This window comes from Colias croceus, chromosome 29 (genome assembly GCF_905220415.1).
Source record: "Colias croceus chromosome 29, ilColCroc2.1".
NCBI classification, from domain to species: Eukaryota; Metazoa; Arthropoda; class Insecta; order Lepidoptera; family Pieridae; genus Colias; species Colias croceus.
This window is the reverse complement of record NC_059565.1, coordinates 5,046,790-5,166,926: the sequence shown is the minus strand read 5'-3', so window position 1 is coordinate 5,166,926 and position 120,137 is coordinate 5,046,790. Positions and strand designations below refer to the sequence as shown.

The window sequence follows — 120,137 nt, the reverse complement described above, 5'->3', positions numbered from 1 at the left end:
ATAGTATGGATATATACCTACCGGAAACGTAGGTATCTATATATTTTTATCTATCCACTCCCTACTGTGAGATGGTGATAAGTAATACAAGAATTAAAATTTTAAAAATATACCCTCCACCCTTCGATTAGCGTCGTTTCGGGGATAAAAACATTAATTGATCATTAAGATAATAATATTACTTCGTATGGAGGAGACACCACGAACAAAATCTGTGCGCCATTTTTTAACCGACTTCAAAAAAAGGAGGAGGTTATCAATTCGGCCGGTATATTTTTTTTTTTTTTTTGCTCTAACTAAGTTTTAAAAAATATTATCCAGTTAGGTAGGTACTTACCGATGAAAGTTATTCCTTTGCACTATTCCGTAGTATTTGTGTTATTTGTGCAATATCTCCATATGTATATCTCAATGTTTTTGATCAATAAATTCACGGTCACCCTAAAAATATGTTTGTTTTTTTGATTTTACTTAGGTACTTTGTGGAAAGAAGAGCGGCTACTGCTTTACGACTAGGTATTAATTTTTGTAATATGAAACCCAATTGTAACCGAACAATGATTCAGTAGGTATTAAATTATTAATAATTGTAATACAATCGCACTATCGAAGTCAATCGTCAATTTAACGCGCGGGAAATTTTGATATTTTTTTTTCTTCATAGATATTTTCAACGCGGGACACAACATTTTAGTGTTACCAGAATGAATATAATGAATTATGTTTAAATGTTGTTGTGCTTAGAGTATAAGTCACGTATAAGTACATGTGGTAGGTATACATAATTGTATAGGTTTATTGCTCTGAGTTTCTATCTATAGAGTGCGAACAACCAAGTGGGAACAGTAGGCACAGGTTGGAACAACTCGACGTTTCCGCCGCGAGCGTTCGCAGTGAGTGAGTTGAGTGCTGTCGAAGTGCGTTGCTCTGGGATTTTTTTTCATATTAACGAATAAACATGGTGAAATGTGCAGTTCTATCTTGCAGAAACAATACTAGAAAATACCGAAATTGAAATCCAGTATCACATTTCATCAGTTAGTCGATTGTTATACTTATTTTTATGAAAATAAATCTAGCATCGCGGGGGTGAAGGTGAGGTGGGAGGCGGACACGCGCAGGCTCGCTCGCGCGCCTCACTGCCGCCACGTGATCGTAGTGATGTGACCTGCCCAACGCTGTACTCGATATAAAGTTTACTAGAAGAACTATATTTTAACAAATTATTTATTTAACTTTAAAATTAAAACATTTTTACAAATGTATTATAAATAAATTTGTGGTGTGTTTTGTATGATACACTTTCTAATATTATGAATGCGAATGTAAATGTAAAGTACCTATGTAATGTTACGATATATTATTTTCTGAACCGTTAAATTGATTTTGAAGATTTTGATAGTAGAATGGATAAAATTAAAAAAAATATTAATATTTATTATATTATCATTTTAAATTCTTAATTATTTCTTATTTTTAATTAACATTTTTAAAACATTATTATTATTGTTTGATTTATTATTAAAGAAATAGCACTGAACCCGATCTTTTATTTTATTAACTTTATTATTTAAAAAGTACTCACGTTTTTCTGATATTATTATTATTCCAATTATACATATTTTTTTAAAGCACTTATAATAATTAATACAAGAAAATTTCTTAAATATTTATCATTCAAATGGAATAAACAAACTTTATTCAGTTGGTATTGGTAAACAAAAAAATTACATTTTTATACTTCTTCTAATATATAAAAATCAATGCCACTTTTCGTTGTAATTCCATAACTCGAGAACGGCTGAACCGATTTCGATAATTCTTTTTTTATTATATTCCTTGAAGTACGAGGATGGTTCTTATGTAGAGAAAACGTTAATATGTACCACGGGCGAAGCCGGGGCGGACCGCTAGTATAATATAAAAATGAATCCCAAAATGTGTTGGTAAGCGCATAACTTGAGAACGGCTGAACCGATTTCGTTAATTCTTTTTTTATTATATTCCTTGAAGTACGAGGATGGTTCTTATGTTGAGAAAACGTAAATATGTACCACGGGCGAAGCCGGGGCGGACTGCTAGTTATTCATATATTTTTCCTTTAATAACATATTGAACGTAAAATTTACTTATGATACATATTTATTTACATAACTTATCGATAGTTCAACACGCAATTGATACCTACCCATCCCTATTGGTCACACACACATCTATATTCTATGTATATAATTATAGTATACTCATCTGCCTACGATGTGCACTAAGCAATTTCTCTATACTATTGTAATAACTCTAAGTTGTTGTGGTTTAAATGCATTGAAATCTGGTGATTTTTATCTTTATAAAAAAACGTCGAATGGGAATTTTCAAGGGAACTTTACGTCTATTTTTATTAATTAAAAAAATATACGGTAATTTTATGATGTCTATGGTTCAAGTCTTGTGACATATTTTTTTTACTAGCAACAACATTCTATTTCTGTGTCATTCAAGAATTGACCTATGAACTGTCAAAAAAATTTCGGAAGTGCATTTAGTAAATAGAATATAATTAGATTCTATTAATTTATATTTATAATGTCTGATAATAATAAAGAAGTAGAAAAGAAAGATGTCGACCCTGAGCTCGATGATCTGTTGGACAGTAAGTTAAACGTTTATAATTATTAATTTATTTTCGTAACCTTATCTCGACGATGTTACACAACAATATATATTAGTTTTACCTTGATTAAGTTTAAATTTCAATGCGTAGAATATTTTTCCCATATGATTGTGACCTACATATAAAGTCTTAAACTGAAAATATAATATTTATTATGATATTTTATAGGTAACAAAAAATTAATGCCTGGGTTTTAAAATTATTCAAATTTATTCTACTCATCCAATATTAATAGGTTAAGGAGTGACTCTGACATGTTTGTTTTGTAATATTTAAACACCATTCATCAAACAATTATTTTATCATTCACATGGTCATTTTCATGGTAACATCCTATTATTCAAGAACTTAATTATAATTGTTAAAATAAAACTAAACTAATTACAATGAAATTATTCAACTTCTGTTCTTAACTTCTATTTTAGTTAAAAGTAAATTATTAAAATTTCCTTATTTGACATCCTAGATTGATTGATTTGATAATAATATACTGGACTTAATGATATGATAATAATATAAAGGATAATATACTTTTAAATAAGGAGGAAGTTCATGGAGGAACTCGAGTGGTTTCAGTTCCCTCTCTCAAGCAAAATAGGCGCTTGATGTTGAGTTGCAAAGAAATGCCTGTATTATTTACTAAAGATCAATTCCTAATGTTTTGTTAATTAAAGGTGCCTTACAAGACATGACCAAGAAGCCGGCAGAGCCGCCGGTGGCCACGGACGGGCAGAACATATGGAGCGAGGAGTTCATCAAAGAAGCCGCGGCACAGTTTGAGAGCAACATGGCGGCTATACTTGGCAGCTTTAGCGGGATGCCTGGTGAGTGTAAGCGGTTTTGTAATTGATTGAAGATAGAAGGAGGAATAATCGGTTTTTCTTGTGTCAATGTTGAAAACAAAAATATGTTTCAGCTGTATTATAATATCAACTGGCTTTTCGTCCGCGGCTTCGCCCGCTCTGTCTAAAACTTAATAAATTATATTTAAAAAACTGCATCAAAATCCGTTGCCTAGTTTTAATGATTTAAACATACAAAAGGACATAGGGACAGAGAAAACGACTTTGTTTTATACTATGTATGTGTGATATTTCGGAAGTTGTAATAAAACAAACTGTTCGGTACCACATTTAATTTCAAAGAGGAAAAAGACAACAAGGCGCGCATACAGATAATAAAATTTTTATCTATAGTCTATGCAAGTTACAAATACAGATTATACAGATAATGCATAGAATGAATTCTTCTCAATCATTTCCTTGAGTGACAGCTAGTATGTGTAATTGAGGATGAAAATAATCTATACTAATATTATAAAGAGGAAAGGTTTGTAATTATGTATGTATGTATGGTTTTCACATAAACTACTGGACCGATTTTGATGAAATTTGGCATAGACAATCTTTAGACTCGGAGAAAGAACATAGGCTACCTTTTATTGCGAAATATGTACCACGGGCGAAGCCGGGGCGGACCGCTAGTAATAAGATAATTTTAAAGATAAGTCTCATATAAACTTTACAATAGTACTTTTATAATATTGTAAAAGTTTATAAGGGAGATGTATTTAGTATTTCCTATTTCATTTTATTTAAAAAATTATTCTTTTCAGAGGAACAAATATCACAAGAACAGATTGCACAGACTTTCTCTAAAATGGCAGGTTTGTAGCGTTTTTATAATATTTTTGATAATCTATACATATAAATTTATAAAGAATAGAAAAAATTCGATCACTCAGCGGGACTCGAACCCGCATCCTTTCGCGCCATTCCGGGGCGGATGCCTGACCAAGTCGGCCACTCGTGACCCAGGAGAGTAATCGAATTATAAAAAATATAAATTCAATCTATACTTAGTATAATAAAAATGTTAAGAACTGTATGTTGTGTGGATTTCATGCAAAAACTACTGGAGTATTATTATGTGATATTTATTTGATACTTTATTGAAAACGTATGTTATTTAATATTTACCATAGAAAACGAAATACAATAATTAAAAAAAAAATGTTTAGTTCTCAGCAACATATCGTAACCAATATTATAAATGCGAAAGTAACTCTGTCTATCTGTCTCTGCTAAACACTCCAACCACTGAATTGATTTTGATAAAATTAATTGTTTATCAGACGTTGGCAGGTATTTAAATAATTTAAACATATATTATAATAAATGATATAATAACTTCCAGAAGCAGCAGCTCAAGTGCTCAAGCCTCAAGCGGAAGGCAGCGAGGTACAAGCTACAGAGCCTGACCCCAATGTACAGGATAAAATTGATGAGGTCCGCTACACTTATTTATTTACTAACTAATATTAAACGCGAAAGTTTATGAGGATGGATGGTTGTTTGTTATTTTTCTCACTTAAAAACTACTGAACTGATCACAATGAAATTTGGTACGTAAGTAGGGAAAATTTGGTCTGAAGACACAGAACAAGACATATAGCATACTAGATTTCCGCCCGCGGCATCGCCCGCGTTTGCAAAGGAAAACCCGCATAGTTCCCGTTCCCGTGGGATTTCCGGGATAAAAACTATCCTATGTGTTAATCCAAGTTACCCTCTATATGTGTGCTAAATTTCATTGTAATCGGTTCAGTAGTTTTTACGTGAAAGAGTAACAAACATCCATACAAACTCTCGCATTTATAATCGTTATCATTTTTATACAAATTAGTAGGATTTGTATAAAAATGATAACAAAATAAATAACCTTCCCAGGTATCAGCGGCGATATCACAAACGCTACAAAACCTGAACACAAACACTGAGAGCTTACAAACCCCGTTCTCAGACGCAGACCTGGCGAGTATGTTCAGTAACTTTAATCTGGGAGACGCGGGACAAACGGTGAGATGAAAATCTGAATTAAAATAAATAAATAAAAGTAGAAATTGGCCATAAAAATAATATAATAATTATAATCATTGAGATAATATTACTACGTATGGAGGAGACACCACGAACAAAATCTGTGCGCCATTTTTTTGCTCTAAGTTTTAAAAATTATTATCTAGTTAGGTATGTACTTACCGATGAAAGTTATTCCTTTCCACTTTTCCCTATTATTTGTATTATTTGTGCAATATCGTAACACACACGAAGGCATATTTGATGCGTTTCACTTTAAAACAAATAAAAAATGAGCGTTCAGTTAAGCCATATGGCGTATGTTGAGCGTAACATAAGTGATGTAGGCGGTGTCGTCTCCATATGTATATCTCAATGTATATAATATGTTTCAGGACGGCAACATGTTCGTCCCGTTCATGCAAGGCATGATGCAGTCGCTCCTCTCTAAGGAAGTGTTGTATCCGTCACTCAAGGAGCTCGTGGACAAGTACCCGGCTTGGTTGGAGGCAAATAGGGGCAAGATTGAGGCAAAGGAACTGGAGAGGTAAGGGGCAAAACGTACAAAAAAACGAAAGAAAAGGTATGGTTTACAAGATACGATGGCATTGTCATCGTCCTTTAGGACAAAAATCCCTAAATAAAAAAAGATTAAAAAAAAGGTATGGTTATTTTTAGTCGCTTATGCAGCATGACCAAGAGTCGACCGCCTCCTTGGTACAGTGGTTGACGCGTGAGCGTATAACCAAGGGGTCCTGGGTTCGATTCCCGGTGGAGACGAAGAAAAAATGTCTCGATTTGGTAGGACACAGAAGGCTGATCACCTACTTGTTTCATAAAAAAATCGATCAGTGATACAGATGTATAATGCATCTGCCCCTTACCCCACTAGAGGACATGGGACTTCACTATGCAGCATGACAATTCAACTAAACGCATGTCATGCTTGCATTACCGTCTATGGACTACTTTATATTTTTACTAGTTGTGTCTCGCGGTTTTATCTGCGTTAATAGTTTTTCCTTCCTAATACTTTGTTATGAAATATCAGAATAAAATCGCGAAGTTATTCTTTATTACTCGGCTTGCTATAACTGTTATTAAAGTGAAACTTTTATTACATCGTCTCAAACTTTTTGCTCTGTGTAGCGCATGTCGAACCGTACGACAATTATCGTACAAATACGATAATTTTGTGCCTAAGTTTCACTTTTACCGTGGTTTCATAAAACCACACAACATTTTTTTATTATTGGTATAGATTTATGAATTCAATTCAATAAAAAATATGAATTACTAGCTTACCGCCCGCGGCTTCGCGCGCTTTGTCTAAACCTAATAAATTATATCTTGAATCACTCTATCTATTAAAAAAACCGTATCAAAATCCGTTGCGTAGTTTTAAAGATTTAAGCATACATAGGGACAGAGAAAGCGACTTCGTTTTATACTATTTAGTTATTAAGAATTAAAACAATTGATTTTGTATTATATTTATTTATTATCATGTTTTTCCTTACAGGTTCGAGCAACAACAGGATCTAATGCAGCGTGTGTGCGCCGAGCTCGAGCCGGAAAGTGAAAGTGACTCGGAAGATGTTAAACGGGCAAGGTTCCAGACTGTACTCGAACTTATGCAGCGGGTAGGTTGATGATTGGTTGATTGATTGTTGATTGGTTGGTGATTGATTGGTGGTTGTTTGCTTTTTTTTATTTTTTATTTATTATAGAGATTTTCTTACAATCTGCTTTTTTTCGATAGCTGCGCTGTCACGGCACGGTGAAAAGACGCGGGTTCGAATCCCGACTCATGATCAAACTCTATGTATTCTTAAAAAATATATATTAAAGATGTATAAATAAGTATATTGGTAAAGATATCTAAGATAATTATATTTATTTAATTTATTTATTGTCAATAAGGAAGCGCTTCACCATAATTTTAATTTTTTTTTTTTATTTTAAGTTTCTTTACATTGAACATTTATAAGATTGTATTTTAATTTTGATATTTTATAACTGTAATATAAACGTTGGTAAACCAAGAAAATAAAATTAATGTATAACATTACAGATGCAAGACCTCGGCCAGCCTCCCACAGAGCTAGTGGGAGACATCGCAGCTCCGCCCGAAGGGTTCGCACCCGCGCCCGGACAGGACCCCAGCCAGTGCTGTCTTATGTAGACATACATACATACAGATTGTACTAACTAGAAGACGACATATTGACGGACAGACGGATGGACAGACAGAGAGAATGTAACAACTAGAACAAAATGTACCAAATAAATAATTTTGAATTTGAACTAGAGCACGACAAACATACAAACAGAATGTAAGACAAGAAAACAGAATTACCAACTACGCAACAGACCAAACAGAGCAGACTTAAAGCAGGCTTTTCAACTATACATCAAAAAATATGCAGACTTTCCAATTATCATGTATAAAATTCTGAAACTGCAGTCTTTTCAAATACGTAAATAGACTATCGACTTACCAAATACACAATAGACCAGTCTACTTACTTATAGACAAAAACCAAACAATTGTATTACTAATAATGCAAAAGACCAGACTTATGACTTACCAGTCACGTCGAAGCTTCGGATAATATTATTATATTGCAATTGTTGTTTTATTTACTGGGTTGAAAAAAAGTGGTTGATTGATTGGTTGATAGGTTGGTCAATCGATCGGTTGACTAAATTCAGGGCGATATTATTACAAACTAGCTGAAGATCTAACAACTACGCAATAGCATTGGAGAATATAACGATATTGAAAAACGTACAAACTTCATATTATATTATATTGTTATTTTATTTACTTGATTTATGGGTTGGATTGTTCGATTGATTGATTGATGGTCAAAAGATTGGTTGTTTAATTAGGATACATGAACTAACAAAGCTTATTAATACAAATGTAGATTTGATTTAGCGATTGGCTGTTCATTAATTCGTAGATTTATTGAAATCGAATGACTTATAAAATTTTGTTAGTTCGATGATTGATTGAAAAGTGGATTCAATCAATCGGTTGGTTGTTAATTGTATTGTCAATACATGGTTTGTATGTAAGATGTATTAACTCATTGAGCCCCGAGCGGCCCGATCTGACCACGACACAATAGATTTTCTATTGTGATTCCGGGGGCTGAGTTATTACTATATTTGATTGTTCACAAGGTTTGAAGGTTAGATGATCGATTGATTGATTGATTATTCAATCGATTGGTTTGGTGAATAGATTGATTTTAGCACTAACAGTATTTTTGTTTTCAAGGAAATAAATCAATGATATTAAATGTTAAATAAAAAGTAATTACAATGCTTGTATATTGTGTTATCAAATTAATTTGATTTATAATATTAAAATGAGAATTTCAAATAATTATTTTACTATATATACACAACAGTGTTTATGTATTTACCAAAAAGTTTGACGGTTTTTAAATGTGATCTATTTTACAGGCTTTAAAATTATGTAATTTTTAATGTAATAAATCACGTTTAAAGCGGTAACAATTTATAGATTGTATTTGAGTGGAGGGTTTTCTAAAAGAAGGTGTAAGTTTAATTTAATATATTATTGTAATGTATTTAATTTGTATTTATTAACGGACATCCGTTAACTTCCTATTTAAAATAGTTTTTTAGTAATTTCAAGTTATTTTTGTCTACTTACTTATCGTCCAGGTCAAATGTTTTACAATAAAAATGATCCAAAACTGTTCCAGCCTTTTGCAAAATAGTAAAAACTGTTTATTTATGTTAATAATTGGGTCGGACGTACAGACGAATCATTAAGAATATTTCTATGTAATTACTGAGCATGAAAAAAACACGTAATGTATAACAATATTCGATAAAAATATCATAATAAAAAATACAAAGAATGTAAAATAAATTGTAGAAAAAAGCTTAACGCCACAAATCTTTGTGAAAAATGGTCCTTCGAGCAGGATTTATGATTTTCTATGAAATAAGTTATTGGAAATAAATAATTTCTGTTATAAAGAGCTATCATTAGCTGTATGTCCACGGTGTAATGTATTTGATTTGTATTTAATATTTTACAAATATATCGACGATAGTTGTATGTTATAGTTATTTTATTAAAGTTTTTGAATTATGTTGCGTTTTATTTATATTCCAGACCCAAATAAAAGTACATACGTTACAATCTTACAATATAAGTTACTAGCTGCTCCGCGCGGTTTCACCCCCGTGGCTACTGGCTCCACTAATGTTGGTCGTAGCGTGATGATATACAGCCTATTATAGCCTTCCTCGATAAATGAGCTATCTAACGCCGTAAGAATTTTTCAAATCGGACCAGTAGTTCCCAAGATTAGCGGGTTCAAACAAACAAACTCTTCAGCTTTATAATATTAGTATAGATTGAAAAAATGTGGATGTATGTTTGTTACTCTTTCAAGTGAAAACCACTGAACAGATTATTATGATGAAGAATAGTTTTATTTATTGTATACAGTATACTAGCAAACCGGGCGAACTCCGTTTCGCCACCAGAGACACCTTTTCTTTGCTATAAACCTCACGGAGCTCGAGACCTTTCCAACGAATGCAAAACCGTGGAAATCGGTTCGTACATTCTGGAGTTATAGCATCAGGAAGGAAAACCCGACTTATTTTTATATAGTAGACTACAGGCTATCGTAAAGTTGCTTTTCCACAAATAATGTGCTAGGAATGTGTTTGTAAATAACCAATAGTATCGCTTCAAACGCTATACGCTTTAAATTTCAACATGAAGCGATATGATATTCTTTTCATTTCCATAGTAAGTACGTACTGGAGAACCACTTCTTCGTAAATAATTTTGTTATCACTTTCTTCATAACAAAATAGAACAAATTATTAATTTTTTCACTGCAATAAAACAATTTTTCGTCAGAGAGCGTCATCTTCACACATACCTAAACAAAGCGCTTGTTGAAAATAGAATAAATAAATCTTTATTGATTTCTTATTGAGAATCTTGACTATTTAAAAAAAAAACCGCGTGTTTAGTTGCCCATAACGAGAAAGGATTTCTTATAATATTATGATTTGCTCAAACCACGTAATAATGTGGCCAATAGACATTAAAACATTTCATGAAATTATCGAACATTTCATGAAATGAGCAAATCTACGATATGGCTACAACCTTGGCTACAACATATAAATGGCGCCAAAATCCTAAATTTTGTTTTTTTTTTTCATTTTTATTTACTGTAAGACACCCGATTCACGACCCTTTTTTTTTAAACTCACGACTTTTATTGAAGCAAACGAATCAATTGCCACCAAGCTCACTTTAAATTACTACTAGTAATTGGACAAATTATGTATCACGTAAATTAAATACTTTTTACCCGACTGCGACAGAATGAGGATTATGTTATTTATATTATACCTATACCCAAGAACCTAGATGCCTTGTTACATTTTTATGAGCTTTGAACATCGAACAAAAAAAAAACAAAAATTGGCGCCAAAACGTTCCTAATTAATAGTGAAGTTTGCAGTTGAATTTATTTTGAATGTTACATCTTGTTAAAACCTATAACCGTGATTTCCCATTTCAAGAAACTAGGTAGGGCAAGTGACCCGGTTGTGGCCACCGACCCCTTTGTGGCCATTTAGAACTTCAAATCGTTATAACTAAGGCAAAGACAAATATTTTACTCTATTGTTTACGGGATTAAAAAGATCTATTATTGGCAGCACTGATAGCGTTGAAAGCTCTGATGTTTCAAACTTCACTTCAATCCAACAAGTCGTTAGTTTTTGAAGAGCGTCAATTGTTCTAAGTCTTAGCAAAACGGGTAAGGCGAGCGGGTGAGTAATCAATAATTATTTTTTAAATCCTTCTTATTTTTTTAATGTTTATGTTAATTCTTCATAAAGAATACACTGTCTAATAACACACTAATGTTATTTTATCGCTATTTGTTTATTAAGTGAGGTTATGAGAGGTGGCCACTAATGGAGCCAAAATGAATGAATTTTCCCATCTTTGGCCACATGATTGGCCAAAAGTGGTGCACGTAGAACCCCACTTTTGGCCATTTAGTTTTTATCGTGATTTTTCAACTTAATTACTAAGCTATTTTGATATAAGTAATCTATTCATTTTCAGAGTTATAATGCCTCCATCGAAACCAAATACTAAAAAAATCGGTGTCGTGAAAAGAAAATTGTTCCAGTACTCACCGCATAAAATATCATTACTATTGAACGCAATAAAGAATGGAATGCCCGTTGCCACTGCTAGTAGAGATTTTAATGTACCTCGAACGACATTGCGTCACAAAATTTCGGGAAAAGCACCTGAAACTTCTGGACATGTAGGGACCCAGTCAGTTCTTGGAATACAACTAGAAAACGAACTTGTCATATGGATCAAAGATTGCGCTCGCGCTGGATTTCCTATTAACAAGGAAGGTTTACTGGATTCTGTTAAGAAAATTGTTGTGAAGGGCAAAATTGCTACACCTTTTACAAATGCGATAGACTTCAAGATCCTGGTTCGATGGATTTATGGCGAGACATCCTGATTTGAGCCAAAAAACATGCCGAGTATATTAATAAAGCTCGTGCCTTAATAACTGAAGAGAAAATTCGGAACTGGTTCCAAGAAATTTCTTCATTGCTCGGTGATGAAAATTTAAAGATTCTAGAAAACCCTGCGAGAGTTTGGAACTGTGATGAAACAGCTTTTTTTCTAGCTCCAAAAGGATCTCTTGTGTTAGATTAAAGATATCTACCTCGTATATAATGTTGATCTCCATAATTGTAATTTTAATTCAAGCTGAGATATTATATTTCATATATGTCGTCAATATTATGTTAGCTATTTTATCTATTGTTGGTCGTAAAATATGCGATTTTCGAATAAATTTTTCATTACTTTGAATTATCTGCTTTTTATTTTTGATGAATTTGATGATGGCCAGAACTGGCACATGACATGGCCAGAAATAGGGTAAATCTGGCCAAAAATGGCACAAACTACCATTTATTTTTCTTTCCTAGAGGATTATTTTTCCATTGAATCCTTATGAAAAAAAATATATCTTTAGGCTAGATTTATACATATTTAATCACGTTTTACAAGAAATATGTCCGTCATAACAAAAACTGTAAAATTATATAGCCTCAAAGTCTACAAATTTCTTAAAATGGCCAAAACCGGGTCACCTGCCCTAATGACTCATCGGATTGTTTGAAAATATGTCAGAAAACTCAAATAAAACAAATGTTACGAAATTAATTAGATTACAATTGACAATAACCTTGTAATCCGTAATCCGACCCAATTCTATTGTTGAAACTCATATAAGATACTTTATAAATGTAAAGAAAATGCGTGTTTTCTCAATGTGTTTTAAGTGAGTCCCGTGGTAGTTTGTGTGAATCGTCCCGTGGTAGAAAAAGAAAAATTAAAATAAATAGTTTGAAAATTTAAAAGTTTAGGTAAGTGAAACCATAGCAGATATTAAATTATTAAATTGACAATGTCGTAGAGAAATTAAAGACTTTTTATCGGATTTCGAATGTTGTAGAGATTAAAAATAAGAAAGAATATTACTAATAAACTTAACTAACTAGGTACTTATGCTAAAGTAGATACTAGATATTTATTAATTATTATTTTATTTATATAAATATCGTGAATCGTATAGGTATTTTATTATATTATTAATTATCACGACGTTTTCTGTATTTTACAGCTCGCACCGGATTAAGACGTGTAGATATATCTACGTAATAATTCGCATTTACAATTAATTATCCAAATTGTAGTAATTAGGTAACAAGAAAATAATAACTATTAACTAAATCATCACTAACAAATCTCTACCTAGAGTTTATTTGTCTGTTTGCGATAAACTCAAAATCTACTGCACCGATTTTCATACTGTTTCCACCAATAGATAACATGTTTCTTGAAGGTTTTAGTACAGTTTACGTATCTATACTAATATTTTATTTAATATTATAAAGCTGAAGAGTTTGTTTGTTTGAATCTCAGGAACTACTGGTCCGATTTGAAAAAATCTTTCGGTGTTAGATAGCCTATTTATCTAGGAAGGCTATAGGATATATATTATCATGCTAAGACCAAGAAGAGCGAAGCGCAGCTAGTATATTAAATATTAGCTGCGCTCCTCGTTCCTGAGATTAGCCCGTTCAAACAAACACACTCTTCAACTTTATACTTAATATTAGTATAGATTCAGTGATAACAAATTATTCCTGCAGCCCAATGGAGGTAGCAGACTTCTATGCAGGTAAGAATGTGTTCATCACTGGAGCGACGGGTTTCATCGGCAAGGTGCTGGTGGAGAAGTTGCTGCGGAGCACCAGGGTGGAACGGGTCTACATCATGATGCGCCCGAAGAAGGGGCAGGGCCTGAAGATGAGGTGGAATCAGTTTATTGGGTCACGGGTGAGTTATTTAGAGGGATAGAGATGAATTTAGTTGGTTAGAAAATTACGACTAAATCACGACAAGATTACGACATTATTAGCACAATAATTATTATTACAAAGTATTGAACTACAAATTATTATTTAGGTTTAGCAAATTAAAAAGGGAATTGTAAATAATTATTAATTATTTTAAACATTAATAGTTAGGTATTTCACATTTATAAAGTTTGTATTAACCATTTTTTTATTTAATTTTAAAGCTTTTCATTATACTTATAGGTACATGAATAGATTAATAAAAATACGACTTTACATGAGTTTAATAGAGAATAATTAATAATTGGCAAGCAACTCGATACTTACCTATAATTTAGATACCTTTTAAGATTCTTTGCAATACCTGCATATCAAAATGTATGTATTTAGGTAGATATGACAATCCATACTTAATATTATAAATGCGAAAGTAACTCTGTCTGTCTGTCTGTTACTCAATCACGCCTAAACTACTGAACCAATTTGCATGAAATTTGGTATGGAGATATTTTGATACCCGAGAAAGGACATAGGCTACCTTTTATTGCGAAATATGTACCACGGGCGAAGCCGGGGCGGACCGCTAGCATTTATTAAAATTCCTTATAAACCAGGTATTTGACAACATACGTCACGACCCTCACATCTTCGACAAGCTCCACGCGATCCGGGGCGACATCCTCAGCGAGGGTTTGGGGATGTCGGCCGAGGATCGACGGGTGCTAGAGGATTGTCATGTTGTGTTCCATTGCGCTGCTTGTGTCAAGTGAGTTTTTATTTTTATTATTAATATCTAATATCCTACTAATATTATAAATGCGAAAGTTTGTATGGATGTATGGATGTAGGAACTACTGAACCGATTACAATGAAATTCAGCACACATATAGAGGGTAACTTATTAACACATAGGATAGTTTTTATCCCGGAAATCCCACGGGAACGGAAACTATGCGGGTTTTCCTTTGCAAACGCGGGCGAAGCCGCGGGCGGAAATCTAGTATATATAAATCTTTATAAAGAATAGAAAAATTCGATCACTCAGCGGAAATCGAACCCGCATCCTTGCAAGCCATTGGCCAACTCGGCCACTCGTGACCCGCCAGAGCAATCGAATTTATTCTATTCTTTCAGTTTTATGTGTCTGGAACACACCGCGCATATTTATTTATTTTTAACACGCTTTTTTTAATGTTTACTGCGGTAGTTTTTATTAACACGCATAAATTAGTATGTATCCAACTCGATTTAGAGTTTAAATGGACAGATTTAATTCAAACTTTGTACAAGACGAATTGGTATTTTTTCAATTATTAGGTACTAGATATTATAAATTATTTTTATCAAAAATATAAACCGCATCCAGATTGTCAGAGCTAGACCAAAATGCGAGCATGTACCGAGCACACGTGTCAGAAGTGAAACTTCTTTAGTAACATTCAAAGGTACCAAAATCGTCGCCTTACTCCATGACGTGACGGTATAATGAAAGTATCTATTATATTCAGGTATTTATTTTTCCTTTCAGATTCAACATGTTTATCCGAGACGCGGTCAATATGAACGTAGTTGGGACACAGAGAGTTCTACAGTTGGCTGAAAATATGAACAATTTAATGGTTAGTAATATTATAAATGGGGAAGTTTGTATGTATGTTTGTTTAATGATACTACGGATTTTTATGATACGTAGCCGAGACATAGCTTATGTACCCAAATAATATTTAAAAAACTAAACTAAAGTTTCAAATTATGAGAGATTAAATTTCATGAGTTGCTAATAATATAACTATCTAATAATAAAATTAAGCACACATATAGAGGGTAACTTGGATTAACACATAGGATGGGTTTTATCCCGGAAATCCGGGAATTATGCGGGTTTTCCTTTGAAAACGCGGGCGAAGCCGCAGGCGAAGAGCTAGTATGTAGGTATTTCACATAGGTAATTTGTCCGCAACACATTATGATCAAAATATGGTCTAAGAGTTTGAATTTTTTTAAATCAAGTGAATTTCATCACGAAATTACGAATTCATAGCGTATTAAACATTTAAAGATACATTTTCTTACATAATTAAAGATTTTAACTGATAGATAAAATAATATATGGGTACAGAGAACATGACGTCATTACTAAATATAAATAACTAACTTTCCGCCCGCGGCTTCGCCCGCGTTTTCAAAGAAAAACCCGCATAGTTCCCGTTCCCGTGCGATTTCCAGGATAAGACCTATCCTGTTTGTTAATCCAAGTTACTCTATATGTGTGCTAAAATTCATTGTAATCGGTTCAGTAGTATTTGCGTGAAAGAGTAACAAACACACACACACACACACATCCTCACAAACTTTCGCATTTATAATATTAGTAGGATTAGTTGCGCTTGCGCACGGCAGGGGCACTTTTCAAATTCCCATACAAATATTGAAATTGACCAAATAATATTGTAATAACTTTCTCTGTCATATTTATCCATACTAATATTATAAATGCGAAAGTAACTCTGTCTGTCTGTCTGTTACTCAATCACGCCTTAGCTACTGAACCAATTTGCATGAAATTTGGTATAGAGATATTTTAGTACCCGAGAAAGGACATAGGCTACTTTTACTCCGGGACATAGGATAGGTTTTATCCCGGAAATCCCACGGGAACGGGAACTATGCGGGTTTTCTTTGACTGCGCGGGCGAATCCGCGGGCGGAAAGCTAGTAGTAAATAAATAAAATAAAAATAAAATAAATAAAAAGTTCATTTATTAAATAAAATTATATTGTTTAAAAGTCTAATAAAAAATAAGAAATATCCTAATTCTTTAATTATTTATTTGTCAGGCCTTCATCCACCTCTCAACAACGTACTGTCGTTCGGACGTATCAATTTTGGATGAGCAGTTGTATCCATCCAAACATTCACCGCGTGACGTCATACATACAGTGACGTGGATGGAATATGATCTGTTGAAACATTTGGAAGAGAAGTATGTTCATTATTTTATTTATAATCACTAATTAGTATAAAAGAAAGTCGCTTTTTCTGTCCCTATGTATGCTTAAATATTTAAAACTACGGAACGGATTTTGATGCGGATTTTAATAGATAGAATGATTCAAGACTAGTTTACTGCTCGAGGTTTCGCCCACTTTGTGTAATACCTACCTTCCTCTTGAATCACTCTATCTGTTAAAAAAACCGCATCAAAATCTGTTACGTAGTTTTAAAGATTCAAGCATACATAGGGACAGAGAAAGCGACTTTGTTTTATACTATGTCGAATATCAGTCAGTCAGAGTTAGACTAAAATAAACATTTTATTGATAAAAAATAACATTTTTCAGACTAATCCACCCTCAACCAAATACATACGGATATACTAAATCGTTAGCAGAACAATTAGTTTCGGAATATGAAGGGAAATTCCCGATCGCTATAGCGAGACCTTCTATTGGTGAGTTATTGAGATATTTATATTTATTGAAGTGAAACTTCTTTATCGGGGTTGGAAAAAAATTTAGTGTGACATTTTTTCGTTACGCGTGACATTTTTCCGTTACGCGCCATCTTTTTCTTATCCCTACCACGCGTGATTCGACGTATTTCTGTAAAGATGCATATAGTAAATTATTTTTTGAAAAATAAGGTCATAAAGAAGTTTCACTTCTTACGTGTGTATACTAGTACACGCACACATTTTTTTTGGATATTTTTTTAAATAATATTCTATCCTACTGATATTGTAAATGCGAAAATTTGTGAGGATGTATGTGTGTGTTTGTTACTCTATCACGCAAATTCTACTGAACCGATTACAATGAAATTTAGCACACATATAGAGGGTAACTTGGATTAACACATATAGGAACTATGCGGGTTTTTCTTTGACTGCGCGGGCGAAGCCGCGGGCGAAAACCTAGTATTTATATACTGTTTGAATAATTTAATACATTTTAATTATTTTAATATAATATTATTGTTATAAATATAAAATTATTCTAGTGACAGCATCTGTGAAGGAACCGTTCCCGGGCTGGGTGGACAACCTCAACGGACCCACCGGAGTTATTGTTGCCGCTGCTAAGGGTAACATACATACATACATACATACATACATACATACACACATACATACATACATACATACATATGAACAGATAGATAGATTTAATACAAGAGTAATATAAAAGTGAAGTCCCATGTCCCCTAGTGGGGTAAGGGGCAGATGCATTATACATCTGTTTCACTGATCGATTTTCTTTAGGGACCAGTAGGTGATCAGCCTTCTGTATCCTACCAGACCGAGACATTATTTTTTCTTCGTCTCCACCGGGAATCGAACCCAGGACTCCTCGGTTCTACGCTCACGCGTCAACCACTGTACCAATGAGGCGGTACAGGAGTAATATACTACTCAATATTTTGTAATATTTGGAATCGAGATGAACTGTATTTATTTAAGTGGATTAATAAATAAAATTAGGTCAATTTATTTATCTTTTACCGGTTATAAAAAAAAGCAATCCTCCATTTACTATGATAAATCATAATGTAATCATGTTGTGTTCTGTTCACTTATTTTTATTATAAGACAGTGTAAAAGAGAGAATTTTTTAATGTATGTACTTCAATTTCGCCGTTGTTCCTGAACCGATTTACGTAATTATTATTTTTTTAGTAATTTCGTTCTGCCACTTAAGTTTTTGAAGTGAAACTTCTTTATCGGGGTTGGAACAAATTCAGTGTAACATTTTTTACGCGTGACAATTTTCCGTTACGCGCCATCTTTTTCTTATCCCTACCACGTGATTCGACGTATTTCTGTAAAGTTGCATATAGTAAATTATTTTTTGGAAAATAAGGTCATAAAGAAGTTTCACTTGTTACGTGTATACACTAGTACACACACACACATTTTTTATAATTATTATAATATAATGTAGGAGTGCTCCGCTCCATGTTGTGTGCCGACACACAGCACGTGGACGCCATGCCGGTGGATCTCGTTGTTAATGGTGTTATATTACTGGCCTGTAACACTGCAATACAGAGGTTTGTGTTACACATACATGCATAAGTTAAACTCAAAACTCAAACTCAAACTCAAACATTTATTTCTTCAATTAGACTTCTTCGAGAAGCGCTTTTGAAACGTCAATACATATTTTAACATTTACCACCGATTCGGAAAGCAATAACTTTGTTATAAATCGTTATCTATACTAATACTATAAAACTGAAGAGTTATTTATTAGCTGTGCTTTGGTCCTGTTGGTCGTAACGTGATGATAGCCATCCTCGATAAATGGGCTATCTAACAGTGAAAGAATTTTTCAAATCGGACCAGTAGTTCCTGAGAATAGCGCGTTCAAACAAACGAACAAACTCTTCAGTTTTATAATATAGGTATAGATAAATGCACAAAACATAAATCATTATCATCTTAAATTATTCCTGTCTTCATCGTTTCTATGAATGGAAAATCTTTCAAAACAGAACGCACTAGAATTGTTAGTTTTATTGCATTTTTAAATTAACGCTCTTGATTTTAAATAAGTTTATATTAAAAATTTAAAAATATAATAAAAGTTATTGGAATTAATGAAGCGAAACTGTTTTATATGTATAACGGTGCATTTACATTAAACGAGTGAATACTCATTCTAACTCTACTATGTCAAATTATTTTAGTGTAAACAGGCGTAAATTTTGTCGTTGTTCTTAGTACGTACGAAAAGATTCTATGCAATGTTCTAATACTGAACAACACTGAATACGAGTTTTCGTATGCACTAAAAGACAACGAAAGAATTTTCTTGCTCAGTGCTCTAGCTCTATTTTATTAAAGTGAAACTTTTATTACATCGTCTCAAACTTTTTGGTCTGTGTAGCGCATGTCGCGTGACGCACGATACGTACGATAATTGTCGTACAAATACGATAATTTTTAGTTAAATGTCTATAGTGTGAAAAAAAGTTTCACTTTTACCGTGGTTTCATAAAACCACATAACTTTTTTTTTATTTTTTATTTATTTGTCTCTAGCTCTAGCTCTATGTTCGTTTGATGTAAATGCTCAAATTATTAGGTACCTACGACATACCACTATATATACCATTGACTACATACGAAGAAGCTTATTTATTTTCTTTTTATTGTACAATATACTTAAATAAAAAATATATTTTAAATGTACATTTTTTCAAACTTTGAATACATCATCTAAAAAAATCAACTCTTAAAAATAAATAAAAATTAATGTTTAAATTTTTCATTTTTCGCAAATAATTTTAATAATGATTTTTTATATTTCAGGCCAAAAGACATAGTGGTGTATAATTTGGCTCGATCTAACGAGAATCCCATCACTTGGCGGGAATCTATTGAACTCGGTAAATATTATATTATTATGTATTTCAATTGTTATCACTACATAGTATAAAACAAAGTCACTTTCTCTGTCCCTTTGTATGCTTAAATGTTTAAAACTACGCAACGGATTTTGATGCGGTTTTTTTTAATAGATGGAGTGATTCAAGAGAAAGGTTGTAATATATAATTTATTATGTTTTAATGAACGCGGACGAAGCCGCGGGTGGAAAGCTAGTTATGTATAAAAAGTACCGAATATGATATTTTAGTTTTTAAGAAAATAGATTAAACAGCTGGATTCGAACCCTCTTCTTTTTGCCATTGCGGAGCGACGCTTGACTCTAGGCTATTAGTGAAAAATTATAAAATGTATCTTATCCTACTAATATTATAAATGCGAAAGTTTGTGAGGATGTGTGTGTGTTTGTTACTCTTCCACTCAAATATTACAGAACCGATTACAATGAAATTTAGCACACAGTCTGGCGGGATTACGAGCCGAGTTATCCAGGCGTAGCTTCAGAGTTCAGAATGGCAGAAATACGCGGGTTCGATTCTCGAAGTGATCAAATTTTTTAATCAAATTTGATATATTTTTTAAATTTATTATTTGTTGTTTTTATATAATTATAATTTAAAATTGTGTTTATATATTTTGTGTATTAAATGTATTATTTTTTAATCAAATTTGATATATTTTTTAAATTTATTATTTGTTGTTTTTATATAATTATAATTTAAAATTGTGTTTATATTTGTGTATTAAATGTATTGTTTCTTCCAATAAAACTGCTAGCCCGCTCGCAAGTGAGCTGGTATCCGTTCTCAGTCCCGCTGTGGTACCCGGGCGGTTCCACCAAAACGTCACAAACTCACCACGCTATCGCCGTCCTGCTCACACACACTGTACCCGCCTATCTCGTTGATTGCTGTCTCGTTCTAATGGGCAATAAGCCCTTGTGAGTATCACACTTATACTGACTACAGTAGAACTCCAATTATTATCCGAATTAATGGGGACCGGGACCCATTCGGATAATCAAATTTTCGGATAATCGGATTTAAAAAAAAAATTGCCATTGGAGAGAATAAAAGCTACGTTTTGATATTGCACTATTTTTTTTATTGAATTAAATGAAAGAAACATGAATTTTTCACATGTTTTAAATATAAATAAAATGTACTTATGTTTAGTTTAGAAATAAAAATCATTGTTTTTTAAAAATCTCCGTCAATGTAAGCTGTTTTGCGGTCTTCAACCGTTTTCGACAATTTTTTTGTGATTCGGATAATCGGCAATTCGGATAACTGGAGTTCTACTGTATATGTTTTCAAATAAATACTTACACAGGGTGTCCCACTATTGGTATACTAAGCGCGAAGGGACTTGTACACTTGCATATACTGATCACGTAAAAAATACTTAAACAACAAAATTACGTCAAAATAAATTTGACAATTTTTTCTTTAAGATTCATGTTTTCTTCTCTAGCTTCGCGCAGCCGGCATATAACGCTTCGCTAATGTGAGCATTTTGTTTATGAAAACATAAATCTTAAACGACAGCTCACGGGCGGGTTGCTTGTTATGGGTGTACACATAGAGTTTTAGGAATTCATCCATTTGAAAATAAATTTTGGAATTTTATAAATATTTTTTACGTACTCAGCGTATGCAAAACTATAACCTCCATTGAGCTTAGTATACCAACAGTGGGACACCCTGTATAATCTATACATATAATAAATCTGTAGAAGGGTCAATTCTGTACATTGAAAATATTGAGAAAATAAATAGCAGGGGGTGTTACTGGATCGATACCTAGCCCAAATATGTGATTAAAAAATTTTTTGTCTGTCTGTCTGTCTGTCTGTCTGTATGTCTGTATGTCTGTATGTTCAGGCATCACGTGAAAACTAACGGTTCGATTTCGATGAAACTTGGTATAATTATACGTAAAAAAAATCTTAATTTTTCTTAATTTTTCCGCGCGGACGGAGTCGCGGGCGGAAGCTAGTACATATAATATAAAATAATGAATATTGTATATATTTGACAGTTTAGTAAACGTCCACAAAAGAATAAACGAAGGTATGAAAGTGCTACAATATTATTCCACAAAATCGTGGAATTTCAACAACCAGAGGTTTATGTGTTTGAAGAATAATATATCTAAAGAGGAAGATAATGTATTCTATACGGACCCTAAGGTTTGTTTCTGCTTATTTATTTCATATTTATATCAGGTACTATAATATAGATAGTGTTCATTTTGAAAAAAAATGTGTGCGTGTACTAGTGTACACACGTAAGAAGTGAAACTTCTTTATGACGTTATTTTTCAAAAAATTATTTACTATATGCAACTTTACAGAAATACGTCGAATCACGCGTGGTAAGGATAAGAAAAAGATGGCGCGTAACGGGAAAATGTCACGCGTAACGAGAAAATATTACACTAAATTTTTTTCCAACCCCGATAAAGAAGTTTCACTTCAATAATGGTTGGCTTAATCTACCTCGGTCGTGGGTTCGATTCCCAGCCAAAATGTATTTGTGTCATGAACATAGATGTCTGCTTTGTATCTGGGTGTTAATCACTACATATAGTATAAAACAAAGTCGCTTTCTCTGTCCTTATGTCACTTTGTATGCTTAAATCTTTAAAACTATGCAACGGATTATGATGCGGTTTTTGTTTAATAGATAGAGTGATTCAAGAGGAGGGTTTTAGTATATAATTTATTAGGTTTTAGACAAAGCGGGCGAAGCCGCGGGCGGTAAGATAGTTATCTATATAAGTATTTATTTAAAATGATATATGTACCTATGTTTCCCTAACACAAGCGAAAGCATATATTTTATGAATTTTAATGAATAAGTTTGATCGTTAGTTTAAAGTTTGTCTAAAAAATTGCCTCAAGGCTTTCATGTTTCATTTGGATAGTTTATTTATCTCATACTAGCGGTCCGCCCCGGCTTCGCCCGTGGTACATATTTCGCAATAAAAGGTAGCCTATGTTCTTTCTCAGGGTCTAAAGATTTTCTGTGCCAAATTTCATCAAAATCGGTCCAGTAGTTTATGCAGCGTGAAAACCATACTTACATACATACATATACAAACCTTTCCTCTTTATAGATATTAGTATAGATTATTTTAGGGTTCTATATCATTTATATCAAAAGGGCAAAAACGGGAAAAATTAATAATCGAGGTAAAGCAACGGTTGGCACGGTCATAAACTGGATGGGCTTATAGTGTCGGGAGTCCAACTCGCGCTTGACCGATTTCTTGTTGAATATTTTGATTAATATATTTTGCGGTTACTTTTATCAGGCATATTTTTTACAGTTAATAATATAATAAAATAAATGCGAAAGTTAGTGAGGATGGATGTATGTATGTTTGTTATCTTTCACGCAAATACTACTGAACCGATTACAATTGAATTTAGCACACATATAGAGGGTAAGTACCTTGTATTAAAACATATTGGATAGGTTTTCTCCCGGAAATCCCACGGGAATGGGAACTATGCTATTATATAATATAACTAGCTCACCGCCCGCGGCTTCGCCCGCTTTCTCTAAAACGATTTGAGATTTAAACTATCCTATCTCTCAAGTTGGATCGAACTGCACATGGTGTGCGAGTTTTATTATAATCGGTTAAGTGGTTTAGGAGTCCATTGAGGACAAACATTGTGACACGAGATTTATATATACAGGTGTCTCAAAAGAAAGTTTATATTTTGTGGATGAATAAAAAAAAGTAAGCGGTGTATTGAAAAAATGTTTATTAATTATTAAAGTGCATAATATGGGAATTTATTTCTTAAAAATAATATCGTTCAAATGCAGTCCATTGCGTTCACGGCACTCATTTAATCGAACAGTAAAATTATTTATGACAGCTCGGCAGGTAGACACAGTGATGGCTGCCATTTCGTGTCGGATATTTTCTTTTAAATACACTAGAGAAGTTGGTTTGTTAGCATACACTTTAGAAAACAAATTCCCAATGCACTTCAATAATTAATAAACATTTTTTCAATACACCGCTTACTTTTTTTTATTCATCCACAAAATATAAACTTTCTTTTGAGACACCTTTGTATTAAGACAAATATATTTATCCATACTAATATTATAAATGCGAAAGTAACTCTGTCTGTCTGTCTGTCTGTTACTCAATCACGCCTTAACTACTGAACCAATTTGCATGAAATTTGGTATATAGATGTTTTGATAACCGAGAAAGGACATAGGATAGGTTTTATCCCGGAAATCCTACGGGAACGGGTTTTTCTTTGAAAACGCGGGCGAAGCCGCGGGCGGAAAGCTAGTATACAATAAATATAATAAATGAGAATATATTCCAGGAGATGCATTGGCCGAGTTACATCCGTAATTATCTGAAAGGCGCCAGAGAGTTCTGTTGCGGCGAACTGCCCGAGACTTTGCCTCAAGCGCGGATATTACATAATAGGTATATACTTTACTAGCTGTGTCCCGCGGTTTCATCCGCATTGCTCTGCTCCTGTTGGTCTTAGCGTGATGATAGCCTATAGCCTTCCTCGATAAATGGGCTATCTAACACTGAAAGAATTTTTCAAATCGGCCCAGTAGTTCCTGAGATTAGCGCGTTCAAACAAACAAACCTTTCAGCTTTATAATATTAAAAATACAGTAGTGATTAATTTTTAATTCCCTATAGTTAATATAATAACTAATATTTCGTCAATCTTAATTTATTTTAAAGTTATTTCTAAATAAATGACTAATTGTAATAATGTTTGTTTCCAGACTCTACTATTTGGACTTATTCGTGAAAATGGTGTTAATGTTCTCTCTAGCTTACTTCGTGTGTGTTTTTAGTATAAAAGTGTACAATACATTGTAATTTAGTTTTTATTGTAAATAAATGATTTTTATTAAGAATTGTGTGTTTTATTTCATAATACCTAAGTATGTTTTTTTTTATAAAAATTGCTTAACATAACTTGTCTGTAAAGAAAATCGATCTATAAGTAGGTAATATGGTTATATACAATATAGGTACCAAATCCATACTAATATTATAAATGCGAAAGTAACTCTGTCTGTCTGTCTGTCTGTCTGTTACTCAATCACGCCTTAAACTACTGAATCAATTTGCATGAAATTTGGTATAGAGATATTTTCATACCTATCCGAGAAAGGAATAGGCTACTTTTTACCCCGGGACATAGGATAGGGTTTATCCCGGAAATCCCACGGGAACGGGAACTATGCGGGTTTTTCTTTGACTGCGCGGGCGAAGCCGCGGGCGGAAAGCTAGTAAAATATAAAATAGTACCTAAGTGTTTAATTATATTGAAGTACAGATTCAGGCAGACCAGAGGGGTTAGACAAGTGGCTTTCGTTTAGCGTAACGTTTGATAGAATAGACTACGAATGTATGAGATTGACATAAGCTGTTGATAAATGTATCTCCAGCTTACGTCAATCTCATACATTCATAATCTATTCTATCAAACGTTACGCTAATAGAAAGCCACTTGTCTTGTCTGTAGGTTCTTAAAATAAATATTAGTAAAACATGGTTAAGGTATTTAAATCGCAATCAAATATTAACCCTAGAATCTACCCTTATTTTTGATTCACGATTCAGTCAGAAAGAATAAAAATTTCAAAAAGTTCAAACATTGAAATGTAGAGTTATCAATTATATAATAATTTTATCATTTTCTTATCAGCTGTTCCTGACAATGAAAAGGGTTCAACACTTGTTCACACTACATAATATTACATAAATACCGAATGAATTAGTTTATTAGTTTGTTTATTTTTTTACAAACAAAACACTGAACTAGACAATAGACATATTTTAATCACTAAGCTCTAATATAAAAGTATTTTGGATATAGATAGATAAACGTGACAAATTCCATATTTACTTTTACGTTATGAAATTGTGAGAGTCGTGTGAAGATGCATTTCATATCTAGGTACTTTACACAATGTCTAAGGCATGAAAATTAAAGATTCTAATAAATAGATTCCTGTCTTATATAATAATTATATAATTACAATAATTAATTATTTATTATTTCTCTACATTAAAATAAATTATCAAAATATAAACGAACCCTAGTTTCTGTATTAAATTTTAATTTATTTACTACATAATATAATGCATGCAGATATCACTTTACCATGTTGAATCTTTAAATAATATGATAATATAATTATTGTTAAAATAAAAGTTCAAATTAATAAAAAACTGCAAAGTAATGCAGTTGTGAATATGTCAGTAAATACGCCAAGTGCGATTCTGATAAACGCAGGTGGGTTTCGCAGTTTTGGTTATTATACTAGAAAGAAGGAACATAAAATTATTTATTGTGCATAAAATTGTACAAACTTCAAACTCTATGAAAAAAAAGGAAAATTTTACTTTTTGTTTCAATTCAATATACATTTCACACCGTTTAATAGTAGTTTTATTTGTAAAAATAGATGATTTATTTTTATTCGAATAATTAGCTTCCCAACTCAGAATAGCCTGTAGTTATGTAATAATAAGATGTATCTAGGTACTATTTACGTAGAATTACACGAATAAATTAAATTAAAGAAGCCAGATCCTTTTATTTTAATATAATATGCGAACTAAGGTATACAATTATTGTAGTACTGACTGTTGTTCTTTTTAATGGTAATATTAATTTCTAACGATTGTTTTTACTACAATTTTATTTACAACGATAAGCGATTCTAAAGACGAATAATTTCCAATTTGCACAAGGAACCCCAATTCACTGTATAGGTAACCGACCTACCTTTATATACAAATGTATTGAACACAACGGATGTTTCAGTGTTCATATTAATGATATGAAAATTATCATTTAGTTCAGTCAACCCAAACGCGTTGTGTTAGCGGTTGTGTGCAGTCGTGCTTTTGGTTTCAGCGCCATCTAGCGACGGGTGGAAGTTGGTTTGTAGTTTTCGTTTTACGCACTTTTTTGTAAAATTATGGAGTTTTTGAAGTTTTAAAGAAAGGAGGAATTTTAATACATCTAAAATACATCTTAGTTGTTCATAAATTACTGATTATTAATACATAATTTGACATAGAGATACTTATTACCTACCTATTTTTACATAGAGATTTACATAATTTATAGCATTCCTGATTCCTGCCATATAGGCAAGGAAATAAATGGGTACAATTGATCAATTAAAATATACTAAATACATACCTAAAATTATATAATACATTATTTAAGTAAATAAACTAAGAGACACGAAGTTACGCATTATTTATTTATTCCCAATTATTAGTGGTTTAATTAAAAGAAAAAAACATATTATAGGTACATAAACATTGTCAAAATTTAAATAAATATCTATCTATGTACTTACAAAAGTTTAGTGTAGGTACTAATGTATTAAGTTATTGACGATTTAAAAATAGAATGAATTTATGGTGATAATTGTGTAAGTGTCTATAGTATATAGATTTCCGCCCGTTTTCATAGAAAAACTCGCATAGTTCCCGTTCCCGTGGGATTTCTGGGATAAAACCTATCCTATGTGTTAATCCAAGTTACCCTCTATATTTGTGCTAAATTTTATTGTAATCGGTTCAGTAGTATTTGCGTGAAAGAGTAACGCAAACACACATACATCCTCACAAACTTAAGCATTTATAATATTAGTAGGATATGACTTACCTTATTGCTGAAGGTATACACGAGGATTCAAACTTTAAAGTCTTAATATAAGTAGATATTTTAAGAAACTGTTTTTTATTCAAGATTATATTAATAATATAAAAATACTAGCTTTCCACCCGCGGCATCGTCCGCGCAGACAAAGAAAAACCCGCATAGTTCCCGTTCCCGTGGGATTTCCGGGATAAGACCTATCCTATGTCCTTTCTCGGGTATCAAAATATCTCTATACCAAATTTTATGCAAATTGGTTCAGTAGTTAAGGCGTGATTGAGTAACAGACAGACAGATAGAGTTACTTTCGCATTTATAATATTAATAGTATTAAATAGTATATGGATGTACATCTGTCAAATCCAACAACTGAAATAAAATAAATTCATTTTTTTGCCTTGTTTCAACTTGATACCAAAAAAATAACCTAATTTTCAATCGAAAAATCTCACGTCAAAATATCAGTTTTTCCAAAAAGTCGGAAGACCTTTAGTGTTCGTTGAAATCTCTACTTTCTGATGGTGTAATAAAATATACATTACCATAGTAAATTTTCTTAGGAAATGCATACAAATAGTAGTACCTAGTAGTCTGATGAGCTTTAACAAAATCAGGCACATTTCTAGAACTATATTTTCTCTTAGATAGGTTTTTCGGTAATAAACAGTAATCATCAGTAAAATTTCATTTTTCAATAAAAATTACACTGAACTACTTTATGTGTCTACTAGCTGTGGTCCGCGGTTCACCCGCATTGCTCCGCTCCTGTTGGTCTTAGCGTGATGATACCTAACAGCCTAACAACCTTCCTTTCGGTGTTACACCCTAACACCGAAAGAATTGGAATCAAAATTCGAATCGGAGCAGTAGTTCCTGAGATTAACGCGTTCAAACAAACAAACAAACTCACCAGCTTTATAATATTAGTACAGATAAAAAGTAATACGCGTAATAATTTCAGCGGTTCAGTGGTTTTTAATATAGCGCAAGTTTTAATAAAATATTTTCTTTCCGATCCACGTGCGTCTCTATCAATGTACTAGATTTAGCACGCGGTTTCGTTCACATTTTTATCGATAAATATTAGCTTGTGTTATATATTTTAACAGGCTTAAGCCATGTGTTTATAGAATTTTAACTAAATTGTAGCATAGCTTTTGCGTGATAGAACAACAACATCACTAACCAAACTAAGTTTTAATAGCATCGTTTGCATAGATATACAGAAACCTAGATATCTACCTGTATGATATATCTTTATCCGTACTACTTATAATATAATATACCTATAATAGTTCAGAAAGCAGAGCAATATTTTAATGTTGTTATATTTGAAGTTGGGAACTATGCGGGTTTTTCTTTGACTGCGCGGGCGAAGCCGTGGGTGGAAACCTAGTATATAATATATTTTTTTTAAATCAATCCCTGTGCGAAATCCATACAAATCAAGGCAACTGTTTTACAAACATTTATTTTTTCAACTATAAGTACTTGGTTTTTAAGCCCTTTTGAATCACTAAGATACAGAAAACAAATTTTAAAAACATCAATTCACACGAACTTAAACGTATTACATAATATAATACTTACACTAGCTTTCCGCCCACGGCTTCGCCCGCTTCGCCTAAAACCTAATCAATTATACACTTTTCTATTAAAATTGCGTAGATTTAAAGACTTATTCATACATAGAGAAGGACAGACAGCGACAATGACTTTTTTTATATTACAAATGAAATCAAATCTGTTTATTTGCTCGTAGGTATATGTTTGCTTATACAAAGGTGTTAATCCATACTAATATTATAAATGCGAAAGTAACTCTGTCTGTCTGTCTGTTACTCAATCACGCCTAAACTACTGAACCAATTTTCATGAAATTTGGTATGGAGATATTTTGATACACGAGAAAGGACATAGGCTACCTTTTATCTCGGGAAAATGACGCAATCCCGGACATCCCACGGGAACGGGCACTATGCGTATTTTTTCTTTGACTGCGCAGGCGAAGCCGCGGGTGGAAACCTAGTATACAATATTAATATCACATATACTGCCATTGTAAATGGCGTGCAAAAATTTTTGAAATTACAAATTAAATTATCAATAATATAGGTACAAATTTCATTCAATCAACGACAGAAAAAAAAGACAATAAATTACAAAATACCTACATACAAAATTACAATTACCTAAATTATATTAAATCTCATACATTATAATGTCATTATCATTCAAGTATTCCATAACACTATAACAATTTTTAGCTTGCAGCAGTCTATATAGTTTATTTTTTAAATTCGATGTCAATTCTCTAATTTTTATTGGCTTACATAATATTATGTAGTGAAAGATTTTTCAGAACCTTAAGTTAATTTACTTCAGGTTCTTTGCTCGAACAAAGTCACGATTCGCAATAGTATTTGTAATTACAAATAATATTATTCGCAAGAGTTACTCCACTGTTGCCTTTTTAATTACTTGACAAATATTCTTGAAACCGGATTGTTACAAATGTTTCAATACCGACGTTTCGTTCTTTAACCATCAAATTATTTCAAGAATATAGCGAAATGTTTTATGATATGTAATGTAACTAATATGTAACAGACATGTTTGTAATATGTAACAGAAAATAGGCTTTTTCTTTTTTTTCAAACTCAATCATTTATTTATTCAATTAGACTTCTTCAAGAAGCACTTTTGAAACGTCAATACATATTTTTAACATTTACCACCGATTCGGAAAGCAGTATCTATGGAGAAGAACCGGCAAGAAACTCCATCCTTTGGGACAAGACTCTAGATTTTTATAGCAACCCAATTCGACTCTCTATACAATTAATAATTAACTATACATAGTCTCGGGAATTACTTACTGGTTTCTTATTTATTAAATGTTTTCATTCAATGAAGGCGCTAGTCAATCAAATAGAAAATTCAACCAAATGACTGCGACATAATATAACATCAAGCTACACAGAGGATCTTTTAAGAAAAATTTTGGGAAAAATCAATGTTATTAAGGCTATTTACATTTTTTTATTTTTAAATTAAATGTATTATTATTTTAGTAACATGTATTGAATATTTATGTTTGTCTGATGTAATTAATTCTTCAATTGACATTAAATTAATACAATGCTTATGTTAAATAATGCATTATAAAGTGCCACAGTATTATTTATATTTTATATCTGTGGTGAAACCCAAAATTTCCCAAAACAAACAAAATGTTAATTATTATTCGAATAATTAACGAATTTAACATACTTTTGCGATGTCATCATCACTTATTTACTTAGTTATCTATATGAAAAAAGAGCGCGTGTGCCGAACACACGATTTTGATGCGGTTTTTTTTAATAGATAGAGTGATTCAAGAGGAAGTGCTTAGTATATATGTTACAGTCAAAACCCTGAACCAGTCAATAACGTTATTGACCGGTAAAATCAGTTAATAAGGATATTGACTAAGGGCGTCGGTTAATATCCTTATTAACTGATTTTATCTAATTAAACCAGTTAATAACGTTATTGACTAAGGGCATCGGTTAATATCCTTATTAACTGATTTTAAGTCGAGACATCTAGTCAATATAGGTTTTAACCGACGTGCCCAGTCAAAACTCATAAAAAGTTAAGGATGTTAGTGAAATTATACTAGAAAATCCTTTTAAAAGGTTCAAGTGCAATATTTAAGAGTTTTATGTTTTATTAATTAATTCGGGGTATTGTTTGTAAACTGCAACCGCGCGAGAATACGTGCCCCAAAATATTTTTGAAGATGGCAATTGTGTTTTAATAACAACTTGGTTTCCGCCCGCAGCTTCGCCCGCGCAGTCAAAGAAAAACCGCATAGTTCCCGTTCCCGTGGGATTTCCGGGATTGCGTTAGTTTCTGATTTGATGGAGTGAACTGCAGGTGTACTTCGAAGACTGCTACTGGATCTAATAGACGAGTAGAGCTAGGAATGCCGAGTTTGGGCTCGTTTTGTTAGTTATGTCGAGACCTTACCTCCGGACTTGATGGAGTGACCTGCAGGTGTACTTCGAAGACTGCTACTGGAACTATTATACGAGTAGAGCTAGGTGTGCCGAGTTTGGGCTCGTTTTGTTACTTATGTCGAGACCTTACCTCCGGACTTAATGGAATGACCTGCAGGTGTACTTCGAAGACTGCTACTGGAACTAATAGACGAGTAGAGCAAGGTGTGCCGAGTTTGGGCTCGTTTTGTTAGTAACGTTGAGACCTTATCTCCGGACTTGATTGAGTGACCTGCAGGTGTACTTCGAAGACTGCTACTGGAACTAATAGACGAGTAGAGCTAGGTGTGCCGAGTTTGGGCTCGTTTTGTTAGTTACGTTGAGACCTTACCTCCGGACTTGATGGAGTGACCTGCAGGTGTACTTCGAAGACTGTTACTGGAACTAACAGACGAGTAGAGCTAGGTGTGCCGAGTTTAGGCTCATTTTGTTAGTACCTGCTGGTCACTCCATCAAGTCCGGAGGTAAGGTCTCAACGTAACTAACAAAACAAGCCCAAACTCGGCACACCTAGCTCTACTCATCTATTAGTTCCAGTAGCAGTCTTCGAAGTACACCTGCAGGTCACTCCATTAAGTCCGGAGGTAAGGTCTCAACGTAACTAACAAAACGAGCCCAAACTCGGCACACCTAGCTCTATTCATCTATTAGTTCCAGTAGCAGTCTTCGAAGTACACCTGCAGGTCACTCAATCAAGTCCGGAGATAAGGTCTCAACGTTACTAACAAAACGAGCCCAAACTCGGCACACCTTGCTCTACTCGTCTATTAGTTCCAGTAGCAGTCTTCGAAGTACACCTGCAGGTCATTCCATTAAGTCCGGAGGTAAGGTCTCGACATAAGTAACAAAACGAGCCCAAACTCGGCACACCTAGCTCTACTCGTATAATAGTTCCAGTAGCAGTCTTCGAAGTACACCTGCAGGTCACTCCATCAAGTCCGGAGGTAAGGTCTCGACATAACTAACAAAACGAGCCCAAACTCGGCATTCCTAGCTCTACTCGTCTATTAGATCCAGTAGCAGTCTTCGAAGTACACCTGCAGTTCACTCCATCAAATCAGAAACTAACGCAATCCCGGAAATCCCACGGGAACGGGAACTATGCGGTTTTTCTTTGACTGCGCGGGCGAAGCTGCGGGCGGAAACCTAGTTGTTATTAAAACACAATTGCCATCTTCAAAAATATTTTGGGGCACGTATTCTCGCGCGGTTGCAGTTTACAAACAATACCCCGAATTAATTAATAAAACATAAAACTCTTAAATATTGCACTTGAACCTTTTAAAAGGATTTTCTAGTATAATTTCACTAACATCCTTAACTTTTTATGAGTTTTGACTGGGCACGTCGGTTAAAACCTATATTGACTAGATGTCTCGACTTAAAATCAGTTAATAAGGATATTGACCGATGCCCTTAGTCAATAACGTTATTAACTGGTTTAATCAGATAAAATCAGTTAATAAGGATATTAACCGACGCCCTTAGTCAATATCCTTATTAACTGATTTTACCGGTCAATAACGTTATTGACTGGTTCAGGGTTTTGACTGTAACATATATAATTTATTAGGTTTTAGACAAGCGGGCGAAGCCGCGGGCGGTAAGATAGTCAAAATATATTTTAATCTCATAAAGTGATTTCATTAATATATTATGTACAGAAAATAACAAGACCAACGTAAAATTAACAATTCGGAACGAATTTCATAGAATCAAGTCAACTGAAACGGTATTTGCTAAGAATTGCTTTATTACACTAAAAACAATTTTATTAACATGGCCATTTGCAAAACATAGAGATAGGTATTATTAGTATTTCCATAATACTCGGGTACCACCAGAAGGACGGTACCCGGATCTTTGGAAGGCTTACGTGGGGACACGGATCCAACACGCAGAGGCCCTTTCGAGAATTTTAATGTGTTGTGGGACACCAGCCGCAGCCTGCCCATGACTGCTCACTGCACTATAGAGATACAGCCCTAGGCAGTCCGTGGCCGATGTAGGACTATTGCAGGGTATGGAAATTTAATAATTGGGCTATGGATTGGGATGCTTAATGGACTGGTACTGTGGACTATGGGAAACTATGGCACCTGCCTTTCTACTAAAAGAAAGTAAAAATATGTTGGCAGATGGTGACTCGCCCTCTCACTGTATGGGCCCCCGAAATAAGTCGCTGCAATAGTGCGACAAGGGGGCAACATATTGTGAGCAGCTAAGGGTGGAGAGGCGTCCCTGGACTTTAAACTCCGATCACGCGCTCCCTGAGGGTCCAGCATCACGTGCCCACTCGCCACTTACGCTTCGCATCCACCCTTCGAGCTAAAAGCTCTCGCGACTCCACTCTGGCCGGCCGGTTAAGGCAAGCCAGAGGTGGGGGTCCTGTCCTCGTCAGGCTTCACTCCGACCGGCCGGTGAAGGCAAGCCGGAGATGAAGACAGGGGCCTCCCCCGGGGGCACTCGGTTCCCGCGGGGTCGCTACTCCCCGACACCCCGCCACAAGGTGTCCTGCGGGTTGACTGATTGCACGGGTGGAATATCTATTGTCACATAGACAATAGATATTCCAACCGTGGGCGATGGGGTCGTCACATCCCTACGCCCTTTTAGTATTTCTATTATTATATTTATTTCTTATGTCCTTTCTCGGGTATCAAAATATCTCTATACCAAATTTCATGCAAAATGGTTCAGTAATTAAGGCGTGATTGAGTAACAGACAGACAGACAGAGTTACTTTCGCATTTATAATATTAAGTACTTATGGATTTTCTAAATCTAAAACAGTCACGAAATCGAGAAGGTAAATACCTATGTATTTATGATTTTATACGAATTATTATTGTAAAATACGGTTGTAATGAGCATTTATATTATGATATTTTAAAGGCAATTTCAGGATTTTTTTTATCGAGCAAAATATTTCCAATCGTGTTTTGGAAACAGTCATCCCATCACACATACGTTCTGTAATACATATTAGAAATTTGCGAAAAAACTTCAATATTTTTAATTATAGCTCATAGAAAACAGTCCATTTTGCCGTTTTCACCTACTAAGGGCCCTTAACAAGCAAAACCCCACGGCGTCTTCCGCTTAACTAGAAATCGTCTATTCTAATTCAGACATGTATAGGTAATCTATCCCTAAAAATAGTTTCAAATTTCATACCTACAGCGTTTATGCGTGAGAGAGTAACTAGATAATTATTTTAATATACTATGTTACCACCCGCGACTTCGCCCGCTTTGTCTAGATCCTAATAAATTATATACTAAAACCTTCCTCGTGAATCGCTCTATCTATTAAAAAAACGTAGTTGCGTAGTTTTAAAGATTTAAGCATACATAGGGACAGAGAAAGCGACTTTGTTTTATACTATTACTAGCTTTCTGCCCGCGGCTTCGCCCGCGTTTTCAAAGAAAAACCCGTTCCCGTAGGATTTCCGGGATAAAACCTACCCTATGTCCTTTCTCGGGTATCAAAATATCTCTATACCAAATTTCATGCAAATTGGTTCAGTAGTTAAGGCGTGATTGAGTAACAGACAGACAGACAGAGTTACTTTCGCATTTATAATATTAGTATGGATTTTTACCTAGTGATTAATATGATTCATGAACATAATGTAAATTAATTATTTATCGCACTAATCTCTACTTCCGGCTTTACCCGGGTGTCTTTAATATTCTTTAAAAAAACACGTTTTAATATTATGTAACTGTTATAATATTGTCACTGATCCTTGATAAGGGTCAAAATCGGGTCAAAAGGAGTCGGTTGCATACAAACATACGTTTTGTGAATTTCAGAATGAACATAACGATCTTCTTTATAATGAAATTTTTATTTATTTTATAAAGATTTGCTTCATCTTAATATTAAATATATTATAAAGGCGAAAGTTTGTAAGTATGGATGTATGGATGTTTGTTACTCTTTCACGTAAAAACTACTGAACCGATTACAATGAAATTTAGCACACATAATTATAGAGGGTAACTTGGATTAACACATAGGATAGTTTTATCCCGGAAAACTCACGGAAACGGGAACTATGCGGGTTTTCCTTTGCAAACGCGGGCGAAGCCTCGGGCGGAAATCTAGTTGAATATAAATAAAGAAATAACATGTATTTCAGATAAAATGGCGCCATCAGTGAGAGAGTTCTACACGGGAAAGTCAATTTTAATCACAGGAGCAACTGGTTTTGTTGGAAAGGTATTTTTATTTTCATTTATTTGTATTTATTAACTGCTGCGCGGCTTTACCCGCATTGCTCTGCTCCTGTTGGTCTTAGCGTGATGATATGTAGCCTATAGCCTTCCTCGATAAATGGGCTATCTATCATCGAAAGAATTTTTCAAATCAGACCAGTAGTTCCCGAGATTAGCGCGTTCAAACAAACAAACAAACTCTTCAGCTTTATTATATTAAGTATAGATTTAAATTCGTCTTACAGTAAAGTGTTTGTTTAAAAAAAACAAGCAAAATGTCGCTGCATGAGAATAATATATCAAACAGTTATAATATACACATTTGGTAAAATTTGCACGATTTGTCGTTTCTTAAAATATCAAAATGTTATGGGAATATTAGCATGCATGTGATGTGGGTTGAATGACTCAAAGCTTAGGCAAAGCCATGACCTTTCACACACTTATCAAGAATAATATAAACGCATATATTATGTAATAAAAGCCTGTATAACTGTTAAGGTAAGTACTATTGTAACTTACACAAAAAATACAGCCCATTTTACTTCGTTAGGATAATACATAATGTTAGAAATAAAGTATAAAATGAAAGATTAACAGCTTATTAAATAAATAAATAAATAAATAAATAAAGCTTTATTTGTTCCATAAAAAATATACAATTTTAGTTACAAAATCAGTTTGAGTACATTGTAGAACAATTTAGGTACTAATCTAGTTTATATAATTTAGTAAAGTTAAGTACTCGTTAGGTTTCTATATGGACCCCGTACGGGTAAAAGCCTCCCCCAAGCTTTGAGCTCTGTTACTTTTTGATCAGAAGATAACTAAATGATCTTACATTAAGGGTGCAAATATAAAAGTTAGTTTAAAAAAATGTTGTTTGGTTTCATGAAACCACGGTAAAAGTGAAACTTTTTTTCACACTATATGTAGACATTTAACTAAAAATTATCTTATTTGTACGATAATTATCGTACTTATTATATAGCTTATTATATTACTTATTTAATTATTATTATCAAACAATTTTCAGAAATTTCTTAAAGATATATTTTATACTAGCTGTGCCTGTTATAGCTTTGTTTTGTCGTGATATAGCCTAAAGTTTTCCTCGATAAATGGGCTATCTAACACCGAAATAATTTTTCGAATCGGAACAGTAGTTCCTGAGATTAGTGCGTTCAAACAAACGAACTCTTCAGTTATTAAGTGATACATATGTAAGACTAAATTTTAATTAAACTAAATTTATTACAGGTGTTAGTTGAAAAACTACTCCGCGACTGTCCCGGGATAAAAACTATTTATTTATTGTTGAGACAGAAGAAGGGGATACCCGGGGAGGAGAGGCTAAAGGAATTGTGTAATAATAGAGTAAGTTTGTTTATTTATTTTTAAATAAAAATACAAAAACAAACTTTTCTAAAATAAATTGAGACATAGATGGTATTCTTGAAAAAAAAAGAACGTGTATGCCGAGCACACGTGTCAGAAGAGATACTTTTTTGGCGAGGTTCAAAAATACCAAAATCGTCACCTTAGTCCATGATGTGACGGTATTGCCATGACGCGACCTTGAGAAGTTTCACTTCAAAAATCATATGTAATTTGAAAGAATCTTGAAAAAAGATTTGAAAAGCAAATAGCAATGTAGAGTAAAAGTAAGCTAATTGATTATTTACTATGCATCACAATTTGCGTACAAATCGTACTTGACCAACTTCTTTGAATTAATTATTTTATTACAATGTCATTTATAAGCTTCTTAAACTGTTAAAATAGGTTATTAGGATTTGTGTAATTGTATCTAATTGTTGGGACAATATACTATTACTTATATGCTATGTCATAATATATTTCAACATTTTTTTATTAAATAATACAACTAAACCCACAACTTTTTCATAACCTATCTTCTAGGTATTCGAATTGATCCACAAAAAGGATCCATCAGCGTTCAACAAACTAAAGTTCATATCGGGAGACATTTTAGAAGAAGACCTCGGTCTCTCCAACGATGACAAACAGGAGTTGCAGAGAAACTGTCAGATTATAATACATAGTGCGGCTTGCGTGAGGTAACTAGTGTTGTATATTATAAAAAATTTCCACAAAAAAGTTCGTTTTCCTTGGGAGGGTAACAGTTCTAAAAGGGGACAAATTACAACAGTATACCTACTGTATAGGCACTTAACATTGATTAAAGAAATAAATATAAACAAATTAAATGCAATTAATGAATATTTGAACATTAAAAGAATTTAAAATATATATTATAAAATTTTGTGCATGTATCAATAAAAATATGCGAATGATAAAATTACTCCGGACACATTTTGCTAACCTTTTTCTAAATTGAAAGCGAAAATCCCATGCAGCTAATTGGAATTTAAATTATTTGATTTCCGATACAAGTAGAACACTTTGAAATAATAGAGTTTAGAAGACTCGGGAATATTTTGTACTATCTATATATTCTATACATATAATAAATCTGTAGAAGGGTCAATTCTGTACATTGAAAATATTGAAAAAATAAATAGCAGGGGGTGTTACTGGATCGATACCAAACCCAAATATGTGATCAAAAAAATTTTTGTCTGTCTGTCTGTCTTTCTGTCTGTCTGTCTGTCTGTCTGTCTGTATGTGAAGGCATCACGTAAAAACTAACGGTTCGATTTTAATGAAACTTGGTATAATTGTACCTTATTATCCTGGGCATAAAATAGGATACTTTTTATCCTGGAAAAATACGTAGAAAAAAATGAATCTTTATTTTTCTTAATTTTTCCGCGCGGACGGAGTCGCGGGCGGAAGCTAGTATTCAATAATTCTATTTCAGGTTTGATCAAAAACTAAAAGATGCAGTGCACATGAACACAACCGGGACGCATCGCTTGTTAAAACTCGCTGAAACTATGGAAAACCTTGAGGTAAGACATTTTAATTCGCTCTACATTATTTACATATAAAGAAAGATGATTTATGTTATCAAAAAATAATTTTAAGTAGCAGTTCTTAAAAGAAGAAACGACCGAGACGTAGACTGACCGGTTGGCTCGGTTGGTAGTGGCCCTGCCTTCCAAGTCAGAGGTCGTGGGTTCGATTCCCACCCGGGGCAAATTTATGTGTGATGAACATAGATGTTTGCTCTATGTCTGGGTGTTAATTATCTATAGAAGTATTTATTTAAATTTATATATGTATGTTTATCAGCCATCTGGTTTCCATTACACAAGCGAAAGCTTAGTATGGGATCAGATCGTACCGTGTGTGAAAATTGTCCTGAAATAATTAATTATCATATTTTTTAGTTAGATTTATCTAAATTCAATTAAAATTACAATTATCTCTTTTTGAATTCCACAGGCATATTTATCTACCTTCCATTATCATTAAAACATAATCTATCTATCTTTATTTTAAGCTATTGCATAGCTTCTATCGTGGGCCTTGAGCGTGGGGACCGAATCGAGAAATTCCGTAACGAAAAAACCTCACGCTCCCCACTCGGCTTGAAGGCATGCTATTTTTTTTTTTTTTTTTATTGGTAATAGGGAAGCGCTTGACCACAATCTCGCCTGATGTTAAGCTGAGATGCGGTCTAAGATGGAACGCGCTTCCCTAGAAGGTACCTGTTCACTCTACGCTTGAAGACCCCCATATTGTACTCGTCGGGGAACACAGACTCAGGAAGCATGTTCCAGTCCCTCGCGGTTCGGATAAAGAATGTGGAACCGAACCGCTTAGTCCGGGTACATGGAACGTCCACCATATGGCGATGCCTAGAATCTGTGCGCCTCGACGATCGATGGAAGAACGGGGATGGCGGAACGAGATCGTGCAGTTCCGCAGCGCACTCTCCAAAGTGTATCCGATAGAAGACCGATAAGCTGGCCACTCTGCGGCGGTGACCGAGGCTCTGGAGCTTTTTGCCTACTAGGTCATTGTCGTTTATGAGCCTCTTGGCACGCCTCTCTATCGCCTCAAGCGCCTCCAGCTGGTACTTGGCGGAACCGTCCCAGAGGTGAGAACAGTATTCCATGCACGATCGGACTTGTGCTTGATAAAGGTTGAGCAACTGTCCCGGGCTGAAATACTGTCTCACCTTCGCCAGAATTCCAAGCTTTTTTGAGGCTACTTGGGCTTTAGATTCAATGAAGGAACCAAAGTTCAGAGTAGGCGTTAAGGTGATACCAAGAAGCTCGAGGTGGTTAGTTATCGGCACGGACACACCTTGGAAATTCGGAGTCAGGTGGAATGGACTCCGTTTAGCGGAGAACAGACACGCCTGGGTCTTAGACGCATTGAACTTGACCAGATTGGCATCGCCCCAGTCGGAGACCGCCTGTAAGGACAAGTTCATGCGATCGACCATCGCCTCCCGTAGAGACTGAATTTGTGCCGTACTGGCTCGCGCGCTGGATACATATCTCTCCACAACAGTGCTATCGTCTGCGTACCCATAGATACCGGGTTTCAGCAGATCGTTGATGTGTAGCAGGAAGAGTGTTGCGGAGAGAACTGATCCCTGAGGGACTCCGGCATTTATAGCCATTTGGTCGGACGAGCAGCCGTCGACGACTATCCGAAGCGACCGGTCTCTCAGAAAATCTGAGATCCAGGCGCAGAGACCAGCAGGCAGACCGTAGGATGGAAGCTTGCCAATAAGACTATCATGCCAGACCCTATCGAAGGCCTTCGAGATATCAAGGGAGACAGCAAGTGCTTCACCATGATTCTCGATGGCCTCGCTCCAGATGTAGGTGGCGTACGCTAGAAGATCCCCAGTGGACCGGTTTCGGCGGAACCCGTATTGTCGGTCACTGAGGAGGTCGTTCGCTTCTAGGTGTGCCAGGAGCCGGCTGTTCAGTACACGTTCCATAGTCTTACAGAGTATGGACGTGACTGATATTGGCCTGTAGTTGGAAGGATCGGCACGACTGCCTTTTTTGGGCACAGGCTGCACGTTGGCAAGTTTCCATGATTTCGGTACTATTCCAGTCGTCAGCGAAAGGCGAAAGAGGCGTGTCAAAACAGGAGCAAGTTCAGGCGCACAGGTTTTAAGAACTATGGCTGGAATTCCATCAGGGCCACTGGCTTTATTCACGTCAAGATTCCGCAGCGTTTTAAGAACCTCCGTCTGACGGATGCAAATTTCCGGCATTTTCGCCTCGCATCCAGGTAGACTGGGAGGTTTTGCGCTTGCGGGATCCAGACGAGAATTTTCCGCAAATAGAGTAGCAAATAGGTTCGCTTTCTCTACGGCGGTGTGAGCCAGCGTCCCGTCAGGTTTCAGCAGTGGAGGAAGTGAGGGGCGGCAGAAATTCGATTCAACCGACTTTGCCAGGGACCAAAACGCTTTACTACCGGAGGGGTAAGAAGCCAGTTTGTTCCCTATACGGCTAACGTGGTCAAATCGAGCTTTCCGTAGAGCCTTCTTGCAGGACTTGGCAGCCCGGTTAAAGGCTTTCTTCTTTTCAGATACATCCCTCGCTTTGCGGTGTCGAGCGTCAACCCAAGCCAGATACGCCTCTTGCTTTAGCGCTTCAGCGCGTCTGCAATCGGCTCTGAACCAGGGCTGAGCTTTGCCGGACATGGCTACGTCGGAGAATGGAATAAAGTACTCCATTCCCTGTCGCAACACATCAGTCACAGCATCCGCGCAGGTCGAAGGGTCTTCAGAAGAAAAGCAGACAGGCCGCCAAGGATATGATGCAAAAAAGGAACGCATCTCATCCCAATCTGCTGACTTGTATTGCCACACGCGCCGAGAGCCCTTAGGACTGGGATCGGGCGGCGAGTAGACAGATACAGATTTCACCAGACAGTGATCGGAGCTGCCAAGCGGCGAGGAAATCGCTACCGAGTAACGGTCTGGATCTGTTGTCAGCAGAAGGTCCAAGCAATTGGCTGTATGGCTCTCAACATCAGGAACCCGCGTCGCTCCTTGAACCAGCTGGGTGAGATTCAATGCAATAGCAAGTTTACGCATCTCTCTCCCAGCGAGGTCAGTGCACTGGTATGGGTATAGCCACTCCTGGTGGTGGGCATTAAAATCCCCCAGTAACACAAGCTGAGCGGAAGGGTATTTGTGCTGAGCAGCGTCCGCCGCCTCACTTAGGTACTCTGTGAGCCTGATCGTCTCCTGGTCTCCACTGTGCGCTCGGTAGACACATGCATAGAGAAGTTTCTCTGGGCCTGTGTCCACCAGCATCCATAGTACGGAAAAATGGGGGTCTTCAAGATACCGGAGACGCCGACAACAGATGTCGTCTCGGACGTACGCGCACACACCTGACCGAGCTTTAAAATAGTGCTCCAGGGTGTAGCCGGGATAGGATAGGTACGCCAAGTCAGACGGACATCTTATCTGCGTCTCCGTGAGGAACAAGATACAGGGTTTATGAGTCTCTAGGTGGAAGTGGACTGCAGCGAGATTTGAGTGGAGACCTCTGATATTGGTGAGGTCCACTTTCAGCGAGAGGGAGTGCTGCCGCTGTGCAACGTTACTTCTGTATCTTGCCTTTTTCATGTGTTTTTAGAGGAGAGTGAAGAAGGTGAGAAGACGGTAGTGAATCGAGGCGCTTTACAATTGGACCTGAGACACACACTTAGAAGCCGCAATGACGGGGACTAGTCTGGAGACTGCGGGGACGCCCGAGCCCCCCCAAGTTGTCCATAGGGCCCTCTCATCCGGTCGCCAACCGGCACTATGGCGCAACTTGGGATTTTTCGCTGGTTGGCGGGGCAGCCTTTCACATGTGGCTAGCACGCTACTTGGGCCCCCTACTGACCAGCGGTCGGCCAGCGGTGCACCGTGCCTCGGATCCCGCTACCCTCCATGACTAGCCACCGGAAGCAGCAACGACAGTGTGCGTCAAATCGTCTTGATTGTAAGAGCGCAACTGATTCGACCCGTCTTCACTAAGGCTACATCAGCTTCTTCGTGCCGGAACACGGACGCTTGGCGACACGTCTTCAGCTGATGGGTGGTCATTTTAGCCGCGACAAATGTCTCCCACCATGTCACCTGTTTAGCACCACCCAGGGGCCACGTGTAGGGGTTCAGAGTTCTGGGTATACTCCTACGGACGGAGGTGACTCGGCCCCCAAAAATGCTATGCAATAGCTTTACCGCGGCAGTCCCCGAGTGCCACACGCCTTTTTTGTTATAATAATCTTTCTCCAGGCGTTCGTCCACCTGTCGACCGCGTACTGCCGCTGCGACTTGCCCGAGTTGGACGAGGCGCTGTACCCCGCCGTGCACAGCCCGCGCAACATCATGGACATCGTGGACTGGATGGACGACAGCACGCTGCAATATATTGAGCCTAAGTAATTAAATAAATAAAAAAATGTGTGCGTGTACTAGTGTACACGTAAGAAGTGAAACTTCTTTATGACCTTATTTTTCAATAAATAATTTACTATATGCAACTTCACAGAAATACGTCGAATCACGCGTGGTAGGGATAAAAAGATGGCGCGTAACGAAAAAATGTTACACTATTTTTTTCCAACCCCGTTAAAGAAGTTTCACTTCAAAAATGCTATTCACGCTTTGAAAGTTTGTTTTTAGAAAAACCTCGCGACCACGCTCGCTGAAAAGTGTGCGATACGTCGGGATAATAATATCCTACTAATAGTATTATAAATGCCAAAGTAAGTGAGAATGATGGATGTGTGTCAGTCTTTCAAGCAAATACCACAGAACCGATTACAATGAAATTTGGTATATAGGTAGCTGAAGAATAAGACGTAGGTAGGTACCTAGGCTTTGAAAACGCGCGTGAATCAATCGCGTGTAAAATGTATAATTGTATAATACTCGCGTAAAATCAAACACAAGAGAACACTAGATTGTTTCAAACTGGGAAACAAAATTCCCTTTCACGTCCATGTTTTTTTAAATAAATTTATACCTGTTGTAATTTTGACCTTTTTAAGACAAGAATGAATAGGCTCTATCTTTCAGGATAAGCATGATTTACGTTCGACCGCATCCACGGTTACCATTAGACACGATTGCGGTCAAATGTCTGCTCTGTTTCCAATAAAAATAATAAAAAATAAGACGTATTTATTAGTTCATTATTATTCATTATTAATGCTACAAAACTATCATGTAACATTTTATTCGAAAACATTTCATGGCTCTCTCCATTATCATCCAGCGTCTATATCTTCAGAATTTTTAACTAGAATTTTATTTAAAAAAGTATACTTATCTGAAATATTACTTGTATCAAAAGAACGAAATCTTTAGATTCAGAAATCTAGTAACAAATTGTAATATTTAACTAACAATCAAAATTTCATGTTATTTACTTTTTTAGTTAATCTATGACAATATAAAAACTACTATTATTAAATAAATAGTCAATGTTCATGAACTGAATTACATGTAAACCAGTTTTCATTTGAGGTTATATTTTCCAGTCCGATGATGTGTTGCGATCGGAATGTTGATTGCTGATGATTTAATAATTCATTGTTTTCACCTTATTTCAAAAATATTGGTGCAATTAACACAAGAAAATATATTATAGCCATATGTTAGGTTAGATGCAAATTGCATAGTAGCCAGAAAGTAAATACTAGGCGTAGAAATTGGGGTAAAAATATTTTATATTTTAATAATGGTTGGTTCGGAAATAAATGACATTTTACAAAATAAAAAGGAAAATAAATCAACTGGGCGTTAAACATGTATTTTAGATTATTTATTTACCTACAATAAATGCTTTCTTTGCTGAATATTCATAATAAATCATTCAAAAAAATATTTTTCAGGATAATAGAATCAGAACCAAACACGTATTCCTATACAAAAGCAATAACTGAAGACTTGGTCGCTGAATACAGTACAAAGTTCCCCATCGCCATCGGCCGGCCATCTATCGGTGAGTAGATGAAACTGGTTGCAACTATTCGACGCTAGATGGCGCTGTTTTAAACGTAGTCAAACTTTGTTACAACTTTTGAACGCTAGATGGCGCTGTATTGAATTTAGTTGTTGCAACTATCGGAAGCTAGATAGCGCTGTTTTAAATTTAGTTGTTACAACTTTTTGACGCTAGATGGCGCTGTTTTAAATTGAATTGTTACAACTATTCGACGCTAGATGGCGCTGATTTAAATTGAGTTGTTACAACTATTCGACGCTAGATGGCGCTGTAATTTTTTTACTGTAAAACACGTCGTCTACGTGTAAGTAGAGTCAAATACACCGAACGATTTCAGTACCTATTTTTATAATATCTTTTATTTTTTTTTAATGAAAAATTAATGAAACTTAAGAATAAAAATATCGCTTCAAAGAATCCTGTTTTTTAATTTGTGATAGAGACAGCAGCTATTTTTATAATTAACGAAAATATAATGTATATGTATATGGGTAGTTAATTGATTACACTGGTCTGCAAAGAAATCCTCCTTTGAATAAAAATATGATAAACATGGAGATCTTAACATGCTGAATCTAGATCTGCTTTCAGTTTTTTTGTATCACGTCTAAATTTTTTTTTATTGTCGTTTTTAAATACCTCAAAATTCTGTATTGTTTAGTAGTCTCTCTTGCAATAATGCTATTTTATTCGGTCTTTATGATATTTTTCATCACAAAAATGACTTGAATTTATAAAACTAGAATGATATCTACTGAAGACATTATTTTTACACTAATTTGAAGGGAATTTATGGGCTTCCGTAGTTCTCATCACGACTCCGCTGCGCTCAGTTCAAAGTAAAGTTTTAAGGTTACGGTTGATGATTTTATCCTAATAATTTGGTAAAATTTTTATATTGTACTGATATATTGATGAAAATTTGTAAATAATTTCAACTATAAAGCAAAATTGAATCACGTGTTATGAATTTTTAAACGACGCAACATCGAAAGCGCGATTCTTTAGTGTGGTCTCTAGGGAATGCAAATGCGGGAGCCTAGATAAGAATTAAATTATGAAATTAAGCAGACTAAAGCTGTAAAAAGAGTATCCGGTGACCACTATGAAACATTTCACCAGAAGTTTGAGAGGAGATACGGAAAAGCTAACTGAAAATATAGTAAAATATAGATAATAAGTTGGCAGCAAAGATTGATGATTTTACTTGATCGATTCGTCGCGAAACTCCTTATAAAATATTAAAAGAAAAGAAAACTACTAATTGAAACAATGTATATAATGTGTAATTATATTATCTTATAGTTTTTAATAGTTTTCTTGACATTATTTGTAATATTCAAACCTAATTATTAAAATAACGATGTATTCTTAGAACAAAAAATGGGTTTCTTTCTAATTAAACTACAAAAAATCTAGACGTGATACAAATTTTTTAAAACTTAATTTCTGTTCAGAAGTATCACTTCTATAATAATCTTGTGCAAAAATAAGAAGGAGCGCGAAAAAAAATTTTTTTGCAGACCAGTGTTATTATTATTATTTTAAATAACTATTTAATATTATAGTGACATCAGCATGGAAGGAACCTATGCCGGGTTGGGTGGACAACCTCAACGGACCGACTGGCTTGCTTATCGGTAGTGGGAAAGGTTAGTTGATTTTAAATATATTATATTACATACAATAAGGTGGTAAGTAGGTACTTAGGTACTATAAATGTGTTTTTTTCTGAAATTTCCCTACTAAGTAATATTAATATTTATATTATATTATAGGACATTATTACACAAATCGACCTAGTCCCACAGTAAGCTCAATTAAGGCTTGTGTTGTGGGTACTAGGCGACGATAAATATAATAATTAATAAATACATATATAGATAATAACACCCAGACCCAAGAACAAATAATTGAGTTCATCACACAAATATTTGCCCTGACCGGGGATCGAACCCGGGACCGTCGGCTCAGTAGGCAGTTACTTTACCACTGCGCCAACCGCGTCGTCAAATATAATATAATATGTTTTATATAATAATAGTGTAGGTATCTTTATAAATTATGGCTTTTTTCATGTCACAATGGGGCGATTTTATGATATAATTTTTGTGTCTAGTGATTGGTTAGAGCCTTGGTTAGAGCTATTTAATAACTATATAAATTCAATAGAAATTTCCTTTGACACTTGCGACATGAAAGACATTAAATAAACAATGATAGATTGATTTATGGGTAGGAAATGAAAGATTTTCGAATTCATTTAATTTCGATTTCTAAATAATAAAACACTTCTCTGATTACAAATATTTTTATTAAAATTTTAAATTATACACAAATGTTCTTCAAATATAATATTGCAAAAACATTTATGGGATAATAACTAACCAATTAAACACAAAAACTATTGAAATATATAATCTTATATGTATCTCTTCCAGGCGTTATCCGCACGATGCACTGTGAACCGTCATACACAGCAGATGCGATTCCCGTAGATGTAGTCGCTAACGGATGTATACTTATTGCTTATGCTACTGCATTGGATAAGTAAGTTAGATGTAACTTAAGTACTTAGATGATGGGTACAGACTTCTAGATGTAATACGTACCTATATATTACAAAACCACTTGGATTAAGAGCTTAGATTTAACTTAACTAATTGGATACAATGTACTTAGATATAACTTGATTGCTTACTATATACTATTTAGATGCGTGAAAAAGCTTTTAGAGAAAATGATAACTTAAATTGATATTTTGTTAAATTATTCAAATAAAATGGTTTAGATTAATTCAAATTCAAATTCAAATTTCATTTATTTACAAGAATGTAGTTACAAAAAAGGTGTTGTTACAATATTAAGGCGCTAATACATTCTACCCACTATTTGGGTGTGCAAATATTTAAATGGAAATAAGTTTATTAAATTACACTACACCAACACTACACAAATTCTTCGCGTAATCATCATCAAATAAAAAGAACCAATTCATAACATTATTATAAATATAAATAACATGGAGTAAAATATTTTTCAAATGATGGTAAAGATTTATGTAATATAGATTTTACATGAAAATTTAATATTTCAGATCGAAGGAGACGCAAATCTTCAATATCACGCTGTCTGGAGTTCAGAAAATAACTTGGAAAGAAGTTATTGATACTGGTAAATAGATATCATGTAGACTTTACAAAAAATATCAGTAAGTATTCAAATATTATTATTAGTACCTGTTTCATTTTGCGGAAAAGATTTCCTGATCTTTTTTCAACCTTTTTCTGAATACAAGCGATATTTCGATACAATAATTGACAGAGGCTTTTTAACGACGGTATGAACTACGTCATAAATGTAAAGAATTGAATGAATTAAACGTAATCTCACTTATAAACATATAATTCCATTAAATATAAATTAAATCTCTATTCTATTACATGGTAGTCCCAAATGAATCAAATTTTATCAAATTTAAGTTCTAGTGAGGGTTATTCCCTTTTTAACCGACTTCAAAAAAAAGGAGGAGGTTATCAATTCGGCCGGTATATTTTTTTTTTTATGTATGTACACCGATTACTCCGAGGTTTCTGAACCGATTTACGTGATTCTTTTTTTGTTCGATGCGGGATGGTGTTGATATGGTCCCATAAAAATTTTAGTCGGATAGGCCCAGTAGTTTTTATTTTATGAGCATTTTTGTCTGTATTTGTAAATGTTGCAAGTGCAAGTTTGAAGTCGGTTGTTTTTAACGCAGTTATCACTTGTATTATAATCGATTAAGTGGTTTAGGTCGAGTCCATTGAGAACAATGTTATCAAATTTAAGTTCCAGTGAAGGTTTCCCTTTCTCTATCTCTATCCCAGGCGAGAAGTGGGTGAACACGTACCCGTTCCTGGTCGCGCTGTGGTACCCGGGCGGGAACATCAAGTCGCACTGGCTGACGCACCAGCTCGCGGTGCTGCTGTTCCACGTGCTGCCCGCGTACTTGTGCGACGCGCTGCTCTTCCTGCTGGCCAAGAAGACCTTGTGAGTGTCTCTACGACGAGTGGTCTTCACACACGCGGCCTCCGTTAGGAGGCTGCGTGGGGAATGCTGATCGGGGCGGGAAGCCCCCTGCAGCAGGTGGATAGCGCCGCCCGCTAATACGGGCGGGTTACTGTGGGGGCGAACCGCCCTGTTTAGGTATTTGGGGCACAGTATAGGAGACTGTGCCCGACTCAGAAGCTTTAAACATTTTCGCATTTTGCGAAGACTCGACCGACCTGTGAGTGTCTCTGCTGCGTATACAAGGTTATATGTAAAACACCGGCAACCTCGCAGGACAAGATAGCTAACATCATAAGTAACAACATTTGTTCTACGACTTTTGGTACGCAATAAATTATTTTTAAATGATTTTTTAAGCTTTGATTGTACTCTCCTAACATTTGTAAGTCTATGTTCTATTCATCATCGAATGACGCGACGCCCCCTTCCCCCTCTCGTTCGCTTCTTGTTCAGGTAATTTTTGGGATGCGCGTAGAGTTTATAATAATCAAACGGAAAATTAAATGAATATTTATTTTTGTATGAAAATAAAATCTAACAAATTATCAATAGTCGTAGAACAAAAATGTTGTTACTTATGAATTATGATGTAAGCTATCTTGTCCTGCGAGGTTGCTGGTGTTTTACAAGTAACCCTGTACTGTATAGCTGTGCATTTGCAGTAAAAAAAATCAAACATAATCTAGCTGAAACTTATTAGTTTCAGAAATATTTGACTTCTTTGCTCCGCGGTTTTACAAACAGTGCTCCGCTCCTGTTGGTCTTAGCAAGATGATATATAACCTATATAGCCTTCCTCGATAAATGGGCTATCTAACACTGAAAGAATTTTTCAAGTAGTTTCCGAGATTAGCGCGTTCAAACAAACAAACAAACTCTTCAGCCTTATAATATCAGTATAGATTTTACCTAATATTATTATAGATTTTAATTTTTGGCAAATTCTTCGGGAAAACTATAAAAAGTAATACACATCTATTACACCTATAACAAGTCAGCCTGTTTACACCATTGAGATATAAGTACATATGGAGACGACACCGATGGTTTACACGGTGTATACGAGAATGCTCTTGCAAGTTAGTTAGATTAAACTACTTTAGAAAAAAATATTCATATTAATTTTTCCTAATGCGCGATATACGTTCAAAACGCACTAGATCAAAATATTTTTATCTTTACTTTCATACCAATAGATAAGTAAACCGGAAAGGCAAAAGACGCGGGTTCAAATCCCGCCACATGATCGATTTTGTCTATTCCTTAAAAAAATCTCACTATAAAACTAAATATCAAGTTATGATTACATAATTTTTCATATTATTACAATCAAAATTACTTGGGTTGCCTGGAAGAAATCGCTCACGCGCGATAAAGCCAATCATTGTTCATCTCTAGCATAAGTAGCTATCTCTAACACGTAATATACTAAGTTTCTATACATGTATAATAAATAAATACAGAAATATTCATTCATTCATTTAATTCCAGCATGGTGAACGTCCAAAAACGCATCAGCCACGGTCTAGACGTTCTCCAGTACTACACGACAAAGGAGTGGCATTTCAAAAACAATCGCTTCCTCTCGCTCATGCAGCGTGTGAGTGAAGAGGAAAGGGAGATATTCTACATCGATGTTAGCAAATTGGATAGGGACGAATATTTGAGAGACTATGTACTTGGGGCGCGCCATTTTGTGTGCAAGGAGGATCCGGCTAGCTTGCCGAGAGCTAGGAAATTGCATAAAATGTGAGTGTAATCCATACTAAGTAATATTATAAATGCGAAAGTAACTCTGTCTGTCTGAACGAATGAATGAGGACAAATCTTATGACGTTTCATTTCAATTTTTTTCTTTTCAGCCCCCCCAGACAAGTGGCTTTCTATTGCAAGAGATTGACATAAGCTGTACATAAATGTATCGACAGCTTACGTCAATCTCATACATTCATAATCTATTCTATCAAACGTTACGCTAAACGAAAGCCACTTGATTCCGGGTTTGGCACTCGAGCCGAGCACTTGTGCTTAGCGAGAGCGCTCTACCTGCCGTCTATTGTTCTCCGTAGAGACGGGGGACCGCTACCTGAAATTCGCCGAAAGGCAAATTCCGGGAAGTGACCCGCGCCTTTGTTGGGAACAATAGCGATCGATAAGCGACCGGTCCCACCCCGCCTGCTCAGGTAGTTTACTACCTGGTCAGTCGCGGTGCAACCACAGCTGCATTCGCAGCGTACAACTATTCCTGTTTCTCGACGCGCCAGTCGCGGTTTCTCCGTTGCCCACCTAACGGTGTCAAACGGGCTTCGGAGAAATTAACACCATTCGGTGGGAGTATCTGTGGGGCGCAGATACCGCACGTTTGTATAAACGGCGTACAGCCTCACCGCTTCGGGAGCTTTTCGGTGACTGTGAGTCCGGGGTCCTCTTAGTAGGCACTGCCACGGCGGGCAGGTACTCCAACTGCTCGCTAGCGCCCGGACTCGGCCGAAAACTACTCTCGACGGGTCCACGTCACGCTTTCGCAGGGGGTCACTCCAAGACCCCTGCGGACCGTTAGGTAGTGACAACCTCACCCCGCTATCACCAGCGGGACGCACTAACACACCCACACTCACGCACAAACGTGTAGGCACACAACCCCCCCCCCGCCCGGAAGCGGGGAGGGACGCTAGGACGTCAGTTAGAAAGGTAGGATGTCCGATACTTTGGAGGGCTTAGACATGAAAGCCTTTATGGCTTTCCTAGTTAGGGAGAACCCGGAGGTACTGCGCGCCTTTTTAGCACGCAGTACCGCCGGGGCTCAAAACCTTGCCGCGCCCGTTGCGCAACCGCAGAGGGACTCTCCTGAGTCCCCACCGCTGTCCCCAGTGGCAGTCGAAGCGGGGTTCGAAGCCCCGACCGGTATGGAGTGCGAAAGTGCTCCTCCTTCGCCAGCAGCTTCGGAGGCGGAGTCCTCAGACGCATCTGACGGGTTCGAAACCGTCAAGAACAAAAAGAAGCGCAAATTAAAAGACTCTGCGCCGCCCGCTAAAAGGAACGCGACCGTTCGCGATTCCTCGCGCGCCGAGCCTAGCCGTGCGCCCCCCGCCCCTCAGGCATCCGCCCCTCAGGCACCTGTAGACCCGACCGCGGGCAACACCGCGACCGCGACCCGCAAACCGCCTTCTCCCCCACCCGTTTACGTGAGGGATAAATCAGCCTGGCTGAAAATCTCAGCCTATTTAGAAAAAGAAGGTATCCCCTTCAAAGCTCGCCCAACTAAGGACAATATTCGTGTCCAATTGTTAACTTCAACCCATCACAGGGTTTTCACGGCCTATCTAAGAGCCGAAAATATAGGCGGTCATTCGTTCCCCCTTCCGGAGGAACGCTCCTTAAGAGTTGTCATAAAAGGGATCCCCAAAGAGATCTCTGCCGACCAAGTCTTCGATGACTTGAAAGGCCAAGGCTTCCCCGTCCAAGAGTGCTTTAGAATGCACAATAGAATCACAAAAGTAGCATACGACATGGTCCTCGCGGTCCTTGATCGTACCCCGAAGGGGAAAGACATTTTTAAAATGCGGCATTGCTGCAAGCTTTCAGGGCTCAAGGTGGAAACACCCGACTCCCATAGTTACATCAGACAGTGTCACCGCTGTCAGCTCTACGGGCACTCTGCCCGCAACTGCTTCTCGCGGCCTCGCTGCGTTAAGTGCTTAGGCGACCACGGCACGGAGGATTGCACGAGGTCTAAGGATTTGCCTAATGAGGATCCACCGTCCTGCGTGCTTTGTGAGACTTCGGGTCACCCCGCGAACTACCGGGGTTGCCCGAAGGCTCCCAAACACAGGGTGGGGGGTCGCCAGAAGGCGAATAAACCTCGCGGAATCGCCCGCGCCGGGGCTCAACCCCCTCAACCAAAGCCGGCTTTTATACCGGCTCCGCCACCAAAAACTAACGCTTGGACGAAACCTCCGTCACTAGTGACGCAGGCCCAGTCGAGCGTGGCGGTGCCGCCCTCAGCGGCTCCCGCCATACAAGCAGCACCGAAGCCTTCAGCTGAAGTGCACTCACCCGAATCAGACTCGCCTGACGAGTCCTTTGCAAACCTCATTTATTTAATGAATTATATTAAAGACCTCAACCTTGATGAGGTAAACCTAGTTGTTAGGAAACTTAAACAGTCCAAGAGCAACATCGAATCCCTTAAAATTTTAGCAGCTCATTGGGAGCTGGTAACAAAACTCCAAAACACTCCCTAATGGCTACCACAGCTAGAATTAAACCCAGAGCGATCTCCGTAGTTACTTTTAACGCGGACGGCCTTCTCAAACAGACTAACTTAGTTAGGGACTTTGTCACCAGACGGCAGGTCGATGTGCTAGTAATGCAAGAGACATTTCTTAAGCCTTTTAACCGCAATCCGCGACTCGCCAACTACATGTTGGTGCGTAACGACCGCGTAAACAGCCCCTTAGGCGGCACTCTCATATATTACCGAAGGGCCTTGCACTGCACGCCCATCGACACGCCGCCTCTAATTAACTTAGAAGCCACAGTGATCAAGGTGTCTATGACCGGTCATCAACCCGTCATAATCGCCTCGGTCTATCTCTCCCCGTCAAAGACTATCTTGGAGAGCGATCTCAGAGCCTTGCTTGCACTGGGCGACTCGGTCATTCTGGCCGGCGACCTCAACTGCAAGCACTGGAACTGGAATAGCTCTTACGAGAACACCAATGGCAAACGACTAGACCGACTGACCGACCTTCTTAACGTCACGGTTGTAGGCCCCTTAGAACCGACCCACTTTCCGAAGATCACGGGACACAGACAGGACGTGCTCGATGTGGCGGTGATGCGGAACGTGACGTTACAGTTGCGCTCCGTTGAAACGTTGCACGAGCTCGACTCTGATCACAGGCCCGTGTTGTTCGAACTCGGCCCTCCCGATAGCACCACAGTAGAGTACATGACGAAGGTAGACTGGCGAAAGTTGCACGAGGCCTTACAGCCCGTCGACTCGCCAGAGCTGGAGTCTGTACCGGACAAAATCGACACGGTCGTAGAGGCGCTCGACGCGGTCTCCTCGGTCACCAGCCACATTCAATCCAAGATTGAATACGCGTCCCGGCGGGTCCCCGTTGGCCTCGGCCACCGGCTGGATCTGCCTCCGGACGTGCGTAGGCTGGTGGGCGATAAGAACGCGGCGACGCGCGCCTACGACCGAGCACCGACAGACGAAAACCGTAGAATTCTTCGTTCCTTACAGAGAGAGGTAAGAGAGCGAATTCAAGAATTACGCAACGAGCGGTGGGACTCCTTACTCAGCGAACTCTCTCCCTCGCACACTGCCTACTGGCGGCTTGCGAGGTCTCTCAAATCTGATGGCATTGCCGCCACTCCACCGCTCATTCGCCCTAATCAACCTCCCGCTTTTGACGATTTTGAGAAGGCCGAATGCTTAGCTGACAGTTTAGAGGAACAATGTTCCCCCAGTCTCGACTTGACCGACTCGACTCACATTAACGTAGTTAATCAAGAGATCGCACGCTTAACCGCAAGCCCTCGTACCGATGCCGAGCCTTTGTCACCAACGACGGCCACCGAAGTAAAATCGCTAATCAAATCACTCGCTAGTAGAAAGTCCCCAGGCGGAGACTCTATTCCCAATAGAGCTCTGAAAAGCCTGCCGCCCGCCCTTATCGCTCTCCTAGTAGCTACTTTTAATTGTCTCCTGGCCAATTGCACCTTCCCCGCTAAGTGGAAGGAAGCAATTGTGATCGGGATCCACAAACCGGGAAAACCCCGGAACGTGGCATCTAGCTACCGTCCCATTAGTCTCCTCAGCTCTCTGGGGAAAATCTATGAGAGAATCATCTCCAAACGCCTCTGGGACGCAGTCATTGCCAAAAAACTGCTCCCAGACGAACAGTTCGGCTTTAGACGAGCTCACTCGTGTCCTCACCAAGTACACCGCATCACGGAGTACATTCTCGCGGGCCTCACCCGCCTCAGACCCCACAGAACGGGAGCGGTCTTCTTTGACGTAGCGAAGGCGTTCGACAAGGTCTGGCACAACGGTTTGATTTACAAACTGTACACTCTCGGCGTGCCAGACAGTCTCGTGTTCATCATACGAGACTTCTTGTCTAACCGGTCCTTTCGCTACAGATTAGACGGCACGCTCTCGTCCTCACGCCCCATCCAGGCCGGAGTCCCTCAGGGCTCCGTCTTGTCGCCCCTCCTATTCGCGCTATACACTAGCGATATCCCAAAGCACGATAAAGTGCAATTATCCCTCTTCGCGGACGACACGGCACTCTACGTGTCGAGTCCATACCGCAAAAGAATAGCTCCACTCCTACAATCCGCGACCGATGCATTAGGCAAATGGTTTCGCAAATGGGGTATCACTGTGAACCCCGACAAGAGCGCCGCCGTGCTCTTCAGGCGCGGCGGCCCCGAGGCCATAGATAGTGTCAAACTCTATGGCCAAGCCATTCCATGGCAAAAGCACACTAAATTCCTAGGCGTCACTCTAGACGCACACATGTCATTTAAAGCCCACATTAAGGCAGTCCGTAAGAAAGCCAGCTATGTCCTTAGCCGGCTCTATTACCTTATTAACAGACGCAGTAAAATGTCCCTTAGAAATAAGGTGACACTTTACAAAACGGTGGTCCGTCCAATCCTCACTTATAGTAGTGTAGTTTTCGCGCATTGCGCTCCCAGCTCCATACACAAGCTCCAGACGATTCAGTCGCGGTTCATGAGAACAGCGACTGGAGCGCCCTGGTTCGTGCGTAACGTGGACCTACATAGGGACTTAGAACTCCCCACCATAGCCCAATGGATGAAGCAAGCGTCTAAGCGCTACTTCGACAAGGCTAAAAACCACCCTAACCCATTGGTGACAAAGGCCATCGCATACGTCGCGAAACCCGATCCCACTCATCGTCGTAGGCGGCCGAGACATGTCTTGGACGACTCCGACGATGATATTACCAAAGCTAACGCACGGCTAGACTCGGCGATTGAAGCCCAACGTCGAACAAACCGCGACACCGCACACACCACAGCAGAAAGCGTACACCGTCTTCGCCGGCGAAGACGAGGTCCCTTGTTCCGCGTTCCCGCGCCCACCCGGGTGAGCGCCCGTCCGATTAGGGCCCTTCTGGCCTCCTCCACTCAAGCGACAGCTCAAGCCGAGGTTCGTGGTCCCCGTCAAGGGGGGACGCCCTTGTGCATGTCGCTACCAGGGTGAACCTTCAGTTCACCCCCGCGTCCGCGTTAAAATGTAAAAGCCCTTCTGGCTAACATTGAGAAACACCATAAAAAAAAAAAAAAAAAAAAAAAAAAAAAACGAAAGCCACTTGTCTAAACCCTCTGAATAGATAAACATTTCTTCTTTTATTGTTAGTGTCGCCTGGTAGAGATCGCTACCTAACGATAAGACTGTCTTTGCTGTTTTATGTAAAATAGGTACCTAAATAAAATAAAATAATCTTTATTTGCATAAATGTGGTTTTACAGGTCTTATTTTTATAGGTAAATGGTTATTTTTTTATTTTAACTCAATACAGAGTTTTTATAAATTCACTAGCTGTGCCCCGCGGTTTTACCCGCAGTGCTCCGCTCCTGTTATTCATAACGTGATGATATATAGCCTACAGCCTTCCTTATAAATGGGCTATCTAACACCGAAAGAATGTTTCAAATCGGACCAGTAGTTCCTGAGATTAGCGCGATCAAACCAACAAACGCTTCAGCTTTATAATAGTTGTAATGGATTCAACATTTTTTAAATTTAATCTCATTTTTGTTACAGCCGTTACGTAGTGGACGTGGTATTTAAAATGTTGATAACTGGTCTGTTCATTTGGATCCTGTACTGCTATAAGGACACCTTTGGTTCATTAGTGACAATGGCAGATTCTACGTTAAGAAGTATTTTGAATATTAATAGTGAATAAATTTAAATTGAATAGATTTAATGTACGAAAGTGATTAAAAATTGTGTAGGTAAAATAAATAAAAATAAGTGATTCGAAATTTTTTGTATCACTTTTAGAGGTGTTTCTTTTGTTAAATTAAAATTTACAAATGAAAAAAAAATATATGATTGAAATATGAGTTATTTGATACACATAAAACTATATTATTGTCCAATTCTTGTAAATCAAATAATTTAAATATTGTAAATTTTAATTTTGTTAATAATTGTAATTCTGTCGCTCTTAAGATGTAAACTTGACTAAAAGTTTTTTCCAAAATACAGAAATACTTTACTGACCAAAGATACTCACTTTTCATGAAATGTACATAATATGTATTTTCAAAATGAATATTTTCAAATAATTTTCAAAACACGATTTATTTGAGTACCTACCTAAGATGTTAGAATAGTTACTTAGAATATAAACTTTGTAAATTGCTATAGTATGTATCTACTTTTGTTGTGGTTTGCATAATAAAACTGTGAAGGCATATTGTGTTTCATTTTTACCATCAAATAATAACGAATGCATGATATTATTATAATAATAATAAGAACTGCAAAACGTATACTGTCTTACCACAAAAAACTTTAGACAGGGTTTAACTTTAAGCGCGGGTTCTATAAAACCTGGTTTTGTCGTATTTCACATAGACAACTATTAAAGTGACAGATCCCTGGTTTAAAGTTAGTCTCTGCTTAAATTGTTTTGTTTCGTAAATAAAGTTTAAATGGCTATTCAGGTTTTGGAACGAAGTTGCTTATTGCGAATTATTAAGACCAAAAAGTTGTAACGACACTTTGCTATTGTTTTAAGCCATGCGTGCGCGTTTTTCTCTTTCTGTCTCTCTCTCTCATAGGAAGAAAAAGGAACTTCGTTCCATCCGGGTGTCCCTTGACACTTCTCAAGGTTTTTTTTAAAAATTGATTTATTTAATTGACGCTTCAAGTTTTACTTTTATAAGATGACAATAACAAATAAATCAGAATGTTTCGAAATCGGTTGTTCACGCGTGATAAAGGGAAATAGGAATTCATTTTTATATAGAGGTAGGTACATAAGGGTCGAATAAAAACAATAAATATTTTCGAATATTGTTTATTTTTTTACAAAATTATACAAAATCGACTTAAATACAGCTATATTATACAACTTAGTATACATTTTATATACCATAAAGACAAAGGCCTTCTCTTGTCTCATTATACCCTGTTGTTTATTTTATTTGTCATATTATTTCTTATATCGAAACATTTTTTTAATAAAAATACTACTAATATGTTATATAGAGCAATGGTTTAATTTTAATTCTTGTAACAAAAATTTTACTTTATTGTTTGTTTCAATATAAATAAAATTTATATATATATATATAATCGATATTTTCAAAAAGTCTTTAAAAAACTATATTAACGGTAACATAGGGCATTAGCTATAATCAGGATAAACTCAGGCAAAGCCAGTACACACATCTAGTCACTTATAAGTACATTATTTATTTCTATACATTTATATAAAAACAGTCTATTCTATCATTGTGTGTGTGACGTCACTCGACCCACTCGAGAAGAGGGAGGTCGTCCAGCCGCTGAGCCAGTAGAAAATGAGCCCCCAGAATAAACAGCGGACTACTAGATCGACGAACCACATTCTGGAAGATAGAGGAATTTTGTTAACTGTACGTTGATAATTTTATGGAAAATCTATGGAACTTCGTTAAAAAAATTATAGTGGAGACAAAATCGATATACATGTTATCATTATGATTAAATTCCCTATACCGCGCTAAAAAAATAGCCAAAAATATCGTATAGGTTGTACAATTAAAAATTTATAATTTATTTGACTTAAAAATCTTTAATTTTGAAAAAAAATTGTCATGAGTCAAGTTTCGCATGCACAAATAGAGCCTCACATAAACCACCCACACCTAACAACTATATGTAATAAGATTGAGCTTAACATAACAGCATATTTTAGGATATAAATATACACATTATATACAATATGCTGCACTTACATTTTCATGTGTCTTCGGGCGGCAGGCAATGTATCATCATACTCTTTGAGTATGAAAACTCGCGCGGCGCGGATACAGTCTTCAAAATATTTTGATATGTCTAAACCTGTAAAGGTAAATAGAGATAAAATTATTAAAAAAATACATTTTTAGCAGTAACATAAATAGGAGGCATTTGGAAAGAAATATAGAGCCAGATAACCAAATCAAAAATTATTAATGTAGTTGTCGCCGGCTGCGAAGAATCACGTTCGCACAGAAGCAATGACCAGCCATGTTAAGATCTTTTTTAGTTTTTTGTAGCTATAGGAAAGATATGAATCGGTAGTTGAAATGTCGATGTCGCTTGCAAACCGGTGGGTATAGCGCGCACTCACCCACGGCGTCCACCTTGTAGTCGCGGCGCTCGCGCACGTTGAGCCGCTCGCGCACGCGCTGCGCGATGTCGCTCTTGAAGTCCCATTGGTTGTTTGTGTAATACTCGAAAACGTCGAAGCCCTTGCTGATACGCTTGTGGACGCGGGTTAGCCTGGTTTTGTAGAAGTTTAATAAATGATTGTCTTTTCTTCGAAATAAATACCGAAGACTTGTTATCTAATCCTAAAATTTATTTAAAAATAACAAGAATATAAAGAGTTATCATAAATCTAGCAAATTTTTACATACACAGGCAAACTTACAGCCTATACACACACACACACACACACACACACACACACACACACACAAGCAAGTTCCCACGATACATTTTTACTCACACAGGCTTATATCCAAGACAGAAGAGAAGAATATCAACCAAAATGGCGGGCACCCAGTGGAAGAAGAACGCACAGATGTTGTGGTATAAACGAGAATGCTTCATGGAACCTCCTGGGTACCTGAAAATATACAATAGTGAATAATAAAAACTTGACAGGTGTCAAGGGACACCCGAATGGAACGAAGTTACTAAAATGACTTTTTTTTTTTTTTTTATGTCAGAGCAAGCAAAGGGGCAGGTGGGCCACCTGATGGTAAGTGGTCACCACCGCCCATAAACACTTGCAACACTAGAAGTGTTGCAGGTGCTTTGCCGGCCTTTTATGGACAAATAAGCTCTTTTCTTGAAGGCCCCAATGTCGTAGTTGTTCGGGAACACCGCAGGTGGCAAATCGTTCCACAGTTTCACCGTACGCGGAAGGAAGTTGCGGGTGAAGCGGACAGTGGTGGAGCGCCAACCATCCAGATAGTGCGGATGGAACTGGTTTTTACGGCGTGTGGTCCGGTGGTGGAACTGTGCGGCTGGTAGTAGGTGGAACAATTCCTCAGAGCACTCCCCATAGTAGATTCTGTACAGTATACAGAGAGACGCAACGTCTCTTCGCACTGACAGAGGATCGAGCCTATCGGAAAGCCTACGGTCATCGACAATTCGAGCTGCTCGACGTTGGATGCGGTCAAGAGGAAGGAGTTGATACTGTGGGGCTCCGGCCCAGAGATGAGAACAGTACTCCATATGCGGTCGCACCTGAGCCTTGTACAGCTGAAGTCGGTGGGCCGGCTTGAAGTACTGTCTCGATCTGCTGAGCACACCAAGCTTTTTCGAGGCTAATTTAGCCTTCGCTTCCAAATGACTTGCTTTCTATGAAAGAGAGAAAGATAGAGAACTACCGCAAAGTGTCGTTACAACTTTTCGTCTTAATTTTTACCGTCTAGCCCCCTTTCGCAACGCACGATAAGGAAATTCGTTCCAATTAATTGCTAGACGTTTGCTCAGGTTTTGCCTGTGATGATAAAAAATTGCCTATCGTGAAAATATTTTATAATTACAGTAGTGCATTAAGACAAATATCAAGTGAATTCAGACTTATGCTAAATTACTTAGTACCTACTTATTACTTGATTTGATTTAAACTTGAGCTCAAAACATTTAGGTACCTATAAATCGTTACTAGTTACCCTATATAAATGCAAATAAATATAATATGAATTTGAATTTGTATGTATGTGCCAAATTTCATGAAAGGGTTCAACAGTTTTTGTGTAAAGGAGTAGCAAACAAACATACACACTTTCGCATTTATAAAGTTAGTAGGATTAATTTAGGTAGGTAGGTTAGGTGGTTATAACTTTTTTATTTTAAACCGTATAGAACATACATTTGGTTAGAAGGCGTTAGTTTAGTATCCATGGTATTGTCGATACAAAAACAACAATATTTTTTTTAATTTTTTTTCCATATAGAAGCTAGAAAATAGTTTTAAATCGTCACTTGAATATTGACTACTTACCAAACAACTCCGTTTAGAGGTACTCTGTTCATAATGATCTCTCTGCCAGCGTCTATCATTTCGATCCACGTCACTTTGATCTCAGCTGATGATGTGAAGTTGATCACATTTGATTCTTTGTCGCTGCAAGTAAATAAAATTAATAACTAATTTTATTTAACAACTCAGGCCCCGGAATCACAGACACAATAGAAAATCTATTGTGTCGTGGACCGATCGGGCCGCTTCGGGCTCAATGGTTTAAACTGAAATCAAAATTGAATATTTCGAAAGTGGTAAACAACAAAGCAATGACATGGTATAGAAAATTGGGATAAGAAAATTTCTGAACTAGAAGTATATTTGAAGAACTACAAACTGTTTTTTTTTTTACTTTTAATTTTACAAACAAATAAATAAATATTTCAGCATAATTTTCACACACGGCACGATCTGATCCCATACTAAGCTTTCGCTTGTGTTATGGAAACCATGACACCATACACCATACATATATAATTTTAAATAAATTCATAAATAGATAAATAACACCTAGACACAGAGCAAACATCTTTGTTCATCACACAAATATTTGCACCGGGTGGGAATCGAACCCACGACCTCTGGCTTGAAAGGCAGGGCCACTACCAACCAAGCCAACCGGTCAGTCAAAACTTTATTTTTTACTTTTACTTTTACTTTTACTTTTACTTTTACTCTACTCTACTCTACTGTACTCTACTTTACCAACTCACCCATTTGTTATATAATTCCAAGCCATTATCATAATGCCGTTGATAAAAACATCTACAGGAAGGTAATCTGCGTAACTGTTACCTTTACAGTACATTGTTCGGATCACACCCTTGCCGGCACCTGCGAATATATTTTATTATTTTAGAAGCATTTAGATATTAAAGATTTTAACGAATTTTAAACGCGATTTATTAGTATCTTTTACTAGCTGTGCCGCGCGGTTTCACCCGCATTGCTCCGCTCATGTTGGTCTTAGGGTGATGATATAATATACCTTCCTTGATAAATGGGCTATCTAACACTGAAAGAATTTTTTAAATCTGACCAGTAGTTTTTGAGATTAGCGCGTTCAAACAAACAAACAAACTCTTAAGATTAATAATCTATAATATTAAAATGAATCACAAAATATGTGTCGAGAACGGCTGAACCGATTTCGATAATTCTTTTTTTATTGTATTCCTTGAAGTACGAGGATGGTTCTTATGTAGAGAAAACGTAAATATGTAACACGGGCGAAGCCGGGGCGGACCGCTAGTATTAGTATAGATTATTATCCCGACGTTTCGAACACTGTATACTTATTTTTGAAGTGAAGAGGACCCATAAAACAATTATAAATATAGTTAAAAACACGCTTGATAAAATGAAATCATTGTATTGTCTCTGATCCTTGATGTGAAGAAACTCAAACTCAAACTCAAACATTTATTTATTCAATTAGACTTCTTCTAGAAGCACTTTTGAAAAGTCATTTAAACATATTTTTAACATTTACCACGAAAGAATTATCTATCCCTTTAAAGTGATGAGTCGAAAAGACATGCTTATATACAAACATACTTAGATGAATTTTATTTTATTTTTTTTTTATTTTTTCTTTATTAGGGATAATAAACAGCAGAACAGTGGTTAATTGTACAATAAAACTTAGTCTAAATACAGGTATAACTGTCCAACCAACAACATTATCCACAGTTTGGATACATACATTTTTATACGTGCAACAAATGCGAATAAGAAAAAATAAATATAAATGTGCACTTAGCCATGAAGCTAATCAAACCGTGTTAAAAACACACATTATATTGAAAAATTATTTCTCTACCAAATTGCATACAGATTGATCACAATTTTTCTCTACAGGGAAAATGAACGTTTTTGTGTATACTGTATCAGAGTTTTTAATGGATATAGGTAAATTATTATATAATTACCTATATGAATAAATAGCGTTTTAATGACTCCAAGACATCGCATATTTACCTTTCCAAAATAATCATAGCAAAGAAATACATACGAATCATTAGTTTACAAATTTTTGCGCAGTCGGATAATGTTATTACTTATTACTGCAAATTGTTTATCTTTAAACAATGTCACAGAAATACTGTGTTTGCAACAAAACGTGTAGGAAGTTGCGTCTATAAAACAATGGCTGTGTCACAAATATCATATTGTACTAACCTTCGAACATGGCGTAAGAGCGCGTGCGCAGAATGCGGTTGTTTTTAATGGGCAAAAATTAGGGTTACATTTTACATTTTTGATATTTAGTTATACCTATAAGTAGCATTAAAAATTAAAATGACTTAAGTATAAATGAGAATTAAAAAAAAATCAAAATTTGATCATCCCGCCTCGAGATGGAATTTTTATATGATTTAAATTTCTAATTTTACTTTTTTATCATAAATTTAAATATAACATGATGTTGATTGTTTTGAATCATCGAAAAATTTTCTACTTTCTGCGCTTGAGTAATTGCAGTAGGTTACTAATATAAAAACTACCTAAATAAGTAATTAGTTCTAGAAGTAGATATGTAAAGATAATGATTTTGCTTACCAATAAGAAGTCCTGTAGGTCCGTTGATGTTGTCAGTCCAACCAGGGACAGGCTCTTGCCATATTGGAATCACTAGAATATAAATATACACGTTTATACATTATTTAAAATTATTAAGGTCACACCAAACAAAATAATCAGTTGTTTGAACAAGAGTAGAGCCTTTTAGTAGAGCCTGTTTATTAAAAAGTGTCCTACTTTAAAAAAGATTTAATAATCAAAATGATTGAAAATGATTAAAGATTTCATAAAGAGCTGTATCATCAAAATGCAGTTAAAATTGAAATGGCCAATGTTTTAGTAATTATAAATAATTTTAAGTTCAATTACAAAAATGCAAGAGCTTTTGTACTGTTATAATTTTGCATTTAAAAAAATAATTTGTACTGACTAGTCAGCAGAGTAATTTAAATTTTAATCAAACCTTCGTTAATTTTAATCAAAAAGTAATGTATGCGCATATGAAATAATGATTTCTTTTTGCGTATTTTAACAATTGAACTGAAAATAATTAGTTACTGACTGAGTAATATAAATTTTAATCCAAATTTCGTTAATTTTAATAAAATAAATCGTATTTTTATAATACTTACCAATAGACGGTCTCAAGATTACAAGAGGAATGTCTTTCATGGCTTCCACGGCGAGCGCTTCTCCTAGCGCCTTCGTAAAGGCGTAAGAGTTTGGTAACTTGCTTAGTAATCTGGAAAATGGAATAAATAGTAAGAAACGAAACGAATTTTACGAAAATGTAATAGATAAATTTTTCGGTCTCAAATTCAGAACGCACGAACAATTATAAAATCTGAAAAAATGGAATACTAAAATTGAGTGTTGAAAATTTGCTGCGTTGTGTGTGATGAAATGCCTCTCTGAATTATCTCAGAATCTTAATTCAATGTCTTATATAAGTATCCTAACTCAGAATCTCTATTGAAATGAAATGAAAAATTAATTTGCCAGAATTGTGGTTTCAATAGACCAGGGTAGAAGCCTTTATGAATAATAAAAAGTGAAAAAAAAATCGCAGTAGGATGAAACCAATTAGAAAAAACCGGCCAAGTGCGAGTCGGGCTCGCGCACAAAGGGTTCCGTAGCAGCAAATATAATAAATTACAGTTAAATCAACCTATCTCAAAAACTATAAGAGATACTTTGATCAAACCAAAAATCGTTGAAAGAGTTAATTAGCATGCATCACCTCTATTTTTTTTAGAATTTTATACCCCGTAGTTATAAAAATAGAGGGGGGGGGGACATACTTTTTACGACTTTGAGAGCTGATATCTCAAAAACCGTTCACTTTAAGAAAAATGTTTTTTAGAAAACTTTATATCATTTTAAAAGACCTTTCCATTGATACCCCACACGGGTATGTACATCGAAAAAAAAAATTTCATCCCTCAGTTACATGTATGGGGGGCCCCACCCCCAATTCTTTTTTTTACTATTTAGTGTCATATTTTTGTAGCGGTTCATACAACACATATTCCCATCAAATTTCATCACTGTAGTACTTATAGTTTCCGAGTAAATCGGCTGTGACAGACGGACAGACGGACAGACGGACAGACGGACATGACGAAACTATAAGGGTTCCGTTTTTGCCATTTTGGCTACGGAACCCTAAAAGGAGGAAAATATGATAAAAATCTAAGGAAAAATAAATTACGGTCAATCCGAGTTCGGGAAGTGGGAGGGGGGAGCTTTTAAGAGAAAAAAAAATTGGTTGTCTGTAAAGTCGGTTTACTGACGATAGTTGACCGTGACAACGTCCGATTGTGCTTCTTTGTCGTTCGTTCCGCGCTCTCGCTCGCACTTCAAGCCTTACATGGAATGCCTCAGAGCGAGGTAACGCCGCATGGGTCATGTTTTTTCGTGCGTGCAGGCGGCTCTATCGAATTATAAGACGTTGTCACGTATAAAATGGTCTCACTTGGGCGTTATAACAGCGATGGTCTCTTCGTCCATCCACTCGACGGCCTGTATGATCTTGTGCGGGTCGGCGGGGGGCGGGTACGGCCGCTCCTCGAGCAGCTTCTCGTGCAGGTGGCAGTATGCGGTCGATATGTGGAAGTGCAGCTGGGAATAATAAGTAGTCACAAATAACATCCATACTAATATTATAAATGCTCTGTAACTCTGTCTGTCTGTCTGTTACTCAATCACGCCTTTACTACGGAACCAATTTTCATGAAATTTGGTATGGAGATATTTTGATACCCGAGAAAGGATATAGGCTACTTTTTATCCCGGGAAAATGACGCATTCCGGGATATCCCACGGGAACGGAAACTATGCAGTTACGCGAAGTCGCGGGCACTAGTTAGTCTATTATTAAAAAAAATGATAGTTCATTTTGAAAAAAAAAAAACTAATTTATGACTTATTAAACTGAATTGTGTTTGTTTGGTTGAACGCGCTAATCTCTGGAACTACGGATCCGATTTAAAAAATTATATCAGTGTTAGATAGTCCATTTATATTGGAACCATGTGGAAGGATAAAATATACAACATCCGATTTATTAAAGGATCGGAACAGCCAACAGCATTGAAAGTCGTCGCAAAAGCGAAAAAAGACATACACTGTGACTGTGTACGTGATGCAAGTGAAACCATGGGGCAGAGCTTGTAATAATGTTAATGACATATTACCACAAAAAGGAACATTAGCTTAAAAAAATAGAAACAGCGAAATGTTTCTGTCATAATAGTTATTTCTTCAAAGTTAAATTTTGCGGTTTCAATTATTGCCTTAATATTGAGAAATTATTCAAATCTTGAAGGTTTTTTTATATATTTACGACTTGAGAAAAATATAAATAGTACTGCACTTAATAATTCGTTATTAATCTTGATAGCTGTTTGAGGGATGAATATACTGAGTAATTACATAAAAGTCTATACTTACTTTTAAATGTTTGCATTGTCTCGCCAATTCCAATATTAATTTGGTTCCACGAACATTTAGGAGCACTGCTTTCTTCAGTTCTTCGTCAAATCTGTTAATAAGAAAAAAAATTTTTGCTGAATGTGTCATTTTATCAACGCAACGCATGAAATCAAATCAAAAAAAATTTCAGTTATGAATTATCTTACGAGATTATCATAATATATGAGACAAGACAGAATACGCGGGTTCAAATCCAGACTCATGATATTTTTTTTCTATTCTTTAGTGGCCCTGCCTTCCAAGCTAGAGGTCGTGGGTTCGATTCCCACCCGGGGCAAATATTTGTGTGATGTACATAGATGTTCGGTTGTCTCTGGGTGTTAATTTATCTATATAAGTACGTATTTAAAATTATGTGTGTATGTTTATCAGCCATCTGGTTTCCATAACACAAGCGAAAGCTTAGTATGGGATCAGATCGTGCCGTGTGTGAAATTTGTTCTGAAATATTTATTATTATTTATATAATACCTGACGGTAGCAGCAGCATGTACTATAATATCCACTTCATCAATGATGATGTTCCTGTCTTCATCAGAGAGCCCCAGGTCAGGCTCGATGACGTCACCAGAAACGAGCTGCATCTTCTGCAGAAGTGGTTCCACACCACCGCGGAGGTTGCGAACTTTCTCGAATAACTAGAAATTTTTTGTTGTTATTATGAAAGAAAAGGGAAGAGATTTATGAACCATATAACTGTACATATATGCGTTTAGTACAAATATTAAAAAAAAGATAATAGTATGATAAAAATTACAAACCTTAAAATAATACGAAAAAAAAACATTTAAAAAAAAGACGGGTTGCACTCCGGGAGTGCCGGCTGAAGTGAAAACTTGATTATTAACGTTCAGCATGTTTGATATTTTGGAGTGGTATCCGTCTTACGCATGTGTATAAGGGCTAAAAAAAAGTCCGTTTTACACTTTTTCGATCAGGCCACGTGTCCTGACTGACGCGAGTTTAAGATTTTATACCCAACGCCGCTAAAGAAGTTTTCACTTCAATTAGGTCAATATTTAGACTATGTACTTATTTAGCTACCTTCTAGTTACGCAAATATTAAAAGAATGAGTAATAAAAAATAAACAAATAACATAAATAAACAGTCGTAATTTCAATTCTCGGTTGACAATAGATATATTATCTTCTAGATTTCTTTATTATGTTTGTTTTGCTTAGCTAATTTTGATGAAATTTTAATTAAGTTTAATGATTAATAAACCAATATTAGAACGTATTGTTACATCCATATCGGTTTATCAATTTTATAACGTGAAGTAATATCAATTGACATACCAACATAACATAGTAATGCTAAGTTATTGACACTTAACTTAAACTCATTAACTTGATTTTGACATAGATTTTGTAACTTAAATAAACACAAGCCGTAAAACATTGCTTATTTCGCATCTTAGTGCTATTTTCGTAATGTGTACTAAGTAAGAAACTTCTAAGTTATGTCTAAGTAAGATGTTTACGCCAACATTACGTATTATGTTTTGTTTGTTTATTAAGGTCAGCTTAGGAACAACAAATTAATATAAGTTACATATTATTATAATAAAGGAAAGTCCAAAAAACTCAAAAAGTCAGTAAATATAGATATATCACGTTTGTTAATCTGTCTGGGCAACTCCTAAACACAAAATTACTGTACGCATTGTGATGAATTTTTAAATGCAGATAGAATGTTGTCTACAATTATAGCATAATATATTCGCTACTTGTATAACCATCTATGAACGAAGTCACAATGTAAAGTAATAAACACTTAAAGTATCATTGCATCTATAAAATAATAAATCTTATCAATTTTGATATTTTTTTCTCCGAACTAAACATTAGTACGAACCTATTTAATTAATTAAAATTTTGTTACTTATCATAATTACATATATTTTTATAATATTAATAATATTCATTTCATTTCATTCATTTCATTTCATTTCATTGAGAACACCCGGACAAACATGAATAATTGAATATGTAGCAACAACAGGGTATATTTTTTAATAATAATAATAATAGATCTTTATTTCAGATATCTGGTATCCATATTTATATAATTAAAATTACATTTAAGATTTTGAGTATTTTAGGAACACTTATAAAAACTGTTACATTTTAAAAACAAAAAGAAAATAACATTAAAATACAACTACTTACGGTTCTTATTCAGATGGACACATAACCAATACTTAAGAATGGGACTGTTCAAGTACTCGGACAGCGTATATATAATTTTGTTATTAGAGGAGCGTATACGCGACCAAAAAGATGCTATTCGCAATCTAATAATTGCGAAGAAGTCATTGATGCCGCCATCTGCAAACATGCTAGACGCACTGCAGTACCTAGGCAATTTCATTAGGATGCGGTATGCATCATTATACTGCACCCTAATGGTGCTTAAAGCTTTTCTAGAGAAATTTGACCATAATTGACAGGTATACAAATTTTGACAATATGTTTTGAATAGAATAGATTTTACCTCTTCATTACATTTAGAAAATCTGCGTGCTAGCATGTTGCATCTGACGGCAAGCGCTCGACGCTCACGTTCAATATCCTCGTCATCATTCAGATTTTCTGTGAGAAAGTGTCCCAAGTACTTGAACCGTCCCACCCGTTCAACGGGTGTGCTATTCAAGCAAACGTTAGGAACCATATCCGGCCCGCGACCTGCCTTAAAAACCATCACTTGTGATTTCCCAACATTATACTTCAGACCATGCTCAAGCGCATAGCGCTCACAGATTGAGAGCATGCGCCTCAGACCATTGATTGAGGGACTGAGAAGAACCATGTCGTCGGCGTAGCTGAGGTTGTTAACACAAGTACTGCCAATATGACAACCTACCTTCGTTTTACTCAGTTCCTCAATCAGGTCATTCATATACAAGTTGAACAAATCTGGTGAGGTAAGCCCACCTTGGCGCACTCCGCAGTTTAATCTATATTCATTAGACAACGAGTCGCCCCATCGCACACAATTGGTTTAGTTCTCGTACCAGTATCTCAACAAATCAACAATATTTGATGGAACTGAGCTATTGGACAGTTTATTCCAAAGTAGTTTATAATCCACAAGATCAAAAGCGCGACTGAGGTCCAAAAAACATGCGTACACGGACGTATCTCGAGATTTATAATAATTTATAACACTTTTTAAGCTAAAAATTGCAGAATCTGTTGAGAGCCCGGGACGAAAACCAAACTGAGCATCGTGTATAACAACATTCTTCGACAATTCTGGGTAAATAAGTCTTTCAAGAATTTTACCCAGAATTGTGCCCAGTGAGATAGGTCTGTAATTGTTTAAACTCGAAAGTTCACCCGTTTTATTTTTAGGAACTGGCACCACAACGGTCCTCATAAGATCAGGAGGAAGATAAGAAAGGTTCAGACATAAATTATACAAGTCTGCCAAAACGCGAAAGATTTCTGGCCCTGCGTGCAATATATGCTCTAAACTAAGTCCGTCAATGCCTGGGGACTTACCACGTGACATGCCCTTTACGATCTTAGCGATATCCTTAGCCGTATATTTACATGGGTTTTCACTCTTATTCATAACTTTATCACTCTTGGCATTAGTAACTGAGCTTGAGTTTATTATTGGCTCAACTTGAAAATGCATAGCAAACAAATCAGCAATTTCTTTTGGTTTCTGAACATTATTTATACAAGCGGGCGCAGATGTTTTGCCTTGTAACTTTTTTGTTGATTCCCAGAATTTTATGAAATTGTTGTTTCGCTTATGCATTGCCAAGATGTCCATTTTTATCTGCTCCTGATTGTCCTGACACCATTTAAGTTTGTTCTTAAAAATCTTTTTACTGTTGACCATATCACTAAATAAGTCCCCAGTCATTGGCTTACTTGCAGCTACCCAATTTTTATAATTCAATCTCGCTCTCTGGTGTAATTCTCGAACGTGGTAATTCCATCCAGTTATATTCATCCTCCCGACCCTACGACGACATCCAGAACTTACAATTGCTGCGTTCTGTAATGTTTGAACAATTTTGTCATAATATTCATTAATTAAAAATAAATGGTTTGTACAATTAACCGTATCACAGATCTTACATTGACTAGAATATTTTAATTTACTTAAATTATCACAGCATTCCTTACTATAAACGTTAACTTGATTTAGGTCTCTATTACCCCAAATGACGCCTCTATTTAATCCCTTACTACTGCATTGTACCTTACACTGAACAACTTCAATGTCACACTGCACTATAAGCGGTAGGTGGTCCGACCAGTACACATCGTGAAGTACATTTATCAGTGTTATACAAGGAAAAGCCGCTTTGGTCACAACACAATGGTCCAGCCAAGATCTCGTATAATAGACATCACTTACGTACGTGTATTCATTGGAGTCTTTACCTAATATTTCTAGGTCTGCACATACAAGATCGTGTTCGTTACAAAAATTCATTAATTGGCGTCCAAATCTCCCATTAGGATCAGCATTAAAATCGCCAAGACAAAAGGCCGCCTCAACGTCGCTATCCTCTATTATTGCAGACATTTGTGCTAACGTTGACGTAAAATCTATAAGATTCTCTTCTTTGTCTGTCGGTAAATATACGCTCATCACCAAAAAATGACGGTCATCCACAGCGATACGGATCGCAGCTAGCCTATCATTTATACATTCCACTGAGACAACGCTAGAAAATAATGACTTTCTCCACAGGATAGCTATTCCTCCATAAGGACGCCCGCGTAGGATGCCCACAGAGGTATCCACGGATGATTTAGCGAAGGCACTAAATTGAGAGTCAATTTCATTTACTAAGTTTAAGTCATGTGGAAGAAGCCACGTCTCCTGCAATGCAATAATGTCGTTTGTTTTGCACAACGACCGTACTTGGTCAAGAGATCGTTTTAATGATCTACAATTAAATTTTTTTTTTAAGATATAACTCTATTACATACCTATGTTATTTATATATTATATACCTATGTTATTTTATAATCTAACTAAATACTTTGTATAATATGCTTGCACATACCTGCATTTATATGTATAACTAGCTCACTTTTTTGTTATAGTAAAGTTCAAATGACTTAGGGAGAAGCTGGTGCCTGTATAGTTGTATATACAGGCTAGTTCTTCGAACTAAGCCTAAAACGGGCGCCACTTATACTTTTTACTTGTGAACAAAACTATAATGAATATGTCCATGTCTATGAAAGAATAAGAAATTAACGTTATTTATTTATTTATAACTAGCGGTCCGCCCCGGCTTCACCCGTAGTACATATTTCGCAATTAAAGGTAGCCTATGTTCTTTCTCAGGGTCTATGCCAAATTTCATCAAAATCGGTCCAGTAGTTTATGCGTGAAAACCATACATACATACAAACCTTTCCTCTTTATAATAATAGTATAGATAAAAAAACACAAGTAATATATCCCTTTAAAACTAAAACCAAACAGTATGACTAACACGTTTAGCTAGGGCATGTCTTTCAACATAGGCTGGCATGTTGCAAGGTTTACCAACTCGATGCACTATACCTAAAGAGAACGGAATATAGACTTAAATATTGTTAATTTGTGAAATGTTTCGCTTAAATGCTTTTAAAAGGGATTTTAGATAAAAGAAGATATAGGGAAAACTCAACAATTATTAGAGTACTAGCTTTAAACCCGCAGCTTCGCCCGCGCAGTTAAAGCAAATCCCGCATAGTTCCCATTCCCGTGGGATTTCCGGGATAAAACATATCCCAGTCCCGGGGTAAAAAGTAGCCTATGTCCTTTCTCGGTTATCAAAATATCTTTATACCAAATTTCATGCAAATTGGTTCAGTTGTTAAGGCGTGATTGAGTAACAGACAGACAGACAGAGTTACTTTCGCATTTATAATATTAGTATGGATTTCGGATTTTTTTGCCAGTAGAAAGACCTGTATATTTACGGAGTGAGGGTATATTTTATATTTTTGTTAGCTCGGTTTAGTTAAAAAGGATATACTACAAGATAATTTTGAAATACTGTCTAACGGTACATTTACATCAAACGAACATAGAGCTAGTAAGAGCACTTTTTCGTGATGTTTTAGTGTAAACGAAAACTCATATTCAGTGTTGTTCAGTATAAGAACATTGCATAGAATCTTTTCGAACACACTAAGAACAATGAAAGAATACTCTACGCCTGTTTACACTAAATAATTTGACATAGAATAGAATGAGCATTCGCTCGTTTGATGTAAATGCACCGTTCAAAGCCTACTTTGTCATCAGTTACCTTTTCTTAAAACAGTGACATTCCTTTTCAATGGTTGTTTTAAAAAATACGTCGTGATTATAACCTAACTTAGCTTGTTACTTTTTTATTAATAAAAATATTACCTATTTTATAATTTAAAGTATAATATGAATAAAGACTTAAAAATTGTTGAAAATAACAGGAAATCTATTATAATAATAAATAATGCTTAAAATAACTTTATTATCCAATTAATGTTTTGTTGGAAAAACAAAAAATACCCAAACAAAAATAATTACCCTAATCATAATATTGCATTACTATTTTTCCGTTTTTTGTTCACTTAACTTCAAGCTAGGTTAAGTTCAAGTTACGAAAATGGAGAAACAGCATTGTCTTTTGGCAGTTAAGTAACGTATACGTTTCATGTCGTAAAATACAGTTATTTTTAGGGTTCCGTACCCAAAGGGTAAAACGGAACCCTATTACTGAGACTTCGTTATCTGTCTATCTCCAGGTTGTATCTCATAAACCATGATAGCTAGAAAGCTGAAATTTTCACAAATTATGTATTTCCGTTGCCGCTATGATGACAATACTAAAAATTCTGTCTGTCTGTCTCCAGGCTGTATCTAATAAGCCGTGATAGCTAGAAAGGTGAAATTTTCACAAATGACGTATTTCCGTTGCCGCTATAACAACAAAAAAAGGGTCCCCATACAATAAACGTGTTTTTTTTCGTATTTTTTTACTTGATAGTAAGGAACCCTTCGTGCGCGTGTACGACTCGCACTTGACCTGTTTTTATAGTTACATGTGTTTTATGACTCTTGTGCATGATATTAATCATCTAGCGAATAAATTAAACTAGTTTTTCAACGCGGATTTGCTCTCTTTATCTTATTAAAGTTATGTAAGAATCTTGATTTGAAAATTAATTGTCTGTGACAAATTTGCCTGTTTTTTGTAATTGTGTTTTGCTTTTTTTATGTTTAACCACAGTGAATATAATACAAGGTTTTACATTGATTTGAAAACCTTATTTTTTCGATTGAGATTTTAGAAAATTATTTTAGTAACCTTTTTTAATTATAATAGAGCTGTTTTAATTAAAAGTACAATTTTAAAAGAATTTAATGAGCTTGTATTATTGTTGTTTACCTAATTTTATTTGGTTGTAAATTCTAGAAGATAACTGATAAGGTATATTATCTAAAACTTTTTATGTCTGTTAATCAATCACGCAAAAACGGCTAACAAGTTCTTGAAAGGCAATGCAAATATAGTAACTTAATAAATACAATTTACAAAATATTTAACGTTACGAAAGACATAATATTATTATGAAGTTCTAACTTGTACAGATTTTTTTTTGTTTGTACCGTAGAAATGTCAAAACGGATGAACCGAGTTCGTACTCACGAGAACAAGATAGATCATCTTATTCTAAATTCTATTAAAGGTACAGACAAATTCGCGACAATTATAAACTAGTGAATAATAATATTACAATACTTACAGCATCGCTTAGAAGTTCTTCGAGTCTTTGTTTTGGTGTTTTTCCCTTTTTGGGCCGAATAAATAATATTATCTTGCGGATATCCGGGCATTTCCTGTAAATAATATTTGTTTTAGCGCCATCTGCTGACGTCATACATATATTGCTATTTTGTGCTATTATTTTGATAAAAAAATTGCTCCAAAAGTTATTATGTACAATGAGCGACTGTAGGCAATTTCATCCAGGCATACTATCTACGTTTATCAAATCTATACATATAATAAATCTGTAGAAGGGTCAATTCTGTACATTGAAAATATTGAAAAAATAAATAGCAGGGGGTGTTACTGGATCGATACCAAACCCAAATATGTGATTAAAAATTTTTTTGTCTGTCTGTCTGTCCGTCTGTCTGTCTGTCTGTCTGTCTGTCTGTATGTGAAGGCATCACGTGAAAACTAACGGTTCGATTTCGATGAAACTTGGTATAATTATACCTTATTATCCTGGGCATAAAATAGGATACTTTTTATCCCGGTAAAATACGTAGAAAAAAATAAATCTTAATTTTTCTTAATTTTTCCGCGCGGACGGAGTCGCGGGCGGAAGCTAGTTGAAAATAATAAAATTTACTCAGGGAAAAATGTAGAGAAATTGAATAAAAAAGGTACTTAATTTTAAATCTTATGTAGTCAACAAAATTGCAAAATCCTGCTTTCCGAATCGGTGGTAAATGTTAAAAATATGTAATGACGATTCAAAAGTGCTTCTAGAAGAAGTCTAATTTAATAAAGAAATGTTTGAATTTGAGTTTTATTCAATTAATAAATTTTTCTGTTCTTTCTATTCAAAACAATTCCATACCTCAACAGTTTTTCCACAAGCACCTTGCCCATGAAGCCAGTCCCTCCAGTGATGAAGACGGTTGTGTTTGCGAAGGTCTCAGCTATCCTGTCTGGTAGAGAGTCCACCTCCATCGCTGTCAAACCTTCGGATGACATGGCTCACTGTGGATGATAATGATCTGTCAGTAATTTTTAATACGCTTTTGGTAGGAAGCTGTATGTTTGTGTGTAACCGATTTCTTTTGATTTTGACTTTAAACGGACAGATTTAATTAAAACTTTGTACACTTATCAAGGATCGGTGAAAATTAATTTGACAATACAATAATTTATATAGTTAATCTTACTAGAGCGTGTTTTAAGGATTTTCATTATATTTATGCTGTACCCCGCGGTTTCACCCGCATTGCCCCGCTCCTGTTGGTTTTAACGTGATGATATATAGCCTATAGCCTTCCTCGATAAATGGGCTATCTAACACCGAAATACTTTTTTTTTAATCTAACTAGTTCCTGAGATTAGCGTGATCAAACAAATAAACTCTTTAGCTTTATTATATTAGTTAGATTTTAGATTTATCGAGGATGGCTACAGGCTATATTATAATATAATCACGCTAAGACCAACAGGAGCGCATGCAATACGGGTAAAACCGCGGGGCACAGCTAGTAATTCTATTATAAAAAAAAAAAACAAACCAAAATATTGTTTAAGTTACATCGTTATGTGACGACAACCAAGTAGAAACCTAGTTTGATAATAAATAAACACAACACGAAAAACAGTCTATCCGTTTTGAAGCTACGAAGCAACACACATTACAAAATTGTACAAAACATGCCCTATTTGATGCTAATTAGAAACACATTACGAATGTCGAAATGATGTGGACAATATGAGTCAAGAGGTTATGAAAATTTACTATTTCGTAACTAGTTGTCACCCGTGACATCGTCTGCAATTTGCAATAGTTTAGCTACTGTGTAAGTGCTAATATGTTTTAGTATTATAGAGAAGATTCTTGTTATGGTTCAACTTGAAAATAGGTTATTCCGAAGCTTGTCTGTTTTTTAACCGACTTCAATAAAAGAGGAGGTTCCCAATTCAATTGCATTTTTTAACTTCGTTAACTCAGATCTTTTGACTGGGTGAACCGTTTTTGGTAATTCTCTTTATTTGAAAGCTCGTGCTTTCTATGTACACTGTACGTGCCATTATTAACGATGGGAACGTTCTGATAAATTCATTCATTGGCATTTGAATTTTTATTCCAAAATACTTGTGTTTTATGAACCTTAATTTATAATTTACTAGCTTTCCGCCCGCGGCTTCCCCCGCATTTCAAAGAAAAACCCGCATAGTTCCCGTTCCCGTGGAATTTCCGGTATATAACCTATGTGTTAATCCAAGTCACTCTCTATATGTGTGCTAAATTTCATTGTAATCGGTTCAGTAGTATTTGCGTGAGAGAGTAACAAACACACACACACACATCTCACAAACTTTCGCATTTATAATATTAGTAGGACGGAACTCGTTTCAACACTTGACTAGATATTATCCATTGATAGTTATTACTTATTACCCAATTGCAAAAATATAACAAAAGAATAGAGTTAAATTTAAAGCACAGATAAAAAATAACTTCAAAGAAACAGATAACATAATCAAACAAACTTAACTCCATTATTATAAGAAATCGATTCCTTTCTAGATCAAGCAATTAATAAGATATTAAAAATAACGGTTTAGAAATAATTTCAACACATAAAAGTTGTGTTAGTTACACCATATTGTGTATGACGTCTGGAACCGATTTTGATGAGCTTTTTTATAAATAAAAAAATCATATTATTTATTTGCATGAGTTGTGTTTACTTGCAAGAGTTTTGATTACATACTAGCTGTGCCCCCCGCAGCGCTCCGCTCTTGTTGGTCTTAGCGTGATGATATATAGCCTATAAGCCTTCCTCGTTAATTGGGCTATCGCTAACACCGAAAGAATTTTTCAAATCGGACCAGTAGTTCCTGAGATTAGCGCGTTCAAACAAACAAACTCTTCAGCTTTGTAATATTAAAGTATAGATTGTGTTAAAATTGCTGATTAACTTATTAAGCTGAAGAGTTTGTTTGTTTGTTTGAACTTATCTCAGGAACTACTGGTTCGATTTGAAAAATTATTTCGGTTTTAGATGGTTTTATATAGCCCATTTATCGAGGAAGGCTATAGGCTAAATATCATCACGCTAAGACCAACAGGACCGGAGCAATACGGATAAAACTGCGGGGCACAGCTAGTTATTCTATAATTACAAAATACAAAAAGATCGTCTGTTACATCGTTATGTGACGACAATCAAGGTCTCTTGGTGACTTCTGATTACGTCTCGAAGCATGGAATAAATTATAATTACATTTAAATTATAAACTAGCTGTGCTGCGCGGTTTTAGCTGGCAAAAGCATGTACATAGATCATATGTTATGTTATTGTGATGTTTAACCCATTGAGCCCCGAGCGGCCCGATCGGACGGCGGACCACGACACAATAGATTTTCTATTGTGTCTGTGATTCCGGGGGCTGTTATTAAGCTTTATTATTGTAAAGTTTCATCAGAATCAATCCAGTGGTTTTGAAGAGTAATAAAATGCATACATTCTTATAAAATTACGAAAATATTATTATTACATGTTGTCATTAGTAGGATAGGATAATCTAAAAATGTTATAAGGTTCAGCACAAGTTTCATTTTGATTTTATTTTTATAAGATTTGTCCTGTAACTTTAAAGTTTTAAGGTCATTTTGGTGTAAGGTCAAGCCGTTACAGTTTATTTCCAAAAAACAGAATTTTAATATATTTAAAGTTGTTCTTAATTATTGGGAAAATAATGACAATTCTTAAAAATCAGACACCACTCATCCTAGAGCATTAGAACCTATTTTTTTGTTCTCCTTTCTCCGGAAATATTCATATAATAAGCGGACAAAGTCACGATCAAGAACTAGTAACATAGAAATAACTTTCGCCTTTACCTTACTATATTATATAAACATGCAAGTCATTGGTAGCATTAAGATGTAATGCTTTTAATAACGTACGGTCAAGGTGTCGAGTTCACGGTCGATAATTTGCTTTTCCTTCCGTTATTAATATGTTAATATTCATATTAATATAGTTATTTTTTTGGTAGATTAATAGGGCTGATTATGACAAAATTTTGTGTTGAAAAATGCGTTGATTTGACTATAAAAATGTTATTGTATTTTTGGACAAAATTTCATAAATGTATATTTTATGGAATGGGAATACATGCAATTTTATTTAATTTATTTATGACTAGCGGTCAGCCCCGGCATCGTCCGTGGTACATATTTACGTTTTCTCTCCATAAGAACCATCCTCGTACTTCAAGGAATATTATAAAAGAATTAACGAGATCGGTTCAGCCGTTCTCGTGTTTTGAACTTACCAACGCATTTTGCGATTCATTTTTATTATAAAGAAATATTATTGTTTTATATATAATTAAGGAAGAGAAAGGAAACACAAATGTTAGGGTAAATAAATCGTGTTTTATTAGATCAAAATCAGTTCCTTGCAAAATATCCATTCTGGTGCAATACTGTTGCAGTAGGTATTGTTAAATCGGCTCGACGGAACACAGTGGGGTTTTAGTCGGTAGGAATCCGACATAACCCACGGCTCCTTCCCCGGGGGCAGTGGGTATCTTTGGAAGATTTCCCCACTATAAAAAAAAAAGTACTTATTGTTAAATGCAGCGGTTTTACCGCTTTAACTGTATTTCTGTTTTAGCATGAAATTACTAAAAATTAAAATCAATGTTACATTTTTTACCGTTCCAAAAAAAAGTGCCGAACATACGTGTCAGAAGTGAAACTTCCTTGACTACTTGCCCCGTGCTTCTTTGGCAATAGATGAATCTCAAAGATGTTTTTAGTCGGTAGGAATCCGACATAACCCACGGCTCCTTCCCCGGGGGCAGTGGGTATCTTTGGAAGATTTCCCCACTATAAAAAAAAAAAGTACTTATTGTTAAATGCAGCGGTTTTACCGCTTTAACTGTATTTCTGTTTTAGCATGAAATTACTAAAAATTAAAATCAATGTTACATTTTTTACCGTTCCAAAAAAAAGTGCCGAACATACGTGTCAGAAGTGAAACTTCCTTGACTACTTGCCCCGTGCTTCTTTGGCAATAAATGAAAATATTTTATTTAGTGTCTTATTATTACAAACTAATTTTATATTATTTTATTTTGAAAAACACATGCAATATTATTATTTTTAGTTTAAAACTGTTATGCAGCTATAATTATATGAATAATATGACGTCAATAAATTTAATTGTATTTTGGTTATTTGGATTTGTGCGCACTTCCTTTTTCTTTCCAATAATATGATGATTAAACAAAAGAATCAACATTTTAAAATAGGCTTTATAAATCCTGGATCGCTTGGGTCAAATCACGAGGAATTTTTTGTTGCAATGAATCGACATTCAGTGGACATACTAGCCGTTAATGAAACCTGGCTCCGGGAGGGGGAAGATGGACGCGCTCCTCAAGTGTCTGGCTTTCAATTAAAACATATACCCCGTCCACCTAGTATTCGTAGCAGAGGGGGAGGGGTTGGTTTCTATATCAAAAATGGTGTGGGAGCTCAAATTCTTACGCACCCAGAATCAAACTCTATTGAACAAATGTGGGTAAAAATTTCAAGTCGTGGTATCAATACTGTTATAGGTACAGCATATCGACCACCATGGTTAAATGTTGATCTATTCTTAAATTCACTTGTAGAATCGATTGGAACTTTCGTCTGGTGCGATAATTTGATATTGCTGGGAGACTTTAATATAAACTTATTAAATGTTACACATGTAAATACTAAAAAGCTGCTTAATTTTTTGGATAGTATGAATTTATTACAGCACATTAAAGACCCAACCCACTTCACTGAGGATAGTGAAACTTTACTGGATTTAGTCTGCGCAACCGTCCCGGTGTATGACATTAAAATTGACTATATTAAGTCGCTAAGTAGTCACGCTTTTATCTCGTGTAAAATAGATATTATCAAAGATAAAATAAAATCAAAATTTATAGCAAATCGACCTCTAAAAGATATTAATAGTACGGAACTACAACATTATTTAGATAATTTAAACACAGATCCCTTCTTTCGCAATGGCGACATACATAACTTAGTCTATGAATTTTCTTCCTCTGTATTAAAAATATTTGATTTGCTCGCACCTCTTAAGCTCGTATTGACACGTGATAAATGTTATCCTTGGATAACCTACAACATAAAACTGTTGATGAAGAAAAGAGATGAAGCCCATGTTAGAGCGAAGCATACAAAGCTTCCGTCACATAAAAAGTATTACAATGACTTGAAAAAATATGTTAGTGATGCAATAACTCGTGAAAAGGCTGCATATTTTCATCGATACATAAACCAAAACATAGACAGGCCACAAGCTCTCTGGAAACATATCAGCAAGCATGTTAATTTTAAAGCCAAGTATACTGATACATTACCGCAACATATACGAGATCCGGACCAAATTAACAGTCAGTTTTTAAACATACCTGGAGCGGACACAGTGCAGGCGGATATCATTAATTACTTTAATGCTAACAGGTTTGGAGGTGTTGAATTTGGTTTTAGCAAAGTATCTAAAGATACAGTCTTGCAGTTGTTTAAGGGGCTCAAATCCAACGCTGTTGGCATCGATGGCTTATCTTTGGATATGCTGCAGATTGTAATGTCAGATGTACTACCCGTTGTTACTCATATTATCAACTTTTCACTAGACTCGTGCACTTTTCCGTCTTTGTGGCAGCGGGCAATTGTGAGACCGCTTCAGAAAAACAATAACCCTACTGATTTCAAAGATCTTCGACCTGTTAGTATTCTGCCATGTCTCTCAAAGATCTTAGAGAAAGTTGTGTATAGCCAGATGATTAAATATTTAGAAGCAAATAATATTTTGCCAGTATTTCAGTCCGGTTTCCGTAAGCATCGAGGCACAGGAACTGCCTTAATTGATGTACTGGATAATGTACTTTCCGATCAGGACACAGGAATGGTTACCATTTTGGTTCTATTGGATTACTCTCGCGCTTTCGACACAATAAATATACCTTTGCTTTTAGCAAAGCTGTCCTACTATGGTTTCAATGAGAAAGCTGTGGAATGGTTCAGGAGCTACTTGAGTGATCGCAGCCAACTGGTCGCGGTGGCCCAGGATGATGGAACTACGTCCTATTCTAACGTGAGGTCAGTTGGGAGGGGGGTGCCGCAAGGGTCAATTCTAGGACCGTTACTATTTATTCTATATGCCGGAGATATAGGGGACTGTATAAAAAACTGCAGATACCATATGTATGCGGATGACATACAGCTCTACATATCATTTCCACCCAACGAAATACAGACAGCTTTGAAGAATCTAGGGGCCGATTTGGATAGGATAGTGAAATGGTCTGAAAATAATACATTGATTCTCAATCCAGACAAGACCAAATATCTTATTATGGGAACAAAAAAACAAATTGAGAAGCTTGAAAAACAGCAAAACATAGAAGTGTCAATTAAGGGTACGGTCCTGCAACGTGTTAATGAAGCCCGCAATCTAGGAATTATATTTGACGAAGGTTTGAGGTTTGAAAAGCATGTGAACAAAACAATTTCAAATTGTTTTTATCGTCTTAAGGTCCTATATCGTCTGAAGCGTTATATAAATTCTGAAGTAAAGGTCAGATTATGTGAAACATTAATTCTCTCAAAATTTGATTATGGAGATACTGTATACGGTCCTCGTTTACTTAAAAGAACTAAGAATGCTATTCAGCGGGTTCAAAATGCATGTGCTCGATTTTGCTGGAACATACCTTCTAGGCATCATATATCACCTTATCTTAATAAAGCCAAAATATTAAACATGGAAAATCGACGGCACATGCATTTTGCCACCTTACTATTTGGGATAGTAAAGTCTACTAAACCTGAGTATCTCCATGATAAAATAATTTGGGGGCGTAATATAAACAGCAGATATAATACTAGGGCAACTCCGTACATAATGTATTTTCAAAAATTTCATACAAACGCATTCAGAGGCAGTTTTAAGTACAATGCAACTAAATGTTGGAACAACCTGCCTCCGCCTTATCGCAACATTCAATCTGTGACTAATTTTAAAAATAAATATAAAAATTATCTAATCGTAAGGCAGGTAGGCCAGCTTTAGTTGCATGGTAACTAAATATGTTTCGCATTGTTTGATCTCCTTACAACCTAGTCAATATATATGTAGTAAAGTTACTATAATTCTATAATATACAAATTATAATGTAATTATGTATATTGTATATTTATGTAATATGTTTTCTTTTTTAAAATATATTAATTATTTATGTATACCTTTTGCTTTCTCAAAACTATATACTTAAATATATTATCCACTCAAGTGCTGAACGACCGGGAGCCGGTCGATCCACATACAGGGGCTGGTGCGTTGCGACCGGCTCCCGGTCGATCCACAGACAGGGGTTTTGCGTTCGCTTTATAAAACGGTCTAATAACCTTCCTCTTTCTAACTTATATGACATGTTAAGGAAAAAACAGGCTAGCTATAAATCAAGATAACAACATAACCACATGATTTAAGTGGCCCACTTTTGATGACACATTGAGTAGGTAGTTTTTTGTACAAAAAAATAAACAGGGAATGTGTAAAAAAAATGTATGGGAGGGTATGATGTTTTTATTTTCTCGTAAGAAGAGTGTAACAAAGGATCAATATATATTAAAATCTCACTGAACAGCTGTTTTAATTTTTTATTAGCAGACAAAATGTAACAAAAATTACAAGGGTACATTTGCTTTGACTTACAAGTTGTTTTATTAATTTAAATGTTACCATGTTTTGACAAGGCATAGACTATTTTATTATCTATGAATTTAAATACTTGGAAATGTGCTATTGTTATAGGAATCTGAGTTAATCGACTTTATAAAAATATTGGACCGCCAAAAACCCCATTTGCGGCGGCACCGGGATCCGGTTCCGCACATTTCCCGATTTTTGCAAAATGGCTCCCGCACTTGAGTGGTTATGTAAAAAATTTACACTGTGCCTTTGACTGTCGAGGAGGGCCCACTGAAAACCGGTGCTGCGATGCCTCTGCATCACAGAATATCACCGAGTGGTTTCCTTTTTTAATGTTTGATGCTGCACAGACCCTATGTGTTTAGGTTTAATTATTAGTATTTAATATAATTTTCTGTTTTCTTCGCATCCAAACTTTATTGTATCTTTTTCCTGTGTGGCAAGACATTAAAATAAATGTATTTTCTTTCTTTCTTTCTTTCTTTCAATAGATGAATCTCAAAGATGTCAAAAAAAAATTTACATATAAAATTTTTTAATTTTAATTGCCATGAAATATTACTCTCAACGCGCAGAAGTTTCAGTTCAAAAAGTTCTTATTTATTATAGTCGAGCCAATTTAATAGGCAACATTTGACGTCTATCAATTTTATCTTCGAAGAGAGGTAACCTGCTTAAAAACATCGATTAAAGTGTATTAATCGATACGGATTTGAAACATTTGTCAATCGAATTTATTAATTTATGATGATTTTTATTCACAAGTAATCAATGCATTCGATTCTAGATGTCAGATTTCGATTTTTAGAGTAACGTCTCTAGTATTTAAAAAGAAAAAAAGGTTTATGGACACAAAATTGTAGCGACGTCAGTTCTTCAATTCAGAAATTGTTTATTATGTTTAGGATGGTTTATCAGTAAAATGAAATCTTAAAATTACTTGTATCGGTCATTATTATTATAAATATGTAATCGTAATTGAAAAAAGTTAAGCAAATGTGCAGTTCTAACAAAACGAAATATCATGTTATTCTATGTCGTCGTTACTAGGTTACGTTGTTGAATTTTGTTGAACTGTCAAATGTTGCCTATTAAAATGGCTCTACTATAACGTATTTTTTATTGACTTTATAGATACTATTTAAAATAAAATAAAAAATAAAGTAGGTAACGTGATTTTTTTACCTTTTAATTTTTTCACAAAAAACAAACATTTTGAATTAAGGACAAAGTCACAGGACACATAATATATAGTTAAGTAATAACTTGATGACGTAATAAGTTAATGTTTTTACCGTTTCAGTTCAAGAAGGATAATTATTATCTTCTAGTAAATTCCTGTCACAGATGTTTATGTCTCGCTTTAATAGTGAACGAGGAAAAGAGATGTAAGTATTAAAAATATTAATATTGATAATTTGAATTCAATGGTCATTGTTTTCATTCAGAGTAACGGTCGTTTAGAAAATTATTTGTTATTCATAGATTTTCACAAAATGTATCACTACATAGTATAAAACAAAGTCGCTTTCTCTGTCCCATTTTGATGCGATTTTTTTAATAGATAGAGTGATTCAAGAGGAATGTTTTAGTATATAATTTACTAGATTTAGACAAAGCGAGCGAAGCCGCGGGCGGAAAGCTAGTTAAATATAAAATGTTATATTTTATGTCCCCTATTGATGTATACATTCAAAAATGTATTTCAAATAACTGAAAATTATGTTCCCATAAAAAATTAATTTCATTACGTCCCATTTGGCCCAAACCCCACGGGGACGAATACAACGCTCTATTTACAATGTTAATCACGCATCGGTTGACTAACTCTACTAGTGGGTCGAGCTCTGAAGCAATCGGCGATAAAATATTACGCCAATATACCTACTGCAAATATGAAATATACAAACATACACATAGATTTCTAATCATGTATATGTACTTAGGTACAAGCAAGCGCACGTAGTAAAAGGAAAGCATAGTTCCCGTTCCCGTGGGATTTCCGGGATAAAACCTAGCCTACCTATGTTTTTTCTCAAGTCGGTTTAAAAAAGAAGGACATAGTTACTTTCGCATTCCTAATTTATAGAACTGGTTAGGGATATATGTATTATGGTCGTAGCCAACTGGCTAAGCAATTTCTTTAATAGCCTAGGCTCTTTATTAAATAACGTTTTAAATTAATAACTAGAGTGGTAATCGTATAGTTTATATCGTTTAAGAAATATATACTAAAAAAACACGATTTAATAAGAACTCATGAAATCATTGTATTGACACCGTTCCTTGATTACTGTATAAAGTTGTGTGTTGTTTTTTTCAATTATTGAATATAGATCCGTTTAAAGTAGGTCAAAATCGAGTCTAATGGAGTCAGTTACAGATAAACATACAAGTACAACTAATTTAAAAAGTTATTTATATGTTGTGTACGTGATCCCTGAAAGGCTATATTATATGTACATACCACAAGCGAAGCCGGGGCGGACGGCTACTATAATATGTATCCTATCCTATCCTATCCCTAATAATATTATAAATGCGAATGTTTGTGAGGATGTGTGTGTGTTTGTTACTCTATCACGCAAATACTACTGAACCGATTACAATGAAATTTAGCACACATATAGAGTAACAAATCGGTTTTATCCCGGATATCCCACGGGAACGGGAACTATGCTGTTTTTTCTGTGAAAACGGGTGCGAAGCCGCGGGCGGAAGCTAATAACATATAAATAACAGACTGCATAATCCGTAAACAATGACTTTTATTCTTTTTCTGTTTACATTACTGTTATAACTTATTTAATAATCGTAAAAAGATTCCCATATAAATTGCAATTATTTAAATTCAGTGAAAAATATATTTTGTGTATTAAAATTATTATTCAGCGTGTAAGTACCTAAGATTTGTATTTGTTTGTTTGCACGCGCTAATATCTTTACGAGTTTGATTTATTGTAAAAGTTCGATCTTTCACTATTTTTAACGTGATTTTCAGTAAAGTATGCTGACAATACGAAAAGGCCAAAAAATACAAACTTACGCATACATTATAATATTAACACGGATTACTAAATAATTACTATGTAAATATAACTAGCTTTTGGCCCACGGCTTCAAACTCAAACTCAAACTCAAACTCAAACATTTATTTATTCAATTAGACAAACAGACAAACACAATTCCACATTAATTATATGCAAAATATCTGATTGAACTTCTTTAAAATATAATGAAAAAACAAAAATTCATTGAATAATAATTAATAACAATGTAAGTTCACATGGATCAAAATATTATTATTAATAATACATTAGGTGCTAAATGTTAATTATATATTCGTATTTCTTTTTCTTGTATTTAGTTAGAAAAAATCATGTATTATGTAATATTATTGTAGTGATAATTTAAAAACAAAATATATATAGGTATTTTTTGTAACTATAAGTTTCAGTTTTAAAAATAGCTATTACAATACTACGTGATACTACTATATAATAATATAAATGCGAAAGTTTGTGAGGATGTGTGTGTGTGTGTTTGTTACTCTTTCACGCAAATTCTACTGAACCGATTACAATGTTAGCACACATATAGAGGGTAACTTGGCTTAACACATAGGATAGGTTTTATATCGGAAATCCCACGGGAAAGGGAACTACGCGGGTTTTTTCTTTGAAAACGCGGGCGAAACCGCGGGCGGAAAGCTAGTCTTATATAAGAACCTTTTGAACAATGCAAAGTCATAATATTTACCTCTGTACTATAGTGGCTTAACTATTGGGTACTAAAACCAAGGTTGCTTTCCATTGCCCCATTTGTAGAGAGTTTGAAACCAAACATCACATATATGAAGCAATGTAACGTATACATTGTTTTGTTGCCTAATCTTTGAGATCTTCTGATTAGCACGTATACAAACATTACTACATAGTATCATTGCAGATTTTCATCTTTGTACAATTAATATACAGTTGTTTAGGTGACAAAAAGTTATTTCTATATTAATAACACGTTTTTTAGCTTCATCTGTATGTTTGTATGTAACCTTTAGACTCGATTTTGATACTTTAAACGGACAGATTTAATTCAAACTTTGTACACTTATCAAGGATCGGTGACTACAATAATTTCATGAGTTTATGTTATAAATCGACCCGTTTCAACATCCGTTCGATAATTTCAGAAAAAGAAAGAAAACTTATTAAAGTAATTTAGTTTGTTCACTTTGTTAGATATAATAAATATATTACCTTACACTAGCTGCGACTCGTGGTTTTACCCGCATTTTTGCTCTCCTATTGGTATTAGCGTGATGATAGCCTATAGCTTTCCTCGATAAATGGGCTATCTAACACCGAGAGAATTTTTCAAATCGGACCGTTCCTGAGATTAGCCCGTTCAAATAAACAAACTCTTCTTTATAATATTATACATTTTTTAAAGTGTCACTTTACAATATTTTCATTATCGAATATTGTAAAAAATATTGAATACATAATATTATGATATTTGTTTCAAAATTACGTAACAATACGATTGTTCGTTTTTCTCTGCTTACGTATTGGGGAAAAACTTTGAATACGAAATGTATGACGTCAAAGAAGTCATAAACATGTATTGTATGGTGTCTAGTTAATTATAGTTTTCAGTGTTTTTCTTAAGACAGAGTATTTTAGTATTGCAATAAAAAATACTAGGTTAATAAACGAAATTGAAACAAAAACATGTGGTTTATTATTTACGTTTATATTTGAGTATTTGTTTGAGTTTAATTTTACATTTAGGCACCTTTAAAGTTTGAGTTTGAGTTGAGTTGAACTAATAACAATATGCCTTAAGGATTGGAGATGTAAGTTCGTTGAAGTCTTTTATACCTAGGAATAATATTAAATTTCTTTTTATATTTTTTTACATATAAGTTTATTATATATATAAATCTATATTATACTTATTAATATTATAAAGCTGAAGCGTTTGTTTTTTTGTTTGAACGCGCTAATCTCGGGATTTTTCAAAAATTATTTTCTGTTAGATAGCCCATTTATCGAGGAAGGCTACAGGCTATATATTATCATCACGCTAAGACCAACAGGAGCGAAGCAGGTGGGTAAAACCGCGGAGGACAGCTAGTGTAGTTATAAATATAATACCTATATAACATTTATTTGTCTGTTATTTTTAACTATAATTGCATTAATTAAATCTAGCAATTAAAATATACTCTGTATTACAGTTTCAGTCAGAAAAAGCAAAAAAAACTGTGAACATTAAAAAAGTGCACGCTTCATAAAATCATAATGCTTAATTATTTTGCCAGAGCTAATAATTCTTTTCAGAATAAAAGAAAATTTTAAAAATCACCTCAGTTAATTTATGGACGCCCCCTGAATGGAATTGTGGGGGTTTGGTTTTTTAATAGATAGTTTTTCTTTTGTGAGGTTTTAGAATATACCTACTTTATTAAGTTTTCTACAAAACAGGTGAAGCCACGCGTGGAAACTAGTAAAATATAAAAAAATGTTTTTTTATTATATTTTATAGATAACTAGCGGTCCGCCCCGGCTTCGCCCGTGGTACATATTTACGTTTTCTCCACATAAGAACCATCCTCGTACTTCAAGAAATATTATTATATATTCGAAATCGGTCCACCCGTTCACGCGTTTTGCCGTGACTACGCAAAACGGGTTTCATTTTTATATACTTATAGTATATAGATAACAATATAAAGAACGTTTATAATAAAGTAAAAATCGAAAATTTAAGCAATACGGCAATTCTAAGTTAACATGATCGATTCAAGTGTTAACTTAGGTACTAAGTTCAAGTTACCTTAACATAGCTGCAACATATGTTACGTCACATAACTTAGGTCGTGTTTCAAGCAATCTAACTTGTACTTAAGTTATTGGTGCATGTCGAACATGTGATATACCTTACGCATCAGTTTATAATAAATTTATATTAATAAAATAATGTTTTGTGTGAAACTTCGAGAGTAAAATTTCAAGGTCGCGTCATGACAATACCGTCACGTCATGGAGTATGGCGATTACTTTTTTATCTTTGAATCTTGCCAAAGAAGTTTCACTTCTGATACGCTGTGCTCGGCACACACGCTCTTTTTTTAATATAAAGGTCAATTTTATTTTCGATTAAGAATGTAAATACAAATGCTATTCCAATTTGTTAGTTAATTATGTAAAATATAAAACAAATTTTTTTAATTTTATTATGAAAGAAAGTCTTGTAAGTTATATTACGTAGGTACCTACACTAAAAAAAATACTGAATAGTTTTTAAGGATATTTGATTTTTCTTATTTTTTTTTAAAACAATGTTTATCTGGATCGAGTAGAGCTCAATTACGAATTATTTTAATAGGACAGACTACGATGATTTTATGGCGCCATCATCATCATCATCAGCCCATATTCGACTGGCCGGTTGGCTTGGAAGGTAGTGGCGCTGCCTTCCAAGCCAGAGGTCGTGGGTTCTATTTCCACCCGGGGCAAATATTTGTGCGATGACTGATGAACCAAATTGATGTTTGCTCTGTGGTGTTAATTATCTATAGGTATAAGTATTTATTTAAAATTATATAATATGTATGTTTATCAGCCATCTGGTTTCCATAACACAAGCGAAACATTAGTATGGGATCAGATCGTGCCGTGTGTGAAAATTGTCCTGAAATATTTATTATTATTAAATATTTATTATTTTTATAAGGTGCTGGGACACGGGCCTCCTATGAGGGTTCGGCCATCATTCACCACGCTTTATTTTTAATTAAAAACATAATTAGGTATTTGGAATTACAGGGGATTAATAATCTCTTTACGGTCTAGCGAATTAATAATTAACAAGTGTAATATTAGTACTTTACTATGCAATTTAAAATTTGAACACTAATTAATAAGTCTAAGTTTTTTTTTGTAAATCTGATTTTACGTTTCAAATATTTTTACCCCTAGTAATAAATGAAAGAAAAAAAATATCTAAAAAGAAGAAGAATAAATTTTTAAAAATAAGCTGCTTTTTACATTTTATCTATTTATTGGTAGTATAGTTTTTCCATATTATATTATGTCCTTCGATATTTTTAGTATCTATGATAAATGTTGCTATCGAATTATAATTTTCACCCCTATTATGAAAAACTATATTTTCCACATCTCAAAAATATTTTTTCATTTTATTTTTCATCCTTCACCATAAATTAAAACAACCAATTAATAAAATATAAAACAAATTTACCTATTTAGTTGTCACAGTTCAAAACACAATACACAAAGAGAAAAGCGCACGTCCTTACAGTTGCTCGGAAAATCTTAAACTAACTTCCATAAGCATGCAATGCTGGGTTTTGCAAGTAAGGTCACGTCATACCGCTTGCGCTTTACTAATGAAAGGACCCTTCGTTCGTCCTCCTTGGTACACCGTACAGTGGTTAACGTCTAAAACAGAGAGGTCTTCTGTTCGATTCCCGATGGAGACGAAAATGTGTCGGTCTGGCAGAACACAACTACTTGTCCCTAAAAAAATCGATCAGTCAAGTCCGATTTGAAAACTTATTTCTCTGTTAGATAGCCCATTTATCGAGGAAGGCTAATAGGCTATATAACATCACGCTAAGACCAATAAGGGGAGCAATGCGGGTAAAACCGCGCAGCACAGCTATAAGAATTTTTTTAACTAATAATACATAGATAAATAGTATAAAATTTAAAAAGTTATCGAGTACTGCAAAAACGTATGTAGTTACTAATAATTATTGAGTAAAATATATCAAATAAAAATGATATCTTTCACGTTTTTTATATCTACTTAGATTCGTGTCTACGACTTTGTTCGCGTGACTAAAAGTGTTACATGGTTCGATTTATTAAATTATCGAGTGTCGAGATAGAATAAATCTGACACCATAAATAAATTGATGACCGCATCCTTGGTTCAGGGGTTGACGCATGAGCATAGCACCTAGGGGTCCTGGGTTCGAATCCCAGTGGAAACCAGTTTTTTTTTAAATAATTAATTTAAAATACTAACTTCAGAGGTTTCAGATTTGTCCTAATTATCAAAATAAGGTACCTTTTTTTTTAAATTAAATGGCGGCCTTTTGAAGGTAAAATATACTATCATACGGAATAGTTGAATAAGGTTTTTAATATCTTTCACCTTGTTCTTTTATTTACCTACTTAAAAATATTATTGCTTCGTCGAGTATAGTTCGTCGAGGCGCACAGACTCTAGGCATCGCAATATGTTGGACGTTCCATGTACCCGGACAAAGCGGTTCGGTTCCACATTCTTTATCCGAACCGCAAGGGACTGGAACATGCTTCCTGAATTTGTGTTCCCCGACGAGTACAATATAGGGGTCTTCAAGAAAGGAGTGAAGAGGTACCTTCTGGGGAAGCGCGCTCCATCTTGGACCACATCTCAGCTCACCATCAGGCGGGATCGTGGTCAAGCGGTTCCCTATCATACAATAAAATAAAAAAAACAACGTGTGGCACTCGGGGACTGCCGCGGTAAAGCTATTGCATGCAATGCTTTCAAGCCACACCTCCACCCGTCCCCGTGGGGAGCGTGAGGTTTTTTCGTTACGGAATTTCTCGATTCGGTCCCTGCGCTCAAGGCCCGCGATAGAAGCTATGCAATAGCTTAAAAAAATTGCACTTGCAATAAGTGCAGTGTGAAGTGCCTTAAGTACAAGTTTCGCGTAAAGTCTACCTTATCTATCGAAATGATGCAATTACAGTATTTGTGGTATTAACTTATTCTAAATGGGTTATCATTTCAACATTTTGGTTAACTAACTGTGCCCTGCGGTTTCACACGCGGTCAAAAATTTTCACCCTCTATACTTACGTTAGGTTTTATTTTTTTATCAAATTTCATGAAATTCTGTTCAGCTGTATTTGGGTGTACGAACAAACAAACTAACTAATCGTAGCTAAATTCAAAGTCTTTGACATGAACAATTAATATTGTATAATAATGATAGCACAAGATTAAAATTAATTAATGATTAGGCTCTAGCTATACTATAATATTACAAACAAACTGGAGGAGAGTTTGTTTGTTTGAACGCGCTAATCTCTGGAACTACTGGTTCGATTTGAAAAATTCTCTTAGTGTAAGATAGTCTATTTATCGCGGAAGGCTATAGAGTAATTATACCTATAGGTATCATCACGCCAAGACTAATTATAACAGGAGCGGAGCGCTGCGGGTGAAACCGCGGGGTAAAGGTAGTATCCACATAGTATAGTAATGTAATTAGCTCTTATAAGTGTGTTTGTAAATCTTCCGAAACGGCTTGGTCGATTTTGATGAAATTTTATCGTATAGGTAGGTATTAAATAGATAATTAATATTTCGGCAAAATAAATATCAGTAGATGTATTTAATAATAAGGTTCATCTTATAATATTACTAGCGGTCCGCCCCGGCTTCGCCCGTGGTACATATTAACGTTTTCTCTACATAAGAACCATCCTCGTACTTCAAGGAATATAATAAAAAAAGAATTATCGAAATCGGTTCAGCCGTTCTCGAGTTGTGGAATTACAACGAAAAGTGGCATTGATTTTTATATATTAGAAAGATTGTTCATGATATTACAAAGGCAAGGTATATTCATAAATATGCATCATGTCATTTTTAAGTACTAAGCACTAGTTAAGTACTAAGTACCAAGTACTTAAAAAATGATACAATATGATGGTAATAATATCCATACTCATACTAAAGTTCATCAAAATAAACTTATCCTTTTTGCGATTTAACCCATTAAGCCCCGAGCGGCCCGATCGGGCCACGACACAATAGATTTTCTATTGTGTCTGTGATTCCGGGAGCTGAGTTAATCAGTATGTCACGGTATGTGTCACGAGATTAGCAAGGGCAGTTATACAACAATTTCTACATACGAGTCCGTTGGGCAACACTAGTGCAAACTGACGTCACTCGTATAACGTATACATTACTTGTGTGACAATATGACTTTCTAGTAATATTTTGAGGATTGGGGTAATACCGACGAGGTATGTGAAATAAATACGTAGCTGGTGATTGATTAAACAAATATGAATGCTATTATTATCGACTGTATCCTACTAATATTATAAATGCGAAAGTTTGTTTGTGTGTGTGTGTTTGTTACGCTTTCACGCAAATACTACTGAACCGATTACAATGAAATTTTGCACACATATAAAGGGTAACTTGGATTAACACATAGGATAGGTTTTATCCCGGAAATCCCACGGGAACGGGAAATATGCGGGTTTGAAAACGCGGACGAAGCCGCGGGCGGAAATCTAGTATATTATAATATAACTTTCATACAATACCTTCACAATACTTGAAAAAAAAAATCAATACTGTACATTGAAAATATTGAAAAAATAAATAGCATAAGTGTTATGGATCGATACCAAATCCAAATAATTATGTGATTAATTTTTTTTTGTGTGTCTGTATGTGAAGGCATCACGTGAAAACTAACGGTCCGTTTTCGATGAAACTTGGTATAGTTATACCTTATTATCCTGGGCATAAAATAGGATACTTTTTATCTCGGAAAAATACGTAGAAAAAGACGTGTGGCTCTCGGGGACTGCCGCGGTAAAGCTATTACATAGCATGCCTTCAAGCCACACCTCCGTGCAGGTTGGAGTGGGGAGCGTGAGGTTTTTCGTTACGGAATTTCTGGATTCGGTCCCCGCGCTCAAGGAACGCGATAGAAGCTATGCAATAGCTTAAAAAAAAGACGGGTTGCACTCCGGGAGTGCCGGCAGAAGTGAAAACTTGATTATTAACGTTCAGCATGTTTGATATTTTGGAATGACGCATGGAATAAAGGGCTAAAAAAAATCCGTCTTACGCTTTTTCGATCAGGCCACGTGTCCTGACGCGAGTTTAAGATTTTATACCCAACGCCGCTAAAGAAGTTTTCACTTCAAAATTCTTAATTTTTCCGCGCGGACGGAGTCGCGGGCGGAAGCTAGTTCAGAATATTGCCTTTAATGAAAGGTTAAGGTAAAGGTAAAAATTAAGAAAGGTCAGTGCAGACTGCAGTGCAGATATTCGTCCTCGATATTATAAATGCTTTATTTGTAGGCATTTATATTAGCTTCAGCTGTGTGTTTGTGTATAACCGACTCCTTTAGACTCGATTTTGATGTTAAACGGACAGCTTCAAACTTTGTACACTTATCAAGGATCGGTGACAATTTACAATAATTTCATGAGTTTAAGCGTTTTTTTTACTATTTAATATTATTTATTTTATAATAAGGTTAATGAATTTGTGTAGTGTAAAACCAGCTGTCTCGCGTGGTTTCATACGGCGAAATATATATTTATTATTTCTACTAGCTGTTGCCCGCGACTTCGTCCGCGATTAGGTCGTTTTTCGTCATTCGTCGTTTAAAAAAAATACGTGACACTTTATTTTAAAATTTTCTTAATTATTGTCTCTTATAAAATTTAACTACATTAAAATTGAACACTCTGATAAGAAAATCTTAAAATCTGAAGAAAACATGAATGTGGTTTAAATTCTACATTACTTAGTATCAAATAATAATCTAAATTAAATGTAGATTAACAGTTTGAGCACACCATTATAGAATATGTACCTAAGTATTAAATTACGTTAGTTTACCTAGTAACTTTACTAAAAACACGATGACTATCTTTCGCGCTCGATACCACAAACTAAGCATGTTTGTGGTACGTGGCCCGCGTCACTTGACCCCCCGCGAGTTCCCCTCCGTTGCTATGCGAAAATACATTCGTCGCCCTACTGTAGGAAAAATTGTAATACTGTGGCCTGGGCGTTATAACACGTCCAGGGAGTTTCTGAGTGCCGATATCACCATCTTGAGGAAAAGCTTCTAATGTCGATTTAAAACTGCATACATACGAATTAACCTGTTCTAAAATTGTGAAATGAGTTCAGTTTTAAATTTGAGAAATATTGATTTCTTGTATTCCACTATTCGTTGTAGTCGAATACAAAATATATTTAAACAAACTTAGCTTGGCCTTCAGGCAAAAGGGATCCTATCAAATGGTAAACTTGACCTTGTATCTTAAAAGTAAGCATGAACGGATCTTCTGATAATTATTGAGCACCAAAGGATCATTTGAAACGCACTACTATAAGAGCGAATATTGTCTAATAACAGTTTACATTGCACCACAGAATACATAATAGTAGCTAAACGCTAATTGCACAGTATGTTCCTCTAAAAGTAGTGATTTTGTGAAAGGTTCCGGTGTATCTTCAAACGAAAGCCGACTCGCCTTACTACACTTTAAAGCATTACAAAAAGAACATACTACGTTAATATCGCCTATACAGAAAATGATCTGTAATCAATTGTGAGGTTATAAGCAAACCCACTTTTATATTTGTCAGACCACACCACCGAATTCGTAGATTGTTTACCTCAAGACATTAAGACTATGACGAAATCTGTCTGCAGTAAGACGGGCCTCTCGCTATTCGTACGTTTCCAGAGACCGAATAGTTTCAATTCTTAATCTTTCATTAAACAAACTTATTAATCGTTCTTGTCTTATATAATTGTAATATTCGCGTCCCTACTCTAGTCATTGCTTATGCTCATGTTCATCTTATTATGATGCACCCTATCATTTGTCAAACGGTCTTCATATTGAGTAGGGTTTCAGATTCTCGAGATAAAATGTCGTGATCAGTAGTGAGACGAAATTCCCTCTCAGTGAGGGTTTCGGTCTCACGGGATAGTACAATATGCCGTTTGCGATCAGCTGTGTGACGTCATACCCTCTCAGTGAAGGTTCGGTCTCACGGGATAGTAGGGGAGACCGGGTTTGGTTGTCTCACGGGTTGGATGTCACAGCGGTCTTAATACAAAACTGAACTAACGAATAAGTCTGTTGACCAGCGTGGCTAGAGCGATACAGTGACAACGCTATCCCCACTTCGCGTCAGACCGCCCCGATCTGACGTGAGGGCCTCACACGTGTTTATTGTTTTCGCACAGATTTTTTATGATATGAGGACCGAATATGCTCCTCATAACATCACTTTTTGTGAACGAAACGACAGCGCGGTTTAATTCAATGCCAACACCATCAGAAAAAAGGATTATTTTTAATTGTGAAAAAATGTATTATGATTTACACTACATATTAACACTCTTTTAACATTTAACATATAACATAAGTCTGTGAGTGTGTAAAAATAAATCCAGCTAATTACATATTAAACTTATGTTTATAATTTGGTATACGACATGAAAATATATTAATTGTCAAGCAATAATAATACAGATAAATACTGAACATAAGTATAATAGATATTAAGTAGTATTAGTTAAAATATACTTTGACTACTTTGACTGTTAGTTAAAGTTTATTTTTACTAACAACATGTAAATGAAGAAGAAATAATAATTACCAACGAACTAACCTTTTCTATAAAACTTAACACGGCACATTTTTCAAATTATCTTGCTCAACTCTACTAAAAAATTTGAGGGTTTTGTTGGAACTTTAATATGTAAAAACTATGATATATCTAAACTACGATACAACTTGCATGCGGAAATGCTCATTACAATTGTGAATCTAAAGAATAACTAACAACATACTGTTCAATTTTATTGAGCTGATGAATACCTATCTTTTGCCTGGAAGAAATCACCGTCGCCTAACAAATATAATGTGTTTTCTTATAAAACCGTTACATAATTTATTTTATCTACTTAGGTACTTAAATAATGAAAATGATATATTTATAAAATATAAAACATATTATGTAAAATGATTAAAAATAAATAAATGAAGCAACTACGATTCAAAGAAAACATCTTTTTCAGTGTGAAAATGCTCTAAGCAATCCTGGATGATGAACTGTATATCATGTACCTACTCTGATCCCAGTACGGTCGGTACGTCGATAGCCATAACGATAAATATTATAATCAGATAACCGCAAAGTCAAAATAAAAACATTACTTGTAAAGTTGTGAGTGCAAAATTTACGTTTCATTTGGCAATAAAATTTTTTTCGGTACTAAAACGTAGTAGTTTGATATGTGGATGGCTGCCCCTCCTCTCCTTCCTGAAAAATATCCTCCAAAATTTCCCGAGATACTTCCAATGATTGAACCATTGGACGTTGGACATTAACTTCAGTCAAAAATTGACGAAGCGGATGATTACTAATTTCCACTTAATCCTCGCTGCTACTGATTTTATCATCAAATCATCAATTTTCAAGTGGTGTAGTAAAAATATCAGCAGAAATCGTCTTCCAAAGGCGATATAATTTTATTAGCATTGAATCTGTAAATAAAAAAATCAAAAGTTAACTGTAAATCTATAAAAAAAGCTACTTACAAATAAAATTTTATCAAAAACTTCTGTTCCCAATGCACCTCAAAATAATAAAAGAATCATTCATTTCATTTCATTTCATTTCAATAAATACCTGTAAGTAACAACTTACCTTTTGTGGGAACGCATGATGGTGAAAATTCACAAAACACGAAGATTGCATTTGATATTTTTGGTTTTATGGCATTCAATTGCTTTATAAATATCACTACATAGTATGAAAAAAGTCGCTTTCTGTGTCCCTATGTCCCTTTGTATGCTTAAATCTTTAAAACTTCGCAACAGATTTTGATGCGGTTTTTTTAATAGATAGACTGATTCAAGAGGAAGGTTTTAGTACATAATTTATTAGGTTTTAGACAAAGCGGACGAAGCCGCGGGCGGTAAGCTAGTAAATTTATAGAACACGAAGATTTTTAAAATTGTAACTAATGAACACAACAATATATTAGTATACTCTTTGGAACACAATCATTAGATTAACTGTAGATAATGGTGTCTATTTTTACTTAAAATAATAAACATCTACCCTCACTTTAAAAAAATGTAGTTTATTATTTACACGAAATATATCTTATGGGAACGGAAGATATGGGTTAAAGAGTTAAATAAATAAATAACATAATTATATTTAAATTATTAATTTTTAACATTGTGTTCAGTAGTGTTAACATGTAAATTGATTTGATTTTTACGAAATCTCATAGATGGCGCTGTTACAAAATTAACATTATACAACTTACATTCTTTAAGCTATGTTTCTCTTCCCAAGTTACTTAAATGGCATAATTTTTATAGTGTCAATATAGATATTGTCAAACAACATTTATATATGCGTCATTTGATTATTAATTTCCAATAGTTAACGTGTAAATTGATTTGATTTTTATAACATTTAATAGATGGCGCTGTTTCTAATTTGTCTTTATACTACTAAATTCATTAAACTGTTTCTCTGCCCAAATTACGTAAATGACATAGTTTTTATTTTGTAAAGCTAGATAATAGCATGGCTTACTCGAAACCAACATTTAAACATGAGTCTTTAGATTGTACGCTGTCGTAATACACGGAATACGTAAGAAAAATAAAGGTTCACAGCTCCTCCCCCGTAGGTGATAGCTTGATAATATGTAGCCTATAGCCTCACCCGACCTGTTAGTAATATTCATGCAAAATTTGAAGTCAATCTATGCAGTACTTTTCGAGATTAGCTCAGACAAACATACAGACAAACAGACAAACAGACAAACAGACAAAAATTCTAAAAACTATGTTTTTGGCTTCTATATCGATTATAGATCACGGCCCAGGTATTCTTTAAAAAAAATATTCAATGTACAGTTTTGACTTTCCTACGATTTTATTATATGTATAGATATAGATAACCTGTGTTATTGAAATTTATATATCTAACGAGTAGGATTTTTATTGCATGATAGTTAAAACCCGCGGCTTCACCCGCGTGTTGCAAGTAAATTAACACTAATAGCGCCATTTTAAGGCAAATTATAAATAAAAATTTCTATAGATCATGCTTTAATGAAAACAATGAAAATCAGTGCAGCAGTTTTTTAGCTTATCTCGAACCGACGGACAGACTTTGTTTTATAGTGTGTAGTGTAAAAAAGAAAATTTTAACGGAAGTAAAATGTTTTTGTGAAAACAATGAAAATCAATGCAGCAGTTTCCGAGCTAATCTCGATCAGACAGACAGACACAACATATTACTTTATTTTATAATAATATGGAGACGAAATAACGAAACACAGTTATATTATAATAGTCTTTATTAACATAAAACCTATGAAGAGATCATACACGATTTACCTAGTTACAAACAGGTAAGTATAGTTTCCATATAATATTTATTTAACTATTTCTTCGGTTTCCACACAAAAGGTTCCAATCGTTTATCTTCTGGCAGTAGAGAATTTAATTCGTTCACGTCACGCAAAGTCTGAAAAAGATAATAATAAATATATTAAGGGCTGATTTTTCAATCGTTGTTTAAAACTTACCTATTCATCGTATAACGTATTAAACTACGATTCCAAAAATGTAGTCTAATAATCTAATTGTCCATATTTGACAGTTTACAGGTGACATTTTAATATGTTCGTGTAATACTTTATTGGACGGATAAATTTTAACCAAGGATTGAAAAATCGGCTCTAAGGGCCGATTTTTCAATGCCCAGATAAACAGCTAGATAGACTTTATTCTTCAGTTAACAAAATATTCAATTTTTCAATAGACGAATAGGACTTATCTATCGAATAACTACGTTATTTGAGGAATAAATCTATCTGCTGCTCCAACGGCCAGATAGCGTGCTATTCGACGATTAGCCGTTTGAGTTGACAACTGACGCGTCAAATTTGGGATATTTTCGTATGTAATAACATAGAGCGTAGAATTTTTACAATAAAGCCTCTTTCTATAAAATAATTATCAATTAAAATCATATTGAAATTGATGTTTTTGATAGTACCTACTGATGATCATGCCATTGAAAATTTGCCGGACGCTGCCTTTATGTCGTTTCCATCGTAAAATATATAAATTTTAACACAAATTTAATCAAAACTCTTTACTCGAATCAAAACAATAATCAACAATCATAGAACACAAGATAAACTTAAAATGCACTCTTGACGTGAGTCATAATGACGGTTGTTGACATATTGCAAGTTGACTCTATCCCGCTCTAACCTGACTAATTTAATATGTTTGTTTCGCCACTCCAAGAGCAGAGCTGCCAATATGGAAATATTTGGGCAGATAGTTATTCATCAAATAAATCACGATTGAAAAATAGGCGAGCCGTTATGAGTTAGATAAGCAATTGAATAAATCTATTCGAGGGGTAGTTATTAGACTGTTTATCTGGGCATTGAAAAATCGGCCCTAAGGCAAATAAATAATGTTCAGCTATCTGGTTTCCATAACACAAGCGAAAGCTTAGTATGGGATCAGATCGTGCCGTGTGTGAAAATTGTCCTGAAATATTGATTTATTATATTATTTATTTATGTACATTTTAACGGAATTGTATGTAATCCGTCGTTATACACAATTCCTAGGAAATGTATGTAATTCCTAAAATCGCACGGAAATGTGTAAAATAAATTATTTTATACTTTCACATTACACATTTCCTAGGAAATCTATACATTTCCTAAATAGCAATCGGAAATGTAAAACATTTCAGATATTGATATACGCGGGGACAGCGGGACGAGGGGACTGATTACTTTCCAAGTGAAAATTTGATTTTATAAGAATAAATAATATTTTATCGTGTGATACTTACGTTAAAAGTTAATAGATAGTTGATTTTAGAAATGTTAATTAGTGAGATAATATGAAGAATAATAGATAATATGAAATTATTATTTTACGGTATGACTGGTACCCGATTGTCTCAATAAGTGCTATTATAACAACGTGTTTTATTACAGAAAGCATTTACTTTATACATTTCCTAATACGATATTGGAATTATATACAATTCCGAGGAAAATTATATATTTCCTAGGATATCTATGCATTAAATAGTTTTTTAAACAATATATTTTTACATTTCCTGAATGGTATAGGAATTGTACACATTTCCTAGGATTTGTATACAATTCCTGATTTCATGCATTTCCGTTTTACTAGCTTTCCGCCTGCGGCTTCGTCCGCGTTTTGAAAGAAAAACCCGTATAGTTCCCGTTCCCGTGGAATTTCCGGGATAAAACCTACCCTATGCGTTAATCCAAGTTACCCTCTATATGTGTGCTAAATTTCATTGTAATCGGTTTAGTAGTATTTGCTTGAAAGAGTAACAAACACATACACACACATCCTCACAAACTTTCGCATTTATAATATTAGTAGGATTTATTTATTTATTCCCAAACAATATCTAACAAAAATAATGACAATAACAAAGAAAGAAATGTTATGGGACAACCCTTGATTTGATTTGAATTTGAAATTTGATATTTTGAATTTGAATTTGAATTTGGAGTTTGAAATTTGAATTTTGACATGTGACGTTTGAAAGTTAGAAGAAATTTGACTTTGTAGAATGTTATACAAGCCCAAGTGCTTTTGAGAAATCGCAAAATATCCTCAAAGTATTTACAGTACTCCAAAAGTGATAATGCAAATAGAAATCTTCTTCACAGTTCGGTAACTGTCATATTCCTCGAGCATCTGAAGACAATATGTATCTAAGTGGTCAAATGCATTTTCTTCATGCATAATTTAGTAAAATTTTTTTAGTCAAATGAAATACATTTTGGAAATACGACAATTAACGAAGATTTGCATGTGCATTATTACTTTTGGAGTACTGTAAATGTATAAGTAGGATTGATAGACTCACTGTGGTGAGCGTCGCGTTGCAGCGCGCGAGGTGGTGCGCGAGGTCGCGTGCGCGCGCGAGGCGCTCGGCCGCGCGGGCGTTCGCGCGCTGCCGCTCCACGCACAGCCCGTGCAGCCGCGCCGCCAGGCTGTCCGTCTGTTGTGCACAACACCACTATTATCCCTACTGTAAATTACACTCGCATTGCTCTGCTCCTGTTGGTCTTAGCGTGATGATATATTATAGCCTATAGACTTCCTCGATAAATGGGCTATATTGTATAACCAAAAGAATTTTTCAAATCGGCCCAGTAGTTCCTGAGATTAGCGCGTTCAAACAAACAAACAAACAAACTCTTCAGCTTTATAATATTAGTAAAGATTACTAGCTTTCCGCCCGCGCAGTCAAAGAAACACCCGCATAGTTCCCGTTTCCGTGGGATATCCGAGATAAAACCTATCCTATGTCCCGGAGTAAAAAGTAGCTTATGTCCTTTCTCGGGTATCAAAATATCTCCGTACCAAATTTCATGAAAATTGGTTCAGTAGTAATTATCGTATTCGTAGTCTGTGTGTAATGTCGAGTTTGAAGTGTCATGTATAAAGTGTCGATTTTGAAGTGTCAGGTGTTATGTATCGTATTCGTAGTGTCTGTGTGTAGTGTCGAGTTTGAAGTGTCGTGTATGAAGTGTCGAGTTTGAAGTGTCGTGTGTGAAGTGTCGTGTTTGAAGTGTCGTGTTTGAAGTGGTGTCTTTGAAGTGTCGTGTTTGAAGTGTCGTCTTTGAATGTCGTGTGTGAAGTGTCGTGTGTGAAGTGTCGTGTTTGAAGTGTCGTGTTTGAAGTGTCGTGTGTGAAGTGTCGTGTGCGAAGTGTCATGTGTGAAGTGTCGTGCTTGAAGTGTCGTGTGTGAAGTGTCGTATTTATAGTGTCGTGTTTGAAGTGCCGTGTGTGAAGTGTCGTGTTTGAAGTGTCGTGTGTGAAGTGTCGTGTTTGAAGTGTCGTGTTTGAAGTGTCGTGTGTGAAGTGTCGTGTTTGAAGTGTCGTGTGTGAAGTGTCGTGTGTGAAGTGTCGTGTGTGAAGTGTCGTGTGTGAAGTGTCGTGTGTGAAGTGTCGTGTGTGAAGTGTCATGTGTGAAGTGTTGTGTTTGAAGTGTCGTGTGTGAACTGTCGTCTTTGAAGTGTCGTGTTTGAAGTGACGTGTGTGAAGTGTCGTGTTTGAAGTGTCGTGTTTGAAGTGTCGTGTTTGAAGTGTCGTGTGTGAAGTGTCGTGTTTGAAGTGTCGTGTGTGAAGTGGTGTCTTTGAAGTGTCGTGTGTGAAGTGGTGTCTTTGAAGTGTCGTCTTTGATGTCTCGTGTGTGAAGTGTCGTGTGTGAAGTGTCGTGTTTGAAGTGTCGTGTTTGAAGTGTCGTGTGTGAAGTGTCGTGTGTGAAGTGTCGTGTTTGAAGTGTCGTGTTTGAAGTGTCGTATTTATAGTGTCGTGTTTGAAGTGTCGTGTGTGAAGTGTCGTGTGTGAAGTGTCGTGTGTGAAGTGTCGTGTGTGAAGTGTCGTGTGTGAAGTGTCATGTGTGAAGTGTTGTGTTTGAAGTGTCGTGTGTGAACTGTCATCTTTGAAGTGTCGTGTTTGAAGTGTCGTGTGTGAAGTGTCGTCTTTGAAGTGTCGTGTGTGAAGTGTCGTCTTTGAAGTGTCGTGTGTGAAGTGTCGTCTTTGAAGTGTCGTGTGTGAAGTGTCGTGCTTTAAAGTGTCGTGTTTGAAGTGTCGTATTTATAGTGTCTGGATGGAGTGTCGTGTGTGAAGTGTCGTGTTTGAAGTGTCGTGTGTTAAGTGTCGTGTTTGAAGTTTCGTGTTTGAAGTGTCGTGTTTGAAGTGTCGTGTGTGAAGTGTCGTGTTTGAAGTGTCGTGTGTGAAGTGTCATCTTTGAAGTGTCGTGTGTGAAGTGTCGTGTGTGAAGTGTCGTGTGTGAAGTGTCGTGTGTGAAGTGTCGTGTTTGAAGTGTCGTGTGTGAAGTGTCGTGTGTGAAGTGTCGTGTGTGAAGTGTCGTGTTTGAAGTGTCGTATTTATTGTGTCTGGATGGAGTGTCGTGTGTGAAGTTTCGTGTGTGAAGTGTCGTGTTTGAAGTGTCGTGTTTGAAGTGTCGTGTTTGAAGTGTCGTGTGTGAGGTGTCGTGTTTGAAGTGTCGTGTGTGAAGTGTCGTGTTTGAAGTGGTGTCTTTGAAGTGTCGTGTGTGAAGTGTCGTGTTTGAAGTGTCGTGTGTGAAGTGTCGTGTGTGAAGTGTCGTGTTTGAAGTGTCGTATTTATTGTGTCTGGATGGAGTGTCGTGTGTGAAGTGTCGTGTTTGAAGTGTCGTGTGTGAAGTGTCATGTGTGAAGTGTTGTGTTTGAAGTGTCGTGTGTGAACTGTCATCTTTGAAGTGTCGTGTTTGAAGTGTCGTGTGTGAAGTGTCGTCTTTGAAGTGTCGTGTGTGAAGTGTCGTCTTTGAAGTGTCGTGTGTGAAGTGTCGTGTGTGAAGTGTCGTGTGCGAAGTGTCGTGTTTGAAGTGCCGTGTGTGAAGTGTCGTGTTTGAAGTGTCGTGTGTGAAGTGTCGTGTTTGAAGTGTCGTGTTTGAAGTGTCGTGTGTGAGGTGTCGTGTTTGAAGTGTCGTGTGTGAAGTGTCGTGTTTGAAGTGGTGTCTTTGAAGTGTCGTGTGTGAAGTGTCGTGTTTGAAGTGTCGTGTGTGAAGTGTCGTGTGTGAAGTGTCGTATTTATTGTGTCTGGATGGAGTGTCGTGTGTGAAGTGTCGTGTTTGAAGTGTCGTGTGTGAAGTGTCGTGTTTGAAGTGTCGTGTTTGAAGTGTCGTATGTGAAGTGTCGTGTTTGAAGTGGTGTCTTTGAAGTGTCGTCTTTGATGTCTCGTGTGTGAAGTGTCGTGTTTGAAGTGTCGTGTGTGAAGTGTCGTGTGTGAAGTGTCATGTGTGAAGTGTTGTGTTTGAAGTGTCGTGTGTGAACTGTCGTCTTTGAAGTGTCGTGTTTGAAGTGTCGTGTGTGAAGTGTCGTCTTTGAAGTGTCGTGTGTAAAGTGTCGTCTTTGAAGTGTCGTGTGTGAAGTGTCGTGTGTGAAGTGTCGTGTGCGAAGTGTCGTGTGTGAAATGTCGTGTTTGAAGTGGTGTCTTTGAAGTGTCGTGTGTGAAGTGTCGTGTTTGAAGTGTCGTGTGTGAAGTGTCGTGTTTGAAGTGTCGTGTGTGAAGTGTCGTGTTTGAAGTGTCGTGTTTGAAGTGTCGTGTTTGAAGTGTCGTGTGTGAGGTGTCGTGTTTGAAGTGTCGTGTGTGAAGTGTCGTGTTTGAAGTGGTGTCTTTGAAGTGTCATGTGTGAAGTGTCGTGTTTGAAGTGTCGTGTGTGAAGTGTCGTGTGTGAAGTGTCGTGTTTGAAGTGTCGTATTTATTGTGTCTGGTTGGAGTGTCGTGTGTGAAGTGTCGTGTTTGAAGTGGTGTCTTTGAAGTGTCGTGTGTGAAGTGTCGTGTTTGAAGTGTCGTGTGTGAAGTGTCGTGTTTGAAGTGTCGTATTTATTGTGTCTGGATGGAGTGTCGTGTGTGAAGTGTCGTGTTTGAAGTGTCGTGTGTGAAGTGTCGTGTTTGAAGTGTCGTGTGTGAAGTGTCGTGTTTGAAGTGTCGTGTTTGAAGTGTCGTGTGTGAAGTGTCGTGTGTGAAGTGTCGTGTTTGAAGTGTCGTGTGTGAAGTGTCGTGTTTGAAGTGTCATGTGTTTTGAAGTGTCGTGTGTGAAGTGTCGTATTTAAAGTGTCTGGATGGAGTGTCGTGTGTGAAGTGTCGTGTTTGAAGTGTCGTGTGTGAAGTGTCGTGTTTGAAGTGTCGTGTTTGAAATGTCGTGTGTGAAGTGTCGTGTTTGAAGTGTCGTGTTTGAAGTGTCGTGTGTGAAGTGTCGTGTTTGAAGTGTCGTGTTTGAAATGTCGTGTGTGAAGTGTCGTGTTTGAAGTGTCGTGTTTGAAGTGTCGTATTTATTGTGTCTGGATGGAGTGTCGTGTGTGAAGTGTCGTGTTTGAAGTGTCGTGTGTGAAGTGTCGTGTTTGAAGTGTCGTGTTTGAAGTGTCGTGTGTGAAGTGTCGTGTGTGAAGTGTCGTGTTTGAAGTGTCGTGTGTGAGGTGTCGTGTTTGAAGTGTCATGTGTTTTGAAGTGTCGTGTGTGAAGTGTCGTATTTAAAGTGTCTGGATGGAGTGTCGTGTGTGAAGTGTCGTGTTTGAAGTGTCGTGTGTGAAGTGTCGTCTTTGAAGTGTCGTGTGTGAAGTGTCGTGTGTGAAGTGTCGTGTGTGAAGTGTCGTGTGTGAAGTGTCGTGTGTGAAGTGTCGTGTTTGAAGTGTCGTGTGTGAAGTGTCGTGTGTGAAGTGTCGTGTGTGAAGTGTCGTGTTTGAAGTGTCGTGTTTGAAGTGTCGTATTTATTGTGTCTGGATGGAGTGTCGTGTGTGAAGTGTCGTGTTTGAAGTGTCGTGTGTGAAGTTTCGTGTTTGAAGTGGTGTCTTTGAAGTGTCATGTGTGAAGTGTCGTGTGTGAAGTGTCGTGTGTGAAGTGTCGTGTTTGAAGTGTCGTATTTATTGTGTCTGGATGGAGTGTCGTGTGTGAAGTGTCGTGTGTGAAGTGTCGTGTTTGAAGTGGTGTCTTTGAAGTGTCGTGTGTGAAGTGTCGTGTTTGAAGTGTCGTGTGTGAAGTGTCGTGTGTGAAGTGTCGTGTTTGAAGTGTCGTGTTTGAAATGTCGTGTGTGAAGTGTCGTGTTTGAAGTGTCGTGTTTGAAGTGTCGTATTTATTGTGTCTGGATGGAGTGTCGTGTGTGAAGTGTCGTGTTTGAAGTGTCGTGTGTGAAGTGTCGTGTTTGAAGTGTCGTGTTTGAAGTGTCGTGTGTGAAGTGTCGTGTGTGAAGTGTCGTGTTTGAAGTGTCGTGTGTGAGGTGTCGTGTTTGAAGTGTCATGTGTTTTGAAGTGTCGTGTGTGAAGTGTCGTATTTAAAGTGTCTGGATGGAGTGTCGTGTGTGAAGTGTCGTGTTTGAAGTGTCGTGTGTGAAGTGTCGTCTTTGAAGTGTCGTGTGTGAAGTGTCGTGTGTGAAGTGTCGTGTGTGAAGTGTCGTGTGTGAAGTGTCGTGTGTGAAGTGTCGTGTTTGAAGTGTCGTGTGTGAAGTGTCGTGTGTGAAGTGTCGTGTTTGAAGTGTCGTGTGTGAAGTGTCGTGTTTGAAGTGTCGTGTTTGAAGTGTCGTATTTATTGTGTCTGGATGGAGTGTCGTGTGTGAAGTGTCGTGTTTGAAGTGTCGTGTGTGAAGTTTCGTGTTTGAAGTGGTGTCTTTGAAGTGTCATGTGTGAAGTGTCGTGTTTGAAGTGTCGTGTGTGAAGTGTCGTGTGTGAAGTGTCGTGTTTGAAGTGTCGTATTTATTGTGTCTGGATGGAGTGTCGTGTGTGAAGTGTCGTGTGTGAAGTGTCGTGTTTGAAGTGGTGTCTTTGAAGTGTCGTGTGTGAAGTGTCGTGTTTGAAGTGTCGTGTGTGAAGTGTCGTGTGTGAAGAGTCGTGTTTGAAGTGTCGTATTTATTGTGTCTGGATGGAGTGTCGTGTGTGAAGTGTCGTGTTTGAAGTGTCGTGTGTGAAGTGTCGTGTTTGAAGTGTCGTGTGTGAAGTGTCGTGTTTGAAGTGGTGTCTTTTTATAAGTGTCGTGTGTGAAGTGTCGTGTTTGAAGTGTCGTGTGTGAAGTGTCGTGTGTGAAGTGTCGTGTTTGAAGTGTCGTATTTATTGTGTCTGGATGGAGTGTCGTGTGTGAAGTGTCGTGTTTGAAGTGTTGTGTGTGAAGTGTCGTGTTTGAAGTGTCATGTTTGAAGTGTCGTGTGTGAAGTTTCGTGTGTGAAGTGTCGTGTGTGAAGTGTCGTGTTTGAAGTGTCATGTGTTTTGAAGTGTCGTGTGTGAAGTGTCGTATTTATAGTGTCTGGTTGGAGTGTCGTGTGTGAAGTGTCGTGTGTGATGTGTCGTATTTGAAGTGTCGTGTGTGAAGTGTCGTCTTTGAAGTGTCGTGTGTGAAGTGTCGTGTGTGAAGTGTCGTGTGTGAAGTGTCGTGTGTGAAGTGTCGTGTTTGAAGTGTCGTGTGTGAAGTGTCATGTGTGAAGTGTCGTGTTTGAAGTGTCGTGTGTGAACTGTCGTCTTTGAAGTGTCGTGTGTGAAGTGTCGTCTTTGAAGTGTCGTGTGTGAAGTGTCGTGTGTGAAGTGTCGTGTGTGAAGTGTCGTGTTTGAAGTGTCGTGTGTGAAGTGTCGTGTGTGAAGTGTCGTGTGTGAAGTGTCGTGTTTTAAAGTGTCGGGTTTGAAGTGTCGTATTTATAGTGTCTGGATGGAGTGTCGTGTGTGAAGTGTCGTGTGTGAAGTGTCGTGATTGAAGTGTCGTGTTCGAAGTGTCGTGTTTGAAGTCAATCAATGGGTAGAATGTATTAGCCACATAATATTATAATTAAAACATCTGTAATTTGTAACTACATTCTTGCAAATAAATATAATGAAGTGAAACTTCTTTTCATCAAGGGTTGGAAAAAAATTTAGTGTAACATTTTTTCGTCACGCGTGACCGCCATCGCCATCGCCATCTTTTTCTTATCCCTACCACACGTGACTCGACGTATTTCTGTAAAGTTGCATATAGTAAAATATTATTTTTTGAAAAGTAAGGTCAAAAAGAAGTTTCACTTCTTACGCTTCCGCTTCATAACATCACACGTGTAAGCATTTGAATACAAAAAAATATTAACCATCATGATAACTTCAAATCGTCATCGCATTTATTTATCAATAAAACAATAACTTTTTAGCACTGAATATTTATACAAAAATTTTGTTTCAACAAAAAACAAAATTATTCACTATCATCATCCAAAAAATTTTTTCAAAATAAATTACCATAAGAATCTATACTAATATTATAAAAAAAGAGTTTGTTTGTTTGAACGCGTTAATCTCGAAAACTACTGGTCCGATTTGAAAAATTCTTTCGGTGTTAGATAGCCCATTCATCGAGGAAGGCTATAGGCTATATATCATATCGCTAAGAACAACAGGAGCGGAGCACTACGGATAAAACCGCGGAGCACGGCTAGTGATAATTAAATACCTCCTTAATCTGTTCCACGATCTGCGCCTGCGCCGCGCAGAGCGGATGCGCGCACGCAGCCAGGTGCGCTTGCAGCCGACACACTAGACGGACCCACGGACGACAGTCTAGACCTAAAATAACACCAAAATTGTTCGAAACTACAATAAATTGAGAAAAAAATGACATCAATGACATGAAACTACGATAAATAAAAAAAAAATTCTAAAAAAATAGTGCTACCTCGAAAAACAAATTAATCGAAACATGTTCAAACCCACAAAAAATATACATTTGCCACTTGATAGTAACAAAAATTTAATGCCTATGTGAAAGATAAAGGACTTGTAATAATATGGCGATTAATTGTGTAACGTGATTGTAATTTATAACGTAAAATTAAAAAAGGAGCGTGCGTACCGAGCATACGTGTCAGAAGTACACGTAGCATACGAGTCACTTAGACAAAATTCAAAGATTACAAAATCGTCGCCTTACTCCATGACGTGATGGCATGGCATGACACGACCTTCAAATTTTACTCCGAACGCGCCTAAAAATGTTTCAATTAAAAAAAAACTGTGCCCAGTTAAGAAAAATAGTATCAAAACGCTTAAATACAAAAAAAAATGTTCAAATCTCTAAAAAATACAGTGTATTTGAAAGGAAAAATATTAATTGGAACAATTAAAATAAAATGCGCGCTCCCGGCTTTTAAGATTGATATTAGAACACATATAAAAGAACTTTCCTAACTAAATAGGTACTAACCTTCTAAAACCTCAGGGTCCCGAGCACCAGGTAGACCCAAAGTACCCCTCATGATCGGCAGGAATGTTGGTATCTCCTGTGAATAACAAAAAATATTTTTGTAAAAAACACTTGTTAGTGTGTTCCAAAATTATTTAGACTAGCTGCGCTTCGCGGTTTTACCCGCAGTACTACGCTCCTGTTGGTCTAAGCGTGATGATATAATACAGCTTATAGCTTTCCTCGATAAACGGGCTATCTAACATCGAAAGAATTTTTCAAATCGGACCAGTAGTTCCTGAGATTAGCATGTTCAAACAAACTTAATCTTTATAATATTAGTATAGATTAAATAAAAACTCAAACTCAACTAACCTGCAACCTCTGTATATCTTCATCTAATTGTGTATCTGTAGCGGCCTTAACTACCACTATATCCCGGCTTCGCTTTCCTTTTCTTGACTGTAAACTCATTTGACGTCGTTGGAGCGCTTTTTTCCCGTCGCGTTGTAATTTCGACGTGTTCTTTGGGGAATCTGTAAATCAAAATAAACATAAACTCAAACATTTGTTTATTCAATTAGACTTCTTATAGAAGCACTTTTAAATCGTCATAACATATTTTTAACCGATAACCAATAAATACAACACCAACCACATTTTTCATTCAATCATCAATCAATCAATCGATTGAACAATCATTAGTTGTTCGTTAATCTATTATTTTTTTAAATTAGTTTAATTATTGAGAATAAATTGTAATTTCTTACTTAAAACTTAATACTTAATTACTTATATTATGAAGCTGAAGAGTTTGTTTGTTTGTTTGTTTGAACGCGCTAATCTCAGAAACTACTGGTCCGATTTGAAAAATTCTTTCGGTGTTAGATAGACTATTAAACGAGCAAGGCCATAGGCTATTCTATATCATCACGCTAAGACCAACAGGAGCGGAGCTACGCGGGTGAAAACGCGGAGCGCAGCCAGTTACGCATAAACTTTGTAAAGAAAGCTAATAGCAAAATATTACAACTTGTATTTAGCTGAAGCATCAGGTTTGTTCTGTAACAGCAATTTAATAAATAAATATATGAGTACATACCACCAATCGGTCGATCCACTGTATAGGAAATATACGGCAACTCTGAATCTGAACACATGCTAGCACCAGGCGAATTGTTGCCACTTGCTGAAGCGTCAGGACGGCGGACATCTTGAAATAATAATATTATACTATGATAAATGTAAAGGGTAGAAGAATATTAAAATATGGAACACTAAATAAAAATAAAGTTTTAACCCATTGACCACCGAGGGGCCCGATGAGAACACGACACAATAGATTTTCTATTGTGTCTGTGATTCCAGGGCTGAGGCATTAAACCAATATTGATTTTTCTTGTTACATCTGATTAAATTATATTTCAGCTTTATTTTCTAGAGGAACTTCTTTCACACTGTTTCTTTTTTCACTTAATCACTGATATGGATTGTCAAAAACTTAGATCATTATTTTTGAAAAACATGAATTATTTAATTTAATTGTTTTCTGCTATGATAAATGCAACTAAATTAAACATGTAATATAATCTTAATTATTATTTATACAGTTCTAATCCATACTAATATTATAAATGCGAAAGTAACTCTGTCTGTCTGTCTGTTACTCAATCACGCCTAAGCTACTGAACCAATTTGCATGAAATTTGGTATGGAGATATTTTGATACCCGAGAAAGGACATAGGCTACCTTTTATTGCGAAATATGTTCCACGGGCGAAGCCGGGGCGGACCTCTAGTATAGCATAAAAATTTATAACTTGTAGTATACATTCCATCCAGATCAGTTCAGTTGTACTTCTACAATTTCTAAAGGTTTTGATTTGTAAGTTAATTTACTTATGTAATCTATCTATACATATATATAAAAATGAAAAAACCCGTTTTCCTTGGTCACAGCATCACGCGTGAACGGATGGACCGATTTTGATAATCCTTTTTTTTATTATATTCCTTGAAGTACGAGGATGGTTCTTATGTAGAGAAAACGTAAATATGTACCACGGGCGAAGCCGGGGCGGACCGCTAGTACTAAATAAAATAGAAAATTACTGCATCGCATATATGTGCGATATATATGTTTGATATGCATGCAAATACTACCAATTGCAATGAAATTGAGCACACATATAGGTAACTTGCATTAACACATAGGATAGGTTTTATCACGTTTTATCCCGGAAATACACCAGTAACGGGAACTATGCGGATTTTTCTTTGAAAACGCGGGCGGAAAATTAGTTTTATAATAATTATAATGAAATTACCTGCAAAGCTAGTACCAGCTACGGTATACCCTCGACGCACTGGCGGTGCTCGCTGCGGCTGCTTTGGCGGTAAAGACTGTTCCGAACCCATGTTAAGCTAGAAATAAGTTGTAGTTGAAATTAAAGTTCTATTAAATATATTCGATAATACTAGGCTAAGTATGTAAAATGTAATTAATTTGAATAGTTTAAGGATTGATTTTGGTGGAATTATAATAGGTACCTATTGGTGTTATAATAGATACTATGTTAAAGTAGGTACTTACCCGTTTTTCGGTAAGCTAAAGATAAAGCCAGCTAAACTAAACTTAAATTCTATGAGTACTTTTTTACGAATTGAAAATGTTCAATATCTCACGATGTAGGTACCTAGTAGTTTTGTATGCAAAAGTGAATTATAAAATAATCTAATTTCTACATTCTTTGACGATTATTGTTATTTACATATGAATACTTATTTGACATTTTTGACAATAGTCGTTAATTGACATCAGTAATGTTTTATTGTCAATGATTTCATTGAATGATGAATTTCTAAACGTTAAATTTAACAAATATAATCTATATAAATCTAACAAATAAAAAACTCTTTCGAGTGAAACAGAGGGATGATAGATCCTCACTTCGCCAAATACATGCCGGCGTTCCACAAGGCTCTGTTCTCGGCCCTGTTCTATACAAAATATTTACTGCGGACCTACCAGTAGCTAGTGACGTAACCGTTGCAACTTATGCTGATGATGTAGCCTACCTTGCTAGAGATGATATCCCAATAGCAGCAAGTGATAAGCTTCAACGCTTACTGGATGTAACCTGTGAATGGATGAGGAAATGGCGCATCCGTACAAGTGCTCAGAAGTCACACCACATTACATTCACCTTAAGGAGAGGCAACTGCCCCCCAGTCAAATTTGGTGATGATGTGCTGACGGATAGCGAACATGTTAAATACTTGGGCTTCAACCTAGACCGAAGACTCACCTGGGCCACCCACATCAAAAAGAAACGAGACGAAATAAATTTTAAGTTTCGCAACCTGCAGTGGCTTATGGGAAGAAACTCTGTCCTGTCTGTGGACAATAAGCTATTAATCTACAACACCGTTTTAAAACCTATCTGGACCTATGGTGTCCCATTGTGGGGAACTGCCAGTAAAAGTAACATTATGTGCATTCAACGTATCCAGAATCACATACTGCGTACCATCGCAAGCGCCCCCTGGTTTACCAGAAATGTGGAGATCCATGAATATCTGAATGTACCGACCGTTCAAGCTGAAATTGACAAATTTAAAAATAGATATGCCGACCGCCTGTCGCGTCACCCCAATCCCCTTGCCCAAGAACTTGTAAAACCTTCCCCCATGACCAAAAGGCTGAAAAGGAAGGATGTTTTCTAGAAGACAGACGAGACGCTGGTCTCGTCGTCTACATAATCTCACGCAGGCACCACATCTGCTTATAGTCTTGCGACTGATTGCAGATTAAACGGCAAAAAAAAAAAAAAAAAAAAAAAAAAAAAAAATTTAACAAAATAATTTTTTTGTTGCGAAAATGATTCTTGTTAAGATAGTTGAAGTTAGTTGCTATTGAAATTTATTATAATTACTACTCGAAATAAAGTACAACATTAATTAAAATGTTGAACCATAAGACAGGTATTTAAGACCCAGTAAATTGAATAAAAAAAGAATTACGTCTACGTGTCAATTACGTCATTAATGACAGCGAAAGAACTTGTTTTTGTGGTGGGCACTGTGTCGTTGATTTATTAATATATTAAAGTTTTCTTTATTAAAACTATGTTATAAACTTTTGAAAATGGTGGACGAAGGTACTAGGAAGACTTTAGGCAGCATTCCCTTGCTGAAAACAAAAGCAGGTCCAAGAGATAAGGAATTATGGACGACCCGATTAAAGGAAGAATATCAAGCTCTCATTAAGGTATTTAACCCTCTTTCTCTCGTAATTATTGATTTTTTGGACACGTTACAATGTCTGTCTTGTTAAATATTATCGCTGTGGCCTATTTATGTATAACTTACGAAGTAACACGACTACTTTCTAAATCGACTTCACGTAGGTACATAACAACGTTAGAATATTTATTATATTACGCTGAATGAAATATTACCATTAGTATACTTAATACTACATTACAAACAGGAAATAAGCGTGAGGTGACACATTATTTGTTGTTACCTACTATATATTTCACGTTTCAATATAGTGTTGAACTGTTGATGTATTCTGATTAGATAGATAGAGCCTCTCATCTTAACATTTATTATTCAAACAACAACTTGCCACAGAGGTTGTGTGACAGAGATCACATTAAAGTGATAAAGCTGCCTTTAATGTACAAAACTGTTTTAAAATTGTTTTTTTTTTTTAATAATTAGAAAATAATAAGAAATCCACTTTATTGAAATATTTACTTAATACATAAAATGATTTAATTTTCAGTATGTCCAAAACAACAAAGAAGCAGATAATGATTGGTTTCGACTAGAGTCAGATAAAACAGGCACCCGCTGGTTCGGCAAGTGTTGGTACATTCATAACTTGCTGAAATATGAGTTCGATCTTGAATTTGATGTAAGTATGATATTTGTATGGAAATCCATACTAATATTATAAATGCGAAAGTAACTATGTCTGTCTGTCTGTTACTCAATCACGCCTAAACTACTGAACCAATTTTCATGAAATTTGGTATATGTAATATGGAGATATTTTTATACCCGAGAAAGGACAGGCTACTTTTTATCCCGGGAAAATGACGGGTTTTTCTTTGAATGCGCGGGCGAAGCCGCGGGCGGAAACCTAGAACAAAATATATTTTCAATTATAGTCAACTAGCTGTCCCGGCAAACGTTGTTCTGCCTTACTCTTCATCATTTAGGGGTATGAAAAATAAATGTTAGCCAATTCTCAGAGCTACCCGATATGCACACAAAATTTCATGAGAATCAGTCCAGCCATTTTGGAGGAGTATGATAACTAACATTGTGACAGGGGAATTTTATATATAAAGATAGTATTTGGTGTTGTTTTTAGGGTTCCATACCTGAAGGGTAAAACAGGACCCTATTACTAAGCCTCCACTGTCTGTCTGTCTCCAGGCTGTATCTCATAAACCTTGATAGCTAGAAAGCTGAAATTTCCACAAATGATATATTTCCTTTGCAGCGATAAAGTGTTTGTTCTGTTTGTCTAATAATAGGAATAATTATAAGTGTATTTTAAATATATTATGTACACATTATAGACACAAAGACCCTTTTATTGAAGTGAAACTTCTTTATCGGGGTTGGAAAAAAAGTGTAACATTTTTTCGTTACGCGTGACATTTTTCCGTTACGCGCCATCTTTTTCTCATCCCTACCATGCGTGATTTTCTGTAAAGTTGCATATTATAGTACTTAAATTATTTTTTGAAAAATAAGGTCATCAAGAAGTTTCACTTTTTATGTGTGTACACTAATACATGCACACATTTTTTGTATTATTTTCATTATTACCCTATTTGCTCTTCTATAAAATGACTCTGGTATTTTTATTCTTAGATACCCGTGACCTACCCGACCACAGCACCAGAGATAGCGCTTCCCGGGCTCGACGGGAAAACGGCGAAAATGTACAGGGGCGGTAAAATATGTTTGACCGACCATTTTAAGCCGCTATGGGCGAGAAACGTACCTAAGTTTGGTATAGCACACGCTATGGCTTTGGGGGTGAGTAGAGTTTGAAACTAGCTAATTTATAAAATACTAGCTTTCCGCCCGCGTTTTCAAAGAAAAACCCGCATAGTTCTCGTTCCCGTGGGATTTCCGGGATAAAATCTATCGTGTGTGTTAATCCAAGTTCTCCTCTACATGTGTGCTAAATTTTATTGCAATCTGTTTAGTAGTAAGAGTAACAAACTCACACACATACACATCCTCACAAACTTTCGCATTTATAATATTAGTAGGACTAGCTGTGACATCGTAGCATCTAAGACCATTTACCAGTCGTTTTAACGCTTGTAGTAATCATAAAATCTATTAAAATCAAGCTAACCGAAATAATAAATACATAATGACATTATATTATTATTTAAAATACAACTAAAAGCAAGAGTAGATGTGCAGTATCACCTGTGAATAAAAATTATTCACTGACTAGCTGTGCCCCGTGGTTTTGACCGCATTGCTCCACTCCTGTTGGTCTAAGCGTGATGACATATAACCTTCCTCAATAAATGGGTTATCTAACACTAAAATAATTTTTCAAATATTGACCAGTAGTTCCTGAGATTAGTGCCTTCAAATAAACAAACTCTTCAGCTTTATAATATACTAGCTGTGCCCCGCGGTTTTACCCGCATTGCTCCGCTCCTGTTGGTCTAACCGTGATGATGTATAGCCTTCCTCGATAAATGGTCTATCTAACACCGAAATAATTTTTCGAAATCAGACCAATAGTTCCTGAGATTAGCGCGTTCAAACAAATAAATTCTTCAGCTTTATAATATTAGTATAGATAATATTGTATTAATATAGAGGACTATATTTATATTAACTTTATTCTTCTACAAGTTTTAATGTAATTATTAATTAAAGTAATAATAATAATATTTTTTACAGTTGGGTCCATGGCTAGCAGTAGAAATTCCCGATTTGATAGAAAAGGGGGTAGTTAAATATCAAGAGAAATCAGAAGAAGCGAAATGACCTGTATATTATATTGTTATATTAAATATTTTTTTACTTATTTTTTGTTTTATTCAACCATAAATTTTAAGCTAGTGTTCAAGTATTACGTTATGCAATTTTTAAAGATTTTTTACCCCCCCCCCCCCCTTGTTTATTTCTGAAGATGTCTTGACTTCAAAAATTAACATTTGATAATATAATAATAATCACTATTAAGCATACTTAATTAACTTTTCTAGTAAATATTGGTTTGTACTGTTTTAAAACTAAACTGTGGAACCAATTTTGATAAATTTTGTCACAAGAATTAAAAATAATTTAAAATATATTTTAGCGCAAACTTTGTCGTCTTTGGGTTTTTATATATAAGTGTAGTTATGCTATAATTAGGGTATTTTCTATGTAATGTTCCAAAAGCCTCAGGTATTTGATAAAATATTTAAGTCAACACAAGCAAAATAGTGAGAATAAAAGCTATTATTAAATAAAATTGAAACTAAACCAATAAAATGTTATCAAAAACATATTCTAAATCACATTGTAGCAAATTTTATGGTTATTGTGTTGTGTTATAAATTTTAACAGCGAAAAATTAGGTAAGGCAAAAATTGTATGTATGAAAAATGGTATGAAATGATATTTTATTATTGATATTGAACCAAACGCTATACAAAATTAAGGTAAGTAGGTAGTAGTTACTTGTGTTTGATTTTACGCGAGTATTATACAATTACAATTAAACATTTTAAACGCGATTTATTCATTATACTTATTAAGTATTATCCCGATGTTCCCACGCTCGCTGCAAAGTGTCCGAAACATCGGGATAATAATATAATGAATAAATTGCGTTTAAAATCCGTTAAAATCTTTAATAATAATAATAAAGCCCTTTATTCTGAAATCAGTAAACAATTAAACATAATCTAACACTATACATAAATGAATTTTAGTTAATTTTACAATATGTCTCTAATTTCAGTGTGCCTGTTGGCATAGGCCTCCTCCAAAAACTTAAAATCTTAATGTTAATGTTAAAATCTTTAATTGTACCTAAATTTAAATTTATAATGCCCGCGTAATGCAAAATATATTTTATCATAGGTATTGTTGTATGTACCTATTTCTTGTAGGTATAGACTTATCATATACAAGAAAATCATTAATATATCACATACTTACGTCATAGATAGTTACCTACATTCAATTTAAATTATTAAAAAACATAATATTAATATTATATTTCTGAAATGAAGAATACTTAGAGTATAATCTTTAGTACTTACCAAGGTACCTACATAAATAATAATATAGAATACAGATAATTCAATACTTTAAACTTTAATAGAACTTTTTAAATTTTTCAGAATGCATCTCAGTTGGCAGTGGATCGCTTTATTTTCTTGTCTATGGTCCATTGGAAAATGTGTCGTGAGTATAAATCTTTATTAATTACTAGTATTCCGCCTGCGGCTTCGCCCGCGTTTTCAAAGAAAAACCCGCATAGTTCCCGTTCCCTTGGGAGTTCCTAAGGATAAAACCTAGCCTATAGTCTATAGTGGATGATGAAGCTTTCGATTGAAAGAATTTTTAAAATCGGTCCAGTAGTTTATGAGGAGTTTATGAGCCTATTCATGACAATCAAACAAACAAAGTTATATTAGTGTAGATGAGAAAGTCGTGTTTAAAGTGTTTATTACACCACCTATGTGAAGTCAATAACTGCTGAGTGGATTTTCATTTTTTTTTAATATTTTGCAATTGCAAGTTACTTTTAAGTACTTTATTATTAAAACAAGGATAAAAATAACTTAGATATTTATTTCATTTTATGAATAAATCAAAACTTATACTTACCTTTTTGCAGGACGATGCACCTACAGAAACCGTTTTTTTAAGGTGTCAATCTCATGTTTATAAAATCTAAAGTAAATAGATAAATCTGTCCTTCTACTTTGTGAAACGGCTGATTCTAATTTACTGAATGATAATCAATTTTATAGACGACATTTTTATTTTATAATGTAGAGTGTAGACGAATTCGTGAGCTCTCCCTTGTATAATAGTAGGTAATTGAAAAAAAATCATGTTAATTATATTTATTGTCTTTCCATAATGTATAATTAATTTTTATATTATTTCTTATAGCCATCACAAGCACCTGCTGCAGATGATGTAAGTTTCCTATTTTAAATTTAATAAAAAATGTACCTACCTTATTGTACGTATTTTTTTCTGAATAAAAAATGTCTATTTAGTTACGGATTTTTTTAATTCTACTATTTTTGAAAAACTAGCTATAGGTAGTTATCTACCTATTTATATACTTTTTATTCTATCCCCAAAAAATTTTGGGATATTTGACTTTACTAAGTACACCATTTTCCATTACAGAAAGCAGCAGTTACGAATGTAAGTGCCAATTTGTATTATTATTTTTACGAATCTGATTTAAATTATAGCGCTCTGCGGTTTCACCCGCGTGGCTCCGCTCCTGTTGGTCTTAGCGTGATGATTATAGCCTATAGCCTTTGTCGATAAATGGGCTATCTAACAACGAAAGGATTTTTGAAATCGGACCAGTAGTTCCTGAGATTAGCGCGTTCAAACAAACAAACTCTTCAGCTTTATAATATTAGTATGTAATATTTACATATTATGTGATATTTAATATTTACATATTATTGCTGGATTATTTTTATTACTAGTGGAAGAATGATCAAATTCGGACTCGCTGTTTCAGAGATATTGCTTCAATTGAAGTAAAATTTATAATCCTTACAAAGATTAGTATACAATATATTCAGAAAATTTGATTAAATTCAGCACAGTATTTAAAAAAAAAGTCAGTTACGT

The 120,137-nt window shown here is 35.6% G+C and overlaps 6 protein-coding genes and 1 long non-coding RNA gene across 11 annotated transcripts; 5 read left to right on the top strand and 2 right to left on the bottom strand.

Annotated features, from left to right (window-relative positions):
- Nucleotides 1-2,493: 2,493 nt before the first annotated feature.
- On the top strand, nucleotides 2,494-7,781 carry LOC123704474 (peroxisomal biogenesis factor 19). The gene is made up of 8 exons (XM_045652869.1): nucleotides 2,494-2,647; nucleotides 3,343-3,492; nucleotides 4,284-4,334; nucleotides 4,865-4,956; nucleotides 5,398-5,526; nucleotides 5,922-6,073; nucleotides 7,049-7,169; nucleotides 7,601-7,781. The coding sequence occupies exons 1-8, from the start codon at nucleotides 2,581-2,583 to the stop codon at nucleotides 7,709-7,711; spliced, it is 873 nt and encodes a 290-aa protein (XP_045508825.1). The 5' UTR covers nucleotides 2,494-2,580; the 3' UTR covers nucleotides 7,712-7,781.
- A 317-nt stretch (nucleotides 7,782-8,098) lies between these two features.
- On the top strand, nucleotides 8,099-9,664 carry LOC123704476. Its single transcript, XR_006753136.1, has 2 exons — nucleotides 8,099-8,613; nucleotides 8,692-9,664. It is a non-coding gene; the product is annotated as an uncharacterized LOC123704476 (long non-coding RNA).
- A 3,252-nt stretch (nucleotides 9,665-12,916) lies between these two features.
- On the top strand, nucleotides 12,917-25,323 carry LOC123704279 (putative fatty acyl-CoA reductase CG5065). Its single transcript, XM_045652589.1, has 14 exons — nucleotides 12,917-13,017; nucleotides 13,807-13,993; nucleotides 14,628-14,779; nucleotides 15,542-15,632; nucleotides 16,851-16,996; nucleotides 17,355-17,464; nucleotides 18,013-18,096; nucleotides 18,954-19,081; nucleotides 19,702-19,712; nucleotides 20,326-20,402; nucleotides 21,179-21,341; nucleotides 22,442-22,592; nucleotides 24,765-24,871; nucleotides 25,189-25,323. The coding sequence occupies exons 2-14, from the start codon at nucleotides 13,811-13,813 to the stop codon at nucleotides 25,283-25,285; spliced, it is 1,500 nt and encodes a 499-aa protein (XP_045508545.1). The 5' UTR covers nucleotides 12,917-13,017; nucleotides 13,807-13,810; the 3' UTR covers nucleotides 25,286-25,323.
- A 1,944-nt stretch (nucleotides 25,324-27,267) lies between these two features.
- Nucleotides 27,268-57,337, top strand: LOC123704475 (putative fatty acyl-CoA reductase CG5065). The gene is made up of 13 exons (XM_045652870.1): nucleotides 27,268-27,364; nucleotides 36,291-36,370; nucleotides 37,627-37,743; nucleotides 38,290-38,447; nucleotides 39,212-39,302; nucleotides 43,562-43,707; nucleotides 45,166-45,275; nucleotides 46,847-46,930; nucleotides 47,720-47,828; nucleotides 48,376-48,452; nucleotides 49,148-49,310; nucleotides 50,823-51,080; nucleotides 57,145-57,337. The coding sequence occupies exons 2-13, from the start codon at nucleotides 36,296-36,298 to the stop codon at nucleotides 57,287-57,289; spliced, it is 1,533 nt and encodes a 510-aa protein (XP_045508826.1). The 5' UTR covers nucleotides 27,268-27,364; nucleotides 36,291-36,295; the 3' UTR covers nucleotides 57,290-57,337.
- A 1,058-nt stretch (nucleotides 57,338-58,395) lies between these two features.
- On the bottom strand, nucleotides 58,396-91,009 carry LOC123704369 (putative fatty acyl-CoA reductase CG5065). Of its 3 annotated transcripts, none has more exons than XM_045652722.1 (14): nucleotides 90,918-91,009; nucleotides 75,749-75,891; nucleotides 74,903-74,996; nucleotides 67,613-67,779; nucleotides 67,100-67,190; nucleotides 66,123-66,268; nucleotides 64,780-64,889; nucleotides 64,187-64,258; nucleotides 62,338-62,458; nucleotides 61,604-61,726; nucleotides 60,092-60,211; nucleotides 59,711-59,862; nucleotides 59,334-59,439; nucleotides 58,396-58,964 (listed from the first exon to the last, which is right to left on the bottom strand). In XM_045652722.1, the coding sequence occupies exons 2-14, from the start codon at nucleotides 75,883-75,885 to the stop codon at nucleotides 58,838-58,840; spliced, it is 1,566 nt and encodes a 521-aa protein (XP_045508678.1). In that variant the 5' UTR covers nucleotides 75,886-75,891; nucleotides 90,918-91,009; the 3' UTR covers nucleotides 58,396-58,837. The 3 variants fall into 3 exon arrangements, with proteins under 3 accessions (XP_045508678.1, XP_045508680.1, XP_045508679.1); XM_045652724.1 differs by having other exon boundaries at nucleotides 75,749-75,902; nucleotides 90,918-90,989; XM_045652723.1 differs by lacking the exon at nucleotides 90,918-91,009 and adding an exon at nucleotides 76,428-76,555.
- An 8,826-nt stretch (nucleotides 91,010-99,835) lies between these two features.
- Nucleotides 99,836-113,033, bottom strand: LOC123704370 (BLOC-1-related complex subunit 5). Of its 3 annotated transcripts, none has more exons than XM_045652725.1 (8): nucleotides 112,849-113,033; nucleotides 112,583-112,679; nucleotides 111,358-111,468; nucleotides 110,631-110,791; nucleotides 110,277-110,352; nucleotides 109,527-109,639; nucleotides 102,442-102,594; nucleotides 99,836-100,023 (listed from the first exon to the last, which is right to left on the bottom strand). In XM_045652725.1, the coding sequence occupies exons 2-8, from the start codon at nucleotides 112,671-112,673 to the stop codon at nucleotides 99,940-99,942; spliced, it is 789 nt and encodes a 262-aa protein (XP_045508681.1). In that variant the 5' UTR covers nucleotides 112,674-112,679; nucleotides 112,849-113,033; the 3' UTR covers nucleotides 99,836-99,939. The 3 variants fall into 3 exon arrangements, with proteins under 3 accessions (XP_045508681.1, XP_045508682.1, XP_045508684.1); XM_045652726.1 differs by having other exon boundaries at nucleotides 102,442-102,576; XM_045652728.1 differs by lacking the exon at nucleotides 102,442-102,594.
- Nucleotides 113,034-114,316: 1,283 nt separating this feature from the next.
- On the top strand, nucleotides 114,317-117,339 carry LOC123704373 (ubiquitin-fold modifier-conjugating enzyme 1). The gene is made up of 4 exons (XM_045652732.1): nucleotides 114,317-114,525; nucleotides 115,048-115,179; nucleotides 116,151-116,318; nucleotides 117,213-117,339. Exons 1-4 carry the CDS (start codon nucleotides 114,403-114,405, stop codon nucleotides 117,297-117,299), a joined length of 510 nt encoding a protein of 169 aa, XP_045508688.1. The 5' UTR covers nucleotides 114,317-114,402; the 3' UTR covers nucleotides 117,300-117,339.
- Nucleotides 117,340-120,137: the final 2,798 nt, after the last annotated feature.

Coding starts and splice junctions, on each gene's coding strand:
- LOC123704474 (XM_045652869.1), top strand. CDS start 2,581: ATGTCTGATAATAATAAAGAAGTAGAAAAGAAAGATGTCGACCCTGAG. Junction 2,648..3,342: donor GCTCGATGATCTGTTGGACA/GTAAGTTAAACG, acceptor TGTTAATTAAAG/GTGCCTTACAAGACATGACC. Junction 7,170..7,600: donor TACTCGAACTTATGCAGCGG/GTAGGTTGATGA, acceptor ATAACATTACAG/ATGCAAGACCTCGGCCAGCC.
- LOC123704373 (XM_045652732.1), top strand. CDS start 114,403: ATGGTGGACGAAGGTACTAGGAAGACTTTAGGCAGCATTCCCTTGCTG. Junction 114,526..115,047: donor AATATCAAGCTCTCATTAAG/GTATTTAACCCT, acceptor TTTAATTTTCAG/TATGTCCAAAACAACAAAGA. Junction 115,180..116,150: donor AGTTCGATCTTGAATTTGAT/GTAAGTATGATA, acceptor TTTTATTCTTAG/ATACCCGTGACCTACCCGAC.
- LOC123704475 (XM_045652870.1), top strand. CDS start 36,296: ATGGCGCCATCAGTGAGAGAGTTCTACACGGGAAAGTCAATTTTAATC. Junction 39,303..43,561: donor AAACTATGGAAAACCTTGAG/GTAAGACATTTT, acceptor ATCTTTCTCCAG/GCGTTCGTCCACCTGTCGAC. Junction 49,311..50,822: donor CTGCTGGCCAAGAAGACCTT/GTGAGTGTCTCT, acceptor ATTTAATTCCAG/CATGGTGAACGTCCAAAAAC.
- LOC123704370 (XM_045652725.1), bottom strand. CDS start 112,673: ATGGGTTCGGAACAGTCTTTACCGCCAAAGCAGCCGCAGCGAGCACCG. Junction 110,353..110,630: donor AAGATATACAGAGGTTGCAG/GTTAGTTGAGTT, acceptor TGTTATTCACAG/GAGATACCAACATTCCTGCC. Junction 100,024..102,441: donor GCAACGCGACGCTCACCACA/GTGAGTCTATCA, acceptor TATCTTTTTCAG/ACTTTGCGTGACGTGAACGA.
- LOC123704279 (XM_045652589.1), top strand. CDS start 13,811: ATGGAGGTAGCAGACTTCTATGCAGGTAAGAATGTGTTCATCACTGGA. Junction 14,780..15,541: donor CATTGCGCTGCTTGTGTCAA/GTGAGTTTTTAT, acceptor TTTTCCTTTCAG/ATTCAACATGTTTATCCGAG. Junction 24,872..25,188: donor GCGCGGATATTACATAATAG/GTATATACTTTA, acceptor GTTTGTTTCCAG/ACTCTACTATTTGGACTTAT.
- LOC123704369 (XM_045652722.1), bottom strand. CDS start 75,885: ATGTCATCCGAAGGTTTGACAGCGATGGAGGTGGACTCTCTACCAGAC. Junction 64,890..66,122: donor ATCGCTGTTATAACGCCCAA/GTGAGACCATTT, acceptor TCCATTTTCCAG/ATTACTAAGCAAGTTACCAA. Junction 59,440..59,710: donor CTACAAGGTGGACGCCGTGG/GTGAGTGCGCGC, acceptor TTACCTTTACAG/GTTTAGACATATCAAAATAT.